Source organism: Antechinus flavipes, chromosome 2, assembly GCF_016432865.1.
Source record: "Antechinus flavipes isolate AdamAnt ecotype Samford, QLD, Australia chromosome 2, AdamAnt_v2, whole genome shotgun sequence".
NCBI lineage: Eukaryota > Metazoa > Chordata > Mammalia > Dasyuromorphia > Dasyuridae > Antechinus > Antechinus flavipes.
The window spans coordinates 224,488,359-224,602,687 of record NC_067399.1 but is presented as its reverse complement, the minus strand read 5'-3'; the positions used below and the strand labels follow the sequence as shown (position 1 = coordinate 224,602,687).

Genomic DNA, 114,329 nt, shown 5'->3' with positions numbered 1-114,329 from the left:
TGAATTAATCTGGGAGGAGAAATAGGAGACATTTTGTTGGGGAGGGTGGGGGAAAAAGGGGGTAATTAGTAAAGTGATAAAAATTTTTCTTCACTATTAGTCCAAAGGCTTCATTCTAGAATAAATTTAAAATACTTTCTTCATATTTCTAAAAGAGAGAAAGTGATAATGGATTGGTGGGGAAAGTGAAGCATCCACTCCCACATAAAAGATTTTCCTAAGTAAATTATGGTAAGTAAAATGAAAGAAAACTTTGGGTTCAATTCCCAAGATCAATTTTTTTTTTCTGTGTGAGTCCGAAAATCTCCCAAAGCCTTGAGCTATACAACAAATTAAAGTGTTAGGCACTAAGTGGCTGGACTACAAAGACAAAAACAAAATGGTCTCTGCCTCTAGGAGTTAACAACATTCCTCCAAAGAAATAAAACATGTACATTAGCAAGTAATTACAAAATAATTTCAAGCGGAAGAGAATGCTAATAACCTGCAAGATTAGGAAAAGTCTCCTTTTAAGAATTAACTGTTCTGCTGAGTGCTGTAGCAGATAAAAAGTTGGGTTTGCTAAAGACCCCAGCTTTTGGGATAAGAATTCACTATTTGACAAAAACTGCTGGGAAAATTGGAAACTAGTATGGCAGAAAGTAGAAATAGAACCACATCTAACACTGTATATCAACATGGGTATATGGTCTAGACATAAAGGTTCATGATCTAAACATAAAGATATTATAAACAAATTAGAAGAACATAGGATAGTTTACCTCTCAGATCTATGGAGGAGAAAGGAATTTGTGACCAAAGAAGAACTAGAGATCATTACTGATCACAAAATAGATAATTTTGATTATATTAAGTTAGAAAGTTTTTGTACAAACAAAACTTATGCAGGCAAGATTAGAAGGGAAGCAATAAACTGGGAAACCATTTTTTTTTTTAACATTTAAAGGATCTGATAAAGGGCTCATTTCTAAAATATGTAGAGAATTGACTCAAATTTATAATAGTTCAAGCCATTCTGCAATTGATAAATGGTCAAAGGATATGAACAATTTTCAGATGAAGAAATTGAAACTATTTTTATCCACATGAAAAGATGCTCCAAATCATTATTGATCAGAGAAATGTAAATTAAGACAACTTTGAGATACCACTACTCACCTCTCAGATTGGCTAAGTTGACAGGAAAAGATGATGAATATTGGAGATGTGGAAAAACTGGGACACTGATGCATTGTTGATGGAATTGTGAATTCATCCAACCATTCTGGAGAGCAATTTGAAACTAGGCTCAAAAAGTTATCAAACTGTACATACCTTTTGATCCAGCAGTGTTACTATTGGGCTTATATCCCAAAGAGATCTTAAAGGGCGGGAAAGGGGACCTATATGTGCAAAAATATTTGTGGCAGCCCTTTTTGTAGTGGCAAGAAACTGGAAACAGAGTGAATGCCCATCAATTGGAGAATGGCTGAGTAAATTATGGTATATGAATGTTATGGAATATTATTGTTCTATAAGAAACAATCAGCAGGCTGATTTCAGAGAGGCCTGAAGAGACATGAACAGATACTGAATGAAGTGAACAGGACCAGGAGATCATTACACGTGACAACAAGAAGATGATCAATTCCGATGGATGTGGCTCTTCTCAACAGTGAGAGTTTTCAAACCAGTTCCACTTGTGATGAAGAGAGAGGATAGTGGGAGCTGAGTGTGGACCACGATATAGCATTCTGTTATTTGCTTACATTTTGTTTTCTTTCTCAGTTTTTCTTTTTCTTCCTTCTTGCTGATTTTTCTTGTGCTGTAACAAGATAACGTGTGTGTGTGTATATATATATATATATATATATATATATATATATATATATAGGAGCGAACATGTATTTCAACATATTTAACATGTATTGGACTACTTGCCAGCTAGGTGACGGGGTGGTGAGGAGAGAATAATTTGGAACAAAAGGTTTTGCAAAGGTCAGTGCTGGAAAAATTACCCATGCATATGCTTTGTAAATAAAAAGCTTTAATTAAAAAAAAAAAGTTGGATTTGGAATCAGGAAGATGGTCTAAGTTCAAATTTGTCCTCAGGCACTCCTGGCAAATCACTGCACTCTGTTTGCCTCAGTTTCCTCATCTGTAAAATGAGCAGGAGAAAGAAATGAAAAACCACTCCAGTATGTTTGCCAAGAAAATTTCAAATGGGGTCATTAAGAGTCAGACATGACTGAAACTTTGAAAGAAATTAAAGGACTAAAGATAGCTGCCCCAAGGAGAGGCAGACCACCCAGCTCTTCTATCCTTTAATCAGTAAAAAATATGTTTACATCAGACTGAATAATGGTGAAATCTATTGAGAAATTATAGTAAGTGACTTCTAGAACTGCTTCTAAAAAAAAAAAAAAAAACAGCCCATTGTCAATAAGAAAGCAGCCTTTCAGCAAAGTCACTGCCAGGGTAGGCCAAATAAGCCAATGAGGCTCTGATTCTAGAAGCAAAGAAAGCCAGAAAAAATCTCCAAGTCAGTAAGTCCTGAAATGGACTAAAAGCTTCAGGGTGGTGGCCTTGGAAGCTAGGGTGGGGATTATAGCAGTGATCGTAACAGCCATGTACTTGAATGCTCTGAGATCCCTAGCATTGAACCCCAAGATGTCATAGAGAACATTTCAAGAGATCCAGTATTCTGAACTTAGATGATCCAGGAGAGCCCAACTCCAGGAATTGGTTAGCACAGAAGGCCCAAGATGTGGTCAGTCAAAGCCATCATTCCTTCCATCCAAAAGCTAGAATCTAATCCTGGAACAAAGCCTCAGTTTCAGGCTCTAAAAATCTCAAAGAGATGAGTAAATTAAACACCAACATGGAGTTGTGAACGAATCCAGCCATTCTGGAGAGCAATCTGGAATTATGCCCAAAAAGTTATCAAACTGTGCATACCCTTTGATCCAGCAGTGTTTCTATTGGGCTTATACCCCAAAGAGATACTAAAAAAGGGAAAGGGACCTGTATGTGCCAAAATGTTTGTAGCAGCCCTGTTTGTAGTGGCTAGAAACTGGAAAATGAATGGATGCCCATCAATTGGAGAATGGCTGGGTAAATTGTGGTATATGAATGTTATGGAATATTATTGCTCTGTAAGGAATGACCAGCAGGATGAATACAGAGAGGCTTGGAGAGACCTACATGGACTGATGCTAAGTGAGATGAGCAGAACCAGGAGATCATTATACACTTCGACAACAATATTGTATGAGGATGTATTCTGATGGAAGTGGATTTCTCTGACAAAGAGACTTAACTGAGTTTCATTGGATAAATGATGGACAGAAACAGCTACACCCAAAGAAGGAATACTGGGAAATGAATGTGAACTATTTGATTTTTGATTTTCTTCCCGAGTTATTTTTACCTTCTGAATCCAATTCTCCCTGTGCAGCGGGAGAACTGTTCGGTTCTGCAAATATGTATTGTATCTAGGATATACTGCAACATATTTAACATATATAGGACTGCTTGCCATCTTGGGGGGGGGGAGGAGGGAGGGAGGGGAAAAAACGAAACATAAGTGATTGCAAGGGATAATGTTGTGTAAAAATTATCCTGGCATGGATTCTGTCAATACAAAGTTATTATTAAATAAAATTAAATTAAAAAAATAATTAAACACCAACAGTATTTTAAAATTATTGTAGATCTAGAGATTCTCAAAGAGGAGAGTATCGGTACTCAAAGGGGAGAAAGGGATATTTTCCACAGGGACTTTATAAATGTCTAGAAGAAATGAAACATTAAAAAGGAAATAAAAGCTCTGGAGGAAAATATTGGAAGAAAACTAAATAGCTTAAAACTCAGCTTCTTAAATTGTGGTTCTTAATCTCATCTGGGATCTTGTAACTGAATGCAGGGGTCACAAAATTATGGTATATTATCAGCAAATGTTTAATTTATATACCTATATGCCCAGGGTCCTATAAAATTTTCTTGGTCAAAAAGGCATCTGAAGGAGAAAAAAATTTAAGAAACCTTGCTCAGAAGATAAAGTGGTAAACCTCACCTGAGTAACAAAGTCCCTGAAATGATATCAGACAAATCATTTATCCCATGAATAGCAATATTAGAACAAAATCAAAAGATTGAAACAATAGAAAATGTAGTGTTAAGCCATCAAAAAACCCAACTGGTCTATAAGATCAAAGAGGAATAATTTTTTAAATCATTGGACCCCCTGAAAAATATGACCCCCTCCCCCAAAAAAAGCCTAGATCTTATATTTTAAGAAATTATTAAGTGAATTGTCTAGATCTGATAGAATCAGAGAGTACAATGAAGATAGAAATAGTCCACTGATTGTTTCTGGGGGAAAAAAATCTAAACATAAAGTCTCAGAGATTTCACAATCAAGATCCAGAACTTCCACATCTAGGAAACCATATTCTTAACATTTAGAAAGAAGCAATTCAAGAACCAAGGGATCACAATTAAGTTCACACATCTTGGTAGCTTCTGCTAAAAATACTGGAATACTTAAATGCACACACACATATACAATTTGAAACCTTTCCTCCAAAGGGAAAACAAACCTTTAATAGAATAAGAAACTTTCAAGCGTTTCTGAATAAAAACAAAACAAACAGCTGAATGGGAACGTCAATATAATATAGCTAAGTGCAATAATAACCAATGGTTATTAAAAACAGGAATAATATCTTTGTGATCTTGTGAAGATATGGTGGATTAATTGTAAGAGATACAAATGCTATGGGGAAAAATTAAAAATAAATATAAAAAGTGCACATGGACTAGAAAGAAACAGTTCTAGAAAAGAAAATATTACAAAATTTAAAAACTGAAAGGCATATACCTCTGAAAAGCAAAGCATCAAAAACAAAATTCAACTAATTATTCAGAATCATAAAAAACGCCAAGATAAGCATCCACAGTTATTCTTTCTGTATATCACCAAGGAAAACCTCAGACTATCTCAGATGAATCCTTATATATGACACTATTACAGAATGTGGATGACAACTTGGTGGGTGCCTGCTTGTGAAACTTAGGACCTACATTAGTTGTTTAATCACCCAAATGGGATGATGCAGTTAAACTTAGAAGAAAGTAGGGGGTCACTTCAGTAACTATGCATGAAGGTATGCAATCTTTAATTTCTCCACCAGGTGGTAGTCTTCCTAAAGCTGGATCAGTCAAGTGGTCTCTTTAAGAGTAGTTCTGACACCTGTAGAAAAATCTGCCTAAAAGACTGCAGTTCCCTCATTGAACATCAGAGAGCACTAAACCCCAGTTCTCAGACTGTTCTTGGCTTCTGCTGGGTTCTGAATTTTAGTCTAAGAATCGATGTAAAATATTGCTCAGAATTATTGGAAAATTACAAAACAAAAAAAGCTGATTCAATCTCCATGCTGAATCTGACAGGACTTTCCATTTTCTCATCTTAAATCCACACAATGATTAGGCTCAGACAAACAGTGTTCTGCGGCTATTTAATTTATTATACATAGAAGAAAATAGAAAAGAAAGAAATCAGATACTTTTGCCTGGAGTATCTGAGCATCCATTTCCTGTTCTCTCCAAACTTTTCCTTTCCACAAACTACAAACTTCTTTTTCCTTCATGTCATGGGAAAAAATAAAAAGGAAGGATTGTGCATATAGTTCTTTTATTCAAGATGGACCTCTGGATTTTTTTTTTTAGTTAATATTTTATTTTTTTCTAATTATTTTTTCCAACAAATGGAAAAAATATGCAGTATTCTTTTTTTTTTTTCCCCTGAGGCAATTGGGTATAAATGACTTGCCCAGGGTCACACAGCTAGGAGGTATTAAGTGTCTGAGGTGAGATTTGAACTCAGGTCCTCCTGATTTGAAGATTGGTGCGCTATCCACTTCACTACCTAGCGGCCCCTTAACAGCATTCATTTTTGTAAGCCTTTGAGTTCTAAAGATTTTCTTCTCCCTCTATCCTTTCCAAGACAGCAAACAATCCAATATAGGCCATACAAGTACAGTCATATATAACAATATTTCCATATTAGTTATGTTTTAAAAGAAGAATCAAAGCAAAAGGGAAAAACCATGAGAAAAAAAAAAGCCAGAAAGTAAAATTTTAAAAATTGAAATGGTATGAAAATAGTATACTTCAATCTGTTTCAGTTTCCACAGTTCACTCTCTAGATGGGATAGCATCCAGATTTATCGGAATTGTCTTGGATTGTCTTCCTGAGAAGAGCTAAGTCTATCATAGTTGATCATCACACACAATATTGTTGTTACTGTGTACAATATTCTCATTCTGCTCGCTTCATTCAGCATCAGTTCATGTAAACCTTTCTAGGTTTTTCTGAAATCAGCCTGCTTATCATTTCTTATAGAACAATAATATTCCATTACATTCATATACCACAAATTGTTCAACAATTCCCCCATTTTGGGGCATCCTCTCAATTTCCAATTCTCTACAAAAGAACTGTTATAAATGTTTTTGTACATGTATTCCCTTTTTGATGATTTCTTTGAGATATAGACCTAATAGTGACACTGCTAAATCAAAGTTTTATAGTCTTTTAGGTATAGTTCCAAATTGTTTTCCAGAATGGTTGAATCAGTTAACATCACCACCAACAATGTATTAGAAACTTCTGAATTCTAAAGAATGCAAAGACAGTCTTGATATATCTCTCTGTTCACCATTCCTCCATGCTTTGGAAGAGGTGATCTCTGGTACAATGGAATTTGCTTCTTTAACACTGATTCCCATATTCGTGGTTGGCAATTTGCATTTCTGCTCCACATTTGAGTCTCAGCTTCTCCATGGGGTGCTGATCCTAGTTACTGCAAAATAGAGATTTGTGCATCATCATCAAAACAAGTCAAAGAGTCCATTTTCTAAAGTTTTATGTGACTGGTGCACTCTGGCAAAGAATCTCAGTCTTAATGAATGCATTATTTTTCTGCTCCCTGTGCATGGGAAGGCTGTCATGGGCAAAAAAGGTAGACCCTACTTACCCTCCTACACATAAAATCTTGCCACATTTCCCCTTCTCATTTTGTCCCTTTTGTGATACTACTTGCTCATAATAGACCTTCTTCTATTAGCTCATTGCCTCATTTTCTTCTGTGTGAACCTTCAGGATTCCCATGGTTCTCACATATGAACTGCAAGATTATAGGGGCTCTCTATTTATAAAAATAGTTTTTCTTAAAAATACATGTTTATTGATGGTGGAACTGGGAAAGGACCCAATCATTCTGGAGAGCAATTTGAAACTATGATCAAAAAGTTATCAAACTGTGTATACCCTTTGATCCAGCAGTGCTACTACTGGGCTTATATCCCAAAGAGATCTTAAAGAAGGGAAAGGGACCTATATGTGCAAGAATGTTTGTGGCAACACTTTTTGTAGTGCAAGAAACTGGAAAATGAGTGGATGCCCATCAACTGGAGAATGGCTGAAAAAGTTATGAAATATGAATGTTATAGAATGTTATTGTTCTGTAAGAAATGACCAACAGGATGATTTGAGAGAGGCCTGGAGAGACTTACATGAACTAATGTGAAGTGAAATGATGCTAAGTGAAATGAACAGAACCAGGACATCATTATACATGGTAACAACAAGACTATATGATGATTTATTCTAATGGACGTGGCTCTCTTTAACTATGAGATGATTCAGACCAGTTCCAATGATCTTGTGATAAAGAGAGCCATCTATACTCAGAGAGAGGACTATGGGAACTCAGTGTGAATCACAACACAGCATTTTCACTCTTTCTGTTGATGTTTGCTTGCGTTTTGTTTTCTTACTCATTTTTTTTCCTTTTTGATCTGATTTTTCTTGTGCAGCAAGATAACTGTATGGATATGTATACACATATTGGATTTAACATATATTTTAACATGTATTGGAATACCTACAATCTAGGGGAGGGGATGGGGAGAAGGAGGGAAAAATTTAGAATAGAAAGTTTTGCAAGGGTCAATGCTGAAAAATTACCCATGCATATGTTTTGTAAATAAAAAGCTTTAATAAAAAAAAAAAAACTAAAAAAAAATTACATGTATAGATAGCTTTTAACACACACTCCTACAAAACCCTTTGTTCCAAACTTTTCTCCCTCCCACCCCCTACCTCTCACCTGGTCTAGATAGCAAACAGTCCATTATAGGTTAAACATGTATAACTCTTCCAAATATATCTCCCCATCTGTCATGTTGCAAAAGAAAAATCAGATCAAAAGGAGAAAAAACGAGAGAAAAACATAGGCAAGCAAACAATAACAACAAAAAAGGTGAAAGTACCATGTTGTGATCCACAATCAATCCCCACAATCCTGTCTCTGGATGCAGATGGCTCTCTCTATCACAAGTCTGTTGGAATTGGACTGAATCACCTTATTGTGGAAAAGAGCCAAGTCTATTACATTGATAACCATATAATGGCTCTTTGTTTAGATCTCTAACAATAATTACTATCTACCTTATAGAATTCTGTACCAATACTCTTTTCCTCCATCTTAAAGCCCTTCTCTGTAATCCTTCATTATGCCTCTCCATAGGATGAAGCAGAGATTCCACAAATCTGCTTTAGCCAAACTTCAGAGAATGTTCCTAATAAAATGACCATCATTACATTTTCAGAAGAATTTTTAAATTAACTTTAATTTTTTTAAAGAAATTGACTAATAACATATAGTATTTTAACTTTTGTAAATTGCTTTCTATATGCAATAAGAGATTTGATCAAGAAGAGCCCAGTTCTTAAGTAGAGCTTTACCTGATACCAACCCACATGGAGGCGAGTCTTTTCCTCAATTCACAGCATGCTTACTGAAGTAGTAATAAAGGTATCAGACATGGTAATATGGAGTAGATATATTAAATAGATTTGGGGAAGCATAACTGTAAAAGTATCAATCACAGGTAACAGAGATTTGCTATTTATTATGTGAATAGCATATAGACTCAGACAAATAGGACTATACAAGGCAGTCATAAATGAATGAGCAATTTGCTTTGGGGGAACATGACTTTTATAATTCAGGGGAGATGGAGGAGTGGGGTGGGGGAGAGGCAGGATTTAGGGAGTAAAGGAAGGAATCAGGAAAGAGTTTGATAGCTCAGAGAGAGGAAAGAGAAGGAAATAAAGGCAGGATCTAGGAAGTTACAAGGTTGTGTATTGAGATATATAGACTGTCTTGACTATTGTGTCTTGTGAACCTAATCTATTCATTGATTCACTCTGCTATTTCTTAGCCAGTAGCAAATGGTTTTAATAACGACCACTTTATAAAATAGTTTTAGGAATAGTACAGTTAGGCTACCTTCCTTTGCATTTTTTTTCCATAAATTTTCTTGAAATTCTTGATCTTTTGTTTTTCCAGGTGATTTTGTTATTATTTTTTCTAGCTCTATAAAGTAATTTTTGGTAGTTTGACTGATACAACATTGAATAAGTAGATTAATTTAGATAGAATTATCATTTTAATTATATTAATTCAGCTGACTCATAAACACTTGATATTCTTCCAATTGTTTAGATAAAACTTTGTGTGAAGTCTTTTGTAATTGTGTTCATAGAGGCAGCTAGGTGGCACAGTGGATAGAGTACCAGCAGTGAAGTCAAGAAGACCTGAGTTCAAATCTGCTCTCAGATACCCTTGGGCAAGTCACTTAATCCCAATTGCTTCACAAAAAAAAAAAAAAAAAAAAAAAAAAAAAAAAAATCAGAAATAGAGCTGATTATAGAAAGGCCTGGAAAGATTTACATGAACTGATGCTGAGTAAAACAAGCAGAAGCAGGAATACATTGTACACAATAACAGCAAAGATGTGCAGTGATCAACAATTATGAAAGGCTGAATTCTTCTCAGCCATTCAATGATCTGAAACAATCTTAATAGACTTTGGACAGAAGATGCCATTTGCATTCATAAAAATATCTAAGGAGACTGAATGTAAATCAACACATGCTATGTTTTTTTCTGGTTTTTTTATCTTTCCCATGGTTTTTCCCTTTTGCTCTGATTTTTCTCTCCAACATGATTCATAAAGCAATGTGTATTAAAAATAATCAAACTGACTACAATTTTTAAAAATTGTGTTCTATTCATATAGTTCTTAGCTTTGTTTTGGCAGGAAGACACCCAAATATTTTATATTATCTACAATTATTTTAAATGGGATTTCTCTTTCTATCTCTTGCTGCTGGACTTTATTGGTAAATATATAGAAATGCCAATGATTTATGTGGGTTTATTTTATATGCTGCAACTTTACTAAAGTTAGTAATTATTTCTACCAGTTTTTTCATTGATTCTCTAGGATTCTCTAAGTGTACCATCATATCATTTGTAAAGAGTAATAATTTTGTTTTCTTATTATCTATTCTGAGTTCTTCAATTTTTCTTCTCTTATTGCTAAAGTTAATATTTCTAGTACAATATTGAACAGTAGTAGTGATAGTGGGCAACCTTGTTTCACTTCTGAATTTATTGGGAATGCTTTTAGTTTATCCCCATTACATACAATGCTTGCTAATGGTTTTACATAGATGTTATTTATCATTTAAAGAAAACTCCATTTGTTACTATGTTCTCTAGTGTTTTAAATAGGAATGGCTTTGTATTCTGTCAAATGCTTTTTCCACATCTGTTGATATAATTACATGATTTCTGTTAGTTTGGTTATTGATACAATCAATTAGGCTAACAGTTTTCCTGATATTGGACCAGCCCTGCATTCCTGGTGTGTGGGTCAGAAACCATTAATAAAACAACTGGATAGATCTCTAGAAGCAAAGCAAAGTTTATTTACATTCTCTGGGCCTCGCACCCATCCAGCAGACAATCGAAGGGAGGAGGGACCATAGGGAGTAGGGTCGGTGCTTTTATCCCTAACGCAAATTCCCCCTCCCACCACTGACCTTCATCCTTATTGGCTGAGGATCTTACATTCTAAACGCGAGAACTATCCAAGAAATTGAACTTGACCAACAAGTACATAGTTGCCCATATTTGGCTGAAATAGGGAGGATAACAAGAAGGGTACTTAAGTATGCCCCTAGGAGGCTTTTAAGTATGTCCTTAAGATAGCAGGGAGGAGACACTTTGCAGGGAGGAGACACCAAATATGCTCTTGACCTTAAAGTCCTTCAGGCCTACTCAAACTTTGAAATAGATGAAGCCTTACTGATTTTCACAACTGTCTTGAAAGATCTCATTTTATCTCGTTCAGTGGTATAACTCATACTTGATCATAGTATAATATACTAGTGATAAGTTGCTATACTCTCCTTGCTAATATTTTATTTAAGGTTTTTGCATCAATTTTCATTAGGGAAATGGGTTTGTAATTTTCTTTCTCTGTTTTGGCCCTTCCTGGTTTAGGTATCAGCACCATATCTGTGAAATAAAGGGAATTTGGTGGGATTCCTTCCCCTGTTTCTCCAAATAGTTTATATAGTATTGGAATTAATTGTTCTTTAAATCTTTGGTAGAATCCACGTAAATTCATCTGCCCCTGGAGATTTTTTCTTAGGGACTTCATTAATACTTTGTTCAATTTCTTTTTCTAAAATGGGACTATTTAAGTAATTTATTTCCTCATCTATTAATCAGGCAATTTATATTTTTGTAAATATTCATCCATTTCGCATAGATTATTAGATTTTTTGTCATAAGTTGGGCAACATAGCTCCTAATTATTGCTTTAATTTACTCTTTTTGATGAGGTCTAGATATGGGGTACCTAAATGAAATTAAGGTTTAGTTGAGGTCTAGTAGCAGATTCAGGGTACAGGGAGTCAAATAGAATTCCCCTGCAACCCCTTTGGATTTGGTGCAAGGATACGGCATCAAATGAAGTCTAGTAGCGGCACGAGTTCCCAATAAAAGTATTTATTGACCTGAAAAGCTAGATTGATAAAAGAGGCTTATTATGGGGTTTGGAAGTAAGGAAATAGGTGAAGGTAGAGATAAGAAGGGCACTGGATAGAGGGTCCAGTGGACAGAGGGTCCTGACATGGCTAGCATGTTTGAGACCTCTATAAAGAGGGGGTCCCAGCATGGCCCTTTTATAATGAAAGATTTAGCTAGAGGGGCTTGTGGGTGTAGCCCCAAAGTTGACTCAGATCTGGATGAGGGTGGGACAGGTTGGGATCTTCTGTTGGAATTCAAAGGGACCAGGATTTGTGAATCAAAAGGTCAACTAGGAGGTGTTGGGAATCAGAAAGAAAAGAGTCTTAAAGGGACCCCACCCGCATCATTTTCATCTTTGATACTGGTAATTTGGGGTTTTTTCTTTCCTTTTTCTAATCAAATTAACCAAAGATTATCTATTTTGTTGATTTTTTTTCATAAAAACAACTCTTAGTTTTGTTTATTGACTCAATAGTTTTCTTAACTTTAAATTTTGTTGATCTCTCCTTTGATTTTCAGAATTTCTAATGTGGTGTTTAATTAGGGGTTTTCAATTTTTTCTTTTCCTAGTTTTTTTAATTGCAGGGCCAATTCATTGATCTTCTCTTTCTCTATTTTATTCATGTAAGCATCTAGAGATATAAAATTTCCCCTAAGAACTTCTTTCACTGCATCCCATAAGTTTTGATATTCTGTCTCATTATTGTCATTCCCTTAGATGAAACAATTGATTTTTTTCTATGATTTGTTGTTTCACCCACTCATTCTTTAGAATTAGATTTTTTAGTTTCCAATTAATTTTTGGTTTATTTTTCCATAGTCCTTTATTACATGTAATTTTTATTATATCATTCTCTGAAAAGGATGCTTTTACTATTTCTGCCTTTGATTGTGGTTAGATTTATCTAGTTCTTATAGAGAGAAGATTCCCCCATTAGTATAGTTTTGCTGTCTATTTCTTCTTGCAACGCAGTTAACTTTTTCTCTAGCAATTTTGATGCTATATCATTTGTAGTAGCAAGATGTAGTTTCCTTCTTTATCTCTTTTAATCAAATCCACTTTTGCTTTTGCTTGATCTGAGATCAGATTCACTACCTCTGCTTTTTTTACTTCAGTTGAAGACTAATAGATTCTGCTCCAGCCTTTTACCTTTACTCTGTATGTATCTGTCTCTTCAAATGTGTTTCTTATAAACAACATGTTGTAGAATTCTGTCTTTTAATCCATTCTACTATCTCCTTCCATTTTATATAGTTCAATAGGACAACAGAACAAAAAAGGATGATTTAGCCATTCTGATCCAGCCCACAAGCTGATCCAGAGTTCCCATCACTATGTGATGCCTGAATTAAGCATACATTTAAAAAGTCCCAAATAATCAGTGAACAAAGAGTTAGGTAACTACAATGTACCATGCATGATAATAAGTGATGAGGTTCAAAGAAAACAAAACACAGACTCTAGAAACTCACTAGCTCTCTAGAAGCTCACAGCTCTCTAGAAGTTCACAATCAAATGAGAGAGACACCATACCTATGTATAATAGACAAGTGCTAGGGAACTTAGCAACAAGAGTGCTAGGGAATAGAATAACAAGAGTCTGCATTAATCTTGTGACCCTTCATAGTGTACCTTGCACACAATGCCCCATTTGCGTATGCAACAAGCCTGTGCAAAAACAAGTCTTATGCAAACCTGACCCTTGTAGTCTGTGGGATCTCGGTCAGCTCATTCTTGGGAATGGATGTTGAGGCTCTCAGATGTATGTTCTGCCTGGCTGACTACAGGTCCAGGGCATACCCTGTAGACATGTCAGCACAGGCATCGAGCACGCGCCAGATTGAGATCGCCCCCACTGTCTCAGGAGTTGGGCTCCTGGATACACAAGCTATACATGTACTTGTTGCTGGGGTACATGGGCAGAGGAGATGAGAGAGACATAAGTACAGGACAGCAGAGAGAGAGAAAGAGAGGAGACAAGATGATGTAACCAAGCAATAAAGCTTTTCTAACTGCATAAGTGGTGTCTGTCTACTCTGTCGGATCCGGAGACATCGGAAGGTCGTAGAGGCGATGATAATTGTGGGTAAGTGCTCAGACTCCAGCTGGTGTCAGCAGGCCTGCACCAGCTGAGGACCCCAACAACTGGCGCCCGAACAGGGACTAGAAGTTAGGAGAATCAAGGTTTTGAGCACCCAGTGACAGAGTAGCTACTTAGCCTAAGCTAAGCAGGGTGGTTGAGGCCTGGGAAGAGCTATAAGCCTTCCAGGATGGGGTCTGATTTCAGTTTCCCCTTGGTGACACCTTCGACTATTGATGTGTACAGAACACAGGTGTACAAATTTAGCTAAACAGAAAGACATCACGGTACATCTTAAACAATGCAGAAAGTTTGTAAAAATCCTTCTGATAGTGTCTCCATGGTTAGAATATACGGGACTTGACCCTGACAAAATTGACACTATAGGGTACCAAATGACTTCCTATGAGGAAACAACTCCTGATGTCTTAGAAGACACAGATTTTATGCTCTTTGGGATAGTCAGAGAAGCTCTTAAAGGCCCCGCCCGCTGTCCGCTCTGCTGAATACACAATGTCAGACCAGAGGATCCCTGTGTGGGGAGAAGCGGCAGCAGAGCAGAGTTAGAACTCAAGCCTTCACTTTCTCCTCCCCCACAGGCACAATTGTATCCATCACTGCCAAGATATGAGTATCCCACTCCCAGCACTTCAAAATTTATAACAGAACAAAAAGAGCCCAAGCATAAGAGCACAGGAGCTACAGATGGGATAGACAGGCTTGAAAACCTTCTTGTGGCTTTCTTACAGCAAGCATCAGTTAAAACTCCCTCCACGGTTTGTACAGTTTCAATGAGCACGATAATTCATCCTGTCAGTCTCTGGGGCAATAAAGAGGCCACTCCCCCTCCAATGCTCTCTCCATTACAACATGCCATACAGACTGCTGTGTTACAAAGGGATAGTGAGGCAGCATCTGAATGGGGTGCCCGGTGTTACCCAGTAGGGACTGATCCTGTCTCAGGACAAACAAGATACAACCCAGTGCTTTTGAAGCTCTTGAAAGAAGTAAAACAGGCTTGCTCTGCATATGTCCCTAATTCCCCCAGTGTTATTCAGCTATTAGATCAAGTAACAAGGGAAATGGCTTTTATCCCTAATGATTAGAAAGCTGTGGTGGATGCTTGTCTGATTCCTAGGCAACAGGTGATCTGGGAAGCTTTGTGTGCTAAAGAGGTAGGAAATTGGCTGAAAGAACACCCTTAGCCAGATCCTAATACAGCAAAAAAGGCTTTGTTGGGGTTGGTTGAGCATGGCACTACAGAAATGCAGCTACAGTCAGAGATGAATGTTTTTGTGTCACAGTGTCTTGTGCTATCAAGCTTGGAAGGCTTTAGATCCCCCGAGGTCTGTTTACCTGAAACTAAGTGGGCTTAAACAAAAGCCAAATGAGAGCCTCCCTGACTTTGTAGCTCAAGTTAAAAGTGCCTGTGAAAAATTACTGGGCACTGATCCCAGTATGCACTTATTGCTCCTGAGATTAATAGGGGAAGGGATGAATAAAGATTGCTGAGCTGCCTCCACCTCCCTTTCTCCTGAGGCTCCTTTAGAGGACCTGCTTAGTGCCTGTCGGTAGCTATAACAAAAGTGAAAGGGAGGCACTGGCTGCAGCCATTGTATCAGGGGTGGCAGCCAACAATGAGGCTTTATCTGCTGCCATAGGGGAGGGCATAGTGAAAGGGAAGACCGGACTAAAGATGTCTCCTGCGGGCCAGTGTTTCTTTGTAAATAGAGACATTTTCAGAAAAACTGCCCTAAAGGAGTTAAGGTATGTTTCCCTTGTGGGAAACCTGGCATTTTGCCAAGCAATGTCATGCAAAAGCCTACAGGCAAACGGGGCAGGGGAAGGGGGGGCCCTTGTGGGTCCCAACCCAGAGTACTTATCCTGTATAGGCAGTAGGTAGCCAGACAAGTCCAGAGCCCTTCTCTGGGACCACATTTGAGGAACAATAACAACAAGCCCACAACCAGGTGAATTTTTGGTAATAACTAAGGCAGGCTTGCATATTGATCCTTGGAGTACTATCCCTGTGGATATATTAAAGGCTTTAGGGATTTCTCTGGTCACCTTGACCCCAAATGGGTAGGAGCCACTGGCTGTACACTTCAACTACCAGCTTTAAAATGGAAAACCACAGAGCCTGTTTGGATAGAGCAGTGGCCCATGAATAGAGAAAAGTTACAGGCTTTACACAACATTGTGCAACAACAGTTACAACATGGGCACATAGAGGAAACATTTAGTCCATATAATAGTCCCGTTTTTGTAATCAAAAAGAAATCTGAAAAGTTCAGAATGCTGATTGATTTAAGAGCATTTAATGCTATTATGGAGCCAATGGGGGGGAGGGGGGTTACAGGCAGGGTTCCCTTTTCCGGTCATGATTCCAAATGATATGCATATAGTTGTATTAGACGTAAAAGACTGCTTTTATTCCATTCCGTTGCACCCTAATGATTATGAAAAATTTGCTTTTACTATATCTGCCCTCAACTGTAACGCACTTCTTTGTGGTTTCATTGGAAAGTACTGCCATAAGGCATGCAAAACAGTCCAACCATGTGTCAGTGGTATGTTAATAAAGTAATACAACTGGTAAGGCAGGAATTTCCTAATGCTTTGATTGTTCACTATATGGACGATCTACTGCTGGCATCTAGCGATGAAACTCAGTTACAATATGTACATCAAGCAATCCTCACTGCACTGCATCTCAATAGTTTATACCCTGCCTCTGATAAAACTCAAACTCAACCTCCTTTTTCTTACCTGGGCTATGTGGTGAATAGAGTGTATGTTTCTCTACGTCCTCCCCAATTAGACATGACTAAGGTGAAAAATCTGAATGATTTTCAAAAGGTGATTGGGTTAATACAATGGATGATGTAAATATTTCCTATTCCACCTTCATTAATGAAGCCTCTAGATGACATTCTACCTGGTGATTCTTCACTCTTTTCCCCCCATCAGTGGACTCCAGCAGACAGGGACAGTCTTCCCTCCATTCAAAGATTATGGTTTAACTGACTCACACATATAGACCCCACCCTTCCAATTGAGTTAACAATACAAAAAGATGCCCCCACCTATGTCATGCTCCATCAAGGACAGGACCCTATCGAGTGGTTATACTCTCAAAAAGTCACGAAGGTCATAGTATCTTGGACAGACTTGTTGGTTGAGGTTCTTTGGATCTGCATACAAAGGACACTATGGCTTAATGGGACTTACCCAATTGTGCATGCTCCCATACCAGAACAACATATTTTGGCTATTGCACAAGACAACTTGTTATGGGCCTCCATAGTGTCTGTTGTAAGCGTTAAACCTACCTGTGATAGCCTCTATCAGATGACCAGCCCCCTATATGTCCCTCCTAAGATAATATCTACAGAACCAGTCGTGGGCCCAACAGTGTTCACTGATGCCACTAAATCAGGGAAAGCTGCAATAGTATGCCCTAATCCCAATCAACAATGGGTTCTCCACACCCACTATGAGTCTACTCAACAGAATGAATTGTTTGCTATAATTAAAGCCCTAGAATTCTTCCCTCAGGCATGTAATGTTGTTTTGGATAGTGTCTATCCTGTAAAGGCTCTTCTTTGTCTGCCTTCTGCTTTCATTGAAGATAGAAATACTAATATATCTTTCTTGCTTCGAACAGCTCAATCAACACTCCTTGCCTGAATCTTTCCTGTGTTTATCATGCATGTTCAATCTCATACTGATGGTCTTAGTCCCATTTTGTCAGGTAACCGAGCAGCAGATACTCTGCTATATTCTTTTTCAGTAGAAAACAGTTCTTCTTCAGCTAGGGCCACTCATGAGAAGTACCATTTATTTACTAGATCACTGTGAATACTATGAGGTCTTAGCAGAGAGAAGGCAGCTACATGACCTGTCTGACATATAGAGGTCGGGGGTGGTGCACAAATGGGGGACAGGGTATGCTTATATCATTCCAGGTCCCAATGAAACCAGACAGTGGGTACCAACCTACTCCTTGTGACTCCTGGGACCTTCAGAACAAGAAGAAGAGCAAAAGGAGGCAGAAAAGGAGGATGAGGACACGCTAATCGGCAGAAAAGAGAGAGCAGAAGAGAAGACTGAAATGGCTGTGTTGTGGACTTGCTCTTTCATGTCATTTTGACTATTGACCTATTTGTGTGACTCCTTTGCAATGGAATGCCACCTCACCGAATTACACTTGGGAACAAGTCAGAGACCACCTTAGGGGCACTCTGTTAGCTGCCAATGTGTCTAATCAAATCCAAGAATTAGCAAAGCTTATTGCTGACATTAATATATTAGCAAAAAATTTCAGCCTCCTTAACAATGCTTCTCATAACCTTATTGATTGGATATACCAACATACAATGCCAATACCCTCATGGTTGTCTCATATTTTGTTAATCGCCTTTTTCATTGTATTGCTTTTACCTTGTATTTTCCGATGCTTTCTTTCTCTCTTACAACACATCCCTTGCAGGACTGATGGCCGAGTGGCACCCCCTTCATAGAAAATAAAAAGGGGGAGATGCTAGGGAACTTAGCCACAAGAATGCTAGGGAATAGAATAACAAGAGTCTGCATTAATCTTGTGACCCTTCATTGTGTACCTTGCACACAATGCCCCATTTGCGTATGCAACAAGTCTGTGCAAAAACAAGTCTTATGCAAATCTGACTCTTGTGATCTGTGGGATCTCGGTCAGCTCATTCTTGGGAATGGATGTTGAGGCTCTCAGATGTATGTTCTGCCTGGCTGACTACAGGTCCAGGGCACACCCTGTAGACATGTCAGCACAGGCATCAAGCATGCACCAGATCGAGATCGCCCCCACTGTCGCTCCTGGATACAAAAGCTATACATGTACTTGTTGCTGGGGTACGTGGGCAGAGGAGATGAGAGGGGCATAAGTACAGGACAGCAGAGAGAAAGAAAGAGAGGAGACAAGATGACATAATCAAGCAATAAAGCTTTTCTAACTGCATAAGTGATATCTGTCTACTCTGTCGGATCCAAAGACGTCCCAAAGACGTCTGAGGGTCGTAGAGGTGACAATAATTGTGGATAAGTGCTCAGACTCCAACTGATGTCAGCAGGCCTGCACCAGCTGAGGACCCCAACAACAAGTTATATAACAGATAAGTTGGAGATAAAATAGAGGCTATCATCAAGGGGAATGAGGGAAGGCTTCTTTTAGAAAGTGGAATTTTAGCATTGACTTGAAAGAAGGTAGGAGGCAGATATGAGGAAAGAAAGAATTTCAGGCATGGAGGGATGAGATCAGGATAGCAATTCCTAGTTCAAAGTAAACATGTGACAAATTCACAGTAGCCATTCTTTTTTGCCAAAAGGGACAGTTGTTTAGGAAAAGAGGTTACAGACAAAATGAAGAGGTAAAATAAGCACCAGGAGAGGCAAATATGAAATAGAGTTGGGAAAGCAATGGGATAAAAAGGAAAGAAGTTTGGAAGAATCCATTAAAGGAATATGTCATGAGGTGTGAGTACATTTAGCCTAGGAGGCTAAATCCACAGAGTGTAGCAGATTAACCAAAGTTAGCTATAGTAAGGAAAAAGAATCCATTAAAGGGAAGACATTATGAGGAACCCCGTAACAGGCTTAGTCCTGAAAAGGACTTAGCAAAGATCATCATGAGCACATTTTTTAATAGGAGAAATATGACCTCAGGGAAAGAAGGGAAGAATTTGTTTTTTTTGTTTATTTTTTATTTATTTTTAATTTTTAAAGCTTTTTATTTTCAAAACATATACACGGATAATTTGACAACATTGACCCTTGCATAACCTTATGTTTTAGATTTTCCTCTCTTTCCCCCTATCCCTTCCCCTAGGTGGCAAGTAATGCAATATATATTAAACATGTTAAAATATATGTTAAATCCAATATGTATAAACATATTTATACAATTATCTTTCTGCACAAGAATAATCAGATCAAAAAAAGAAAGTAAATGAGTAAGAAAACAAAATACATGCAAATACCAACAAAAAGAGTGAGAATGTTACGTTATGGTCCACACTCAGTTCCCACAGTCCTCTCTCTGAGTGTAGACGGCTCTCTTCATCACAAGATCATTGGAACTGGCCTCAATCATCTCATTGCTGGAAAGAGTTACATTCATCAGAATATATCATATAATCTTGTTGTTCCTGGTTCTGCTCATTTCACTCAGCATCAGTTCATGTAGGTCTCTCCAGGCCTCTCTGAAATCATCCTCCTGATTGTTTCTTACAGCACAATAATATTCCATAACATTCATATACCATAATTTACTCAATCATTTGATGGGCATCCACTCAGTTTCCAGTTTCTTGCTGCTACAAAAAGAATTTGGTAGTTCAGAGAGAGGGATCAAGGAGGAACCAGATGGAATGTACCTGGCAGACCAGGAACCAGATTTGTCTAAAGATATGCTAATCAAGCTCAAGGATTGTTTAAAGATTTCCAGAAGTTGGAGGGATAAACAATGGAGGCAAATAAAGAGTTCCACCCTTATAATCACTCTATACAAACAGGATAGTCTGGGACTTAATAAGTGGTTGAGTTTCTTCTTGATAAGGGAAGAGAATAAGCTCAAAGTGGAATTTTAGCCTTGATTTTAAGGAAGCCAGTAGGCAGAGATAAGAAAGATTTCTAAGCATGGAGGCAGCCAGAGAAGATGCTAGGAGATGGAATATGAAGGTTTTTTTTTGTTTTGTTTTGTTTTGTTTTTTTTGAGGAACACCAAGGAGACCATTGTCATTGAGCCTCATGATAGATGACAGGAATCAAGTATAAAAAATTGGAAAGGTGGGAAAGATAGGAGATCCAGGTTGTGAAGGATTTTATAAATCATCTTGAGGTGATAGGGCCCACTGGAATCTATTGAATAGGAATGTGACTTGGTCAGATCTGCTCTCTAGAAAGATTAATTGCTTTAGAAATTAATTAGAAAGAAATGCAAATTAAAACAATTCTGAGGTACCATCTCATTCCTTTCAGATTGGCTAAGATGACAGGAAAAGATAATGATAAATGTTGGAGTAGTAGTGGGAAAACTGGGATACTAATGCATTGTTGGTGGAGTTGTGAAATGATCCAACCACTCTGGTGAGGAATCTGGAAGTATGCCCAAAGGGCTGTAAAACTGTATTCCCTTTGACTCAGCAGTGCCATTACTGGGTCTATACCCCAAGGAAATCATAAGGGAGGGAAAAAAGACCCAGATTTTTCATGGTAGCAAAGAATTGGAAAAGGAGTGGATGCCCATCGATTGGAGAATGACTGAACAAGTCGTGGTATATGAAAATAATAGTATATTATTGCTGTATAAAAAATGATGAACCAGCTGATTTTAGAAAAACCTGGAAGTATTTCAACTGATGCTGAGCAAAGCAAACAGAACCAGGAATACACTGTACACAATAACAGCAAAAATGTGTAACAATCAACTATAATCGCTTATTTCCTCTCGGTAGTCAATGGACTTTGGAAAGAAAATGCTGTCTGCATCCAGAAAAAGAAGTAAGGAGACTGAATGTAAATCAATACATGCTATGTTCACTTCTTTTTTCTGTTTGTTTTTTTTAATCTCTCCCAGGGTTTTTCCCTTTTGCTCTGCTTTTTTTCTCCCAACATGATTCATAAAGTAATGTGTATTATTTTTTTCCCCAAAGTTTCCATTATTTATTTATTGTATTTTTTTAAATAACTTTTTATTGACAGAACCCATGCCAGGGTAATTTTTTACATTATCCCTTGCACTCACTTCTGTTGCGATTTTTCCCCTTCCTTCCTCCACCCCCTCACCCAGATAGCAAGCAGTCCTATAGATGTTAAATAGGAGTAATGTGTATTAAAAATAAACTTACTACAATAAAAACAATTAGTTAATTAGGAAAATTAGACACCTGAGTGGAGAAGAGCCTTGAGGTATGGAGGGCAATCTATTGAAATAGTCCAGTTTTAAGATAATGAGGCCTACTGCATCAGAGTGGTGATAGTGTCAGAGGAGGGAAGGTGGTGGTACCCTGGATAATAATTGTGAAGTAATGTCAGTTGTCAGTAAACATGTATTGGTTAAGGCACTTAATTAATTAGTTAATTGTCTACAAGGTGCTAAGCCCTGTGCTAAGCATTAGGGGATACAAATATAAAAAAGATAGTCCCTATCCTTAAGGAGGTTACAATTAAGTTCAAGGTTACCTACCTCTGGAAGTGAGGCAGCAGCAGAAAGCAAACTCCCAATTTCAGAGGGTTTTCTGGTTCAGATTTTGCTATATCATCTTATTAAATATCTGGGAAAATTTAAAAGTATCAAAAGTAGACTTTTGGGAGAACATGATGGAGTCATTTTGTGTTATATTTGCTATTATATAAATATACTGAATCTCTCCTTTGGTACCTCCCTCTCTCCAATCATTTTACAGTTACAAAAGAAATCTCAGAGAACTTTGATTAGTGCCCAGAAACTCACCTACTTCTCTTTATCCCGGCTGATTAGTTTGGAATTTGGAGCTTAACACAAGCTAACTGACTGAAAAACAAAGTACTGCTTTTTTTGTCTGATGTCACTGGCTAAGCTAAAGGTCTTTGTAATAGTTCCTTTTTCTTTTATTAAAAATGTACCTTAACCTGTTGAAGTGCCCTACCTGATCTTACCCAGACGTCTTTGTGAGTCTGCCTGTGTGATCTACCTGACCTTCCCCAAACTTTGGGTCATGTAGCTCTGGAGGGGGATAGAAGGGGTTGAGGGAGAGAGCATTTGTATACACACACACATTTATTAGACATGTCCATATAACCTGTGGAATTGTGAAACACATGTGAGCCATATACTTACTGATGGTGGGTCACCCTTTTGAGTGGATCATTCACTTGCAGTATACCCCATCTGGGTCTCATGCTAGCTAATTTGTTCAGAGGCTAGCAAGGGACCTAAACATTATTGAAACATGTTAAGTTTGAGCCCACTTTTTCTGAAGACTTAGGTGATGGAGGAATGTGGGCTCTTGGTTTCTGAGGCTTTTGTGCTTCTGACTTTGCTATACTCTCTGTATAAGAAACAAAATATCTTACTAGTAACTCCACAGACTCACTGATGAACGCAGAAAAGATTTATTTTACATTTTTTCAAGAATGGGTACCTAGGTGAATAGACATACCTTTGGGACTCCAAAAGCAGCATTTAATATCCTATCCTGATGCACAAGTCTCTTCCCTCATTTCCCATTAATTGGATGTTACAGAAATTACAGGACATGAATCACTACCCCTCATTACACAGCCAGTCCCTGCCCTAAAGGAGCTTACATGCTGGAGGAGGAAGGTCACAGAGGAGGGCTAGGGGCAAAAAACAAAAGATTCTTTTCAAATCTCAGGCCACTACACTTGAACACAAAAGTCAGTCCCTCCCCCTAAGGAGCTTCCATTCTTTGGGGGGAAGATATTCCTTGATGTCCTTATGTAATGCCTCAGTTTCCCTGAATTATTATGCTATGCTATGAATAAAATTATTATGGCTACCCCCTTCCTTACCCCATTAAGCTCTGGCCACTCTCACCTTCCAGTGAGTTATAAAACTCCAGGTAGCTCATCTCAAATACCTGGGTACTGCTCACTATCTCCTGTCCTAGATTCTCTTTCCTGCTCCCAACCTTTTTGATCCCCAATCTGTCAGGTCTAAGTTATGATCCTTTCCTAGAATTGTGGCTTACTCGCAATTTGCCTTTGTTTCCCTGATAGCTGGAGCTCTATAAAAATCTCTGGAATTTATCAGTCAGTGCTGGATGCTTTGAGACAAGAGTCCCATTCAGCTGGCTGACTTCGGTTAGTCTAAATTCTCCATTATTAAAATATTAAAAACTAATCTGCCTTGCCTCAGTTTCTCTGGTATTACACTCATGGAGTTTAGTTTTTCAATTTAAATTTCATTTTTCCATTTTACTGTCCATAACTGTGGAAACCAAATAAATGTCCCTCCATTTCTCACAATTTCTCCCTTTTGTTCTTTTTAAATAATTTGGTTTTCACATCCTTTTCTAATCTCTCAAGTTTAGCTAATACTTTTTACATCCCACTTCAAAAAAGTCTCCACAGATATCCTTACACAGAAATCTCTGCTATTTCTTCTTATAGGAAACTCACTCACCCAGACATACTGGGTAGTTTAGGTCCATTCACCAACCAGTTCCAGCTCATTCCCAAACCAATGGGGCAATGATCTCCTCTTCTGAAACTACTTCCCACTGAGAATGGGCATTGAGCTGGGCCATTGTACAGGGCCCCATTTGGAGGGGTTTGAGCTGATTGAAGATCCAGTGGCTTGAGTCAGAGCCCTGAAGCTGGTCAATATGGCTGTCTAGTGCTGGTCATTTGAAGGTGAATTGCTCAAAGCCTGGAGGAAAACAAACCTGAGAGAACTAGAGAGAGATCACTAAGAGCACTTCCTCACTCTTGGGAGGTGTGCTAGATAACCAATTAGACATCATCTCTCTTTTGGCCAAGGCAATGGGGATTAAGCGATTTGCCCAGGGTCACACAGATAGGAAGTGTTAAGCATTAGGTCTTCCCGACTCTGGGGCTGGTGCTCTCTCCACTGTACCATTCCCAACTATTGAGATTGGGAAAGGGACCCCAAAAGATTGGGGGGGTCACCGACCAGCATCTCAAAAGAATTTGCAGGCAAAGTGACAGCAGCAGGCTAAGTTCCAGAAGGGATTGGCAAAGGCTAAGAGACAGAAGGTACCTTGTCCCTTTTTCTATTATTGATATGCCAATTCTATGGCTCAGAGATCCAGAGTGGTCTCTAGAATTTGGTTCTCACTGACCAATAGATTATCTATCTGACAGTCACCAATGGGTGTCTGTTCACTATTGTTTTAGGAGTTTGATTTGTGGGACTATCCTGAGGCCCGGAGACTTCAGAATAGATTGGATGTGGGAATTCCCGGGGCCAGACTCCAAAGTCAGAGGACTTGAATCATTGACTTATTATTAGAATAGAAGCTCTCTAAGGTTAGGGGACTTCAAATTCATTGCTGTCTTGCCTAAAAGCTATATTTACATCATCATTGCCCTGCAGGTTCCATTTTTTTTTTTTTTTTTTACTATGGACTACTTTATAACCCAAAAGCAATTTTGAGAAAGGGGAAATCCCATCAGAATAACATGGGTATTCACAAAATCTTCCCTTAACAGGTCTCAGTTACTTGTCAAAAGCAGGATATTGAGATAGAAAGATTAACCCAACTTCTATAAGAGGCATATATATAAAGCCTCTCTTCCAATATTTTTTTTCCCTAGATAAGCATCCCTTTTCTGAGTTTCCACTAGCTTGGCTCTGGGATTGGAAGCTGACTAGTAGGTGTTTAAAATCTACTCAGAACAGGAGAATAATATATTCCCCTCTTTTGCCAGGGTCTGACATAGGATCGCCCAGAAGAGGCCAATAAAGATTTGCTAGCAGCCTTTTATATCAAATAAATTATTTATAAGAAAACATGTTTGTGCCACAGGACATACACAGGCAAACAAGCTATTCCCACATTAGTAATAAACTTAAATAAAATTGATTTTCCCATTGAGGTAAAATAGTCCATAAGTTACATCCTTCTAAGAAAACTTGAATTCACTAAAATCCTCTTCTCTAAACCATAGTAAAGATGTTTCAACTTTAGTTTCAATAATCAATAAAATAACAGGTCCTACAGATGTAAGAATATATTATTTTGAAACTTTTAAGGATCTTATTTCATATAGATGTATATATATATATATAGCAACAGAGAGATGACTAGACCAAATACTTATTTACCTAATTATTTAATATATAATGACTATATGTTTTCAGATTGAAAATAGTAAGATAAAATATACTTGAATTGTGCTTATGACTTCTATTGATCACTTAGTCTGATTATAGAAATTTACTATAGAGGAAAAGTCAGGGGCATGATTATAATAGCTAACAATCCCACCTTATAGCCAACTCAGGAATATGTTTGAGTCTTAAATGGTGGGTTACTAACTTAATAATTCACATAATCATTCTCAGATTCAAAATTCAAAACATAAATTGTAATCCAAAAAAAAATTCATCTCAATAGCAAGTTTTACTAATCAGAGACTTTGGATCTTAAACTCTCTAACCATGTTCCTGTAGAGCACAGTCAAAACCAGACACAGAATTGTCAGGTTAAAAGCCCGCTTTAGATGCTCCAAGAAAGCTGTAGATTCCAATTTTACAAATATTGATTGAACAATGAGACCATGATGCACCTGTTTTGCTGAAGAAAGATGGAGACCTTAGTAGAAATAATTATTTTAAGAGAACTTGCAGTTCTAATACACTTCTCTCAAAAGTTCCTTACATTGCTAAGCAGTAGAACCTTTGATATAGCATCAAAAATGATTTTGCCTTAAAATAACTACAGACTTGAAAACTAAAAACAAGTATTCATTTACTAACACTGTGGAAACATACAATATTCCTTTAAACAATAGAAGCAATTAATTTTAAAGGAATTTCATTTAAACAGCTTGGGGGGCCATAGAAGTGAAGGGGTGAGCATAAGTGAATGGGCTTATTTTCTCACTTCCTCCCAGGAGAAAGGGCTCTCAGGCTGGGGCTAAGGAACAGCTACATCCAGTGGGGGAAGGATGGACTATGCCCTTACTTTCCCTAGCCAAGAGATTTAAAATTAAAATGTGAAATCATGCAAATAACCAGTACAGTGTTTTTAAACCTTAACTACCAAAAATCCTAATCAAGAATTTTTAGAGCTGCTGTGGGCTTTCCCCCACATTACTATGTAATTATCAATTTTAAGTTTCAATATTATGACAATAATCTTAAATAACTTAATTAACAAACTTATAATTTTCATATGTGATAGCCAAATAGACATAATATAGTCTATCACAAAAATGGATAGGACTTTCATGTAATTTATAGTCAAGTTTCTAATTTTAACACACACCAATTGAAAAAAATATTTTAAAAATCAGTATTTTAGTTTGTGTAATTCCATTCACACTCGATTACCTCTTGTTTCCAAATTCCATAAACCAGGAAAGGATCAAGTGCCCGTTTTCACCTCAAAAATGTAGGACTTTTCATCTTGAGATTGTTACCAGCACAACCCCACAAACCTAACTCTTGTTAATGCTAATACAAGCTCCTTATTGCCCTTTTAAAATTTATCAATTGAAAAAAAAGTAAACATATCAATTGCTTTTACAATCTCTTGTCCCTTGTTTTTAAAACCGTTTTTAAAAAACTTTCTAAAAAATTTTACAAGCTTTACCCTTTAATTATATTTTTTTTTTGTTAAAGGGAGAAAGGAAGAACTCTTAAGATTCATAATATATGTAATATCTAAATAACTTTAGACCAAATTTCACAAAATTTATACTATGTCCAACAGAGCTGACAAAATTTTAAAGTATAGCTCATACAATCTTTACAAATTGCCCAATATACAATTTAGAAAGCAACATAGGTACCTTAAATATATTTTATCTGATTAGGAGATTCAAATATGTGACCTCTTTAGCAACAGTTAACAGAGAACTGTTTTAATACTCATTTTAAAAACTAAAAACCAAATCAAATACAGATTTAATTTTCTAATAGCAATACTCTAATATTAATGCACACATTTCTAAATTCTTATTCCCAAATGCATCAATTGAAAGTAATTCTATCTTATATAATTTAAATTTAACCACACACAGAAATTTAGGCCATATTTTTTGGGAGAAAACTTTGCTTTCCCCTCAAAAAAAAATACTCTTTAGATTTCAGGAAATCTTTGAAATGGCAATAAATTATCTGAGACCTGAGATGGAGACACAGGTCCCTGTGAGCAAAATAGCAATGGCTTCTATCTCCTCCTAAATTTTGTCTTCTGTTTCATAAACTCATGTGGACAGCCATATCTGAGAGGAAGAAAGATTTTAAAGTAGATTTCCCTGCATTTCCCCAAGGCATGTGGAAATAGACTACCCCCATTTACAGAATCCAAAGTCCCCAGAGAAGAGTTTCGGGACTCTGGGGAGGTCAAGGGATGAAGGGACCCTCTAGCGAGAAATGGAGCTGCCTCTAGAGCCAGGAGGGAGAGGCTGAATTGGACATAAATCCATAGGCATAGCCCCTGGCCATTCCTGAATCTCTTCTAGGGAGAGAAGCTGGAAAGCTTAAGAAACATTCAGGTTAGTTTGCATCATGCTACCTGACAGACAAACAGAGACTTAGGGAGATATTGAACAAGTGCTTTTAAATCCTAAAATGGCCAGATCTTTTTCTTTGCAATTCGGTTGACTAAGAGAAACATAGAAGACAAAACACACACTCACATGTACACACACACACACACAGACAGCTTTTAAATTCCTTTTCTTTCTGTCTAGCAGAGTTGTTCCCTCCCTTATTCCTGGAGAACCTCTTCTTTCCTGGAACCCCACGTTACTGCTTTGTCTTTCTGAATCCCACTTCTTTACTGCATTTTCTTTCTGAACCCCATTTCCTTACTGCTTTGTCTTTCTGAACCCCACTTCTTTACTGCTTTGTCTTTCTGAACTCCACTTCCTTACTGCTTTGTCTTTCTGAACCCCACTTCCTTACTTCTTTGTCTTTCTGAATCCCACTTCTTTACTGCTTTGTCTTTCTGAATCCCATTTCTTTACTGCTTTATCTTTCTGAACCCCACTTCTTTATTGCTTTGTCTTTCTGAATCCCACTTCTTTACTGCTTTGTCTTTCTGAATCCCACTTCTTTACTGCTTTATCTTTCTGAACCCCACTTCTTTATTGCTTTGTCTTTCTGAATCCCACTTCTTTACTGCTTTGTCTTTCTGAATCCCATTTCTTTACTGCTTTATCTTTCTGAACCCCACTTCTTTACTGCTTTATCTTTCTGAACCCCACTTCTTTACTGCTTTATCTTTCTGAACCCCACTTCTTTATTGCTTTGTCTTTCTGAATTCCACTTCTTTACTGCTTTGTCTTTCTGAATCCCATTTCTTTACTGCTTTATCTTTCTGAACCCCACTTCTTTATTGCTTTGTCTTTCTGAATCCCACTTCTTTACTGCTTTGTCTTTCTGAATCCCACTTCTTTACTGCATTTTCTTTCTGAACCCCATTTCCTTACTGCTTTGTCTTTCTGAACCCCACTTCTTTACTGCATTTTCTTTCTGAATCCCACTTCCTTACTGTTTTGTCTTTCTGAACCCCACTTCTTTACTGCTTTGTCTTTATGGACCCCATTTCCTTACTGCTTTGTCTTTCTGAACCCCACTTCTTTACTGCGTTTTCTTTCTGAATCTCACTTCCTTACTGTTTTGTCTTTCTGAACCCCACTTCTTTACTGCTTTGTCTTTATGAACCCCATTTCCTTACTGCTTTGTCTTTCTGAACCCCACTTCTTTACTGCGTTTTCTTTCTGAATCCCACTTCCTTACTGTTTTGTCTTTTTGAACCCCACTTCTTTACTGCTTTGTCTTTATGAACCCCATTTCCTTACTGCTTTGTCTTTATGGACCCCATTTCCTTACTGCTTTGTCTTTCTGAACCCACTTCTTTACTGCTTCTCCTCTGGAGTTTCCTGTAATTTCTCGTGTGCAGACCCTTCCCGCACTCCAGAGTGGAGCTCTCTACTCCAGTGATCACATATCACTAATATTTACTCATCTCTGTTTCCTGACATCCCCTCTCTTCTAGGACTTTATGAGAGGTATTTCCCAGGGGTTCCCACTAAACTCCCCACTAAACTCCCCATTTTACCAACGTGTCTGACACCTCAGACTCCATAAGATGTCCCCAGCCACCAAAGGCAATACTGATGTGGGAAAAATTCCTTTCTAGATTCCCACCCCCTCCTATTGAATGTAATTACCCTTTAACTCACAAATTCTGGTCCCTTTGTATTCCAATAGAAGATAGGACTTGTCTTAGCCCCACCCGGATCTGAGTCAACTTTGGGGCTACACCCAAAAGCCCTTCGAGCTAAATCTCCCATTATAAAAGGGAGACACTGGGACCCTCTCTTTGCAGAGATTCCAAACGTGCTAGTCACATGAGGACCTTTTGTCCAGTGCCCTCCTTATCTCTACCTTCACCCATCTCCTTACTTCCAAACCCAAAAATAAACTTCTTTTATCAATCTAGTTCTTGGGCTAATAAATGCTTTTATTGGGGACTCGCCCTTGCCCTTACTAGACCTCATTTATCTCCATATCCTTATGCCGAATCCAAGGAGGTTGCAGGGGAGCTCTGTTTTGCTCTCTGTACCCCAAACCTGCCACTAAACCTTAACTAAACCTAATTTCATTTAGGTATCTCCCAAATCTAGACCTCAACATTTGGTTCCGGTCAGGAGCGTGTGTGGGCTCTCCTGAGCTTCCCTCCTTCTGCCCTTTCCTTTTGGGATGCGACCTCAGATCAGAGGTGGCAACTCCTGAATTTAAGCATATTAGTCAGCAGAGGAAAAGAAACTAACCAGGATTTGTGAGTTAAAGGGTAATTACCTTCAACAGGAGGGGGTGGGAATCTAGAAAGGAATCTTTCCCACATCAATACTAGATAGTCTGTGTTTTCTGATGCATTGTTGGTGGAGTTGTGAACAAATCCAACCATTCTGAAGAGCAATTTGAACTATGCTCAAAAAGTTATCAAACTGTGCATACCCTTTGACCCAGCAGTGTTTCTACTGGGCTTATACCCCAAAGAGATACTAAAGAAGGGAAAGGGACCTGTATGTGCCAAAATGCTTGTGGCAGCCCTGTTTGTAGTGGCTAGAAACTGGAAACTGAATGGATGCCCATCAATTGGAGAATGGCTGGGTAAATTGTGGTATATGAATGTTATGGAATATTATTGTTCTGTAAGAAATGACCAGCAGGAGGATTTCAGAAAGGCCTGGAGAGACACGAACTGATGCTAAGTGAAGTGAGGAGAACCAAGAGATTATTATACAAAGCAACAATAAGACTATTCCATGATCAATTCTGATGGATGTGGCTCTTCAACAATGAGAGGATGCAAACCACTTGTGTAGTAATGAAGAGAGCATCTACACCCAGAGAGAGAATTGTGGGAACTGAGTGTGGATCACAACATAGCATTTTCACTTCTTTTGTTGTTTGAATTTTTATTTTCTTTCTCATTTTTTCCCCTTTTGATTTGATTTTTCTTGTGCAAGAAGATAATTGTATAAATATGTATGCCTATATTGGATTTACATATATTTTTACAATGATTAACATATATTGAATTATTTGTCATCTAGGGGAGGGAATGGGGAGAAAGGGGAAAATAGGAACACAAGATTTTGCAAGGATCAATGGTGAAAAATTATCCTTGTATATGTTTTGAAAATAAAAAGTTTCAATAAAAATTTTTAAAAAGAAGATAAGAAAAAGAGAAGGAATATCAGGAGCTTATTGAAAGAACCCACCCAGATCCCTTCATAAATTTAGGGGTAGGACCAGACAAAGAGGAAGTTGTTTTCTTGATAAATACTGGAGCTACTAGATCCTCTATAACTCAATTGCCCTGTGGGTTCAGATTGTCCAAAAAAACTATCTTATTTTCAGTTGTAAATGGAGAAAATTTTATTGTATATCTTACTGAGGTTTTAGAGGTGCTGACTTTGGAGAAACTCCTGCTAGTCCCACTTAGTCAATAGTATTCAGGTTGAACGAGTAATTGGAAGTTCATAACTTGGAGTCTGGAAGAAACAAATTTCACAAGTAGGTTAAAAATGCAAGGGCAAAAAAAGAATTATTAAAAGTGGAGGTAGTATAGGGGTTAGTAGGGCCGTTAACCAGGAACTGTATCCAGAGGAAAGCTTGGGGGGATGAGATGAGACTTTCATAAATTCGCATCCAGCCAGCTTTCTCTAGGATCCTCTTGGTATGAAGCTCAACCTTCCCTGAGTTGTTGATGTACATGCCACAGGAAGAATTGGCAAGGGTGCAGATACCACCACTGGAGGCAAGAAGATAATCCAAGGTCAACCTGTTATCTAAACCGATGTTAGCAAGAGAGTCCAGAGACTCTTGGATCTCTCGGAGAGAGCATGCAGTTTCATTGGCCAGGTGGTTGAGATGGAGTGAATTTGCCAGAATAATTTTGGAATGGATATCCTACAGTTATTTCAGAGGATAACCCATAGTCATAGGTACAGCGAGCCCTTGACCCACCTGTACAGCTAGTACAGGTTGTCAAGGTGAAACTGCAGCAGGCGTGAGAGGGGTTGCACTCTATTGCTTCACAGTATTAGTGGTACAAATCAATGTCCCAGTATCTGGAATGTAAACATGACCATTATGTGTTGGAATCCTTACAAAGTGTCAAATCATTAGAGTTGATAGAGACAATAATTATCTAATTTAGCATGGTTCAGTATGATTGATCTGATCTTACAAGGAGATGTTATGGGCCAGAAGAAACAAGGTACTAAGTAGAACTGATAAAAACAATGCTTGTGTTCACACCTTTAGAGAACTCATATAAGTAAGAAGCTCTTAGGGCCAGAGAGCACTCTGGGAGGAAACCCATAATCCCACTCTCTCAGAGGAGATCATATATAAGAAGCAGACAGAGGCTCAGTTAGTTAGTTCAGATGAAAAGATTGAGAGGGGAGAGTCAAGTGAGTTCAGCCAGAAGCCCTCTCTCAGAGGCAAGAGAGATTCATTCCATCTTCCACCTTGGTGCTGGCTGGAGGCTGAAGAAAGCAGAGGCAAAGGACAATTGCAAGAGCTCTTGGAACCAAGCAGAAAGATAGGCCTCTATTTTGGAAGGAGAAAATAAATGTTTGAACTTTTATCACCTGGCTGCGTTTTGAGGTGATTATTACTTTTAACTGAAACTAAGGCTGCCTCCAGAAAACCTCCCCAAGAAACCTGCTCCCAGAGAGAACCATTATATTTTAAAGAAGAAGAACATCACATTATAGGTCACAGTGAAATTTCTGTACCAGGGATATAGGTGTTGAGATATGTGGGTAAGAGATCTTTTCCAACAAGAAAACAGGGGATAGTCAGGTTAAAGTTATTCCCCAGGGGGGGGGGGGGGTAGTAGTACAAATGGAGTGGTGTTCAAAGTGGAGATGGCAACATTTGGGAATGGGGTCTTTGCAAATAATGCATTACATCCCATATGTGGGCTGCCTTGAGGATGCTGAGAGCACACAACAACCCTGAATGCCCCCTCTACCCACAGAGTTCCCTAGCCTAAGTGTTTTCTCCCCACTGGCCCAAAAAGTGACACAGAGAGAGCTAGAGAGAAAATACTAAGAAAAAGCTCTCATCCTCAGAGTGTTGTTAAAGGTACACCTGGAAAAAGTGAAAAATAACAAGAAAGAAAGCTAGAGTGAGGGAGGGAAGGATACAGACAATTTCACCCTTCTCTCTCCAGAATGTTTCCAGGAGTCCTGTGGAAGAGCAGTTGCAGATCCTCTATGGGTTCACAGAAATATGCAGGAATGTCTGAGGGAGAAGAGGTACCAGGAGTAGCACTTTAAATGCTAGAAATAGGAGTCTAGCTGGGGAACCCTTCCAGTTTGACTGACATTGGAGTAGTAAGAGTGACCTTATATGGTCCTTTCCACTTTACACCTAGAGGGTCAGCACCTTGAGGCTTCCAAGATTTCAAGTACTCCATGTCCCCTGGATTTACAGGGAAGGTGGTCTGAGCATGAGTGTCTGTAGTTTTAGGGATATGTTCCTCTGTGTATTCAGAAAGGGCTTTCTGAAGTGCACCGAGCTGTGTAGCAAACTGAGTGACCCGATGCTGTTCTGGATCCACAAGAGTATTGGTGGTTAAGAAAAGCCTCCCATACAGAAGTTCGAAGGGTCTCAGCTTGATGTTCTCCCAAGGTGCAAGGCCGGCTCTAAGAAGCCCTAGTGGGAGATTCTTTACCCAATCCTTTGAAGTCTCTAAGCACAGTTTTGTTAGGACTCGCTCGAGGGTGTGATTCATTTTCTCCACCTTCCCAGAAACCTGAGGAAGCAGAGTGGAGGAGGTTAGTGACCTTAAGTGCCTCGGCCACATTTTAGGTTATTTAGCCTGGGCCATTCTCTGTCAAATCCAGATATGATCTCTTTTAGCAAACATTTTGATACCTCCTGAGCCTCCTTAGTCTTGCAGGGAAAGGCTTCTACCCAGTTAGTAAAGGTGTCAACAAAGACCAAAACAACTTGAAATCTCTGCCGGGGGCATAGGTGTAAAGTCTATTTGCCAGTCTTCCCCTGGGTGTGTACTCCTCTGAACAGACTTCAGGAGGGGAGATTTAACAGCTCCTGCAAGAAGGACCTAACATACCCCATTCCTTTGGAGGGAAAAAGAGGACTACAACCTGTAATCCAAGACTTAGTAAGACTCTGCATATCTCCCTTTAATACCCCAATACTAGTTAAGAAGGGAGACAGCGCCTATGGGTCACTGCAGGATTTGAGGGAAATAAAATAGTCCTCCCTTCTCATCCAGTAGTACCAGATCCATATACAATAATGGGAAAGATTTTTTTAAAATAACTTTTCATTGACAGAACCCATGCCAGGGTAATTTTTTACAGCATTATCCCTTGCACTCACTTCTGTTCCGATTTTTCCCCTTCCTCCTTCCATTCCCTCCCATCTGAGGATGGCAAGCAGTCCTTTACATGTTGAATAGGTTACAGTATATCCTAGACACAATATATGTGTGCAGAACTGAACAGTTCTCTTGCTGCACAGGGAGAATTGGATTCAGAAGGTAGAAATAACCGGGAAGAAAAACAAAAATGCAAACAGTTTATATTCATTTCCCAGTGTTCTTTCTTTGGGTGTAGCTGCTTCTGTCCATCCTTGATCAATTGAAACTGAATTAGCTCTCTTTATCGAAGAGACACACTTCCATCAGAATACATCCTCAAACAGTATCATTGTTGAGGTATATAATGATCTCCTGGTTCTGCTCATTTCACTTGGCATCTGTTCATGTAAGTCTCGCCAGTCCTCTCTGTATTCATCCTGCTGGTCATTCCTTACAGAACAATAATATTCCATAACATTCATATACCTCAACGTACTCAGCCATTCTCCAATTGATGGGCATCCATTCATTTTCCAGCTTCTAGCCACTACAAACAGGGCTGCTACAAACATTTTGGCACATACAGGTCCCTTTCCCTTCTTTAGTATCACTTTGGGCTATAAGCCCAGTAGTAGCACTGCTTGATCAAAGGGTATGCACAGTTTGATAACTTTTTGGGCATAATTCCAGATTGCTCTCCAGAATGGCTAGATTCGTTCACAACTCCACCAACAATGCATCAGTGTCCCAGTTTTCAATGGGAAAGATTTTTGAAACCAGTAAGTGGTTTAGAGTTGTAGACAGGGATATGTTTGCCTTTGAATGGGAAGACTGGATACTGGAAGAAAACCTGAAGTATAGGTGGTGTGTTCTACCCCACGGATATACAGAATCTCCTAATCTGTTTGGGCAAGTGCTAAAAGCTATTTTGGGGAAATTTAGAGCTCCCCCAGGTAATATGTTGGTGAAAAAGAAGAGGTCAGTAAGTCCCCCTTGGAAGAAGGGGAGGGCTCTGAATCTTACAAGAAAAGCAACCATTTTGGGAAAGGGAAATAAGATACTTGAGGTACCTAATTAGTGAGGGAGTAAACTTTAGGTGCTCAATCAAGCCCCACAGTTATTGGAAAAGAAGGAAGGGAATGTTTATGCTGATTCTAGGTATGCCTGAGGGGAGGAAAAATTTGGGAAGAAAGGAGTATGGCTAACAGTAGGGGTAGGGCATTAGCCCACACTACATCCCTACAAGTCCCGAGAAGCATGTTACCGTTGCCGTGGGACATGTGAAAGGGCATCCACCTGGCCAGCCACTGGAAGCTAGAGAAAACAGAAGTGAGACGGGGCTGGCCCCCTCCCCTGTTGGTCTTGACTCCCTCCTTTCCCCAAGTCTCGCGGCTGACCTTGATCAGAAGAGTAGAGAGCTGGGCCCAGGAGGACTGTAAGGGTAAATGGCACCTCTCTGACGGCCCAGAAGTGCTATAAGGCAACCGTGAGGCGGATTTTACTGCAAGGCAGTTGCTGGGACCTCCAGAACCTACATGATGCAGTCTTAACCTGGTTCTCGGCTCCTGGCCTGGCCACCCCTGCACACTACCTCGCGGATGTTGCCTTATTTGTCAAAGGGCAAGTGAGTCTGCCCTGTGCCAGGCCCTGGCAGGAGCAAGACCCCGGGCCTTTTCAGGCGGACTTGACTGAGCTGCTTTGGGTGGGTCTCCTCAGATACCTGCTTGTCATAATAGACCATCTGACCTCATGGTATCACAGGCCTTCCCAGGGACCCAAACTACTGCTCGGGCTGTTAGATCTTATGGGAGCAAATTATTCCCAGATATGGGAGGGGGAGAGCATAGCCACGGGCCAGGGGGCTCATCTTACCTCGAAGGTTCTCCAGTCCCTGGCAAAGGCCTAGGAGATCACCTGGGAGCTCATACTCCTTGGCACCCTCCTTCCTCGGGTAAGGTGGAAAGAATGAACCCACAGATCAAGAGGCAGCTGACCCTCCTTAGAATTAGGGCCAAACCCCGGAGGAATGTTGCATAATCCCCGGGAGCTCCTCTTTGGACATCCTCACGGGGAAGAGGAGAGGGAAACTGGGACCCCATATTGACGTAGAGACAAATTCCTCAGGAATTATATGGTAAAACATTTGACTCTGTTGCAGAATGAAGGGCTGATTGCTCAGACTTCACCACTACAGTCCCTATACACAAATTTCAGCCCAGAGACTGGGAACTGATGGAGATGGAAAGAGGAAAAACTCCCTCCCTTGGGGAGGACTTTTCCAAGTCTTGCTGACATCAGACATCGCTGGGAGGACAAAGGAGAAAGGCTGGACTCACCACCCTCGGACTAAGAGACCAGTTAATGTTCCCACTGAGTGGGCTGTGGATTCAACCATCCCGGGGACCTCCTGCTGGGGGGGCACATGAACCTTGAGAATATGTATGGGAAGTTTATGATCTGTTTCTTTTAGCATTTCTGTTGTTGCTGACTTTAGGGAAAGACAGTTTTATTCTAATTACCGGGGACACAAGTGGTTGGGGTGATAGATGGCCCCAGATAGGAGCCGGGGGTACAGAGCCCCAATTTATAAAGACTGAGCAACCTGGAGAAGGAGGTCCAGTTAGACAAGGATGGACCCCACTAGATAAAAAGGACAAGTCAGATCCAGAGAGATTGGAGACTAAAAACAAATTGGTTGAGGAAATGTTATCAAGAATGGTGTGAGAGGTCTTCAAGGATAAATAAAAAATGGAGGAATTGGAAGTAATTAACATGAGCAAAGTGAAGATGCTCTTATGGGAAAATAGCCTTAACCTACACTTCACTTGTGACTTAATACTTTATAATAATGTTGAGGTTGGGAGAGGGACCCCAAAAGTTTAGGGTCACAAACCAGTATCATGATCTGTCTCAAAAGAATTTCAAGGCTTGAACCCATTTCCCAGTCAAAGGGCAAAGTTTATTATAATTTTAATGCCATTACAAGTGGTCTAAATTCCAAGAGAACTTAGCAAAGCAACCGAAGCAAAGAGACACAATTATCTAGTTCTTTGTGTTATAGGTATGCTAATTTTGTGGCCCAGAGTTAGGACCAATTGCTCTCTGGAATTTGGTTCTCACTGACCCACAGATTATCTTTCTGACAGCAAGGAACTGAGGAGAGGTCTATTCACTATTGTCTCAGGCCTTTGGTCCCGAGACTACCCCGGGGCCAGGAGACTTGAGAATCTAGACAGATAGTAATTTTTAGATTCAGTGTGGGAGTCTCCTGGGCCAGACTCCAAAGCTAGAGCACTTAGAATTACTAACTTATTGTTAGAACAGAAGTCCCCTAAGGTCAGGGAACCTCAAAATCATTGCTGTCTCCCCTAGAAGCTATATTACATCAATAATACATAGCTATAACTAAAAGTTGAAGATGTTGTCCCCTCCTATTTCCCACCACTTCTAAATTAGCATTTTTAAAGTACTTCTTACAAAGGTGATGATGGCTTGGAATTCTATATCTGTTTGTATATCAGTTCTCTAGGGAAATTTAAATTAAATTAAGAGTTTATCATTATTTATTTGTATTTTGTTTCTAGGTTAGATTTCTAGGATTAGAATGTAAACCTGGATTCCCTCAAACAATGGGAGAAAAGGCCAGTAGGAAAACTTTGGGGGCTTCTGCCTTCAGGCTATTTAATTTGGTATTGCAGTTTATGCTTTGCACTTCTGACAAACACCTTGTCAGATAGGAGATGCCCTTTCTCAGGAGATCATAATAAAACCTCTTTTTGCTTTTTCTTACTCTGAGAGTCTTTGATTATTTTTGTGGATGACACAGTCCCACACATCTGCATTTCTCTATTCCAAAGACAGTCTGGGAAAACTAAGTTCCCATCAAGTTTGTCATAAAGCTTGTTCTGACTGTCTTTAAAGATGCTAACAAGACTATCCAGACAGTCTCAGAAAGGATGGTCTGATTAAGAGTTTTGGCCTCACGTCATTGAGACTGGAGACTGAATGATAGTTGATTGAGTTTCCAGCCTCTCCTTATTTTATGCAAACGGGACAATCTGGAAAACTGACCTGATCATAATGACAAAGGAGCAGCATGGACTTCTTTTAATTCTTGAAAGTAAATTAGTTTAGTATTCACTTCATGAATACTTTGAGGAGGAAGAAAAGACTAGATGTTAGTGTGGATATTATTTTAAAAACAGGCATTTTTAAACTTTAAAAAACTTATTTATTTATTTTTTTATTTTAACATTACCTTCATTTCCAAATATTATATTTCCCCTTCCCTCCCTAAGAGCCTTATAGAAATATCAATCAATATACAGAAAAATCAAACTAACCAATACAGCAATATTTCATACTCATATTCCTATACCTTTGCAAAGAAGGGTAGGAAGTTATACCATAGCTTTCTAAACTGGGAGAATCAGAAGTCAGTATCTTTTAAGTAGATCTTTCTGGAGGATCAAGGAAGGATCATCGACCAAAAACCTGGAAAGAAGTTGGTTAGGGGTCTTTGAAAGAGGAGATGACAGAAGGAAGAAAACAATGGATTCATTTTTTTCTTTCTATGGAACGAAAGTGCACAACACTCTGAGTTTTAGCCAGATCTGTCAGAGACACATTTTATTATTTTACAAGCATTTTGTTTGGAGAGAGATTCTGGCCAGAATTTCTTTTGCTCAACAGACAACTCTTTTACTTAAGCAATTCCTAACTCATTTTTCTAGTAGTACTGACACAAGAGATGAAAAAATTCCACATTGACAAAACCAAAGTACTTATTTTTCAGTTTGAAATTTTTTTTAAACCAAAGGGAATAATAGTAACTTTAATATTAATGCACATATTCTTTTGGGGAAGATATGTTTTGCCCTCAAACTAAAGACAGTGTAGTCCACAGTTAGTAAAAGAGACACCCACTTCTTTTCTTTTTAATCTATTGGGAAATTGATATTTCAAATTTCTCAAGACATAAAACAATTTTTAGGATTGTTAATTAGCCATTTATTTCACCTTAGTTCTGCACTGTTGAAACAACTACTAGTCTGTATTTTCTGGTAAAACTGTCCAGCTTTAAGTCCATCTTCTTGTCCACAGCTATCCTCTCCTTGAGTGTTGGAGTAGTATCTGAGGACTTTTTCCCTGTCACCATTCATCTATGGACCTCTCAGACTTACAGGGTCACTTCCAAACCCAGATAAGGGCAACTCAGAATAAATTCTTGTTCACCCAGGGTCAGGAAAAAATTATTAAAGAAGTCATCCAATTTGAGCCTTACTGGCCCAGGCTAGATAAGTACTGACAGAAAGCCTATGTAGGGAGATAAAAACAAACCTCTGGAAACTGAGTTGTGGGTTCTTCTGACTGTTCAGTCAATGACTCTAGGATCTTAGAGTCTAGGCTTTTTAGTCCCTAGTCATGATTAGCCAGAAGCAGGTCCCAAAACTTTACATGGTAGACCAGAACCAGAAATGTCAACTTTTAAGTATGCATCATAGGATAGCCCCAGAGGAGAATTCAAACTCAATACACTTTTGAGGAAACTGATTTATTCATAGAAGGAAAGAGAGATTAAGAATATCAGACAAAAGATACCGCTTCATTAATTCCTAATTTTTGGAACATAATGGAAACTTTATTGGAGCTGCCAGCCACAAGTCTCTCCCCAGTTCTGTGCATCCTCTATATTGTGCATCAAAGTTATTTTCCTAAAGTGAAGTTCCAATAATGGTACCACCCTATTTGATAACTCCAGTGGCCCCTTCTCACCTTCAAGATCAAATAACAAATCCTTTATTTAGCTTTCAAATCTATTCCTTCATAATCTTCATAATCTATTCCTCCTCCCCTTCTCATCTTTTTATACTCTTAGTCTACTTCAATCCAGTGTCACTGCTGTGCTTTGTATTCCACAAACATCTCCAGGCTCCAAACGTTTTCTCTGATTGTCCCCTGCCGCCCAGAACATTCTCTCTCCTCCTCTTGACTTTCTGCCTTCCTTTAAATCCCAGCTAAAACCCTGCCTTCTCCAGGAAGCTTTTCCTAACCCCTCTTAACTCTATGGGTTTCCCTTTGTTTATTATCTCCTATTTATCTTGTCTCTACCTTGTTTGTACATATTTATTTCTTTGTCAGCTCCCCCATAGAGTGTGAGCTTTAATAATGATGGAATAAAACTTCTAGGGGAGACAGCAATAATTTTAAGGTCCCCTGACCTTAGGGGGCTTCTGTTCTAACAATGTCAATGATTCTAAATCTTCTGGCTTAGGAGTCTGTGATCCTGAGGTCCTCTGATCCAAGAATGCTATTGTTCTGTCAATGACTATAAGTTTTCTGGCCTAGGAATATAATATTTCTTCCCTTAGACTTTAAGGAAGATATATTAATGATCCTGAGATTCTCTAATCTTAGAATACCATTGTTCAGACAAGTTTGTCCCTCAATGATTCTAAAGTCTTCTGGCTTTGATGATCCTAGATTATCACTGGTCAGTGATAACCAAATTCCTGAGATCACTCCTCAGTTCTACCTCTAGGCCATAAAATGAGCATATCAGTAACATGAACTAGATAAATGTGTCTCCTTGCTTCTGGTGCTTTATTAAATTCTTTGGACTTTAGCATACTTCAGGCTTTATAATTACATTAAACTTTGCTCCCTGACTTGGAGATGGGTTTAAGCCTGCAAATTCTTTTGAGACACCTTGCAACAGTGGTCTGCTACCCTCAACCTTTTGGGGTCCCTTTCCAACCTCAACATTTAGTGACTCATATGGGGAGAGTCTGGCCGCCCCTGGCTCGATTCCCTTTTTGTCAAAGTAAACCTCCCATTTTTTCCCCCTCAATCCTATTGGTGGGACAATCCAAGCCACTGGAAGACTTGTCTGGGTCATTGTGAGCTCCATGCTGAGCAAGTTTTCTTTGACTGGGGATTTCTAAATTCTTGCAATTTTTGTCAAAGTTCCTAGGGAACCTTTGCCACCTTTTCATTTTCTCTGGGATATCAGGAGAGATGAAGTGCTATAGGATGGCTTTTGGAAAAATTTTATGGCTTTTGGCAAAGATGGGACAGACCTCTTTCATGTCATTTTTGTCTGTGTCTGCATCTCTGTATCAGATGTTCTTTCTGTGAGCTAGATTTTGTTACCTAGAAAGATTTAAAGTGCAACCAACAAGAAAAAACTTCTATCCTATACTAAGAATGTGGAAATATTTCTTAAAAAGCCTAACTTTTTTTCTGTGGACTTCAGTTCTGACCATGCTGGGGGCTACACACACACACACACACACACACACACACAAATCAGCTAATTAAAACTAAAATAGCATCTTAGCAAATTCTCAAAGTTTTGAGAGCAATGACTAAAAAGTTTGGCAGTTAGTCATTTTAAGATGGCAAGAAAAATTCCTGAAACATTGGGAATAATTCCAGAAATTTACTCCATTCTGAGAGAAAAACAAAAAACAAACTAGGTAACTAGCAGCTTTTTGCTAATCCTTCCTTGGCTCCTATCTTACAATAACAATAAACTTCACCCCTTGACTTGATATGGATTCAAGCCCGCAGATTTTTTTAATTAATTAAAGCTTTTTGTTTACAAAATATATGCAAAGGTAATTTTTCAACATTGATCCTTGCTTTCCAAATTTCAAATTCCAATGCTAGCTTTGGCAATAAGAGTTGAGAAAGAGATTAAAGGAATAAGAATAGGCAATGAGGAAACCAAATTATCACTCTTTGCTGATGATATGATGGTATACTTAAAGAACCCCAGAGAATCTACTAAAAAGTTATTAGAAACAATCCACACCTTCAGTAAAGTTTCAGGATACAAAATAAACCCACATAAGTCATCAGCATTCTTATATATTACTGACAAAACCCAACAGAGTTACAAAAAGAAATTCCATTTAAAGTAACTACTGATTGTATATTTAGGAATCTATCTGCCAAGGGAAAATCAGAAACTTTATGAGCAAAACTACAAAACACTTTCCACACAAATTAAGTCTGATTTAACCAATTGGAAAAATATTAAATGCTCTTGGATGGGGCGAGCAAATATAATAAAGATGACAATACTACTTAAATTAATCTATTTATTTAGCGCTATACCAATCAGATTCCCAAAAAACTACTTTGATGAACTAGAAAAAATAACAACAAAGTTCATATGGAAAAACAAAAGGTCAAGAATTTCAAGTGAATTAATGAAAAAAAAAAATCAAATGAAAGTGGCCTAGCTGTACCAGATCTAAAATTATATTATAAAGCAGCAGTTACTAAAACTATCTGGTATTGGCTAAGAAATAGACTAGTTGATCAATGGAATAGGTTAGGTTCAAAAGACAAAACAGCCAATAACTTTAATAATATAGTGTTTGACAAACCCAAAGACCCCAGTTTTTGGGATAAGAACGCATTATTTGACAAAAATTGCTGGGAAAATTGGAAATTAGTATGGCAGAAACTAGGCATTGACCCACACTTAACACCGTATGTCAAGATAAGGTCAAAATGGGTCCATGACCCTAGGCATAAAGAATGAGATTATAAATAAATTGGAAGAGCATAGGATAGTTTACCTCTCAGACCTATGAAAGAGGGAGGAATTTATGACCAAAGAAGAACTAGAGATTACTATTGACCACAAAATAGAAAATTTTGATTATATCAAATTGAAAAGTTTTTGTACAAACAAAACAAATGCAGACAGGGTTAGAAGGGAAACAATAAACTGGGAAAACATTTTTACAATCAAAGGTTCTGATAAAGGCCTCATTTCCAAAATATATATAGAATTGACTCTAATTTATAAGAAATCAAACCATTCTCCAATTGATAAATGGTCAAAGGATATGAACAGACAATTCTCAGACGAAGAAATTGAAACTATTTATAGACATATGAAAATATGCTCCAAATCATTATTAATCAGAGAAATGCAAATTAAGACAACTCTGAGATACCACTACACACCTGTCAGATTGGCTAGAGTGATAGGGAAAGATAATGTGGAATGTTGGAAGGGATGTGGGAAAACAGGGACACTGATACATTGTTGGCGGAGTTGTGAATACATCCAGCCATTCTGGAGAGCAATTTGGAACTATGCTCAAAAAGTTATCAAACTGTGCATACCCTTTGATCCAGCAGTGCTACTACTGGGCTTATATCTCAAAGAGATACTAAGGAAGGGAAAGGGACCTGTATGTGCCAAAATGTTTGTGGCAGCCCTGTTTGTAGTGGCTAGAAACTGGAAAATGAATGGATGTCTATCAGTTGGAGAATGGTTGGGTAAATTGTGGTATATGAATGTTATGGAATATTATTGTTCTGTAAGAAATGACCAGTAGGATGAATACAGAGAGGACTGGCGAGACTTACATGAACAGATGCCAAGTGAAATGAGCAGAACCAGGAGATCATTATATATCTCAACAACGATACTGTTTGAGGATATATTCTGATGGAAGTGGATCTCTTCGATAAAGAGAGCTAATTCAGTTTCAATTGATCAAGAATGGACAGAAGCAGCTACACCCAAAGAAAGAACACTGGGAAATGACTATAAACTGCTTTCATTTCTGTTTTTCTTCCCGGGTTATTTATACTTTCTGAATACAATTCTCCCTGTGCAACAAGAAAACTGTTCAGTTCTGCACACATATATTGTATCTAGGATATACTGTAACCTATTCAACATGTGAAGGACTACTTGCCATCTGGGGGAGAGGGTGGAGGGAGGGAGGGGAAAAATCGGAACAGAAGTGAGTGCAAGGGATAATGCTGTAAAAATTACCCTGGCATGGGTTCTATCAATAAAAACTTATTTTAAAAAAATTTCAAATTCCAAATTTCCAAGTCCAAAGATTCCAAACAGATCCTTGCTGTTCCAAATTTTTCCCTCCTTATTCCCTTCCCAGGATGGCAGGTAGTCCAATACATGTTAAATATGTTAAATCATATATATATATATGCATATATATATGTGTATATATATATACACACAAAAAAAAAACATATTTATACACTATCTTGCTGCACAAGAAAAATTGGATCTAGAAAGAAAAAAAAATCTGAGAAGGAAAACAAAATGCAAGCAAACAATAACAGAAAGAGTAGAAATGCTATATTGTGAACCACAATCAGTTCCCACAGTCCTCTCTCTGGGTGTAGATGGCTCTCTTCATCACTGAACAACTGGAATTGGTTTGAAGCATCTCATTGTTGAAGAGAGCCATGTCCATCACAGTTGCTCATCACATAATCTTATTACTATGTACATTGTTCTCTTGGTTCTACTCACTTCATTTAGCATCAGTTCCTGTAAATCTCTCCAAGCCTCTCTGTATTCATCCTGATGGTCATTTCTTACAGAACAACAATATTCCATAATATTCATATATCACAATTTACCCAACCTTTCTCCAATTGATGGGCATTCACTCAGTTTCCAGTTTCTGGAAATCAGATCAAAGAGATCTGCCACAAACATTCTTGCACATACAGGTCCCTTTCCCTCCTTTAAGATCTCTTTGGGATATGCTAAGTGAAATGAGCAGAACTAGGAGATCATTATATACCTCAACATTGATACTGTTTGAGGATGTATTCTGATGGAAGTGGATCTCTTCGATAAAGAGAGCTAATTCAGTTTCAATTGATCAAGGATGGACAGAAGCAGCTACACCCAAAGAAAGAACATGGGGAAATGAATGTAAACTGTTTGCATTTTTGTTTTTCTTCCCGGATTATTTCTACCTTCTGAATACAATTCTCCCTGTGCAACAAGAAAACTGTTCGGTTCTGTACACATATATTGTATCTAGGATATACTGTAACCTATTCAACATGTAAAGGACTGCTTGCCATCTGAGGGAGGGAATGGAAGGAGGGAGGGGAAAAATCGGAACAGAAGTGAGTGCAAGGGATAATGCTGTAAAAAATTACCCTGGCATGGGTTCTGTCAATAAAAAGTTATTTAAAAAAAATCTAGATGATTTAAAAACAAAAGATATCAATAAGGAGTATTTTAAAAAGAAGGGAGGTAGGGAAGGGTTAACAAAACTAAATCATAAACCACTTTTGATAATATATGTGATGGTTCACATCCCCTCCCTCCTTGTCTATCTCTGCAAAGAAGGTAGAGTAGTATATTTTCTCATTTTTTCTTTAGGACTATTTGGTTATAATTCCATAGCATTGTTTCTTATTGTTGTTTATTTTTTCATTTATATTATACCCATGGTGTATATTGATTTTCTCTTTCTTCTTGCTTTTCTTTGTATCCATTTGTAAAAGACCTTTCTCATACTTTTCAAAATTCTTTATATTCACAGTTCATATATATATATTCACATACCACAGTTTGTTTAACCATTCTCCAACTATTGGGTTTCTACTTAGTTTACACTTTTTTGCTACAAAAAGAACTGCTATGAATATTTCAATTGGGATTTTAATAATTGCAACTTGGATTTAAAAATAATGGCTAGGGATGCAAAGGGGAGACATATTCCAGATATAGGTTAACAAAGATGGAAAAAAGGAGAGATGAGATTGTGGAGCAGCAGTAGAAGAATCAAGTAATCAAAAATGAAGTACAATAATACCAGGTAAAACCAACATAGATTTTTTTTTTCTTTTGATATCATGTCATTTCTCTTGGATTGACCCATATGGACACTATCACTTCTGTGCAAAATCTATAAGAATGTTCTATCCACATGTCAGGGATAACTTAAATGGGACAAGGTCTCAAGGACTCAGTCATATCTTTTTTTTCTACCACGTTAGTGCTGACTCTTGTAACCTTTCACCTGGATGATTGCAATAGCCTCCTAATATGGATTCCCATTTATAGTCAGCTTCCCCTTCCTCCAATCCACCCTTCACAAATCTGCCTGAATAATTTAAATGAAATCATGGAATCTCAGATATGAAAGTGATCTCAAAATTTTAAAAAAAAAAAAAAAAGATCTCTTTGGGATAGAGGCCTAGCAGTATCACTGCTGAATCAAAGGATATAGACAGTTTGATGGCCCTTTGGGCATAGTTCCAAATCAGCAAGCATCATATATAATGAAGATAAACTGGAACCATTCACCTAGATCAGGGGTGAAACAAGGTTGCTCACTATCACATTTGATAAGCCTGCAAATTCTTTTGAGACACCTTGTGACACTGATCTGCGACCCCCAACCTTTTGGAGTCCCCAGCCTCAATAGTACTACAGACTTATACATTTTAAAATTTCTTTTTCTGTTCTTTTATCTTCCTTTCTTTGCTGTTCTTTCAGCTTTTTTTTTTGTTTTTTTAACATCACTATAACTTCCCAATAACTATCCTCTTCCATTAAAAATCTTGTAATAGATGAATGTAGTCCAGCAAAGTACCATAAATCAATATATTGGTTTGGCTGGAAACTTAACTTTTCATTCCCCTGTTGTTATCCACCACCTCTTTGACAATAGGCAAGAGACCTTAGAAGTTAAGGTCTTCTCACTTTTGCCTTTTTCCTATTCTCCTTTGGATCTGTATATTTTTCTGTGGATGAGTCTAAATGTTCTTTTTTTTATTCCCCTTTATGGCTGAGTTTCCCTCCAGTCTCTCATAAATTAGGTAGCACACTGAATAGAATGTTGGACTTGGAATTGGGAAGACCAGAGTTCAAATTAACAGATATTTAATGGCCGTATGACCCGGGCAAGTCATTTAATTCCTATCTGCTTCAATTTCTTCATCTATAAAAGGGATTTAATAACTTACTTACTCACTTACTCACAGCAATACTGTGAATATTTAATCGTGTCTTTCTCTGTATATCTTATGTGGGAGGGCTCTCTACAATAAGGGAGAGATTTCAGAACTAGGTGTTCCTTTACAATCCTTCCTAAGTCTAGCTCTTTATAGGACCCAAGGTCATGCCCTCTATTACTAAGCAGCCCAGGCTAATTTACTAAACTGTGTTCAGTCTTAAAGGAACATGAATTCTAAAAAGAGAACCCAAGTTATCTACTATTTTTGTCTCTTTTTAATTATTTCATTATTTTCATCACTTCAACCTGGAGTAGAACTATTTCTTAAATAAAGCTTAGGTTTGGCTTATGTCTTGGTCCTCCCCCGAACACAAAACACGAATCCACCGCTTGTTACAGTCTGCTTAAGGCTGCTGCTTGAGACAGCAAGGGGGCCCGGGGCAGAGCTGAGGCCCTGGGTTCCCATTCACCTCAGACTCCCACTGGCTCTGTTGCCCTGAGCACCTCACCTTATTTCTGCTTGCCTGGGTGTCCACACACGTAACACAGTGGCAGGATTGTTGTAAGGACCCAACGACATAACACTGGTGAAGCATTTAGCACAGCGCCTAGCACATGGTAGCACTATATAAATGTTAAATTTAGTATTATTGTTATTGCTTCATTAAATCACGAACACCGCTGTTTTAAGTGTCAGCCTTTTGGGGTTCATTTGTCTGACTTTTTGTGACCCCATTGGGGTTTTCTCGGAAAAGACAAGAGGGAGGTTGGCCAGGTCCTTTTCCAGCTCATTTTACACACGAAAGAACTAAGATAAACAAGGATAAGGGACTTCCTCTTCCCCTCAGACCTGCTCGCTCTGGGTAGTAACTGAATGCAGCCCTCTGGTCAGCCTGGCACCGTGGCTCACTGCTCGTGGACAGGTCAAGACTCCACCCTCAGGGCCTGAGAACCACGCGGTCCCCTTGAGACCAAAGGTGAAACGCAGCAGCTACTGGGTCCCAGACGTTCTAGACATAAAACAGAAGAGGTCCCAAGGGCCTGAGGGCCCATCGCAGGCTCGCCTCATGGTATTTGATTTTTCTGCTCCCCCATAGCTCCAAGGAAAAGCAGGACACGTGGTTTCAGAAGCTGTCTCTCAAGATCTAACTCGGTTCCAACTGATCAATGATAGACAGAAGCAGCTACACCCAAAGAAAGAACACTGGGAAACGAATGTAAACTGTTTGCATTTTTGTTTTTCTTCCCGGGTTATTTTTACTTTCTGAATCCAATTCTCCCTGTGCAACAAGAGAACTGTTCGGTTCTGTACACAAAAACTATCTAGGATATACCTATTTAACTGCTTGGCATCTGGGGGAGGGGAGGGAGGGAGGAAGGGGAAAAATCAGAACATGTTGGAATCTTTACAAACTGCTAACTCATTAGAGTTGATAGATTATTGATCTGATCTTACAAGAAGATGTTTTGGGCCAGAACCTGAAACAAGGTACTAAGTAGAACTAATTGATACAATGCTTGTGTTCACACCTTTACTCATTGGAGTTCACAAGTATGGGAGATTCACAAAGTTAACTGTGTAACTTTGTGAATTCATACCTCCCTTGAAGCTCTTGGGGCCAGAGAGCACTGTGGGAGAAAACCCATAATCCTTCTCTCTTGTATCCCACAATTCCTCTCTCTCGTATAAAAGAAACAGACAGAGGCTCTCGGACATATTTTCAGTGGAATTACATGAAGAGTTGAGCTGGATTGAAGGCTGAAGAAAGCAGAGGCAGAAGCAAAGGACAATCTGCAGGGACAGAAGTGAATGCAAGGGATAATGTTGTAAAAAATTACCTGGGCATGGGTTCTGTCAATAAAGTTATAATTATAAAAAAAAGAAGCTGTCTCTCCTTTTATTGTCTACTAGCCAAATATGTTGCTCCATGGCTAGTTCTCTTTGATTAAAAGGGCATGTCCCCTTTATCAAGAAGCAAAGCATGTGTCTCCCTGGGCCAGGGCCCAGGCTTAGCATGTCATGGAAGATGCTCCTGCCAGGACACGTGTCAGGGTGAAGGCCTATCCTCACACGTTCTCCAGGAGACGGTCATTTACCCTAGAGTCTTAAGGGTAGCACTGTACATACTTGGGATCTCCCGGCTCTCGCTAGCTTGTACAAAGGGACTCTTCTTGGCAAGAACATCCCCTCTACTTATTCCTTGGATTCCTTTCATTCCCCTTTTTTTGGGGAACTTGTTCCGTCAATAATTCCTGTAGAGGGTCACAGTCAGTGGGGGGAGCTCTGGGTGAGGTATAAGACTCTTCAGCCCAGAGGGAACCTGCTGACAATGTCTGGTTCGGCTCCCCCATCTCCCCTTGGGGCGTCTCAGCCTTCCTGAGAAGTCAGGGGACAGTTGAAGCAGAGATACTGGCAGTAAAGAGGCATCTGCATAATAATAGATGGGTTATTATAGTTAGCACATGCTCAGTGTGCTGTGGTGATATAATTGTACTAGAGTATTTAAGGCAGAGAGAACTTGAAATAAACAGACTCTATATTTGACTATCCACATGAGTCCCTGCCTCTTCACTCCTCTTCTAAGAACAAGGACCGGTACTGAGACCCTCCAGAGAGCTAGTATGGATGGTACAAATTCCCTCCCTCTCATCTCTCCCCAACTATTTATTCTTTTCTTGATGCATAAATACATTTTTAGTCCCTATCCATATTCGATTCAGTTCAACAAGCATTTATTAAATGCCTATTATGTGCATAGACACTGTGTTAGTCATGGAAGATAAAGAAGCAAAAAGGAAACAATTCTTGTTGAGCAGAGAAATAGTGGTCCTTCTACATGATAAGTGTGTCCTAATCTAACTTATGTAATACCCACAACTGCTCCCCAGTCTGTCTCCAGGTGACCGCTAATGTCTGGTGGTCACTGAAGGTTCCAAGCTCCAGAGCCATCATGGTTGTTTCCTCTTGCAGCATTCCAAGGTCCTTTCTGGTGTCCAGGCAAGCCCATCCTCACCAGCAGCTTAGCCACTGCTGGCCTGACTTCCAAATAGCCAGGAATGGGAGTCCGGATCTCCGAGTCAGAGTGACTCTCCCACACCATCCTGCATGTTTGCATGCAGATGCTCCGGACGTGTCTGGTGTGGTTGCTGTAAAAAAAAGTTCATCCATTTTGAAAATTGTGCCACCACAGGAATATAAGTGATGAAATCCTGTTTGTGGTCATTCCTTGGACCTGCACAAATCCTGAAGCTTTTCTCTCCCTCGGTGCCTTCTAAATGGGAAAAATAAAAGATTCTTCATTCTCTCGTTGGTAAATATAATGATCCTATTCCCCCTGCAGTATCCCTTCTTGGTCTGTCTTCTCTTCAGCATAGCTAAAAGTAGCATAGAAGCCAGCATGGAGAGACAGTGGATTAGTACCTTCCATGTGAAAAGTATTGATATTGTAATTATAGAGAGTATAAGAAATTTACTTATATATACAAAAGCACCTACCCTCATCTTGACTCACATTCCTCATGTTGTGGTTGAGGGTTTTAAGTGTAAAATCACTAATATATAATATTTCACAAACTTACCATAAATTGGCTCATATTTTGTCCTTATCCCATTAATATTCTGAGCTCCTCCACATCTCTCTGTGACCCAAGAGTAAAACAAATTCAATGGAGATTGATAAGAGAATTCCATCCTCACAATCATTGTATTACAAATAGGATAGTCAAGGATTTGGTTAAGCCTGATCATAGCTGGCTGGGCTTCTTTCTAACTCAAAAGTTAGGGCCACAAACACTCTAGTCTTGTAGGTATTTTTTAATAGGTATTTAATTTCTTTGTTCAGATGAACAATTTCACAACAATCCCATTATCCATTACTTTACAGTACTGAGTACTTCCTTTCAAGTTTCTTGGAAATATCTCACCCTCTTGGTGAGAAGCACGCCTAGACTGAATTTTTTTTGGTTGGTTCCTATACCTTTTGAAGGATGAAAGATTACAGAGGGCTTTAAATGCCAAGCATTGTTGTAATTCTGTTCTGAATCAGGCACTGTGAGGAGAAGGACCTTTGTACCACAAGACATAATAATACTAAACCTAATTCTCATGCTGGGTCTGATGTTGGTGATGGTGATGAGGTCAAGGTAGCAATTCCTAGTTCGAAATAAACATATGGCAAATTCACAATGGCCATTCTTTTTGCCAAAAAGTAGGTTTATTTAGGAGAAAAGATTGCAGATAAAATAAGAGGTAAACTAGGCACCAGGACTGGGAAATATGAAATAGAGTTGAAAGAGCAAAGGGAATATCATTATCAAGGAAAAGAGTTTGGAAGAATCTATTAAAGGAATATGCCATAAGGAATGGCCATAAGGCCATTAACTGGCAGGTTAAATGCACAGAGGAGTTTAGCAAAATTAGCGATATAGTAAGGAGATTTTTTTTTAAATAGTAAGGAGAAAGATGCCATTAAAGGGAAGGCACTATGAGAGAGAGAGAAAGAGAGAAAGAAAGAGAATCTCATAGTGGGCTTAAGCCAGATTTAGCAAAGACCTTCATCATCAGATTTTTTTATTAGGGAAGTATAACCTGGGGATTTCTTAGGGGAGGAGGGGTGCTAGAGTATGGGACCCTGCCGAGGGGGAGTACTGAGACCACCTTGACCTTTGGGGGACAGTAAGTTTTCTGGCCTGTTGCAGAAGTGGGAAAGCTTTCGGCCTGAGGGTCACAGAGTAGTTGCTCATAAGCAGGGATACCTGGACAGGGCCTCTCACATGTATGGCAGATGGAGCCTTCTCTGAATGGTGATTGGGGATTGCCCACTGTTCACGCATGGATCACGCTTGCAAAAATGTATATCAACAAGGCTGTGCTGCATAATACACTGGAGCTCTTTTCACACTCTATGAGCCTTAGGGGAGATCAAAGGGCTCATCCACCATGAGCCCTCAATCAAGACGTCACAACAAGGGGCAACGTCAGGGAGCTCAGAGGGAAGGCTCAAAGGGGAGCCAGAAGGAATACCTGGCAGAGATGTCAGGTCCCAGACCTGTCTCAAAGACTCACTAGTCAATGTTTCAAAGGTTGTTTAACGATGCTCAGAGCTTGGGGGATAGGCAATGGAGGCTGATAAAGAAATCTATTCTCACAATCATGCTATACACACAGGATAATCTGGCACTTGTTAAGCCTTTTTTCTTGCTGCCTGGGCTTCTCCCAAACTCCAAGAAGACATCAATGGTGGCTGTGTTCCCAAAGGAGGAAGGTAGAACACCTTTACTTGACCTTTCTATCCCTTAGGGCATTTCTCTAGATTTCTAGTATTCCTTTTCAACTCCTTGAAAGTTGGCTACACTCTCGACTTCCTCACTGCAACCTTGCAAGTCTGGCTTCTGATCATTTTGTACAGAAACTGCTCTCCAAGGCGATGATTTTAACTTCTAAATCCAATGGCTTTTTCTCATCCTCTACTTCTTTGACTTCTACACTTTTGATATTGTAAATGTACACCTTTCATGTGATATTCTTTTTTTTTTTCTAATTCTCCTCTCTGCCCTGTCATTTCTCACGTGATTCTCCATCAAAACCTTTTGCTCCCTAAGAATGGGTTATTCTCAAAGATTCATCCTGAGACCTTTTCTCTTTTCTCACGTGATTCTCCATCAAAACCTTTTGCTCCCTAAGAATGGTTTATTCTCAAAGATTCATCCCGAGACTTTTCTCTTTTCTCCTGACATTCCCCGGTGAGCCCCATAACTTCCATAACTTCAATTTTCACCACTATGCAGATGACCCCTAACTTTATATCTCCCATCCTAATTTCTCTTCTAAATTTTACTCTGCTTTTACTAATTGTCTGCCTGATACCTTCACCTGATGGCACCTCAAATTCAATATAATCAAAATAGAGCTCATCATCCTACTCTCAAACCTGCCCCTTCTACAAATTCCCTAATTCTGTAGCAGGTATCACCATATATACCTTGGTTTGAAATCCTTTAATTCCCATGTAAAATAGTTTTCCAAGTCTTGCAGATTCTTTACAGTGTCTTTTGCCTCTGCCTTTTTCTACTTTCATGGCCACCATCCTAGTTTAAGACCTCATTATCCATTTACCTGGATCCTTGCCGTAGCCTCTCAGTTGTCTTCCATATGTTCAGCCTTTCTAGCTTCTCCCCTATTTCCAATCCATCCTTCACTTAGCTGTCAAAACAACTTTCCCAGCAATATGTTTATGGAAATATGTTTGGACCGTATGGAAATGTGTTTAAAAGGATTGCACATGTTTAACCTATATTGGATTGCTTGCTATCTTGGGGAGGAGGGAGAAAAAACTTGGAACACAAAGTCTTACAAAAATCAGTGTTGGAAACTGTCTTTACATGTATTGAACATTAAAAATACACACACACAAACCAAAAGAACTTTCCCAGGATCTGAAAGAAACCCCATCATTGCTCTAAAGAAAAGCCTCCAGTGACTTACAGCCTCCAGGAAAAAATAGAAAACCCTTTCCCTAGCATTGGAGGACCTTTGTGATCCACCTTAACCTCTCTTTCCATCTTTGTTTCCCACCCCTCCTTTTCCTGCACTCTGCATTCTAGCCAAACTGGCTGTTCCCACTCCAAGCCACCTCCTACATTCGGGCATTTACCTGGCGGCTAACCCATGCCCCCACCTCCCCTCCCCTCCACGCTTGGAACGAGTTCTGTTTCTCAGCTGGCCCTTCCCGAAGACATTTTTTAAGGTCCGGCTTAGGAAGCACCTCCTCCACGCAGCCTGCCTAGATCCAAGTCCTCTGAAACTCTGGCCACGTTTTCTCTGTACTTTCTCTAGATCTGGAGGCCCAAATTGTGTCACACTTGACGCGTGGCTGCCCCTTCTGCCTCTCCCCTCGGCTGGGGAAGTTCCTTGAGGGCAGGAGCATGCCCCAGCCTCCCGGTAAGCCTAGTAAATGCTTGCCGAGTGAGGGGAAAGAACGCTCTCCCTTGAAGGGAGACAGGAGAACTTCCTCCCGGGCTCCGCAGTCCTGAGACACCATTTCCCAAGAACTAGATGGGATTTGGGGGAGCGGGCTGGGGGAGGAGTTGGGTCTCAGTATCTGAACTCCAGCAGGCAGGACTGGTGTCCCAAAGCCGAGCTCCAAGGCCACCACAAGAATCCTCTCAGAGTGGGGCCTGACGAAGGGGGATGGATTCCAGCTCCCATCTACCCTCCAGCCTCCCTCAGCACCCCCTCCCCGTGCCTAGCCACTCCCATGGACATCAGCCTCCTCCCCCCCCAGCTCACAATGTCCTCCCCCTGCCCAGGCTGGGGTGCAAGGCAAGCAGGAGGTTCTTGAGGGGGATGGGCTGGGTGGGCGGTTTTCCCAGAGCGAGGAGTGGAGCGGGGCCGAGTTGGCGCCAGCTCCCACAGATAAAGACACTCCTGGCCAGCTGACCATCCAGCTCCGGCCAGCCCCAGCCCAGGGGCCCACACGGGAGCTGCTTCCCTGCGCGGTGGGCAGCACCCATCCCGGCAGGGTGACATGACGCAGAGAGAAGCCAGGGCTTCTCCCAGGATGCCTGGCCTGGGCGGCCCCGGCGGACCTGGGCTGGCGCTGGGCACTGACAGGAAGCGGGGCCGCCTGATGAAGGCCAAGCAGGGACTGTGGGGGGAGACTAGCTGGGGCAGCCAGAGATGGATCAGACCGGGCCCCGCCATCCATAATCCCAGGGCCAGGAGCTTGGCCGTTGGCAGGGTAAGGAGAAAGGGCATCCCCAGAGAAGGTCAACGGCGGTCTGACTCGCCAGGGCGGGGGAAGATGGGCCTGGCGGGAGTCGGGCGAGGAGAGCCTCCAAGTGGAGGCTACGGCAGGAGGGTGGCAGCAAGGTGCCATGTTGGAGGGCTGGAGCTAGACCTCGCTAGCGCTGCCCTCCTCGAGAGGGCTCACCGCTGGCACGGCGGGCACCTGCTCTGGCACGGAACACTGGGAAAGGGCTGGCCGGGGAGTCCAGATCCCAGCCTTGCCCCGGCTGACCCAGGCAAATCATGTCGGCCCTTTGAGGGATTCCATTTTCCCATCTGTAAAGTGGAGCTCATAGTGCTTGTGTGACCCACCATACCACGGTAGGAGGGATGAACTTTGTAAAATGCAAAGTAATATCGAAACGCTGGTGATTATTGCCACTGTCATTCACCTCTCCGCAGCTCACCTAAGCCTAACGCCTGAGTTTCAGAGCTTCAGAATGGGGCTCATTGTCAGTCAGAGGCTGAGAACTAGGTTTTGGGAGGAGGTGCCATGGGCTGGCACAGGGAGAGAAAGGAGCCAAATAGCCCACTTGGGAGGAAGGACGGCAGCGTTAATTCTCTGTCCTGGGCCCCTACACAGGGCGAGTCCAGCCCAGAGAATGCAGCCCGGGAGCGGAGTAGAGTAAGGACTCTGCGCCAGGCCTTTCTGGCTCTGCAAGCAGCATTACCGGCAGTGCCCCCGGACACGAAGCTCTCGAAACTGGATGTCCTCGTCCTGGCCACGAGCTACATAGCCCACCTCACCCAAGCGCTGGGCCAGGAGCTGCCGGGGGCAGCCTGGCCCCCCTTCCTGCGTGGGCTCCGCTACCTGCACCCTCTCAAGGTAACTGCGAGACTCTTCTCCCTGGGAGGGGGTGAAGGGGACCTGAGACAGCGGGCTCTTCTTGGCAAACACCCTGGCAGGTTCAGGCATGGTGGGAAGGCTGAGAAGGCAGGGGCTTGGTGGGTTGTGGGGAGGAACCAAGAACAGATTTCAGAAAGAGGAGCGGCTGTAGTGAAAAGGTGACCGGGGGCTGCTCCTCGAGGCTTCAACGCCCTTTTCTCTCAAATGAAAGTCCTGGATTAGACGGCCTCCGTGGTCTCTTGCAGCTCTGAGGCCGACCCTGTCTGAGAAGGATAGCTAGGAAAACACTTGGCTGGCCGGCTCCCAGTAATTATTTCCTAACAATACTGTACAGCCCTCCTTTGCTGGAAAACAGGTTTGGGGACCAAGGCGCTTACCCAGCACATCTCTGTCCACAGCAGCTCTCTCTCCTCAGAACACAGGCGGTAGAGTATGGGCAAGGGGCAGCTCTTATTCCTGGAAAACCGTATTGGGTGGGGGTCAACTGTGTCAGCCCAGAAACTTAACTGTAGCCTTATTTATGACACTATTCTGATGATTTTTAAAATTAAATAGCATCAAGAAAATATTTGAGTTTATTAAAAAACTTCTTCCACTAAAGCCCTATTCTGAAGCCTTATCCTGACAGAGTTGTAACACTGGATTTAGAAAAATAGCTTGATATACCATTATCATTCTCAAAGCTTGTGCGTAGTAGGGAGCAATCTCTGAGTGGTCCTCCTGGGCTGGAGAAACTTTCTGGACACTGTCTCTGTTATCCCAAGGCCCTGCCTAAGTTTGGTAAGGCCCATTGCCAGATTAGTTAAGGGGAGAGATTTCTTTCTTTCTTCTTAAAAAAAAAATATTATATTGCGCTTTAAGGTTTTCAAAGCATTTTTCATTAATATCCTATCCTCAAAACAACCTTATGAGATAACTATTGTCATTGTCATTTTATAGATAGAAAAACTGAGCCTTAGAGAGTGTGTGAATTGTCCAGGTTCACAAAATTTGTTAAGTATAGAAAGCAAGATTTGACAAGTCTTCCTGTCTCTAAGTCTAACTCTCTATGCCCTACGCCCCCACCACCATTTTTCACATAACCCTAACAATTATCTAAAAACATGAAAGGTGGTGAGCTGTTAGTAGACAAATTACCTGGAAGTTCTGGAGTAGGAAAATTAAACTCAAAGCCAAGAATCTGAGTCCAAAGGGGTGAGAATTTTGAATGATAATCCTGACATAACATAGGTAATGCAATTGACTTGATTAGTTAAAGAGGTAGGGAAAGGGATGGGCTACCATCTCATTCTACCTTTCATCCAGCTAAAGAAAAAGGCTTCATATATTAGAAAACGCCAACCTCCTCATTCTCTAGATGAGAAAACTTGGCTTCAGTAAGGGAAGTGGTTTCCAAGTGGAAAAGGTGGGGCTCAAACCCAGGGTTTCTAACACTGAAACAAATGTTTTTTCCTTTGTAGCAAATGGTTATCAAACTTTTTGGTCTCAGGATCTGCTTACTCTTTAAGCTACTTAAGGACTCCAAAGAACTTGTTTATTTGGGTTAGATCTATCTATATTTGCAGTTTGCTTTGGAAGTTAAAAATTTTTTATTATAAAAAGTTTTGTTCTTGTATACCACCTTGAAAGGGTCTTGGTCCTGGGGCCACATTTTGAGAATGGCTGTGGAGATGATAACTATTTGGCTCCAGAACCATTGCCTTAAAATTAACAATTAGAGAATTTAGTCAAATTCAGGAAGAACTGCCTAATAATTAGAGCAATCCAATTGCAGACTAGATTAATTCCAGAATGGATAAGTGGATCCTCACCAGAAAGCCTTCAAGAATAGTTGATGAAAACATTAGTGAGGATTCTTTTAGGAGTGAGTTAGACTTGATGGTCACAGTCCCTCCTAACCCTTAAATTCTATGAATCTCTGATGAGCTATGTCAAAGGGATAGAGGCTCAGGCTTCTCCTTACTCAGGGACCCCATGAGAAAGGTTTGGGATGGAGCAGTACAGGGAATGGACAACAGGTACCAAATTTTCACTGGCCAGTTACATTAGGCAGAATTCTGGTACTCATTTAATGACCTCAAGGTGGATATAGGCTCCTCATGACCTCCAACTAGTGTCAACTTTGCCAGGCCCAAGCATTGTCTTCAGAGTGGGTGGAGTTTCATTCTCTACCTGCTTTTGGAATTTCAGGTTGAGTCTCTTATCAGTTTTAATTTGACCTTTCAACCAGCACTTAATCAATTGTGTGCCAGGTACTAGGGAAACAAAAGACAACTGAATCAGTCCCAGTCCTCCTGAGCTTGCTTTTCCCGGGGAGAGTGGGAGAACATCACATTGATATAGATGTAAATACAAATTAAAAGCAAAGTAATTTCATGGGGTGCATGAAGTTTAATGAGGTAGAGATATTAAAGGAAGGTTGGATTTGAGTTCAAAGAGTTCAGGATCTGCAAGAAGATGATTTGAGGTTTCTGTTACATGTATTGTTAACATTACTTATTTCCTATCCTCATGTCTTGCAGAAATGGCCAATGAGATCTCGCCTCTATGCTGGAGCCTTGGGGCCATCTGGCCTTGACCCTCCTACTACCAGTGCTCCTGGCCAGAGAATGTGGGAATCAGCAATCAGCCCCCAAGTCCCTGGAGAGGTGGAATTCATTCCTCCCAAGCCAGTCTCACCAACTCGCAGCGGCAAATAATTTCATTTGTTTTCCCTGTGCTTGGCCCCTTAACTTAGTGAAAGGGCCAACTCCCTCAATCTGGCCTTACTTATTATCCCTTCTATGACTTTCTAGCCTACCAGGTCCATTTCAGAGTCTGCTTTCAGAATTCCCCGGTACATACACATTCCTTATGAAGTTGGGGCTTAGGGAGTGAGCAGGGAGGGGGATTTTTTGGCTTAAGGGGCAACAGGGCAGTTGAAGGCAGAAGTACTGGGACTTGGCTCTGAAATATAGCTTCAGAGGGACTCAGTTCCCATTGTTGGGATTGACAGCTTTGGATGTTTATTATCATGTTGGAGAGATGGAATCTTCAAAAACATCTCTCCCTCTTGTCTTCTTTGTGAAGATCTTAATTCTTTGCAACCTGAGAATAGCCAAGGGCAAAGATGGAGAGGACTTGGATGGCAGGTGTAGCAAGACATTCAGCTCCAATGAGAATTAAGGAAAGGAGGCTGTTCAATGCATCTTAGCCAAGTTCAAAACTGTAATAAGAACTAAGCACCAATTTTGACCCAAGGACCAAAGAAGCATCACTGGAATGATGGAAGAGTGTACTATAGTTGGTTCTAATGTAAACCAAATTGAAGGTGACCAGATAGATAGCCCTCATTAGCAGGACATTCACAAATTCTTACTTCTTACTCTTCCAGATATAGGCCCTAAATGTCCATTTTTGTCCTTTACTGAACTCTGCCACTTTCCTTCTCCATTCCTTTTCCTTCCTCTGCAAATCAAATTTACATGTAAACAAATCCTCAGCTCTTACATTTCCAATTTCCCAGCTGCGTTGTCTATCTACTTCAGTATTACTAGATCCTAAACCCCAAACTAGAAGGGCCCTCAGGGACCATCTAGTCTAACACATTTTTAAGAGTTGAGGAAATTAAGTTCCAGGGAGGTTGTGACTGCCTAAAGTCGCATGCATCTGAGGTAGGACTTGAATCCTACAAATCTCTGTCAAGTGATTCTAGAACCAGTGCACTTGCCAACCACATTAGGCCTCTCTCTAACAGGACAAATGTTACTCTGCAGGTTCATCCTGACCTGCACTGGTGGTCACTACAACCAAGAAGTTCTCTCCCTGTAAAGTAACATGAAACGGAGCCCAAAGCACATTTGGAGGCAGTATTATTCTCAGGATCAGCCCTCAGCCCAAAACCTTCTAAGGGTCTGATGGGGCATAGGGATGGAAGAGAGATTTTAGTCTCCTCCAAACTGGTCCTTACATAGAAGCTGTTACAGAGGTATGGGAACATTAAGGAACATTTATTTCAATACTTAAGACCAAAGAGGCCATAGACCTGAATTCTAAGATGAAGGTACAAATTTAGGGGTCAGGGGCACAGAGAAGAATGAGGCTGGAGGAGAAAGATCAGATTATTGAGGTGGGGTAAAAGAGGAAACAGGGAGAGTTTGAGCTCTGGGGCTGCCCAGGATGTGGAGGAGCAGTTGAGACATGGCTGGAAGCCATGAGAAGGAGGCCTCAGCCAAGGCTAAACTCATAAATCTGCTTAGGACCAGGCTATGGGGAGCTTGGATGGAGTTGCTTCTCAGGCAGCTGCACTGGGGGTGGGAGGGAATTGGGGGCTGTGGAGTGTCCAGGTGTGGGAGGAGGGTGTGAGCACAGTGTTCCTCACTCCAAGACCATAAAAGTCCAGCTCAAATATTCTATTTTTAAAAGTTGAATAGCTACATCTTCTTCATTAGGCCAAGATGGCCTGGGCTGGGGAGAATGAGGGGGGAGGATTTTGAAGGGGGAGAAAGTTTGGCAATGCACACTCCAGGGATGAAGGACAGGGGAGCAATCTTTCCAGGGAATAACAGAAGGGTTAGAATTAGCTAGCTTAGTTTGGGGTGGGGAAGTCTCTTCAACTGCCTATTTCTCCCTTAACCTTCTCAGTAAATATATCTATCTGCTTCAAGTCTCAAGAGAGTCATGGACTCCTTACTTCAGGACGTCACACACTACATGAACTCTTTTCTCTCGAGGGAAGGCAGATAGTAGGTGTGCCAGATCAGAGGTAGGACAGTAGGGGGGGATTGTGGGGGGGAGAACCCTGACCTTGCCCCTACTTAGGATCTGATTGTCACATTTTCTGGGGCTGAAGGGAATGACCGTTTAAATCTTATCATGGGGCCAAAGAGCCCCTCTCCAAGTGCAGGCCTGGCTCCTAAGAGCTTCTGCTTATCAGCAAGGAAGGCCCGAGCCATTGACCAAGACGAAGAAGAGGGACTGAAAAAAGGAAGGCAACCGAAAGGACAGGGAATAAAGAGGACTTGGGAAATGAGTTTCCCAGTGACGGCTTTTATAGTATTTATACCATAAAAAGAAGTGCCTTCAGAGTGGGCCCAAGACAGCTGCAATAAAGAGGTGGTGAGATGAATCCAGGTAAAAGAACTGTATTCCCCATATGTGAAGAAACCTCAACAAGAGGCAGAATGACATTCCGGGGGATGGCACGGAGCGATAGACCAATCGGGACCACTGATGGGAGACCAGGATCAGTTAGAGGGCAGACAGAAGCCAGCTAGTCAGTGCTTTTTGCTTGGGCCTCTACTCAGGGCCTCTCCTACCTCATTTGCTCCTTTAGAGTATGCTAGAAGCTTCATCTACCAGTCTAACCTACCTACCAGGGCCTATGAAACCCTTTAGTTCTGATTAGCAACAGGAGCAAAACAGACGTGTTTTCCACCACAGGGAGGTCCTGGGGACCGGACCATGTCTCTGTCTGGAGAATTTTGTGTCTTTTGGGGGCTGTTGGGGCTGGGTCATTGGCAACTTGTCATCCAGGTCTTGGATTGGTGTACGAAGTTACACTTGCGGGAAATGGAAGGTTTGAAGTTAAACCCATTTCCCGTGAGATCCCTTTTAATCTCCTTGGAGACAATAATTGATTCCTCTTCTGCATAGACTCCTTTCTGCTTAGGAGCATGAGAAAGTCCAACAATAATCAGAAATAACAAGATGGTGAGTGACAGAAAATCTTATCGTGAGGTTCTTTGGTGCACACTAGATCACCAGGCTCAGATTTCCCTGCTGGAGCAGACACTGGCTCACTCTTGGTTTACTGGGAGAGGGTTGATGCATTATGCATTTGCCTTGTGGGTGGATGGAGAAACAAAGACAGCAGATCCTGTTCTGCTCCCAGGTCACAGTGATGTCTCCTGTAGTATGAAGGAATGACCATGGTCTCCCTGGATGTGGCCTTGCTCAGGGGCTGCCACCACTTCCTCTTCCCCTATACCAGTCAGCATTCCATTGCTCAGCTTCTCTGGTATCTTTTCTGTCTTATAGGAGAAATCCTGGAGACAAAACAAGTAGTAAGGTTGGGAGGCTAGAATTAGAGAGATAGGAGGCCTGGGGAAGGATTCTAGACCCCACTTTATACAGATGGGAAAATGTAAGAGATGATTCTTTCCTCTACTCTGTGAAGACCAAGGCATATGATATGGGTCAAGTCAGGAATCTCCCATGAAGTCTTTAGAAAAACTTCACAATTGTCAGAAAAAAGAAAAGAAAAATGGGAGAAAAAATCAGGCAAGGTAAGGGAATGGATGTGATAAGAAGGTGCTGGAGAAGACATGGGGGAGGGTACATAAAGAACAAAAGTAAAAAGGTATTTAAATACTACATGTATTACCTCACTATAGTCCTGGCAGGGCAGTCGATCCCGACAGGAGATGGGCAGGAGGGCCAACAGTCGCGGCAACACTGGGTAAATCGTCCGAGGGTTTGGGGGCTGGCCCCTTGTTCCACCTAAAGACCACAGGTCCTTATTAGTCTCTCTTAGGTCCTCAGCTCTCCCCAGTCCTAAAGCAATCATTTCTTCATCAATGCTCTTCTATCCTCACACATTTTAGATAAAAATCCTGGCACAGAGAATTGCTTCCTCCCAAAAGCTCCTCCAACCCCTACTTCCTATACGGTCCCCCATTATCGTTTCCACCTGCCCCCAGCTTGGTTTCTCCTTACCAGTGAGGAGACTGACAAGCAGTCCGATGACAATGACGGTGGTGGAACTGTGCGCACTGTACCATAAATAAGAGAGGCTGTAGAACCGCTGCAGTCCGGTGGGCCTGGGAGGAGCAGAAGGAAAGAGAGCAACAGCGACCTTGAGGCACCACAACATCCTGAGCCTTCCTCTTGATGTTCTACATCTGACCTCTTGAAAGCACATTCCCAAGCCTTGGATGGTCCCTGGGAATAGCCCCCTCCTCTACCCCCCCACCAGGAACAGCCCCTTCCCTCTTTCCCTCCCCAGACCCAGCCTTCACTCACTTGGACCCTGCGGAGGGCATCAGTGTGGTCATGGAGACCACCGTCGTGTTTCTATATGAGGGGAAGACAGTGCCATTGAGTGGAGAGGACACCATCCTCGAGGTCATGTTGCTCACCATACTTCCGATGCCGATCCAGAAGGCCATGATGAGTCCAGCCAGCAGGCCCACCACGGCACCCTGCACCACATACTGCTACTGAGAATTCAGCGGCTCCCCCCATTTCTCCCAAGCACACACCCCCTCCCCTCCCCACTGCCAAATCAAGGCCCTGACCCAGGCTTCTTGGCCCTCCCTGGGGCTACCTCTGCAACCGGCCGACAGGGAACACTTACAGTTGAGTTGGCACAAGGGAAGAAAATGCCAAGACAGAAGAGTCCAAGCAGAGGCCCCCCAACCATCCCAAAGATGCTGATTGCTGCCTGGAATGGGTTAAACAAGAAACAAAGCAACATACTTAGTAGCCTCATAGATATGTGGGAACTACTACTTCCTATTCATTCCTAATTCCCAGGACTTGGAGAGTTCTTCCCGTCAGTCACCTCATAGAGTAGAATAAGGAGGGGGGATGAGGAATTTCTTTGGGATTCCTTTCCATAGGGGTAAGCTTTCTACAATTTCTACTCAATCCACTCAATTTACAAATAAAAAATTAAGCTTAAACATTGGAGCTGCCAAGAGTTATGCTTCATCAGTGTAATTCATAGGTAAACACAAGTGGATGATTAAGCATGAACATGAAGGTCATTTCTAACTAGGGGAAGCCAACTCCTACCTTGACCTCACGTCCCACCCTCCCCCAACATCCCTAAGGAATGTATTCCTTACATTCCCACTGTATTCCTCACCTGCAACACAGGCCCCATTAAGGAGGAAACGTAGGCCATTCCCAGACACACCAGGCCATAGACTACAGCTAGAGAAGGAGAAAGGAAGAAGACAAAGAGATGCATCCTAATATGGAAGGAGGAAGAAGCAGAACTAAACTCCTTTCTGCCTCCTTTTAAGGTTTTCCCAGATTCTCCCACCCAGGAGCCTCTTTCTTTACTCTCCCAAAGCAGCCTGGGGCTTCTCGTGCTCAGACACAAGAGGGGCTTTATATTCTAAATACTGAATCAACTATGTGCTTAATTATCCAAGTAAAGAAGCCAGCTCAGTTTGGGCTAGGAACAAATGTTTAAGTCAAATCACAATGGAAATGATGAGTTTGAAAGTAACAAAAAATATAGAAGAGTCAATTCAATTGAATCCAACAAGCCCTTATTAATTATTATGTGTCAGAGGCTGTGGATATAAAGACAGAACACCTCAGCCCTTGTCTTCTTACTCTCAAGAAAGCTACCAGAGTGAGGTTATGGGAATAAGGGCTTACCAAGGACCTTAGAAATCAAAGTGGCACGATTCTCTGAGATTTCCGGGAAGTGGGGCCGGATCAGATCCTCTATGGTGACTGTCGCAAGTGAATTAAAAGCTGAGGAGATAGTGCTGAAAAGCAAGATGAAGATGGAGATTTGCTCTGCCTCCAGGGCAGAACTGGGAGGTTTTTGCACTAAGTAGCACAACTGATTGTAACACATGGAGTATGGATAAAGTTGTGAAAATATTACAGGAGAGCTGTCATCCTAGTCAATAGCCTGAATGGCCTTTTGCTAGTAGATCAAGGAAATACTAAGCAGAACCAGCCTTCTTTTTAGGTGGCAGAGCTCAAGGATAAATTCTGTTAAAGGGCCTTAATTTCAGAGAGTGACTTAGTGTCATCCACGAAAAAGCTATCCATGGAAAAAGAGGGAGGACATTCTGGAAGATAGCCTTCCTATTTGGTCTGCCCAGATAATGGAGTTCTTTGCCAAACTTGAAGGATGCAAATAAAAGCAGGTCACAAAGTGCTCCACCTTCTGAGATTCCCACTCAGGGCAAGCAGGACTATGCTCTCCAACCTGCACGACCTCAGACATAGGGCCAAGAAACAGCATCGTTAGTTCTGTAAGGAGTTACCGAGAAAACCTTACCTGAGAGAACCACTGAAGAGACAAGCAACAAAGAGCCCAGGCAAGCCAGGCAGTTCCCCCAGGATATCCATCACAAAGTACAGAACCAGCTGTGGACAAAGCAGTGCATTCAATGGTCTAGGAGCTATGGTGATGGGTCAAACACAGGACCTTCCCAACCCTCTGTGGGATATTACAGATACCTCAAAGCACCCAAGACAGCCAGGTCATCCCAAACCTGGAATGCAGCAGGAGTTAGGAAAAGATGAATATGTATGTCTATGTGTATGGCAGTGGGAGGTGTAGGAGAATGTTGCCTGTATGAATGTTTCACCATACTGGGCCTTAATAGCATGATTAGGAGGAGGAAAGAATTCTGGATTTAGAGTTAAAGGGCTTGATGTTAAGCTTCCAACTCCAGCTGATAGAGGCTGAGAGAGACACTAAAATGATTAAGACAGGGTGCCTGCTTTCACAGGGGTTAGGGAAGGAAGTGGCAGAGAGGCTGGCACATAGCAAGCTTTCAATATCCACACAGAAGTGGAACAATGGAAAAGGTCTTGGATTTGGAATTGAAAGATCTGTATTTGAATCCCAGGTTCTGCCACTTCCTAGCTATGTAACTTAGGGCAAGCTACTTAATCTCATAATTTCCTTATCTGTGCCAAGGATACAAAGGCAGATGAAAACGTCCCTATTCACAGGGAACTTACATTCTACTGCCAAGAAAAGTGCTTTATGCTCTGTTATTCTTATGGCAGAGCTGTACGATGTCCTATAGGAGACTCACCTGGTCAGAGGAAACTTGAGCTTCTGCCCGGGGATGGTCATGGTAATAGACAAACATAACAAGACCAATGAGGCAGCCAATGCAGAGTGTTATCTGCTGGCAGGGGAATACAGCATAGCAGGAACTGCAAGAGAAGACAGGTAGTGAGGGTGGGCATATACATCACAGAGTGCCGGGACACAACCACCCAAGTCTCCAGAAGAGTCGCAGAGAAGGGATCCCATAGTTCTGAGGTGTGGCTGCCATTCCAGGTACAACCATTCCAACAGACTCCCCAAGAATCCCTCTCCTCTTATCTCTCCCTTTTCCTTCAACTTACAGAATGGCAGCCTTCTCGGTGCGAGAGCTGAGGTAGCGCTGAACCTGGGCCTGATTTACTCCATATAAGGAGAGCATCATAAAGACTCCCCCAAAAGCCAGAGTCCAGAAGGTGTGCCGCACAAATGGGTCTGGATTCAGGCTGCAAGAGAGATCACCTTTTGATGGGTCCCTGGATAGACTCCCTGCACTCCTTTGAGAAGGCACAAAGACTGGGGCCAGGATGGAAAATGAAAGAGAACACCCAAAGTCCAAACCACTACACAAATGCTAGATGCACTGAGGGGAAAATCCAGAAGGTGAATGTTCCAACTAAGTAAAATAAGCTCTTCTGTTTCTCCCCTACAAGTCCTGTATATATGTGCTAGGGATGGCCCTCTACCCATACCACACCTGAATTCTCAGGTAAAATTTTGGCTCCCTGGACACTTCAAATGCCCCAAGGACCTGATGTTTCCCTTGCTTTCTTTAATTATCAGGTTCCTTCTTGTCTCAGAATTCCACTTAGTGCTTAGAGCAGCTGCCTTGTGGATAGATCTCGGGTCACAAGTTCCCACATGTTACAGCTGTTTTGGGAGTAGGGGAGTACTCACTCAATCCCAGAGATATGGCCATGCTGTGAAGCCACGTCCCAAACACGCCCAATGCCGCCCACCTTGGCAGCCCCCACAATGACCACAGCTAGTTGTCCCAGGAACATGACAGCTGTCTGGAACACATCTGTCCAAATAACTGCCTTCAGCCCCCCCTGCAGAACAAAAGAAGACAGCTTTTCTTCCAAACATCTGGAATCCAGGCCCACCCACTTTCCTCCTGGTGTCCTGGTCTTGGGATCCTTTCAGGATCACAGCTACTTTTGCCCCCATTCCATCCCATCCTATCCCATTTCTCAAGGCACAGAGCACTTACGAGACTTGTATAGATAGTACAGACAATGCCTAGAGCCAGCACTGAGCCCCACAGATCCAAGCCTGTCACTGTAAGCAAATAACAAAAAAAAAAAAAAAAAAAAAAAAAAAATCCTCACTAGGGGAAGGTTCCTAAATACAACTGATCTTCATAAAACAACCACAATTACAATCATATATACACACAATCTATGCATATAAATATTTTTATCTTCAAATAACTTTCACTTCTGAAATATATTCCTCCAGCTCTGCTCTTGTAATAGAGTAAGAAAAAAGCACCTCACTATATCAACTCTTGTCTGACAATATGTGTCATATGCTAGCCCTATAGCTCTTCCTCCCACCTCTACCAAGAAAAGGGGAGATGTATTTTCTTAATTCTTCTCTAGAGCCAAGGTTGGTTATCATATCTGGTGTGTTCAGCTTTTAGTTTTTTCCTCAGACACAATTTAATTCAATTCAAAAAGTTTTCAAATGCAGGCTGAGAATACTCTGGTAAAGACAGATGCCTTGATGCATGTCACTCTAAAATCAAAGTGAATCATTCCTTGATTTTAAAGTACTTGAATAATAACACCAAGAGCTGTTTGTAATCAATTCAGACTGAGTAGTGATTAACAAATTTCTAGTTACCTGAATTATCATTTCCCTCACACAAACTAGTCCAAAGTGACAAATCTTCCCTTTCTACATTGATTCTTATTTGGAAAGCTCTATCCTCTTTCATTTCTTGGGCATTCTGCCAGCCCCATACAGGGGCCATGACTTTTTACCTGCATTGAGTGCCAAGGCTGGGGCATACAGAACAACACCCATGTAGATCACCTATTGGACGAAGGAAGGAGGAAAGAGGAAAAGAGAAAATGAAAGAGTCAGAGACGGAATAAGAAAGAGTGGGAAGGGGAGAAAGAACTATATTTCAGCTCCAATATCCCACATTACTCCTTTGTACCCATGTACTCTTGTCTGTGTCTTCTTTTAGTCCTTTGCTTGTCTCCATAGTTCCAACCCAGGGCTTGAGAATATTTCACAGTTTAGGGCAACAGGGATATCTCTTTATCTATCTACGTGTGTGGGTGTGTATGCCCACATTCTTTGTGCCAGGGGAGGCAAATGAGGGAAGGATTATGTTAATTTCCTGTGTATTCCCCTCTGCCCCATTCATTCCCTATCTTCTTTTTTTAAAAAAAAATCATTAATATTACTCCAACAACTTCACAAGAATAGGATCCTTCCTTGTAACAAAATACAGTTAAATAAAACAAATTAATACATGGGCCAGATCTGAAAAATGCATGCCCCGTTCCACACCGAACTTCCTATTATCCTTTTCCTACTTACCATCTGAAAGATGAAGGTTATGGTTCCACACAGTCGCACAACCTTAGTGAATCGAAGCTCCAGATACTAGATAGAATGTCAGGGCAAAAAGAATCATGTCAAAGCCTAAATTTCCCCACCTTCTCCTTCATCCCACATTTCTGATCTCATGCTGTTTATGGAGGCAGAGAGGGCAAGGAATAGCAGGGGAAAATCTTATTTAATTCCACCACAGACCAGATTTTGGGAATTCTGCCCTATCTCCCTGTCATTTTGACAGTCTACTCTTAGGGGATAGGAAAAACCCTGGGATATGAGAGCCTGAAAACCCTTCCTCCCCATCCCTGTATCATCTTCCCTTTCCACCCACCTCATAAGCACTGGAGATATTCAGTCGGTAGAAGATGGGTATGAAGATATGGGCAGGCACCAGCAGACCTAGTAAGTAGGAGCAGCCTAGGAACCAATACTCAGTGCCAGAACGGTAGATCTCCCCAGGTACTCCTAGGATGGCCACAGCTGATTGAAAGGTGGCAAGCAGGGAGAGCGCCACAGGTAAGGAGCCCATGCTACGGTTAGCCAATAGGAACTGGCGGACCGTGTTCTGGCCCCTGCCTCGCCGGGCATAGAACAGCCCGATGGCAAGCGATGACACCAGCAAGAGTACACAGACTCCATAGTCCACAACGGTGAAGTGGGACGGGGTCGTCGGAGGGGTCGTCGTCGGGAGGGCTGTGGCAGAAGGACTTACCCCCGCATAGAACTCTCTGATGCCCATGCCCTGTACCTAGGTATCCCTCACAGATTCTGCAATGCTTTCCAGCCGGGCAAAGGCAAAAGATGGATTGCAACTACAACCTGGTGCCCAATCACTCTCCTCACAGTTCTCCTCCTCTGCCGGGGGGCATGGTAGAAGCCAAGCTGTCAAGGGAATCAGGGAATCCTGTCAAGGGAACTCATACCAAGTCAGGCCAGTCCTCCTCCTCTCACTCCCAGTCCCCTTGGTGCTTCCCATGCCTGAAGCCTTGGACTACAGAAAGACTTGAGAGCAGACAGATGTTATATACCTATGTCTCTGTAGTACAGGCTAGAGGATGATGGAGTAGGGCAGAAAGCCAGCACAAAGGTAGGAGAGGAGCCATCAGGCCTGGCGAGGAGCTACGGATCTGCTCAAACGCAAAGCCCTTGGAGGGTCGCCACTCCAACAGCGAGACAAAAGTCAACACAGCACAGGACCAAGAATTACAGTTCACCACGGCGGTGGAGGCCGTCTGGCGCCAGACCCCAGCAGGGAATGGGAGGGTAAGATTAACCATTTCATTGTTTCAATCAGTACTTCTGGTCACAAGCTCCCAACCTCTCGATGTCCTCCTCGACCCCTTTGATGTCTCTTTTCAGTATCCTCCTGAAGTAACTCCATGTCCTTGCAATTCTCCGCTACAAACGCTACTCTTTACATCCCCAGTCACAATATGGCCCCCCTTCCTCCAACTCTCAGAACTACTCCCTTTGCAGAAACATAGAAGAGTACTGGTGAAGCTGAGGGGCTCAGACCTGGAGAAGGAAGGAAGATCAAGGGAAGGCAGACATGACAGTGACTTTCCTAGGGGCAGACACACACCTGGAGATGAGATCCTGCTACAGAAGTTCAGCTTGGCTGGTCAAGTGGCAAGAGCTGTCAAGCTTCCTCTGATTAGAGTTCTGACAAGGGACTAAGGATCTGATCTTTTAAGTTGGCTGAGGTGGGGCCAAGGATGGGGGCGTGAACAAATTCCCACAACTAAAGAGTAAAGTTCCATTCCAGCCTTTCATAGAATTAATCTTTAAAGCCTGAGTTCCCCTGACAGCTGGGGAGCAGTGACCCCTATGGCCACAAAGTTAAACCAAGCCCAGAGAGGCCTAGGAGTGGGTGAATGGCAGAGGGAACACCAGGGTACAGGAATATTCCCAGACAGCGGAGGTTTCTCGTAGGGCACCACTTGACACTAGGCTAAAGGAGGTAAGAGAACAGGCAGAAGGAAACGGCACTTCTTTAATCTCACAGATTATACCAGACCTCTGTTGGCATCAGGAAATTCATGTTTGCCCAGGAGAAAACTAACAATTTAGGGAAAACCAATGACTAAATGCTATAGGTGCTGCATGTGGAACAGGGGGAAATATGAGAGAGCCGAGATCAGTACAAGAGAGAAAAAAACAAGGAAAGCACTAGAACTTTGTGGGTGCGGAGAAGTGCTCTTGCTGATACTCTAATCTTCTAACCTTTACTGCAAGAATCAGGGAAGGGGCAGTCAAGTAACCTTAGAAACAGAGTTTAGCTTTCATGTAATCTAGAGACTGATTAACATACTTTACTTTGTATTTTCCTCTCTCTCTCCCGGTGGTTCTCTCCCCCCTCCTCCCAGCCTAATCCTCCCTTTTGAGACTTCTCCTTCTTCTCCTTAAGGAAACAGTCTGGCCTTCCTCCCACAAGTGTCTCTGCCATCTAGGCAGAGTATGACTAGACTGAGTTCACAAAGTTCAGCCCTGACTTAAGAATTTCCTAAAACAAGATGGAAGGAGACTGGGGTCTGGTAGATCAGAGGAATCACATGCTCTGCATAATCATAAACCCTATTCTTCCCATAAACCACTTCCCAATGGTTTCTGATTGGAACTCTTCCATTTGACACAAAAATAATCTTGATATTATTGCAACATTCTGTGTTTCAAAATTATGGTGGAGATGAAGGCGATCACAACTGTGGCAAAAATAATGAAAGATGGCTGACAGTTGAATATCCTATGAATCAGATGAAAGGGAATCTATGGAATCTAGTTCCAGCATTACCATTAAATGATTAATTTTTATCAAAATTACTTCATCTCATAGTTTCCTTATATAAAATGAGGGAGGTGTAATATTATGTGCTTCTGGATAGACAAATCCTCATGGATTACTAGATGCCCTTCCCAAATATGTATCTGGCTTTAAAAAACTAGGAAACAATATCCTAAAATCTAGAAATGGAGAATCTTAAAAGATAGGGCCAGGTTCACAAGTAGGGAGAAGACACAAAGGGATAAGATGTCTTGCTCTGAAATATTTCCTCCAATGCTTATCACTGTGTGTCTGATATTCCTTTGAGGTTAAAAATAAAGAAAAGGATTTTTAGTTTTTAAGAATCCTCCTTTAAAAGGTGACTAGCATAAAATAAAATAAAATAAAATAAAATGCAGATATCACCAATGTCTTAGAAATGAACTATTAAAAGCTAGCCGAGGCCTTGTTTTGCCAAATACAGGATAAGTGCCCTTGACAAGCAGATAACTTAAGTACTGATTTTTAATCTCATATCTCCAACTGTCACATGGTTATTTCAAACTGAATGTCCCACAAACATCTTGAACTCAACCTATTCAATTCTAAATTATTTTTCTCTTTAAGTCTTCCCTTCTTTTTTTTTTTAATTTTTTAATAACTTTTTATTGATAGAATGCATGCCAGGGTAATTTAGTCTTCCCTTCTTCTTAACTTTTCTGTTATTGTTAATGATAACTGCCTATTCCTAGATTCCTTCAAGTGTCAGCTAAATCCACTTACTGCAAAAAAGTTTTTTCTAACTACCACTTTCTGTCTTAATGCAAATGCCCCTTCTCTGGGATCAAATTCATTCCATGTATAGCTTATTGTACATGGTTGTTTCATGTTGTCTCCCCTCCATTAACTGTGAGCTCCTTGAGAAGAAGGAATGTCTTTTTTTTGCTTTCCTTTTTCATCTTTAGTGCTTGGTACAGAACTTAACATATAGTATGTGCTTAATAAATAAATGTTTGAAGTGTGAATGTTGAAAACTATTTTTGCATGTATTTTGAAAAATAAAAAGCTATTATTAAAAAGATTAGCTTTACTAACTGAAATAAATGCTTATTGAATTTGTTATTGTGTCTGATATTCCTTAGGGATTAAAAAAAAACGGATTTAATTTTTTTCTTTTTTTTTTTAATTATAGCTTTTTAATTACAAGATATATGCATGGATAATTTTTCAGCACTGACAACTGCAAAACCTTTAGTTCCAACATTTCCCCTCTTTCCCCCCCACCCCTTTCCCCAGATGGCAGGTTGACCAATACATGTTAAATATGTTAAAGTATAAGTTAAATACAATATATGTTTACATGAAGGATTTAATTTTTAAGAATTCTCTTTTAAAATACAAATATTTAAAAAATTATAAAAAAAATAAAATGCAGATACCTCCAATGTCTTAAAAATAAACTATTGTAAGCTAGCTGAGGCCTTGTTCCATCAGATACATACAAGTGCTCAAAAAATACTCAAACAAATCATCTTAAACACAAATCTATCAAAAGTCCTACTGCCTTCTTTCTGAAGAAGAAACTTCAAAAACTCTTTGAAAGAGCAGTGTCTTCATCCTCCTCTCCTTATATCCCCATCTCCCTAGCAGAGGCTCCTCTTTCTTCTCTTTTACAGGATTTGAAACTGACATATACCTTAGAGAAAACTAACCCAATCTCCTCATTTTGGAGATTAGCAAGTCACAAAAACAGCAAAGCTGGAAATATAGTCCAGGCCACCACGTGGACTGGTATGGTGTCCCCCAAAAGCCTTACCTCCTTTGCTTAGACAAGTGCTAAGAAGTCCCCTTCATCTCTTTCCAGCTCCTCATCATTTGCTTTTCTGCGATTAAAGAAAGGGCAGATCTGGACATCCAATGGTCTTTTCTTAATCTCTTCCCTTCCCTTCATTTCTATCTCTTCCCTTACATGCCCCCACCACCACCACTAGGCTCCTCTTCTCTCCCTACTTTATTCTATCACCAGTCACCCATCCACTCAGTCTCTTTCCTTTCTTCCCTGTTTCACTCGATGTCTCTAGATGGAGAATTCTTGTCTCCAGGTAGCAAGCTCGAGCCACAATCTCCTCCACAAAGGGCACTGACCCCGATTCTGCAAAAAGAATCCCTTCCCAAATTATAAAAATAAAAGAAAAAAAAAGGCTTTTCCCTTCCTAATCTCAAGGTTGGGATGCTCGTATCCTTCTTCTTCCCCGCCCTCCCTCCTCACTGCTTACCTCTGGCTGGCAGACTCTTCACTTCCTTGCCTCCAAGTCATAATGCACGCCAGCTCCGAGATGAACAGATATCTCTAGCTCTTCAGGCCCGCCCCCATCCCACCCCAACCTGATCCAGCGGCAGCTACCCCCAGCGTAGCACAGACACACGTGGGTTTCTCGGAAGGAGATATTCGGGGCCGGGAGCGCGCGGATTGATGACACCACTGCCGTGCCTCCGCAACGACGTCTTCTGATTGGAGAAAATGCAGCCCACAGAGGCTACGCCCACCATGTTAACTGAGGGCACGTAAAGCTGTACATCAAGTGTCCCTAGAGTCCTTGAAGTTCGGCGCTGGGTAGGCGACCCCGGAACTGCAGGCCAGTCCAGGAATCCCTCCGAACCTGCTGAAAACAGGCTAGGACCTCAGATGGAGACTGGGAAGGAAAGGAGGTCTGCCCTCCAAAGGGAATCGGGAAAGGAAATCCTAAGAAGACCGTCGAACAACTCGAGGGTTGGGGGCAGGAAGGACCCACTCTCCAGCAAAGAAAGAACATCTCCCAAAGCCCTCAAGGCGCCAGCGAAACTTTACTCTGAAAGATCATTCCACGGCTAGGGGGTGGGAGAGGGGAGTTTACGTCAAGGTGACGCACCGCGTAGTCTGACACGTGATTATCAACGTCATGCTCTAAGGGAAGAGGGAGAAAAAATGGCGCCTGTGTGTCTGAGCCGATCTCTGGGCTGGTTGTCTAGGGCCATACCCCTTCTCCTCGCTCTGAGCGCGGGAAGGGCCCCGGCGCTGCCCGAGGTACTGAAGATAGAATCGGTGGGATCGGGGAGGTGGGAGAAGGGGATAATCGGCCCCTGGCCTTGCCCTGGCGCCACCACCGCCGCTCGCCTTCGCTGGGCTGAAAACAGGACAGGGATCCCCGAGCCAACCCGAGGCTTCTAGGCCTACCCAAACCTCTGGGCACCTTCTCCTGGACTGTCACCCTTCCGTGATCCCCCGAGCCCCCGCCCCGTGCCCTCCCGATTCTTACATGACCTAAAATGTTAGTAAAAGATCAACCCAAGTATTCCGCGGAAGGAGTCAATATGTGTGTGAGGTGACAAGATAATTAACGTATTGGGGCGAACATTAGCAAAATTTTAGGTCAGAACCATGGCTGGTGTAGGGTTGGCATTATCTGGGTGGGAATTCCCTTTGTGAAAACTCCTAGTACCAATACTGATGAACTGCTTTAGAGTTCTGAGAGCTGCCTGGCGGCAGAAATTGAAAGGACTTGATTGAAAGGGCTAAAGGGCCACCCGTCTTATTCCTCTGAAACTGAACTGAAACCCAGGTTTTTCTGACCTTCATACTCCTAAAGATCGATTTAAATACCTGTTGCTGTTCGTACAATTAATTATAAATTCCAATTACTATTATTACTTAGTTATAAGCAAGCCTGGAACTGGAAGTCAGAATATATTATGAAATTTTACAAATATTTCATACACTTATTTCTTCTCCCCCCCCTCAAAAAACAAAACAAAACAAAACAAAACCTGGCTGGTAGATGGTATTATTTCCATTTTACAGATGCTGAAACTGAGAGACTGAGGTCAAGTGACATGCCAGGGTCACACAGCTGGTGTCTTAAGACCTGTTCTATACCCTGCATTATTTAGCTATCTCTATTCACTCACACTTAATTAGTTGTATGACCTTGGGCAAGTCACTTTCCTTCCATTTAGTCTTGGGATCTTATACAGCTAGAAGGTGCCTCAGAATCCAACTTCATTTTACAGATGGGGAAACTTGAGGACCAGGAATTTAAGAGTATTTTATACTTAAAGGATAAAATTTGAATTCGATTGATCCTTGGACTGCAGAGGCAATGCTCTTTCTATTGTATAATCTGAGTTGTGTTTAGGAGGGACAGATTTAAGTGATTTACCCAAAGTAACATCCGGGATACCTCTGGTCCCCAGTAAATCTGAGGTCTAGAGGCAGAGGCTGTTGAAGGAAATGATCTCCAAAAATCACTTTATAACCTTCTATGGGTCTGAACTAACACTGCTATTATTAATTTAAAGTTTCCTAAAATGTCACTTCTTTATCTTTACCATTTTAATGGGTAACTCATACTCTCCATGAACAAATGCTTGCCTCTAATGCAGATCTAAAACTGTAGGATGTTGCCAGTATTGAGTTCTTGTAAAAGGCTTTTATGTCTCCTCAATTTGACAGGTTTGCATTTTAAAAGTTATTGTACTTATTTAATAAATATTTTTAAATGGTAATATATAAGTAGGTGAAGAACTTTTATCAACAGATTCAGATTTGGAAAGAGTGGAGAATAGTTTCTGAAGGGTATTGCCCAATAAAAGAATTGATACCTAACACAAAAGAAGGGAAAAAGAGAGGAATATGTTCTTCTCCAGGCCAGAATGTGGGGAGGGGTGAGTAGAGCCTCTTTCAGAGAATCTGGAGTGTGAATTTAACTTTTCTATATTAGATGATGAAATAATGCAATCTCATTGTCCCTTTTTAAGGTAGGAATTTGTTCTTTTATAAGGTAAGAATTTGGTGGTCAGCATTATGATCATTTTTTTTTTTCTTGTCTGTCCTTAATTCTTCACATCCTGCAGATATGCAAATACTGTCCAGGGCCTGTATATGACAAGTCAGAGGTTGACCTTTATTGTAAACAGAGACAAGAGTTAAAGCTGAACGCACGTTGCTGTCTGACCAAACAGGGCACCATTGTGGGGTAAGAAATAGGAACAGGCTGTGTGATTATATACAGTTGTATGATTTGAAACATCATTTTTGATTTTCAAAATACTGTTATGGTCCAGAACTCTGAATTTGAAACAAAGGATTGAAACAAGGTGCTAAGTCAGTGGAATTGATAGAGACAATGATAGCAATTCTCTAGTTCAGTACATGTACTTAGTATTTACTATAGTTCTACAAGATTCACACCTTTAAGAGAGCATATATAAGCTAGGAACCTCAGCCAGGATTCAGTCCGGGAGATTCAGAAGCCAACAGTTCAAGTACTCAGAACCAAGACTACAGAAGGCCTCTAAGAAAGCTAACTGGGCCGCAGGAAAGGAGACAAGACTTGGAAAGAGATTATAAAGGATTTGAACTTTAATAGCTGTCTGAGGCTCTGAGAGCTTCTAGTGCGCTTGTCTTTCTAGCCCTGAGAACTTCTTGTTTATATGCCCCACACTGAGTATATACCAATCATTATATCACCATTATTTGTTGTAGGATTAAATCTATGCTAAACTAAATTTAGCCATTGTCTCTTCAGTTCCACTTAATACCTTGTTTCAAGTTCTGGCCCATAACATCTCCTTATAGGATTAAATCAGTCATACTGAACCATGCTAAATTAGATAACTATTGTCTCTATCAATTCCACTGACTTAGTACCTTGTAAGAATCCTTTGTTTCAAGTTCAGAGTTCGGGCCCATAACAAAATACAACTCTACAGATACATAGTCCTTATACCTTTTAATCTATATGTCCTTTTGGGTAGGGAAAGCCCTATGGACCACCTGTCTTATTTGATTATATAACTACTAAACAAAAGCAGTATCATGTTACTTTTGCCTAGCAAGTTTAGTTTTTTCAGTCTTATCTGATTTGGGGTTTTCTTGGCAAAGATAATGGAATAGTTTGCCATTTCCTTCCCCAGCTCATTTGTTCAGGCAACTAAGGCAAATTAGCTTAAATGACTTAGGGTCACACAGCTAGACGGTTCCTGAGGCCACCTTTGAATTCAGATAATTGATTCTAGGTCTATCCACCTATTCACTTTGCCACCTAGGAGCTTTATAGACAATTAATAGTTGCTGTTAAATTTGTAAAATATATATCTATATCTTTTGTTTTGCCACTAAAGCTAATATTGGGTGGTAAAGCAAAAAAGACCACATGTCTCAAGTGTAGAAATGTATCCTCCTTTGAACGTTACAGAATGTCTCTGTACAATTTCATCTGAATAGAAAACAGTAATTGATTTGAACTGAGTTTTATGACTATGCATCTTTGCATTTTGAATTTTCTATTTGAAATTGAGCCTTTTTTGTTGTTTTTTTATCTAGTGATTGTATTAACTATCTTGATCCATAAATGTGTTTTTTGTTTTTTGTTTCCTAAAATAACTTAAGATAAATTATTTTTAAAATTTCAACAGTAACGATTTCTTTCTCTTGCGTTTTTTCACGTGAATACCAATAAATGTATTCTTTAAGGACAAAATATTATCATATGTATATTTCCAGTTACTTGTTTAATTTTTCATGGAATTGCTTCAAATACAGTCTGAAGATATCCTTCCAATCATTTTGACTCCTCCCTCTTCTTTGCCCCAGTAAGTTCATCAAGTTTGTCCCTTCTTCCTTTATTCTGTTTTTCACATATTTCAGCCTATTACTTTCCATTTCCATTGGCATTATTATAATCTAGCCTTGAATGCATGTTTTGGTAGTCCCCAATTGGTCTTCCTTCCTTTAGTCTTTCTGTCCTTTGAAATATTGCTTATTTTGTTGCTAGATCAACTTTAATATTTCTTATGCCACCAGAATAAAGCATAAATTTTTGAGCCTGGCATTCTAGACACAAGCTTTTTTTCTAACAACTGCTCTGTGATATGAATATGGCTGTAGCCAGATTGTTAATGCTTTTTTTTTCCTTTCTTCCCACAATACTGGTTATATTCTATATACATCTTAGCTTGTCTCATTTCTCTTATGAAGTCTTCACTGATTATTCTAGCTAATCCTGATCCATCTCTCTGTAACACATGATATCAAATGCTTCTTTATGATATTTTTATGTTGTTCTCAAATTCCTAAATAATTTTGTGTGTGTGTCTTGTTCTTTTCCTTTCCCTCTAATACATTGTAAACTCCTTGAGATCAGGAATCTTTTTACACATACCAGTTTAATAGCTCACAATACTATTACATAGTAATACGCAGCACATGATTGGTTTTCAATACATATTTGTTGAAGAAATATAAAAGATATTGAAGAAAAAACAATACTAAAGCAGAGTCTTAAATCCAGAGGATTTTGCAGTTTAGTTGGATATTCACATCTGTACTTGAGGAAAAACAAAAATTCAATTTTTATTAACTTGAATTTTGTACCATCCTTTAATAAGCCAGCAGTAATCTGGTAAAATATGAGAAACTTTTTTCTAAATGAGAAGTACAGCACCTTTTCCTTATTTCCTAATAGGCACAGATATTCTGACAGGTTGGTCCCAGGAAGTAACGATTAATATGAAGCCCAGCACTTAGGGTGTGTTGTCTGCAAAAACAATGACTAGTTGGAAAAGGAGACAAAAAAGACAGGTGGTAAAACAGTCCTGCTGGTGGCTGGGCCAAGAGGGACATGATCACACTGACCTTTCTTTTCTTTTAGACTCGATCTTCAGAACTGTTCCCTGAAAGAACTGGACCCACTCTTTACTGAGGCCCATTCTGCCATTGTTCTGTAAGTGCTCTCAGATCCCTTTCTCTGACAGGATATAAGTGTAGGGGAAGAAGTGGGGAGGGGGAGAGCCCTTCCAGAAGAAATCTGGGGGTCCTTTTACCTGTTCTCAGGTTATCAATCTGGATAGTCCTTTGACTGTTTCAAACTAAAGACCCCTAATGGCAGTGTGTAATGTTCTGGCTAGCTTTTTGGAGGTCCTTTGGATGGGCCTTGGTCTCAGCAGGATAGACACCATGAGAATGGTCAGGAATAGAGTCTAAAGTTTTTATTGTCTCTTTCACAGTCTGTCTTCTTTACAATCTATATCTGCCACAGTTTAACCCAGTCTTGATCTTAGTGTAGAAGTGGAGGAGGCAGGAGAGCCATCAGGAGGATGGTCAAAAATGGAATGAATCATTTCCAGCCCTTCTCCACCCTTATATACTTTAGTACAATTATATCATTATAGCATATTGAATATTGTATAAACTAGAGAACCATTACATCACCATACTAAGTATATATGTGAACTAGAGAATCTATCTCATCACTTCTGCTGAGTTAATACCTCGTTTCAAGTATACTTCTGCAGAGTTCAGCCCTCTACAGCATTGTGGTTACAGTTTATATGTTCTTCAAAGAGGAAGTATTCCTGAGGGATATGTAATCACCTCTGATTGGTTTTACACAATAGGTGGTGGTCTGTCATGAGGAGTATGACAAGTCACTCAAATGGTCAAAATGATATCAATTTTCAAATCACCTATCTTTGATAATAGAATCAACATTTTCCCAAGCCTCTCTGAGCAAACACATGAGCAGGAATACACCTATTAGCTAAAATTTAGAATTTCTTTTACTGTCTGAATTAGATCTAGACCTGGGTAACTCCCCAAAAGTTGATTTCTGGATGAGGAAGTAGAAAAAAAAGGGGATGGAGGAAATCTTGGTTCTAACACAATATTTATCAAATATAAGAGAGAAATATTCACTTCTCAGAAGTAGAATTAGGGAGCTTCCCTAGGTAATGCATAGTAACAATGGGTGTTTTTGATTTGCAGGGACTTACAAGCCAACCCCTTCCTGAATATATCTCCCTCAGTCTTTCGTAACTTCACTGAGCTCCAGATACTGTGAGTAAAATAGGAAACATATAATAAGATCAGCAATATCTGACTGCATGGTATAACAACTATGTATTATATTCAGGGTGCTGCCGCGAAAAGTAGACTGTCCTGGAGGAAGTAATGCGTGGGATAATATCACCTGTGGCCCTGACAGCTGTACCTGCCATGGGCAAATTCAGTGCAATAGTACTGTAGAGCCAGGTACAAGTTTTCACTTCTGTAATTCTAGGAACTGTCTGACTTCCCTTAGACTCTACCCTTTAAAAAATGGAAATTAGCCCCTGATTTTAATTAGCAGGCATATTTTTAAGAGCTTTCTTATATTTCATATATCCTTACCCTATGTAGATAAGTTATTCACATCCTTTCTATTGTTGCTGCTGGCCTGGAAAACAGTTTGAAGGATTTGGGGTTGGACCAGAAGTATAGAGAGTCTCAACTATCTAATCGGTCTGACATTAATACAGTTTTTCTCCTGCCAGCTTTGTGTCCTGAGAATGCATATTGTGTCTCTGATGGCCCAGGCCTCTTCCAGTGTCTTTGTACTACTGGCTTCCATGGCTACAAGTGTTTACGTGAGGTGAAGACTGGGGATGTGAATGAACTTGGGGATGAGCATTGAGCACTAGGGTGTGGGAAGTGGGTTTGGGACAAGAAGTAGGTTGGATTCAGCTGCACTGAAGACACCTCCAGGAGAGAACTGCTGTTTCGAGAGATGTGCCTGGGTGAGGGGGAATGAGAAAGATAGATTTGTCTTTGAAAGGCTCTGCTGACTTTTGTTTCTCCCGGCATGTTGCTTACAGGGCTCCTTCCCACTCCTCATGTTCTCTGGAATTCTGGGCACTACCACGTTTTGCATCTCCATCTTGCTCTGGGGGACCCAGCTTCGCAAAATCAAAGCTTCCTGAACCCGGTCTTCCTATGGAACTAAAAAAAGTATAAGCTCTTACGTGGTTGTTACAGCCAGTTTCCTTGCACAGACAGCTCGGATCTTGACCCGCGGTGCAGGAAAGTAGAGGGTGGAGAGGAGAGCTTTCCTACAGATGGTCTGGCTGGTTCTAGATCAGGCTTGAAGTTAGAAGTGTTTGTAAAGGAAGTTGGGTCCTAATAAAACCCCTCTTTTTAAGGAAAGGTTCTGTGTGAGTGTGTTTTTCTGGGCTGCTCGGCATGCGGCTGGTGTAAGAGTTATTGCCCTCGGGATCTTCCCAAAGGCCAAAGAAAGAGCACTCCGGCTAGCCCCGAGCGGTTTAGCCGGAGCGATCCTTCCCCGGATCCAAGCAGATTTGATGACGGAGCGTTCCGTCATCTAGCCACGCCTCTTTTGCGTCTGCTTGGCCACGCCCCGACGTCGTGGCGCCGTCTCTGCAGCCGCTCCCGCCACCCGGGAGTATATACACCGGTTCAGCCACCTCCGCCGCATTAGGCCACGTGGAAGGTCGGCGCGCCGCCCAGTTTCGCTGCTCCGCTCCGCACGTGGTCCCCGACGAGTCCTGTGGCTCACAAACTACCTTCCTCTCCTCGGTGATACGGCTCCGGCTCCATGGCGGCGCTTGTATTGAAGGACGGGTCGGTCCTGAGGGGCCAGCCCTTCGGCGCGGCCGTAAGCGCCGCCGGGGAAGTGGGTAAGCCCCCTGGTTTAGGCTTCCCGAGCTCTGTCTTTCCCTTGGCCCCCGGCAGACACGCCACCTTCCCCAGGTCGCTGCCCTAAGCAGCCTCCCGCACCGCCCCGGACGGTGTCTGAGGCGCCCCACCTGTCTCTCCCCAGTGTTCCAGACTGGCATGGTGGGCTACCCCGAGGCACTCACCGACCCCTCCTACAAAGCCCAGATCTTGGTCCTGACCTATCCGCTCGTGGGAAACTATGGCATCCCTCCAGATGAGAAGGACGAGTTCAGCCTCAGCAAGGTACAGGGCCCTCTCCGCCCTCTCCCGCCCATAATCTGTCCCTACCTGGCTTTACTGTCTCCATTTGCAGAGAGCATGTTGCAATTTACCCGGGAAAGGTCTTCTAGTTGACTTCGTTCTACAACCTCGATTGATAGGGAGGAGAATCTAGAGAAGGCTTTGTCCTCTTCATTGCCCCCCACCTTCATACAGATGTAAACTGGATCTCTCTGGTCCGTTCACCAGCATTTATTAAGTTCCTCCCATGGACTGTTGAAGGGAGACAGGCAGGACCCCCAGATGCGGACCCTAAGTACTCAGAGGCATCTGTAATTTGGTCATTGACCCAACTGGGATACTGCTGATAAGCCCAGTAGGTTTGGTGTCAGTACATGTTTTATTTGAATCTATCTTGAGGGCTGTTGCCACACCCATTTTGACTTTAAATATTTATAGATTGCCTATGAACTTGATACTCCTGCTGGGTGCTTGCTGGGGAAAGGAAGGGATGGAAAGATAGATAGTTCAGTTAATATCTGGCATTCAGGTAGTACCCTTTAATTCTAAAACAATTTTCCCACAATATTGTCATGAGGTTGTTAGGGCAGTTATCAGATTTATTTTACAGATAAGGAAATACAGGTCTAACATATTGTCACTTGTTCAAAATCACAAATCAGGTCTACAGATTCCAGATTCGGTCTTTCCACTATCCTGGCCTCAAGAAGCTTTTTGTAGTAGGGGGGACAAAATAGATAGCCATGGATATAATCATTGACAATTGTACAGTGCTTTGATTTATAAATAACCAGCATAGGACCAAATGATTGCTGTAAGTTTTATGAGAATCAGGAAAGTGTTCAAGTACTTGGCATTTGAGCTAAGCCTCTAAAGGGTGGAAGCAAATGCAGGTGGCAGAGGTCAGTCACCTGAAGGGGGAGGTATTCTGAGCAAAGGCTTGAAGGCAGGAAATCATTTGGGTATCAATAGTTCCGTTTAACTGGAGCAGTACTAGGTGGCTTGGTTAGAATAACAGATTGGATCCAGAGGGCGTTTAAGGCCTTGAGAACCAGACTTCAGAGTAGTGTTGAATGGAGAATTATTGAAGTTTGTGAAAACAACTAGATAGCCAACTGGGCCTGGAGTCAGGAACATAGTCAAATGTGGCCTCAAGACTCTATGTGACTCTGGACCAATACGGGGGAAAGAAAGTGGCAAACCACTCCCATACTTTTGTCAAGAAAACACCATGGACAGCATTGATGGGCTATGGTCACAAAAGAGGTGGACACAATTGAGCTGCTAAACAACAATCGAAGTCTGTTTGAATTGGGGAGTAATTTTGAGAAGATTAGTGTTATTAGCGGTAAATACAATAGAATAGTGGGGGAGAGAGGCTGAGAAGGAATATTGGAAGGTGGAATGACTAATTATAAAGCTCATATATTTACTTACAGCTAGAAGTGCCTGTTTCTCCTACTTTTCTGACCAAATCATTCCTTTAGGAGTCATGAGAGTTTTTGATTACCTGTAAACATTTAGAACTGATTTCTGGTTTTCCAGAACAGCATTCCCCAACTTCTCTTACTTTCTGCATTTTTCTGCCATAATTTTTGTTTCTAGCCAGGCAAGCCTACTTTCTGTCCTTTTTTGTAGGACATTTTCTTTTGTCACTTGGAGATGTTGAAGTCTTGCTTTTACCTGAGCTCTTCTTTGGAAAGGGCTCCCAGTTTTCTTTTGTAAAGTCTCCTTCATCCTTAAAAAAGCGTTCTCACTTGACTTTACCATAGAACATTCCACTGTTAATGCCTGCGTAATGTCTTTTTCAGTCCCAAGTGAATTGAATGTTTTTCTTTGTTATATTTCATTTCAGTCCACATTTATTGTTTAGCAGTTTTATTTTTCATGTCTTACAAATTATGAGCATCTCTAAGGCAAGGAACTTCAACATTTCCAAATTATACCAATTTTCTTTCCTGTCTAGGCACCCTGCTAAATGCTGTACAATGTTCAATGAGTAGTAATGATTGATATCTGATGACATCTTTCCCACTAACTCTTTTGCAGTGGTTTGAGTCATCTGGGATTCATGTGGCGGGACTGGTGGTGGGAGAATGCTGCTTCACACCTAGTCACTGGAGTGCCACCCGAACTTTGCACCAATGGCTAGAGGAGCATGGCATACCTGGTCTTCAAGGTACTAGAGGGGAAAGTGCTGGTGTGGACAGAGCAAACATTGTGTGCTGGAGCTGGGGCGAATCAAGAACTGTTGTTAGGGGGAGATGCGATGAAATTGGGACAAGAAATCTGAGGCTGAGATATAAAGGGATCAGGAAAGAAGAATGGGGCCTGGGGCTGTAGAAGGAAGGGAAGTCTGGGCTCTGGGGGCAGATGCTGGTCTAGGACTTGGATCTTTGTGGAAACAGTTATGTCATCCTGAGGGGGAAGTTCACCCCTGAAGACTAATCTTTGCGGAGCTATTGATCAATAACTTGATCTCCTTCCTGGTCTAACAGGAGTTGATACAAGGGAACTGACAAAGAAATTGCGGGAACAGGGATCACTTCTGGGAAAGCTGGTGCAAGATGGGATAGAGCCTTCATCTCTGCCATTTTTGGATCCCAATGCTCGAGCTCTTGTACCTGAGGTTTCCATTAAGGTATGGGTATTGGGGGATGGAATGGAGCTCTGGTGTCACCAGGTTAACTTTGCATCAATTATGCCATTAACAATTGTCCAGAAAACCACAAAGATTTTCTCCGTTCATCAGGTTTCTCATAGACTTTAGAAGTTATGTAGTTCCATCTCTCAGAAAGACCATCTCCTTGAACGCTAGGACTGTTTTAGTTTTATCTTTTTTCTGTCACCTTGCACATAGATGTCTAATATGTTAGTTTTTTTTTTTTTTACATATTGTATTCATGTTGAAAAATAAAATAGATTGTATTTTCTCAAAATACAGTTGCCCACAGGTGGGCCTTGAGAACAGGGAGTAGTAAACTTTTTAATTTGAAGAATAGAAAGGTTTTGAAATATTGAGGAAAATAGGCTGATAACTGCTATGGTAGCTCTTAAAATATTGTATCTTACCTTTTCTATCCTTAGGAACCAAAGGTATACAATGCAGGGGGGTGCCCAAAGATTCTTGCTTTGGATTGTGGCCTAAAATACAGTCAGGTCCGATGCCTATGCCAGCGTGGAGCTGAGGTCACTGTGGTGCCCTGGAACTACAAATTGGACAGCCAAGGTGAGTGGAGCAAATGACTAGGAATCACTGACAGTAGCCAAAGTTAGTGGTAATAAACTTGCAGGGGATTGCTGCCTTCAGGAAGAATGAGATTTGTTTTAGCTGTAGTGTCTTTGTTGATGCCATATTTTCTACCACTACAGATTATGAAGGGTTGTTTCTAAGCAATGGTCCTGGGGATCCTGCTTCTTGTCCCACTGTGATATCTACACTGAGCCGTGTCCTCTCTGAGCCAAACCCCCGACCTATCTTTGGTATCTGCTTGGGTCATCAGCTGTTGGCCTTAGCCATCGGGGCCAAGACTTACAAGATGAGGTGAGATGTTTGGAAAAGGGTGTGTACCTCTAGGATGAGGAGGGATGGTGATGGGGCTTGGGGTTAGTGCCAGTAGAGAAGGACTTTGGAATGTTTGGGGAGGGGTAAAAATAAGTGGCCTGGCAAGATTCTTATTAAGGCAGGTAAAGTTGTGAGTTGGTATTCTGGCTGATTTCTCCCACAGATATGGTAACCGTGGCCACAACCAGCCATGTCTGCTGAAGGGCTCTGGACGATGCTTCTTAACTTCCCAGAATCATGGCTTTGCAGTGGAAACAGACTCTCTGCCTCCAGGCTGGACCCCACTCTTCACAAATGCCAATGATCATTCCAATGAAGGCATTGTACACGAGACCCTGCCTTTCTTCAGGTGGGGGCCAGATGAGGGGTTGGCTGGTGATTGCTCCAACAAAGGAGCAGTCACTAGACAGAAGAGCTTTCATCCAGGATGGGGGTTGAGGGTGGTGATGAAGGATAGATTGGCAATACTAGAATCTAAAATAATGGCGGTGTGCTACTCCCGGCTCCCCTTCTACAGCGTCCAGTTCCATCCTGAGCATCGAGCAGGCCCCTCTGATACGGAGTTGCTTTTTGACATCTTCCTGGAGACCGTGAAGGAGAACAGGGCTGGGGGCAAGACAGGTGGGGGGCCTAAAGGCAGACAAGATTGGATGGGGGTGGCTCTGGGATGGGAATAAAGGTGGGTGTGACTAGGGAAACTGGTATGGTTTGAAGGTTCTGGGGCTAAGCCACAAAATGATTGGCTCATTTTTTTCCCTAGTATAAAAAGGACTAGGCTGGAAGTAAGGGAATCCAGATCTAGTCCTTGCTGTTCTGTTACTAAATTCTGTGATTTGGGACAGACTCCCCTTTTTTATCTTTCAGGGCCTCAGTTTCTTCATCAGTAAAGTTAGGAGGTTGAAGTAGATAAATCTCTGTAGTCCTTCTTAACTCTAAATTTCTGTGACTAACTGTTCTTACCTTTTTGTAGTTCATGAAAGGCTAATGGAGCGCCTTTGTCCCTCTGGTAGCCCCACCCCGAGAGACAGACCTCCATTTCCCCGAAAGGTGCTGATCCTGGGCTCAGGGGGTCTCTCCATTGGCCAGGCTGGAGAATTTGACTATTCTGGCTCTCAGGTCAGGCTCCCCTTTATTCTTTCCTCTTCCTGGTGTCTGTTACTCCCTTCTCTCCCAGTTGTCCCCTTCCCTTCCACTTCCTCATCCCACCCCAGAGTGGGCAGAAAGTGTAAGAAGAGAGTGGCTGAGACTTGAGTGTTCTTTTGGGATGAAAATGACTCAGATTTGGACAAGTACACAGGTGGATGGTGAGGAAGAGTTGGAAGGGAATGATGCTACTAGGAAATGTTAGGGAACAATTGAAGATTGATACAAAGATAATTTGGCATCTGGGTGATAACAAACTCTTCCTACAATTTCAGGCAATCAAGGCTCTAAAGGAGGAAAATATTCAAACACTGCTAATCAACCCTAATATTGCCACAGTGCAAACTTCCCAGGGCCTGGCAGACAAAGTCTACTTCTTGCCTATTACCCCTCATTACGTGACCCAGGTATTATGATGGAGGTGGCACAGGGGAGAGGGAGTCTGAGCTTTGTACCCATTGCCTGTCAGTGCACAGTATTTGCCCCCCCCTCCATTTCAGGTGATTCGTAACGAGCGTCCAGATGGTGTGTTACTGACCTTTGGAGGCCAGACGGCACTGAATTGTGGTGTGGAGCTCACAAAAGCGGGAGTTCTGGCCCGATATGGAGTACGGGTCCTAGGCACCCCTGTGGAGACAATCGAACTGACTGAGGATCGGCGTGCTTTTGCAGCAAGAATGGCAGAGATTGAAGAGTATGTAGCCCCGAGTGAGGCTGCAAACTCCCTGGAGCAGGTATAGGCCTGGGCGTTATTTGGAATGTTTCCTTTTTTCTTTGGGCATAGGTAGGAGATGAGAGCTTGGACATTTAGCTGTTTCACCTTTTTTTTTTTGCTTTAGGCACAAGCTGCTGCAGAGCGACTGGGGTACCCTGTCCTGGTGCGTGCTGCCTTTGCCCTGGGCGGCCTTGGCTCTGGCTTTGCCTCCAACAGAGAAGAGCTCTCCTCTTTGATAGCCCCAGCCTTTGCTCATACTAGCCAAGTGCTGGTGGACAAGTCTCTCAAAGGCTGGAAAGAAATAGAGTATGAAGTGGTGAGAGATGCCTACGGCAACTGTGTCACGGTGAGTTGTGTCGGGGAGGGATCCCCACCATTTCTGGACAGTCTTAGGGCAATTAAGTTTAAGGGAAGATGATGGGAAGACTTGAGATATTAAGGAATCAGGCCTAAAACCTATATTAGGTTGTACCCCTGGGACCAGAAATAGGGGATCTTGGATTGATCATTAATGCTTTTCTTGTGTTTGACCCTTAGTGCAATCAACCTCTTGTCTTTCTAGGTCTGTAATATGGAGAACTTAGATCCACTGGGCATTCACACTGGTGAATCCATAGTGGTAGCCCCAAGCCAGACCCTAAATGACAGAGAATACCAGCTGTTGCGACAAACTGCTATCAAGGTGACCCAGCATTTGGGCATTGTTGGGGAGTGTAATATACAATATGCCTTGAATCCTGAGTCTGAACAGGTAAAAGACCCTATGTCTTAGAACTTTGTATATTCTTCTGCCCACTCAGCCACCCAAACCTAACTTTCCTGAGATAATTTCATTGACTATATGTCCTCTCTCCCCAATTCCAATTCCTCCCATCTAGCAAAACCATATGGCCCTCAAACTGAGACTATTAAGGCCTAAAGAAACGGGGAAATCTCAGACACCCGAGTCTTTTTGCTGAGTTATGGATGCATTGTGAGCTCTTTTTCTCCTGCTGTCCATTTCAAGGAGGACTTTGCTCTCTCTCAATCAATTGGGATATTGTCTCCTCTTTCCTAATCTTTCTATAGTGTAGCCAGGTAGAAAGAGAGCCCTGCAGGGCTTCTTTAGCCAACAAGATCCTGGGCTTCTGGGTTGGAATCAGCTGATTTCTTCTTCCTACCTTACATACTTTTGCAGTACTACATCATTGAAGTGAATGCACGACTGTCTCGAAGTTCAGCTCTTGCCAGTAAGGCCACTGGCTATCCTTTGGCCTATGTAGCAGCCAAGCTGGCTTTAGGCATCTCCCTGCCTGAACTCAGGTATGAGGGTTAGAGGGAGGAATTTGAGAAAAATGGAGGATGGGAATGAAAATATGCAATCCTTTTGGACAGAGAAGATAAAAAGAGTGTCCTACAAGAGTTATGGGAATATCAGGGGGAATTGTTAGATTTTCTCTCCACCTCTCCCTTGGCCACTGCTTCTCAGGAACTCAGTTACTGGAGGCACAGCTGCCTTTGAGCCCAGCCTGGATTACTGCGTGGTTAAGGTCCCTCGCTGGGACCTCAGCAAGTTCCTACGTGTTAGCACACAGATTGGAAGCTGCATGAAGAGTGTTGGTAAGAAAGCAAAAGCCCCTGTTTCCTGATAAGCATCTGTTTTATCATGAAAATACACCCCTTACATACCTCAGCCTGAGTGCCCTTTTAGCTCTTTAGTGAGGACATTTTCCATAAAGAATATCTCCAGTGTTTCTCACATGTGGGTATACTTATTTGCCTTCTCTAAGAAGCAGCAGCAATTCAAGGAATTCTGTAGGAACCCTTCTCTTATGGAGGAATTCTAACAACTTAGGTAATATCTGAAACAAAAATCAGAAACAAGGTGTAATCCACAATACTTGTGATTCAGTTAAAGTAGTTGAAACCAGAGTAATCAAAAGACTGGCTTACTGTTTAATAGCATATCTTTCCTTGATCATTCACAATGGAAATTTCTCATTTTTGTATGTATTACATTATTTAAAAGGAAAAAAAAAGACACCTTGTTATCAAAACCAGGTCCATATAGCAAGTAAAAATCGAGCATCAGGAATAGAAGTGGGATTTTGCTAGACTCTGAAAGTCTGGAGTCAGGAAAACCTGAATTCAAATGCAGCCTAAGACAAATAATAGCAGTGTGACTTTGAGCAAATAAATCACTTAATTTCTGTCTCCCTCAGTTTTCTCATCTGTAAAAATGGGGTTAATAACTTTTACATCTCTGTTTTGTTGTAGGAATAAAATCAGATTATATTTATAAAGCATCTTACAAAATTTAAAGCTCTAAGTAAATATGAGCTCTTATTTTTTAGCCAACTCTGAGAATTTAACCTATGTCAGCGGTAGACATGCAGAACTTGAAACAGATATTGTAAAAAATGTAAAGAGATAATGGAAACAAAATGACATTGTAATAGGAACAAAGTAAATGGATAAGATTCTTCAGTGTTCTATGTGGCAATTTTAGACTTCCAAATATAAGCATAATTTAGACAGTGTGGTCACATATAAAACTGTATTAAAAACTTTAATCCAAAATGGCTGAACTGGGTGTCTGTATAAAACATTGAGGAGAGGCTTTAGCTTTGCTCAGAAGACTCAGAAGCAGACCTCTTGAGTTCAAGGCCCTCTTCTGCCACCTCTCTGCTGGGTGACCTTGGTAAAACTAAGTTGCAGATCTGCCCTAGTAGAGGGAGTTCCTACACTGATGAAATCCCAGCTTTGGTCCCTGGGTCATTCTGCCCCCGCTACCCCCTCGACAGGGCCTCTCTTCTTGTACTGTGGCCTGCCTGAGCACTTTGTAGATTTCAGACCCCTCTCCCCTTTCACTCTCCCAGGTGAGGTCATGGCTATCGGACGTGGGTTCGAGGAGGCATTCCAGAAGGCATTACGCATGGTGGATGAAAATTGTGTTGGCTTTGATCACACGGTGAAGCCTGTCAGTGACATGGTGAGAGGGTAACCCCGTCCATTCTAATGATAGATGAAACCTACCCTCTTGTTCCCTAGTAGTATTAGTCCATCTGGATAGCACCAACTACTAACACTCTCTGGGGCCTAGTTGGGTTGGTGACCCATGCCAGAGGCAGCCAGATGGCACAGTGGATAGAGTGCCAGCCCTAGAATCAGAAAAGTTTGAGTTCAAATCTAGCCACAGATATTTACTATCTATGTGACCCCAGGCAGATTACTTTATCTCTGCCTGCCTCAGTTTCTTAACTGTAATATAGGAATAAGAATAATACCTACCTCTTAAGCTTGTTGGGTGGGTCAAATGGGTTACTATTATACTCAGTGGTTGTTAATCCAGTGCCTGGTCCATAGTAGCCACATAGAAGTGCTTATTCTTCTTCTCTTATGGACTATCCTGATCTTGCTTTCAGTATTCTTGCTCAAACCTTAAACTCTTTATTTCCAACTCTCCCTACCCCCAATCCCACCAGGAGCTGGAGACACCAACTGATAAGCGGATCTTTGTAGTGGCAGCTGCTCTGTGGGCAGGATACACCATAGACCGACTCTATGAGCTCACTCGCATTGATCGGTGGTTCCTTCAGTGTATGAAGCGCATTATAGAACACACCCGGAAACTAGAAGGACACCGTGGGCAGCCCTTGCCCCCTGACGTGTTGCACCAAGCCAAACGCCTTGGCTTCTCTGACAAGCAGATTGCTCTTGCAGTGCTCAGGTCAGAGTCGGGCACTGTTAGTTGGATTAGGGAACCTTGGCAGCAGGCTGGCAGGGCTGTGGAAGGAAGTAGTGATGGGGGGAGAGGTTTGTTTGTTTTTTGTGAGGAGAAACCTGAAGACTTCAAAGTCTTTTCTTTGGGAAGAGGGCTAACTAGCTGATTTGAATTGTTATAAATTTTCCTTTGTAATCTTTGCCTTAAAACACTTTCATGTACCACTCCTTTTATGCCCATTTCTGATCTTGCGTTCTCTCCAGCACAGAGTTGGCTGTCCGAAAACTACGCCAGGAACTGGGTATCTGTCCAGCAGTAAAACAAATTGATACAGTGGCAGCAGAATGGCCAGCTCAGACTAACTATTTGTACCTGACTTATGGGGGTACCACCCATGACCTGACTTTCCATACTCCTCATGTCTTGGTCCTGGGCTCTGGTGTCTACCGAATTGGCTCTAGCGTTGAATTTGATTGGTGTGCTGTGGGCTGTATCCGGCAGCTGCGCAAGGTATGGGCTTTAATAAAAACTCAGGATTAGATCTCCTTCCTGTTTCCATAATTCCTAACAAATATGAGTTGTATCCATAATTAATTGGGAAGGAGATTGCTTCTCACACTTACTTAGTGATAATTGAATACTACCCAAGCTACTGGTCTCAGGTCGTCGTAGGATCATAGCTTTAGGGACATGTTACCTATTTGGAGGTTATCTAGTTCCACCTTCTGCCTATGTAGGGATGCCTTTTATAGCATTTCAGAAACATTTTGAGTCGTTGGGGGCTTGTTAATTGTGAAGGCAGCTTGTTCCATTGTCTGACAATTATGGGGGAGAGGAATTCTTGGACCCTGAGGCTCAAAGAAACTTTTTGTCTCTACCTAGTTCTACTTCTTCCTTGATAGCCCATAGTTGAGTAATATTTCCTGTCATGCCTGAATAACATTTCCATATCTCAGATGGGGTATAAGACCATCATGGTGAACTATAATCCTGAGACAGTCAGTACCGACTATGATATGTGTGACCGACTCTACTTTGATGAGATCTCTTTTGAGGTAAGGGAAGGGAAGAAAAGGTCAAGGTTAACTTGCTTTATTGGAATTTTCCTGAGCTTCAGGAGGTAGGCAGATGGTGACTGTTCTTTGACTCCTATCATCTCGCCCTCCTGCAGGTGGTGATGGATATCTATGAGTTGGAAAGCCCTGAGGGTGTGATCCTCTCTATGGGGGGTCAGCTGCCCAACAACATGGCGATGGCTCTGCATCGGCAGCAGTGTCGGGTTCTTGGGACCTCCCCAGAGGCCATCGACTCTGCTGAGAACCGATTCAAGTTTTCTCGACTGCTTGATACCATTGGCATCAGTCAGCCTCAGTGGCGAGAGCTCAGTGACTTGGAGGTAGGCCTGGTGTGGGGGCTGCGAAGCACAAGTGCCTCTGGGTCTGAAGAGCACTGCCTGACCTTCTTGCTCTTCTTAGTCTGCCCTCCAGTTCTGCCAGTCTGTGGGGTATCCTTGTGTTGTCCGTCCTTCTTATGTGCTGAGTGGTGCTGCCATGAATGTGGCCCATTCCGATGTAGACTTGGAGCGCTTCCTGAGCAGCGCAGCTGCTGTCTCCAAAGAGCACCCCGTGGTCATCTCCAAGTTCATCCAGGAGGCCAAGGTTGGTGACAGCAAGGAGCAGAAACGTCTCTGGTCCTCCCCCGCTCCCAGGGGCTGCCCTCTCCCAGTCTACTCCTGTCTCTTGGGGCACTCTGGTTGCAGTTGCTTGGGGGATGGTATCTGGTGGGGGAGAATTCTCATACTGTATGGTCATTCCGGTTGTGACTCTCAGGAAATTGATGTGGATGCTGTGGCTTGTGATGGTATGGTGGTAGCTGTCGCAATCTCGGAGCACGTGGAAAATGCAGGGGTGCACTCGGGAGATGCCACATTGGTGACTCCGCCACAAGATATCACACCCAAGACACTGGAAAGGATCAAAGCAATTATTCATGCTGTGGGTCAAGAGTTGCAGGTCACGGGGCCTTTCAACCTGCAGCTCATCGCCAAGGTAACATAAACAAGACTTGGATTGGAAGTAGATTTTAAAGGTTAATGGCTTCTTTACTGCTAGAGCAGAACTCTGGAGCCCCAACTTGCTCATGAGGAGCTATTGTATTTTGTACCTAAAAGGTTTGTGATTACAGAGGGGGAGAGTATTTTGCCAGTTTTGGAATCTTGAAAGCTTGTAGTCATTGTCCTCTAGGCATTAAAGAGTGGTCTTGCTGGCAGCTGTAGACACATAAAATATCAGGAAGCCTTACCCCCTTGCCCTGTGAATATTGAGTCAGAAGCTGGCACCAGGAAAGGGAACTCTACAGCCTGCCTGCCTGCTTGCCTTCATTTCATTCCTTCAGGGCCACAGTCAACAAGTTGATGGCAGTTACACTTTAGTCTTATACATAGTACAAAAAAGCTGGAGGAGGGGCAGGAAGAGCTAGTAGAGAATGGAGAAATAAGAGGCTAATTAACCAGCAGCAGCAGGGCCTGTTCCTTGTGGGTCTTAGGTAACCATCACCAATTCCATCTTCCCAGGATGACCAACTCAAGGTTATTGAGTGCAATGTCCGTGTCTCTCGGTCCTTCCCCTTTGTCTCCAAGACACTTGGAGTGGATCTGGTAGCCCTGGCTACCCGGATCATCATGGGTGAGGAGGTGGAGCCTGTTGGGCTCATGACTGGAACCGGTGTTGTAGGAGTTAAGGTAAGAAAGAAGGGGGTTGGGAATTCCTAGAAATCAAGGTTAAGGTCTTTTTCATTCTGGCTGTAATCAGCCTCCTGATTTAAATGCCATTTCCAAAGAAATCCTTAAAACGCTTTCCCCCTGTCTCACCCCCTCAGGTGCCCCAGTTCTCATTCTCCCGCCTGGCAGGAGCAGATGTGGTACTGGGGGTAGAGATGACCAGCACAGGGGAGGTGGCTGGCTTTGGAGAGAACCGCTGTGAGGCCTACCTTAAGGCTATGCTAAGCACGGGATTCAAGATCCCCAAAAAGAATATTCTGCTAACTATTGGTAGTTACAAGGTATGGTAATTAGGATCCAACTTCTTGAAGAAGGGAGGTGGTGGAGTTGGGTCTCTGAAATGCCTTTAAGTCATCAATGTCAGGTAATGCTTTCTTCCCACCTCCTATTCCCCTCAGAACAAAAATGAGCTGCTCCCCACTGTGAGGCTGCTGGAGAGTCTAGGCTATAGCTTATATGCCAGTTTGGGCACCGCGGACTTCTACACTGCGCATGGGGTCAAGGTACCTGCCATCTTCTCTACCACATTATTCCTCTGTCTTTTACAGTGGTATCCCACTGCTCTGCGCCCTACTCCGCAGAAGGGGGGTTTTTGTCCTTCATTTCCCAAGGTTGGTCTGGGGGGTAGGGGAAATAACAAATAATATAATTTTATGGTTTTAAAAGTTCTTACTGCAGCATAACCCTGTGAGGCAGGTGAAGCTACTGTTTTACAAATGAGAAAACTGAGCTTCAGAATTTAAGTGACTTACTTGCCCGTTATCTTATAGTTAGAAAATATCAAATTTCAAATTTCAACCTTGATCTTGCTGGGGTTTCTGGCATATCTACAAGGTCTGGACTCAAACTCTCAGAACCTAAACTCCTTGAGATGGGACTCATTTCTTTCATTTTTTTCTGCATCATAGCTAAAAATAGAAACTTACTCTTGAGGGCTTTTCCATGGAGGTAATTGATTACCATTAAAAGTCTTCTCTAATTTGCCTTTTCCCTGGGTATCACTTGATTTGGGAGAGACCAACCTTGCTTTAAGGCATTTTGATGATCTATACTGGGCTTGTTGGGCACATAGGTCACAGCTGTGGACTGGCACTTTGAGGAAGCAGTTGAAGGTGAATGTCCCCCACAGCGAAGCATCCTAGAACAGTTGGCAGAAAACCACTTTGAGTTGGTGATCAACCTGTCAATGCATGGAGCAGGGGGGCGGCATCTGTCCTCCTTCGTAACCAAAGGCTACCGGGCCCGTCGCCTTGCTGCTGACTTTTCTGTGCCCCTCATCGTTGACATCAAGTGCACTAAGCTGTTTGTAGAGGTGACTGGGACTTAAAGAATAATTGGTGGGGTTTTATCATGATAGTGCTGGCATTAAATGGCATTTTTGCTGAATAAATTGGGTGGCTGGATCTGGGAAGGCAGACATCTGAATTACTGCCTATATCTTATTATTATATATTATATTATTGCCTAACTGGAAGGAGAGAAACTGGTTGCCTTCCATGTGTCTAAGGTTTGATTAAATACAGTCTTTTGGCAAACAAGTCAAGCCAAGGTAGTACAAGGTGTTAACAAGATAATTGAAGTCATACACCTGGGAAATAAAGGTAGATGAAATACAGTGAAGATCTGCAACATAAACTGTAGATCTCAAAATATTCTTAGAAACATATTAATGGATAATTGATAACAGGGAGGTTTAGTCAAACAATTTACAACACTTCAATCGTTCTTCTTAAAGACATCAGGGGTTTTCCATGGGAACTCATTTTCCTATAGATCTGCAGGGAAGTAGTACCTAATGTATCTATCTCTCTTTTTGATGTCAAATTCCATTAAAACACAACACAATAAGGCTGGTCTAGAATTCTTATTCTGCCAGTAATGGTTTTGGACACTCCCAAAGTCACCTTCCCTAAATAAAACTTGGTTGTCATCCACTTGTAGGCATTGGGCCAGATCGGGCCAGCTCCCCCACTGAAAGTTCATGTAGATTGCATGACCTCACAGAAGCTGGTGCGCTTGCCAGGTCAGTGACACTTTTCTGGTCCCAACCTTGGCTAACAGGAGCTAGAATGTATGGGACTAGGGCTGTGGGCCATGTTTATCTCTACATATGAGCATCTTTTTTTTTGCTTTCCTGTTTTATTTTTCCCCAGGGTTATTTCCTTGCACTAGTTCCTGTCCCTCCTTATTGAAAACTCCCAACTTTTCTTTCTCATCTAACTCCTCATTTTTATCTTTCTGTTATGGGATGGAGTCTCACACAAAAAAACCACTCAAATGCCTTTAATAGATTTTGTTTCCTAGAGAGAAACTTGCCCTCTTCCTCTTTACCTTCTTCCAGGGCTAATTGATGTACATGTGCACCTACGGGAACCAGGTGGTACCCATAAGGAAGACTTCGCATCAGGCACAGCAGCTGCTTTAGCTGGGGGGATCACCATGGTGTGTGCCATGCCCAACACCCGGCCTCCCATCATAGATGCCCCTGCACTTGCCCTTGCTCAGAAGGTGAGAGATCCCACTCAAAGAGAAACTACTGTTGACTATGCTGTCCTCCTTGGTCAGCTTCCTTTCTTGGTAGAGCTTTTTTTTTTTTTTTCTTAAATTCTATTTTTATTTATTTTTTTTCCCCTGGTAGATCTTTTCACTAATCCTGACCCTGACTCCCTTAAGACACATTGAGGCCCCAGGCGCTCAAAGGATATACTCGGGTAGCCCTGAGATGTATAGGCCTACACTGATGGTTTATCATTATCCTTCAGTTGGCAGAGACTGGGGCCCGCTGTGATTATGCCTTGTTCCTTGGGGCCTCATCAGAGAATGCAGGAACCCTGGGTGCTGTGGCTGGGGCAGCTGCAGGATTGAAACTCTATCTCAATGAAACATTCTCCGAACTTCGCCTGGACAGCCTTGCCAATTGGATGGAGGTGGGAAGTCAGAGACTGGGCTGGGAGGGTGGGAGGATGGTGTTGAAATCATCAAAAGGGAAGGAAGAGGAACAAGGGAGTGCTGACCAGCTCTGGCAAGCAGTAGGATGAGAAGGGTTGGAGGAAGGACCAGGAGTACATAGCGGCCCTGCCCAAATGACCCAAGGAAGTCCCAGACTTACCTCAACATACCTTCTCTGTCCGTAGCACTTTGAGACTTGGCCACGCCATCTTCCTATTGTGGCTCATGCAGAACGACAGACTGTTGCTGCCATCCTCATGGTTGCCCAGCTGGCTCAACGGCCTGTACACATCTGCCATGTGGCCCGGAAGGAGGAGGTAAGAAACAAAAGGAAAAGAAATTGTAACATTGTGTGTGTGTGTGTGTGTGTGTGTGTGTGTGTGTGTGTGTGTGTGTGTGTGTTTGGGTAGGGGGGAAATGGAAGCAGTGAAGCAATAGAAAGACCAATGGTACAAAATAGAAGAGTGGGACTGCCGAATCAGGATCTTTATATCCTTCTGGTAGACCAGATAAAATTCCAAAGTTTGGGGAATTATCCCTAAAGTTAGGCCTCTCTGAACTCCCTGTTCCCTCAACCTCCAGATCCTATTAATTAAAGCAGCAAAGGCACGGGGGGTACCAGTGACTTGTGAAGTGGCCCCCCACCATCTGTTTCTAAGCCAAACTGACCTCGAGCGCCTGGGGCCTGGGAAAGGAGAAGTCCGGCCTGAGCTTGGCTCCCCTGAGGATGTGGAGGCTCTCTGGGAAAACATGGCCGTCATTGATTGCTTTGCCTCTGACCATGGTAAGGAGAGGAGATCCCCTCATGTCCACTTCTTCCAGGTGCCAGTTTGGTTTATAATGGGATAGACATTCATTATGGTAAAAAAAAGTATGGGGGTGTTAAACACGCTCTTAATTGAGGGCCTAATGAGGATGGAGAGGGGCTAGGTTCCTCTCTACTTTTGCCTCATTATCATATAGAGAAAAAGACCAGTCCCTTTCCCAAGCCAATCTTTTCCAGTTCTCCCTTGAAGAGGAGCTGGATCCTGAGATGAGTCTGAGAATTCCCGTAGGAAAAACATTTTGGACCTTCCAGCAACGATTCCTTTCTTTCAGCTCCTCACACCCTGGAAGAAAAAACAGGATCCAAGGCTCCCCCTGGCTTCCCCGGCCTGGAGACAATGCTCCCGCTGTTGCTGACAGCTGTGAGTGAGGGTCGTCTCAGCCTGGATGATCTGCTGCAGAAGCTACACCACAACCCTCGGAGAATCTTTCACTTGCCCCTGCAGGAGGACACCTACATTGAGGTGTGTGGGCATGGGTGGGAAAGTGCACAGAGGAAAACAAGACCCCTGGGTGGAGGCCTGTGGGAAAGAGGGAGTCCCTCATGCCGAGGATGTCAGGGTTGGGGTGGGTAGTTTTGAACCCAGAAGTTGAAGAGTATGCCTACTTATGACACCCCCTCACTGTGTTTGGGACAGGTGGATCTGGAGCATGAATGGACCATCCCCAGCTACATGCCTTTTTCCAAGGCACACTGGACACCTTTTGAGGGGCAGCGAGTGAAGGGCACCATACGGCGAGTTGTCCTTCGAGGGGAAGTTGCCTATATTGATGACCAGGTATCTAAGCTCATGATTCCTGTCTCTCCCTTGATTCTTGGTCAAACTCTCCTGTTTTCTAATTCTACTAAGTTCAGATAATTCAGTTGTTTCTCCTTCTTCCATACTTTACTTTCAGTCATTCAAGTCACATTTTATAGAATCTTAGAATTTAAAAGACTTTGAGGTCATTAAATTCAATTTAACATACCAACAATTTTATCATCTTAGCAATTTGTGACGGGAAACTTACGTTCTCCATGCCCCTTCTTCCGCCACCTGCCTCAGCTCATCCCATTTGGATTTATTAGGAAATAATTTTCTCATTTTGAGATAAAAACTGCTCTAACTGTTAACCATTCACTGATCATGAGTTAGCCTTGGGGGTCAACCAGAATAAATATACTTATTTCAGAATACTTGTTTCACATGACAATCCTTTAGCAATTTACAGAAATAATTATATGAGATGGGTGCCTTTCCAGCTGCCTATATTCCTCAGGTTCAGATATGACTTAGCTGTTTCCTCACTGCTGAAGACCATCTGTCAGGTTTGCTGGGTGCTAGCAATTTCCAAGTGACAAACGCATGCCAGCCCTTGGCTTTACTATGTACACACATTACAAAGGCGTTGACTCCCAACTCCTGGTCGCCCTCCTGCTGTCCTTCAGCTTACTCTGTTTCCGGAGTATTCCCTCCCTAATCCTGTTCTCATTCCCTCTTTCCTGGTCTTGTGTATAGGTGCTGGTGCCTCCTGGTTATGGGCAAGATGTGAGGAAGTGGCCCCAAGGTGCAGTGCCTCAACTGCTGCCCTCTGCTCCACCAAGTGAGAGCACCAAGGTACAGAGCCAAGGATACAGGTGGTCACAGCCAGCTGATTCAAGTGGGGCTACTAGGGCTTCTCAGACCTTTTCAAGATAATTTCAATTGGAAGACAACTTAAGGTCTTCTAATCTAATCTGCATTGTGCAGATATTTCCTACACAGTTTATAAACATCTGCTTGAAGACCTTCCTCTCTCCCCAGGCATCGTTTCACATTTTGAACAGCTCTGATGAAGACTTTGCCCCCAAAATCTTTTACTTTTTCTTATATCTGCCCTTAGGAGCCACATGTCTGATTGCTCTTGTACATAGTGGCCGCTCTTATTTAAAGATGACTATCATATTCCCTCAGGTATTCCCTTTGCCAGTCAAAACAATTGATTCTGGCATGGCGTGGTCTTAGATCCCTTCATTGTTATAGCCCCTCTCCTGGACTACCACGCTGACCATTTTCTACTTTGCCATTGTGGGAAACACAAAATTAATTAGAATTAATGGGGAGAATGGTGGTGTTTTTTGGAACAGTTCCAAACTGGTTCCTTAGAATGCTCTTGCTTATGACATGATAGTGTTTAAACACACTATCAAGTCATAAGCAAGAGCATTCTGAGGAACCAGTTTGCAGATGATATTGAAGATTATTTTCTTAAGTGATGAGAGATAAGGGATATTTGTGAGAACAGTGAGTTTGATTTTCTTCAGGGAGGGGAAGGAAGAAGGAACTTTTGGTTGATGTCTCAAAAGGATAGACCCATGTTACATTCACAGACTCCTGAAAGGCCTCGACGTGGCATCCCAGGCCTTCCTGATGGGCGCTTCCATCTCCCACCTCGAATCCACCGAGCTTCTGATCCTGGCCTTCCAGGTAAGAGTGCCAGTATTGACTATAGGGATGGTCTTTCCTCATTTCTCTAAGGACTCAGCATAGAGGAGTAGGTCTTTGGAGGCTCAGCATTTCTTCCAAATTGTCTTCTTGCTTAACCCCTAGTTTAAAGAGTCTCCCCACTCTAGCTCCTGCCCTTTCCCTGTTCCTGTTTCCCCATCTTATCCCCATCCTTTCTACCAAGATTGTTCCATTTTTTTCATCCTTGATTTTGATAATTAACACTAGGGATGATTGTCCCCTCCCTAGCTTCCCCTTATTCCTCCTCTCTTGTTATGGGCAGCTGTGTTCATCAGCCCAAGAGCCAGGACCCCACAAGGCAACAGAATGTGGGGTAAATCTGGGGCTCTTTCCCCATGGAGTGTCTCTTAAGTTGCTGTGAGCCTGGTCTTTCCATCTTGCATAAAAGCCATACTGTCATGGGACTGAGGACTGGGGTTGGGGATGGGGGATGGGGAGGGGGAAGAACTGTTCTCTATGTAGTTTGCTTGGTCAGGTCATGTGTGTCTTTGTGTACATGTCTGCCTGCAGAACAGAGCTACTCGTTGCTCTTCCCTCTACTAACCTGCTGTGGCTGCCTTGGTGTGAGCTGGTTTAATAGACATGATGTGATCTATAAGGATCCTGGGAGATAAATAGCTACTCTTGACTCCAACTAAAAATTTATTTCTGCCCTTTTTCCTTTGTAGCTGAAGAGCCCAAGGAAAAGCCCTCCCGGAAGGCCGTGGAGCCAGGTGGGAAACTCTTTGTCTAGTGGAAAGTGGCAGGGCTGGTAGGAAGGAGATAGAGGTTGAAGCAGGCCATGTTCTGACCAGTCACTTGTCTTGTCCCCTGCTGCAGATCTAGCAGGAACTCCTGATAGTTGCTGCTACCCTTCTCCAGTGCCTAGGCAGGCATCGCCCCAAAATCTGGGTACACCCAGCCTGTTACATCCTCAGACCTCACCCTTGCTGCATTCTCTAGTTGGGCAGCATATACTCTCCGTTCGTCAGTTTACCAAAGATCAGGTATTTGGCCTGGGGGGAGGTGGTGTTAGGAGGGTTCTGGGATCTGAAGAGATTTGGAAGAGGAAATCTGAGAAAGTGTTATCCCTCACTGATTTGTGGCCCTTTTCAGATGTCCCACCTGTTCAACGTGGCACACACCCTGCGGATGATGGTGCAGAAGGAACGAAGCATAGACATTCTCAAGGTCAGAACCAAAGGTGTGGGTCTGGGGGAAGAAGGCTTGAATTGGCTCCGATGGGAAGCCTTCTGTCAGCAGGAAGAAGGAGAATAGTCTGTCGTTACCCTAAGGGTCCTCATCACCATACGTGTATGGGATATTACAGCTTGTGATGTGTCTCTCTTCCCAGAATATCACAAGAGGTTAATGTTCTTTATGTAGTGTCCTGTGGAATAGACCTTAACCACCTCTATCCCTTCAGACATACCCGTCCTCATTTCTGCTTTGCTTACCAGAATCTCCACTTAGCTAACTTAAGGTAGCTTTGTTGTATTGTTAAAAAGGCCAACCAGATCTTCCACCTCTGCTAGGGAGTATATATACTTTTTAACAGTGAATTTTTAGAGAAAAAGTTTTAATCAAAAACTGATGGTAGGACGTTCTGTTCTATAAGAGGCCCATGGCACAAATACTTCTGAGTAGATACACCTTTTCAAGTTCTCTTAAATTATATACTATGTAGACTGTCACTTGTTCTTATGGCTAAGATGAAGCCTTGGGGAAAGTTATTGCCTTTGTATTCTTTGGGATGAATCTATTTCCCCTTTGTCCTTTCTCACTAGGGCAAGGTGATGGCCTCCATGTTTTATGAAGTGAGCACTCGTACCAGCAGCTCCTTTGCAGCCGCCATGGCCCGTCTTGGGGGCTCTGTGCTCAGCTTCTCTGAAGCCACATCATCTGTCCAGAAGGGGGAATCCCTAGCAGACTCTGTCCAGACCATGAGCTGCTATGCTGATGTTGTTGTGCTCCGGCACCCGCAGCCTGGAGCTGTGGAGGTAAGAAGGGCCAGGGATTGCAGGGGAAGTAAAAAAATGCAGGCTTTTTGGATTGGACCAGGGAGACTGTGGCGACCCAACTTGGATGATGATACTTATGCAAAAGATGTAATGGGCAATTTTATTTGCAATGTTATAGTCCCCACTTTGTTTTTAAGTCTTTTTTTGTTTAAAGTCTTCAACTTTGTTTTGAGAAATTTTAACAAACACATCTAGCATACCTCTGAATTGAGTCAGTTATAATGTACAGGCAACAATCAGAGATTTGAGATTTGGAAGATGCCTCCAGTGCCATCCAGTGTAATCCATATATGACATCCAGGGGTGGAATGTAAAGATGGCAGAGTTAAAGCCAGGGAAGCTGCACAACCTTTCCTAGTTTCCCTGGAAAACCACAGGAAACCAAGCCTCTAAACAGAGTCTAAAGTTATGAAATCACTCTCCAGTTCAAGGTAGAATGAAAAAATTTCAAGAAAGGTCAGTCTCACTAGGGTGAAAAGGGGGTTCAGCCCAGCTCAGACAGATTCTAAGAAAGCCTATGAGAAGGTCTTAACCACAGCAAATTGGTGTCTAAGATCCTCTGTCCTGGTTCACTAGGAGAGCAGATTAGTAGGGTTGTTTTTTAAAAAGAGCAGGCAAGGACTGTGCTGTGTTAATTGTTAGATCGTGTTTGTAAAGTTCTTAGCTCCAGAACCTGGCATAATGCATGCATTGTATAAATGCTATTTTTAGTATTGTCATATTATCATCTAATCCATGTCTTTCCACCTTCTCTACAAATAATTTTGTTGTATGTGTGCGGTTTTTAAGGTTAATGAGCTTATAAGCCCTGTTTCCCTTTGTAGGTGTCCACCAACCATCTCTTTAATGATCTTTTCTAGAATTTTCCCTGGAGCCCAGCAGCTGGTAGCCTACAGGTTTAGTTCTCTTTCCCCTTTTGATAACTTCTTTCTCTAGCTTATTCATGTAAATATTTATAGTTTAAAAATTTAGAACTATTTTGGAAGCATCACATAACTTTTGGTGTGTTTCATTATTGCCATCTTCTTGGATGAAATGGTTTCTATTATTTATGATGTTACCCATTCATTCTTTGGGATTAAATTGTTTAATTTACAATTAGTTTTTAGTCTCTTTCCCTGATCTTATTGCTTGTAATTTTAATTGCATCACAATTGAAAACAATGCAAATGATATTTCTGCCTTTCTGCATTTGTGAGGTTTGTATGCCCTAATACACACATGCTCAATTTTTATGTAGGTGCCATGTACTCTCATAATTAATAATATAATATAATACAATAATTATTAGTTACTAATAATAGTTAACTTTCCCCACTCCTAATTCTGAGAGGGAAGGTTGAGGTTGAGTATATTTTGTTATTTATATCTATTTTCCTGTTACTGACTTGACTTCTAAGAGTTTGGATATTGGACATTGTACATATATATGTTTAACATTGATATTACTTCATTGTCTATAGGACCTTTTAACAAAACTTAGCTTCCTTTCTTATCTCTTGTAATTAAATTATTTTTGCTTTAGCTTTGTCTGAGATCAGGAATGCTACCCCTGCTTTTTCTGCTTCAGATGAAGCATAAGATATTTTGCTTCAGCCTTTTAACCATACTCTGATTGTATCTCTGTTTCAAATGTGTTAGAAAGGGTATATAGCATTTTTCTTCAGACAATTTTTGTTCTTCCTTTTCTAAGCTATTTGACACTCACTTGCATATCTATCATTTATTTTCTCAATTTTTCTTCTACCTTACTTATTTGACTTAACATTCTTTATAAGCTCTTCCAAGAAGGCTTTTTGGGTTTGAGAGGTTTCACGTGCAGGTGTTTGTCCTTTTCTGAGTTGGTGTTTTGATGTTCCTTGTCATCATAGTAGCTTTCTAGGTCAAATTTCTTTTTTTGTCTCTTGCTCATTTTCTTTCTTTTCCCGCCTATTTTGTGACTTTTACAGTTGAGCTCTGCTCCTGGGCCACTGGGAGTACTGTCTCAAGGTTCCTTTGTAGCTTTGTGCTTTGACTTTGAGCACAGGGCTCCCCTTGTGTTTTATGTTTAACTCACCGCAAGAAGTGGCTAGACCTAGTTCTTCTGATGTTGCCTGGCAGTTTGCTTTCTGTGCTGGAACTGGAAGCCACCCCTCTTGTCTGCTTTGTTGCTGTTTTATTGAACCAATATCAGAGTTTTGGTTGTTGAGCCACTGGGATCAAGACCTCCCACTGCTTTTCCCAGATACCATCTGAACTGGATTGTGTGCCCCTTTTCACGTCAGTGAGACCAATCTTTCTTAAAGTACTTCCAACCTATTTTAAGCTGGAAAATTGTTTCATTCCATCTTTTCTTGGTTCTTTCATTCTAAATTCTGTACAGAAGCTTGTCCTTCAAGGTTTTCAAAGGAAACTGGAAGAGCTCAAATAGCTTCTTGGCTTCTCTCCACCATCTTGACTCCTCCAGGAGTCCTCTTCTTTCCCTTTTTGAATCAGAGCATCATTTGTCCTTCTCCAATCTTGTGGTGTCTTTCTTATTACATTGAGAAAAGCTTAGACGTCACAGTTCCTACTTCTGTCAGGTCAGTATTGGAGGGTGTAATTAAATTATCTGGACTGGGTAACTTGAATTCACTTGGTGCTGCTCTTTATTTATGTTGAACATTAATTTCCTGTTAGTCATTGATATGTAAAGGCCACTCTCTTTCAGAGAAAACAGAAACAATGTGAGTCAGGCAGGCTCACTCTCTCCCTTCTCCCTGTTGTCACTGCCATCCTCTCATCCTGCCTCTTCTTAGATCTTCTGTTTTCTCCCAGCATACTTAGCCAAAATTCCATTTTATTGTGCTTCATGTCCCCCATCATTCAACCTGAACTCATTCTGAAACTGAAGCATTCTTCACTCCTTTTATAGTACATGTCACACTGTATTCATTTTCTGTTACTTGGACTTGCTTCCATCTTCTAGGCATTCCTTCTGTGCTTAACCCTGTTTATCAATAGTGTAGATCAAGATAGAAATTGCTGTGTTGCTTGAATCTGTGAAGGGCAAGTAACAAACAGAATGGATCATCAGAAGCTCAAACAATCTCAATAGGCTAGAGCCTTGTGCTGGATATACTAAGATGAAAAATTTGGTGCAAAATAAGTGTAAATTTTCATTTGGCTATTAAAAAAAAAGACATCAGCTTTATGAACAAAAGCTGAAGGAAGAGTGATTAGCCAGCAGGTGCTCTGGATGACCTCAAGTGGACCTCAAACTCTGTATGACTCAGCAGCTAGACATGACAGCCGCCAGCATGAATTTGATCTTGCCCTGCAATGAAAGGCATGACTTCCAGAAATAGGAAGGTGATGTAGACCTGGGTCAGGCCTCTTCTGGAGTGTTGGGTTCAGGTCTTGGCAGCTTGTCTGGATAGTGCTCAGAGAAGAGAAACCAGGAAGACAAGAGCCTTGAGTTGGAATCCATTCAAGAATTAACTGAAGAATGGAGAAATGTTTAATTTGGGGGAAAAGAAGACTTGGAAGATGCCGTTGACTATCATTGTGAAATATTTAAAGTGTTGCTTTGCGGAGGAGACATGAGACATGGTTTCTGTTTGGCCTAAAGTACAGAAACAAAAAGAAGCTACAAAAAAAGTCAATTTAAACTAAATATCAGAAAAAAGCCTTTGAACAGTTGTTGTTTAGTTGTTTATGACTCTTTGTGACTCCATTTGGGATTTTCTTGGTAGAGGTATTAGTTTGCCATTTTCTTCTCTAGCTTATTTGACAGAGGAGGGAAATGAAGCAAATAGTGTTAAGTAGCTTTCTGGATCACACAACTTAGTGTCAGAAACTGGATTTGAATTCTGGCCTTCCTGACTCTAGGCCCAGTGCTCTGTCCATTGAGAGATCAAAGGTTTCATCTCTTGGGGAGTAGTTAGTCTTTTACACTTGAAGGCTTCCATTTGTTTAAAAAGATACTTCATTTTTTAATCTTTTTCTTGTTCTTTGTCATTTCATAAATGTATCCTCCCCCTTTTCACATTATTCATTACAGTGCAGAACTGGATTTAGAGAAGGGGGGTGGGGGGATCAGGTGGCACTTGTGCTGACACTCAGTAGGCAAGGGGTTTTAAGAGGCCCTGGGAGGAGACAGAAGGTGAATGTCATCACCATCTCATCATTAAAGAAAAAGGAAGCCGGTTTGGATAGATTGTAGGGTATCCATGAGGCTATCCATACACCTCATGAGGCCACCCTGTATTCTTAAGGCACAGTTCTTAGACATTTCCAATAGTTGGGTGACCTGAGAGTTGTAACCTCCTCCATTGTGCAGATTGTAATTTTAATTGCATCACAATTGATATTGTGCACATTCATCTAGTTTTGGCCAAACTTTCCCCTTATCATTCTCTTATTTTCTTGGTCTCCATTTTTTCCCTCTCTAAAATGGGGTTGCTGGGCTAACTCGCCTCTGGTGACCTCTTTCTTGCTATATGAGCCATAGTCTCTGGACCCTGTCCCTTTTCAGATGGTGTTCCTTTGCCTGTAATGTCCTTCCTTGTTTGGGGCCTCTTGAAATCCCTATTTCCTTTTAAGTGATCAATGCCGATGTCCCTTTCTTAGTCTCTCTCCTCAGTTGTTAGCACTCTCTCTTCGGTAACCACGACAAAAGACTTTGTATTGATACATAGTTACATCTTGTGTATGGGCTGTCTTCTCTTCTGCCATTAAAATGGAAAAATTGCATAGTAGGATCACCACTTATGAACAATTTGTAACTTTTCTTGAATACATTTCAGACATTCCACCAACAATGAAAGTAATAATATCTGTTTTCATTTGCATTGCTTTTCATTATTATTAAGTGTAGACTATTTCTTAGACAACATTTTGCAGTTATTCTCTAGAGAGTTGTTGATAAATTTCTTCCCCAACATCTCTTGTATAGCTAGCAGCAAAGCACTGCCGGAGGCCGGTGATCAATGCTGGGGATGGAGTAGGGGAACACCCAACGCAGGCCTTGCTGGATGTCTTTACCATTCGAGAGGAACTGGGGACTGTCAACGGCATGACGGTAAGAGGGAGGGCCCCGGGTGGATTGAGACCTCCGTCCTCCCCACACCTTCCGCAGCCTTCAGCCTCCAAAGGGGCCCTGGGTGTCTTAGTGAGACCATGATGAGAATGACTGGGGAGAGGGTCGTGGGGCAGGTAGGTTCTGAAGGAGAAGGCTCTGGAACTCTTACACCTTCTGACTGCGTGGGGCAGAGTAGCCTGACTGAAGGGGCTGGCTCTCTCCCCAGATCACGATGGTAGGGGATCTCAAGCACGGGCGGACAGTACATTCCCTGGCCTGCCTGCTCACCCAGTACCGGGTCAGCCTTCGCTACGTGGCGCCCCCCAGCCTGCGCATGCCGCACGACGTCTTGTCTTTTGTGGCGTCCAGAGGGACTAAGCAGGTGAGCCTCGCGTTCTCGGGCTGCAGCCGTGTGGCAGCCCGTCCGGGCTGGGGGGCCGGCTTCTGGCTGTCGGAGTCTCCCCTGCTCTCTTCACCCTTCTTCCTTTTCCTAGGAGGAATTTGAGAGCATCGAGGAGGCGCTACCTGACACAGATGTCCTTTACATGACTCGGATTCAGAAGGAACGGTTTGGCTCCAGCCAGGAATACGAAGCTGTGAGTGCTCAGGACAGTGGGCTTGCGGGGCGGGGGCGCTCGCGGTCGGGGAGAAATGTGGGGCTTTCGCCAGGGCAGGGGTCAAGGAGACCTTGAGCCCAACCACCTTTCCTCCCTTCAGTGCTTCGGCCAGTTTATCCTCACACCCCACATCATGACACGGGCGAAGAAGAAGATGGTGGTGATGCACCCAATGCCTCGAGTCAACGAGATCAGGTGAGGAGGCTTGTGGGTAAGGCAGTGGAGGCGGCTGTGGCTGCCGCACTTCCGGAGGCCCTCTTGGGGAGAAGGTGTTACAGCATAACTGGGGACCCGCTTTCTGGGAGCACCACAGTGACCTCTCACTTCCGCCTCTGCAGTGTGGAAGTGGACTCCGACCCCCGGGCTGCCTACTTCCGGCAGGCTGAGAACGGCATGTATATGCGGATGGCCCTCCTTGCTACTGTCCTGGGGCGCTACTAGAGCCCAACTCTAACAGCTGCTCTCTGCTGCTCCTGCCACTGGGCAAGGATTCCTGGTGCCCCCCAGGGGGGCAGCGTACTGAATGTGAGACTGTGGGGTAGCCCCAGACACATGCAGACTTGCAAGCCTTTGGGCTGGAACTTCTCCAGCTTGGGGCTGGGGCAGGCAGGGTGCCAGGTATTAAAGCCTCCACCTCATCTCATCCTCAGCCCTGCCCTTTCCCCCCCTCCCCTCCACTAGCCTTTAAAGATTTATAATAACTTTTCTATTATCTGATCTCAGAGCCATTTCTTGGATTTAATAAACAGCTGAGCTGTCTATTTATCTTTTTTTATTCCTCCAAGTCTGCCACTCTCCATAAAGGAAGAGGTTTTCTCATGGCCAAGTCTACACAGGACTAGGATTACTTAACAGAACTGTTGGGGCTACATCTTCATCATCCCATACTTGTGGTACCCATTAATTCCAGATCCTAGTGCTTTTGGGGGGGATTAGAACTCCGGGTACTCTGCACTTAGGGCACAAGTCTGTGAAAGAGAGTTTAGCTTTTCAGAGAATGAGATTCAAAAAGGGCAGAGCCTCCTCATGCCTCTGAAAACTGCTCTGCTCATCTTCTTGGTTTATATTTTCATAGTCACCATAAAAGACAAAATCACAGAGGGAATCAGACAGGTTTACAAAGTTCAATTTGGAGGGATGGGGGTGGAGGGTGAGGGGATTGAATTATTCAAGTAGGATTATGGTAAAGTAATTTAAATTGTTGATACCCTAGACAAACACTTTTCTGAATCTTATTCAATCTGTCCAAGGGTGGAAAAAGAGGAGGTATTCTCTATGTGGAGAATCTAATCTTTTCTAATCTGTTTTCTGGGAGTCTGGAGATCTTCCTTGAACTTTTTCCCTGTTGACACTAGGTAGGCCTTTGATAAGGATGAAATAGAAGAATTTTAGAGCCATACATTACCTCCTTGAAATTTGATAAGAGATAACATTTGGGACTTAGGACACGGTTTTCCTGAGGGAACAGAGAGGCATAAGTATGCTTCCGTATCTTGCAAACACATCCTGATGCTGGAACCATCCTGAGTAAGATGAATGTGGGGAGTATTTATCTCCTTTCAAAGCAGAGTACTCCAATAAGGTGTTTCTTCCCCCTTTCCACTTTCCAAATAGACTTAAGGTTCTAGATTAGGCCAACCTTTCTAATTCTAAGGAGACCCACAATTTCTGTTGGCCTCCATAACAAGCCCTATTTTCCCCAAATTTTGTAGTTTCAGAAACGAAAGGATAATTAGTAATTTAATCCAACTCCTGTCCCCACCCTCACTTTACAAATGAGGTATCTGAGAAGTTAAATGAATTGCCTAAAATGGGTTAGAGAACAAATAGTAAAGATTGGTTTTGATCTCAGTGTTTGATCAAATCCAGTGCTGTTTTCCACTGCATCTTTATATTTCTGGTACATTCATGAAGTTCAACGCCCTTCATTTTCTGGATCTTTTAAGACCTCCCTTCCTGCCCATCATCATCAAGGGCCTGTGCTAGCCTCTTGTGGGGCAAAGAAAATAGTCCATTGCCTTTTTTGAAAAAGGATCAAAGCTGTGAGATTATTTGGTGAAAGATCTTAATAGAGGCAATGTGCTGTAGTAAGTACCAGGTTTGGATTCAGAAAGGTTGGAGTTCAGATACAGATACAGGCTTTGATACTTAGAAAGGCCATCTCTGTGCCAAACATTAATAGTTGGGACAAAGATCAAAACGAAACAGGCCCTACCTGTAAGGAATTTATATTTCAGCAGATTCATGTTTATACAAATGAATTGGAGTAGAGTACTGGGCCTGAAATTGGGAAGATCTGAATTCAAATCCAACTTCAGATGCTAGCTATGACCTTAAGGCAAGTCATTTAACCCTATTTGCCTCAGTTTCTCATCTGTAAAATGGGGACATCTTGGTGAAGCAAATGGCAAATCAGTGCAATACTTTGTCAACAAAACTACAAATGGGATCACAAAGAGTTGGACACAACTGAAATTACTGAACAACTATGTACCAAGAATAAAAATTGAAACTTTGCAAAAGACAAACAGTCCCATCCTCCAGTTTACATTCTAAAAGGGGGTGACAGCACTTTTATAGGAAAATGGTAGCTAAAGGCAGGGAAGGGAGTTTGGTCTAGGGAGCTAGAGGAATGGGTGAGCATGTCACATGGCAGTATATTGCTGTGCCTTTTACAAAAACAAAGGCAACACTGGGCTGGAAAGCATAGTTACAGGCAGCTGAGTGGTACAGTTGATAAAGAAATGGACTAGGAATTATCTAATTCAAAATTGGCCTCACTCATTAGCTCTAACCCCTGGTAAATTTCTTAAGCTCTCCCTGCTTGTTTCCTTACCTTTGAAGTGGGAATAACACCCCTCTCCCAGGGTGAAGAGGATTAGATGAGGTATTTGTAAAGCACTTAGCCCAGTGTCTGGTATATGGTAGATGCTTAATAAATGCTTGTATCCTTTGGTGCTAGAGGGAGGGGTAATAATGGTGTTTCATGCCAGTAATCTTCACAAAACCTGTTTTAAAAACTAAGATGGCTGCAGCTATATTACCTGTCCAATTACCAGTCCAAAGATATGATAAAATTTGATGTGTAGAAGTAAATGTAATAGAAAATCATCAAATTCTAACTAGAAAATTAAAAGCTATAATCATAAAATAATGTCATGAAAAAACAAACATGCATGCCTCAACAGTGTAATGTTAGGAAAAGATATAAATGAGTGTCCCACCTGCCTTTATACTTGGAGGTTCAGCATATGGATTTTCCTTTAAACACTGGCTTCCCTATTTCTCAACCTTTTCATTTCCTATATAACCTTACTCCTCCCCCATGAGATGAATGAAAAACTCATGAATTTCTAGGTAATTAATAATTTTTTGTTTAGGATAATTGATAATAAATCTGATTATCGGCAATGTCCTTCAGAGATTAGCTGACCTATAACTGGTCCTTGAATGAGGATATAAAGAGAAAAGGCCTTTATCCTAATTTAATAATTGATTATTAATACTTTCACCCCCACCTCAACTGTACACAGAAGGGATTAGACCCTTGATCTTGCCCAGCACCACAAATGAATCATTTCTATATTCCTGAACTCTGAAATTCCCTTAACTCATCATCTTGTCATTTCTACCTCAACTTTTCAGCTCCAAAGCCTGTTCTCACTGTGATTTCAACCTACTTTCCTCCCTTTCCCATTTGACCGCTTGGTGAGCTAGTTCAGCTTTACACTGTCCTTTTGAGTCCTTTGCGCCCTCATCCTGTGGCTGATTGTGCCCTGCCATGCCTCAGACCTGGATCGCCCACCATCCCGCTGCCTTCACTCCTCATGGATTTTGGGGGGCTTAAGGGAAGGCAATCCAGATTAAGTGACTTGCCCAGGATCACATTTGAATTCGGATCCCCCTGACTCCAGGGTGGCTTTACTCATGGACTGCCCACAAATTAAGAAAATCAAAACCATGTTGACCAGATCCACCACATGTATGTTACATGGTATCAACCAGGTTCTCTGCAGCCTGTTTTGTTTTTAGTTGTTGCGTCCTGCCCTTTGTGACCCCATTTGGAATTTTCCTTGTGGGGATGCTAGAGTGCTTTGGCTTTTCCTTCTCCAGCTCATTTGACAGATGAGAAAATGGAAGTGAACAGATTTAAGTGACTTGGCGGGGCTCAGGCTCAGGAGGAGTCGGCATAGTTGGGTGGGGGTGGCAGAGAGACCGAAGTATTGCCCTGAGGCAAATAAGGAAGGACCCTGATGGGGCTCCGGGTAGCCTAATAGTACCCCCTTGCTAGGTCTAGCCAAGAAAGCCTAGTCAAGGAGCGGAGGTTAAATTTCCCCTGTGAAGTCTGTCCATGGCGGTGCCGTCTTTGTCTGACCCTTTGGGTCAGCCCCCCCGGGCGCTGCCTCCTGTGTCTTTCCCAACAATCCCCCCATGCCACGTGGTGCGTCTCCTCTCCACACCCTGCCTTCTATTTCCTCAGCCCCCACCTTGCTTCCTGGTCTCGCAATCTCCACCATGTCTTTGGGTGACTTTCTCCTTACAGCTTTTAGGGTTCTGCCAGCTAAGTGCGTACTCCCATCTCATGGAATGTTTCCTTTCGTCTGGGTGATTGTGAGTTTCACCAGGGAATTTGTCTTTCCATCGTTAATTATTAAAACCCCCTTTCCTCGCAATGTGCTCTCCCAACTATTTCATATTTGCCACTCCTGGTGTCTATTGGATTTCTTCATTTTGTCTCCTAAATAAAACTACCTTTTGCCAAAAAGAATGACTATTGTGAATTTTTCGCATGACCGAAGCCCAACGTTTGGTACCTCTCTCCTAATCGCACCATGTGCCTGCAACCGCATCATTTGCTGCAACAGCCACATCAGCTATGAAGTGCTTTATTTGGACTCGGGAAGATGAGGTTTCCTGACTTCAGGTATAGCACTCTATCTGCTCCATCCCTTAGTAAAGTAACCCTTTTTCATCTCCCTAAATTGACTCACTATCCCACTTAACACACAGAACCTTTTCATTCTTCCTCAGAATTCCCATAGATTCCCTTCCTTCCATCCGCAGCTGAGAACCTTCCTTGTGTCCCATCACTCAGCTGCCTTCTGCCACTATTTCTATCTTTGTCCCTCTCTCACTTGCAAAAATGGCCCTTATTGCCAAAGCAAACCCCTCTATGTGACAAGTGATTCCATTCCACTGTCTTCTCCAGCAATTCTCTCTCTCGAATTTATTTTCAGTCTCTCCCTGTCTACTGGCTACTTCCCCACTCTCTGTACTCCCTCTCTCCTCTAATTGGTCCACTCCCCACTAGCTATCACCCAGTATCTTCTCCGTTTGGGGGCCAAATTTGAGAAGGCTCTCTCTAATCAATGCCTGTTCCTCCCTTACCTCCCTAAGTTGCGGCTTCTAAGTTGCGGCTTCTAGACCTGATCACTGAACTGAAACTGCTTTTTCCAGAGTGACTATTGTTTGTCCTTCATTCCAGAAGACAACCCTGTCATCAGGGAGATGATGCTATGACTCGAAAGTCAGTGAGGGACGGTAGTGCAACGTCCCCTCTGTCTGGGACTGTCTGAGTCTTGTGGCGAGATCTAAATCGTACATGGGAGATGGCCCTTGGCAGTGGGAGTTGACTTGTAAGCTACGCTCTGCAACAGGTCTCACTTTGACTGAGGCAAGAGCCATTCAGTGATTAAGGCTTGATTAGAAAGAAATGAAGTAAAGAATGGCTTTTTCCCCCTCCCAGATCAAAGGAAAAGGAATTGATCTCAGAGGGAAACCCTTAGGGTTTCTGACCAAACCCACCTCTACTAAAAACCGGCGAGACCCGAACAACTTTGCCCAGTGTCAGTTTGGATCCTATTTGAAGGAGATCATTAGGTCCCGGGTGACCCTGGTGTTAAGGAAGAAAGCCTAAATCTTCATAAACAATCTGGAAGCCTAGTTACTCCCTGAGGCAAATTGGGGGGAGCACTATTAAGATTATAAATAGACCCTTTTGATTTTGTTTAGGCCTTTTGTTCTTAAGGAAGCCTTTAATTCTAGTGGACTTTCTATTAGGGTTCCTCCCTAAGTAGAAGTCTCTTTAATTAAATCCACCTTGTTGTATCTAATTTGAAAGCCAAATTTTGATTACAAACTCCTGGTTATTTTTCCCGATGAATGATCTGCTCTTACTGTAGATTTCTGTTAACTCTTCTTAGGGTGATAAATCCCTTTTAAAGTTAATCTGATGAATTCCTTCCTCTTAAAGACATTTTCCTCCTGGTTAATGAGTTCCACTAAAGATTGTCTTTCCTCTTGTTAATTGTTAAAATCCCTTTTTCTTGCTAAAAATTTAGGTATTTAGCCTGCTTTTAGCAACATAATAAAATCTCTGCCCTTTTATTTGGAGGATATCTAAGCTTACAAATTCGCAACACTAATCCCAATATATTTTGGGGGTTGGAGCCCATAACCTGAACATCTGGGTAGCTAACCCCATCATTTCAGTGACCTGGTACAGGAAGAATCCGATTGCACCCCAAAACCTTAATACTTCCATTTCCCAATTCCAATTACTTATCAGATTCCTCAAGCTATATGACCTATAGATATCTTAAACT

At 41.9% G+C, this 114,329-nt stretch overlaps 4 protein-coding genes and 1 long non-coding RNA gene across 12 annotated transcripts; 4 read left to right on the top strand and 1 right to left on the bottom strand.

Annotated features, from left to right (window-relative positions):
* Positions 1–36,462: 36,462 nt before the first annotated feature.
* LOC127552442 (uncharacterized) lies at positions 36,463–37,045 on the top strand. The gene is made up of 2 exons (XR_007951388.1): positions 36,463–36,556; positions 36,764–37,045. It is a non-coding gene; the product is annotated as an uncharacterized LOC127552442 (long non-coding RNA).
* A 17,720-nt stretch (positions 37,046–54,765) lies between these two features.
* TCF23 (transcription factor 23) lies at positions 54,766–60,657 on the top strand. Its single transcript, XM_051976282.1, has 3 exons — positions 54,766–55,111; positions 55,742–55,984; positions 58,528–60,657. Exons 1-3 carry the CDS (start codon positions 54,899–54,901, stop codon positions 58,702–58,704), a joined length of 633 nt encoding a protein of 210 aa, XP_051832242.1. The 5' UTR covers positions 54,766–54,898; the 3' UTR covers positions 58,705–60,657.
* On the bottom strand, positions 59,974–73,969 carry SLC5A6 (solute carrier family 5 member 6). 5 transcript variants are annotated; one of them, XM_051976276.1, is made up of 18 exons: positions 73,410–73,969; positions 72,950–73,285; positions 69,401–69,887; positions 68,704–69,254; positions 68,355–68,420; positions 67,787–67,838; positions 67,012–67,079; positions 66,696–66,850; positions 66,104–66,244; positions 65,785–65,908; positions 65,016–65,104; positions 64,379–64,491; positions 63,855–63,922; positions 63,342–63,428; positions 63,008–63,186; positions 62,702–62,805; positions 62,370–62,485; positions 59,974–62,031 (listed from the first exon to the last, which is right to left on the bottom strand). In XM_051976276.1, the coding sequence occupies exons 4-18, from the start codon at positions 69,109–69,111 to the stop codon at positions 61,879–61,881; spliced, it is 1,923 nt and encodes a 640-aa protein (XP_051832236.1). In that variant the 5' UTR covers positions 69,112–69,254; positions 69,401–69,887; positions 72,950–73,285; positions 73,410–73,969; the 3' UTR covers positions 59,974–61,878. The 5 variants fall into 5 exon arrangements, with proteins under 5 accessions (XP_051832236.1, XP_051832238.1, XP_051832239.1 ...); XM_051976278.1 differs by lacking the exon at positions 69,401–69,887 and having other exon boundaries at positions 72,950–73,016; positions 73,144–73,285; XM_051976279.1 differs by having other exon boundaries at positions 72,950–73,016.
* A 93-nt stretch (positions 73,970–74,062) lies between these two features.
* ATRAID (all-trans retinoic acid induced differentiation factor) lies at positions 74,063–81,130 on the top strand. The gene is made up of 7 exons (XM_051976281.1): positions 74,063–74,197; positions 76,024–76,145; positions 78,822–78,893; positions 79,934–80,005; positions 80,082–80,200; positions 80,482–80,579; positions 80,803–81,130. The coding sequence occupies exons 1-7, from the start codon at positions 74,099–74,101 to the stop codon at positions 80,905–80,907; spliced, it is 687 nt and encodes a 228-aa protein (XP_051832241.1). The 5' UTR covers positions 74,063–74,098; the 3' UTR covers positions 80,908–81,130.
* Positions 81,131–81,414: 284 nt separating this feature from the next.
* Positions 81,415–112,492, top strand: CAD (carbamoyl-phosphate synthetase 2, aspartate transcarbamylase, and dihydroorotase). Of its 4 annotated transcripts, none has more exons than XM_051976274.1 (45): positions 81,415–81,621; positions 81,765–81,904; positions 83,951–84,080; positions 84,400–84,542; positions 84,989–85,130; positions 85,274–85,445; positions 85,630–85,815; positions 85,984–86,087; positions 86,437–86,582; positions 86,885–87,016; positions 87,110–87,343; positions 87,449–87,670; positions 87,887–88,075; positions 88,502–88,626; positions 88,793–88,923; positions 90,183–90,295; positions 90,789–91,033; positions 91,291–91,537; positions 91,984–92,082; positions 92,199–92,423; positions 92,503–92,685; positions 92,857–93,075; positions 93,600–93,767; positions 93,905–94,087; positions 94,205–94,309; positions 94,879–95,118; positions 95,748–95,829; positions 96,148–96,314; positions 96,569–96,733; positions 96,941–97,072; positions 97,338–97,539; positions 97,854–98,044; positions 98,219–98,359; positions 99,080–99,178; positions 99,931–100,027; positions 100,329–100,379; positions 100,735–100,779; positions 100,886–101,052; positions 101,162–101,236; positions 101,833–102,045; positions 106,982–107,107; positions 107,334–107,489; positions 107,602–107,703; positions 107,825–107,919; positions 108,063–112,492. In XM_051976274.1, exons 1-45 carry the CDS (start codon positions 81,540–81,542, stop codon positions 108,163–108,165), a joined length of 6,714 nt encoding a protein of 2,237 aa, XP_051832234.1. In that variant the 5' UTR covers positions 81,415–81,539; the 3' UTR covers positions 108,166–112,492. The 4 variants fall into 4 exon arrangements, with proteins under 4 accessions (XP_051832234.1, XP_051832232.1, XP_051832235.1 ...); XM_051976272.1 differs by having other exon boundaries at positions 99,865–100,027; XM_051976275.1 differs by lacking the exon at positions 100,329–100,379 and having other exon boundaries at positions 81,416–81,621.
* Positions 112,493–114,329: the final 1,837 nt, after the last annotated feature.

Excerpts from the sequence above, each read along its gene's own strand:
- TCF23 (XM_051976282.1), top strand. The coding sequence starts at position 54,899 with ATGACGCAGAGAGAAGCCAGGGCTTCTCCCAGGATGCCTGGCCTGGGC. Across the intron at positions 55,112-55,741 it reads GGAGCTTGGCCGTTGGCAGG|GGCGAGTCCAGCCCAGAGAA; the intron begins GTAAGGAGAAAG and ends GCCCCTACACAG. Across the intron at positions 55,985-58,527 it reads GCTACCTGCACCCTCTCAAG|AAATGGCCAATGAGATCTCG; the intron begins GTAACTGCGAGA and ends CATGTCTTGCAG.
- SLC5A6 (XM_051976276.1), bottom strand. The coding sequence starts at position 69,111 with ATGGGCATCAGAGAGTTCTATGCGGGGGTAAGTCCTTCTGCCACAGCC. Across the intron at positions 68,421-68,703 it reads ATATCTCCAGTGCTTATGAG|TATCTGGAGCTTCGATTCAC; the intron begins GTGGGTGGAAAG and ends CATTCTATCTAG. Across the intron at positions 64,492-65,015 it reads CTCTTCAGTGGTTCTCTCAG|CACTATCTCCTCAGCTTTTA; the intron begins GTAAGGTTTTCT and ends CTTGCTTTTCAG.
- ATRAID (XM_051976281.1), top strand. The coding sequence starts at position 74,099 with ATGGCGCCTGTGTGTCTGAGCCGATCTCTGGGCTGGTTGTCTAGGGCC. Across the intron at positions 80,006-80,081 it reads TTCACTGAGCTCCAGATACT|GGTGCTGCCGCGAAAAGTAG; the intron begins GTGAGTAAAATA and ends TATTATATTCAG. Across the intron at positions 80,201-80,481 it reads CAATAGTACTGTAGAGCCAG|CTTTGTGTCCTGAGAATGCA; the intron begins GTACAAGTTTTC and ends TTCTCCTGCCAG.
- CAD (XM_051976272.1), top strand. The coding sequence starts at position 81,540 with ATGGCGGCGCTTGTATTGAAGGACGGGTCGGTCCTGAGGGGCCAGCCC. Across the intron at positions 85,446-85,629 it reads GCCAAGACTTACAAGATGAG|ATATGGTAACCGTGGCCACA; the intron begins GTGAGATGTTTG and ends TTTCTCCCACAG. Across the intron at positions 92,083-92,198 it reads TTGATGAGATCTCTTTTGAG|GTGGTGATGGATATCTATGA; the intron begins GTAAGGGAAGGG and ends GCCCTCCTGCAG.